Raw genomic sequence first — 127,845 nt, forward strand, 5'->3', positions numbered from 1 at the left:
CGCCATGAAACTAGGGCCCATAGTGTCAATGTATAGTGAAAAACAACCTTGCCTTATCATTGACACCAACTTCTGAACCAGTGTGATAGTGAGAGGCATTCTTTTGTCAAGACCTGTGGGACGTGCCTTTTTTAGGCCATTGAGGAGTAGCTGAATGGAGGGATTCCCAAGAAGACTCTGGGATGCTGGCTCTTGGCATCGCATGTGGAACTGAATTCCTGCCAGCATGGCTTTGATGCTTTGCGTTTGAAGGTGACAGGATTCAATTGAAAATGTAATAAATGCACAAACTACTGAGATATCTACTGGTAGTGGACTGAGAAGGAGGCTTGCACAGAAGGAGGAGTAGAAGAACCAGGATGAATCATAGGCTTTAATGGTGCTTTTTGCTAGACCCATTCTCATGTATTTGGAGGCCGAGTGCAGCAGACCCTGCAGGAGCCTAGGCGTGCTTAATTCAGAACCATCTGATTGAACGGAGGGCACGGCATGCGGGAGGACTTGGCCTGGGGGCACATCGTTTTGAACTCCTGGAATTTGAAGCAAGAAAGAGCGTTGCGATTTTCATGGCCGGGAATGTAGGTAGCTCAAAAGATGAAATTCTTCAGAACACAGAACCAGGTTAATCGTCGCATTAGACTGTTGATAATTGGTATTTTTGAACGACCCTTGTTGATTATTTCGACAGTGGGTGCATTGTCACAGAACACCGTAATTTGTTTCCTGGCCCATTTGCTGCCCCATAGGGAGCAGGCAACGATGACGGGGTAAAGCTCATAAAGGGCTGTAGATTTGGCTTGATCATTTAGAGAATTAATTTCGGCTGGCCAGACTTCTGCAAACCATTCAATTCTGTAGAACCCCCCAAAACCAATGGAAGGGGCTGAGTCAGTGAAAAACTGGAGGGAATCCGAGGAATCCGCGACGTTGTTATAAAAGAACGAGATGCCGTTCCATTTGTCGCAAAGCAAGGACCAGAAACGCAGATCTGAGCGACAGCCTTCATCTAAGACCACGTTGGAGTTTGCCATATCTAGCAGGCGTGATACAAAAGAACAATCGTGGGGGATTATGCGCATGGCGAAGTTAAGGTGACCTAGCAGAGATAAGAGGTATCTTTTGGAGACAATGGAGGCGGCAGACCAGGATTTGATGGCTGCTCTGATGCGAGACAGCTTGGCTTGTGGAAAAGACGCTTGCATGAGAACGCTGTCGAGGGTTATGCCGCGCGGGGGCCTACAGTTTTCTCTTCAGAAAGAGGTATGCCCAATTCTTGAAACAGGCTTTTGACGGCAGAGATGCTGCGTGCTGGCGGAGATGAAGGAAAATCAACTACTAGAAAATCGTCCAGGAGATGCAGAACGAAAGGGAGTTTGTGAGAATGATAGAGAATCCAACATAAGGCCTCCGATAAAGAGTTGAAGATGCTAGGACTACTGCAGCAGCCGAATGGAAGTTTAACGGAAAAGTACAATTTTGAACGCCATTTAACGCCGAAGAGATGCCATTGGGAGGGGTGGAGTGGCATGACTTTGAAGGCATCCATGATGTCAGCCTTCCCCAGCCATGCGCCAACTCCTGCCAACTTGATCATATGCACGGCGTGATCCACGGAAGCGTAGAACAATGGGAATTGCTCTAAGGGAATTAAACTGTTGATACTAGGAATGGAAGAATCGTGAGGCGCTGAGAGATCGATAATGAGGCGCTTTTTGTTGGAATATTTCCTGGTGGCGACACCTATGGGGCTAACTCTGAAGAGGGAAAAGGGGGATCTAGACAATGGACCTATCATGTATCCTTTTTTGACATCTTTTGATAGGAGCTCATCCACTACCTCTGGCTCCTTGAGTGCTGACTGCAGGTTTTTACTGACGTGGGTGACGTTTGGGAGCCAGCATAGACCTGCTAGGAATCCTTGCACTAAGCCAGTGAGAAGATAATTGACGAAGCATCTATTAGAATGCTTTAACAGAGCTTTGGAGAGAGCCGGAACATTGACTGGAGTCGAGGGATGCTGCAATTTTATTTCCCTGACTTTGCAGGACGGAACCTCCTGGGGCACACCGAACGTGGGTGGCTGTCTGCGCACCAACTGCACACTTACACTTAGGAAAAGTACAAACATTCTCATTGAAATTGATGCAGACGGGAGACTTATGGCCTGGAATAAATTGTACCTGTCGCTTTGGTGGATGATTAATGGAACTGAATGCTGGAAATTGTTTCTGAGGCTGAGATTTGGGAGTGGACAATTATTGCAATGCTGATCTTGGACACAGGGAGGGAAAGTGGGAGAAGGAACCACAAATGGAACAGGCCAGGATTTTATGGCCGGTGAAATGTCAGCTGATCAATGCTAGGTCGACTACAGACCAATCTACTCTTTGATTGAATCTCTGAATGAACATGGCGGCTTTAGCAGAGAAGGATTTATGATACTCGTAGAAGAGCGAGCCACCATATGAGAGTGCAAGGTCGGAGAGTATAGCCAAGTAGGTGTCGAGTTCCTCCCTGCGCTGAGGATAAACTTCACATATTGTATCTCTGAAAACGCCAAAGGCCACGTTGAACTCTGCCAATGTAAGAGTTTTGGATAGTCTTGGATCACTGTCTTTCAGTAACACTGAAAAATCCCCGCAATCCACAAATCTTTTGTCTGCACAATCCAAACCGCACAAAAGATTGACGTCATGGCCTGTCAAGACGAGATTCATTAGATATATGTCTATATATGATAATATATATGTGACCAGGTACTTTTCGGTGTAAAACCCAGAATAAACTGGAACCAGAGACTGAGTATAGGAAAATATATATTTTATTTTGTCTGCATAGACTCTGTAAACAACAAGACCATAGACTAACAAACTGAGTATACTTATAAATGAAAACAAATCAACAAAATAAAGCAAACAAAAAGTAACCAAGGTGGGGTAAACTGCACGCCGAGGGGGGTTAGCATAGAGTGCTGCCTAAATAAGGGACGTTGTCACCACTGCACACAAAATCAACTAGTCCAGAGCTACCCCAATTTACTCATTCCCAGCATGCTAATGGGCCTTAACCACTACAACTACAACAAAACACCCACACAAGATGGCTACTCTATCTGCACTGCCCTCCTCGACATGGCCGAAAACCCCACAATGAAAATAATGAATGGCCCCAGTTAAGAAGTAAACTAACAATCTGAAAACATGGGAAAAACAGTGGTTTGCAACTTCAGGTGGCTGGCTTATTTGCTGATATAAACAACCACTTCAAACAATTTGAATTCCCACCGAACATGCACAATCACAGGCACCTCAGCTGCTCTCACTCAGGTGAATCAATTAAAGTGAAGGGCCCAGGTGAGCTATCCGCCCCCTTTTATAGACTTTGGCCCTCTGCCTGGGTCCTAGTGCCCGACTCCTCTCTACCTCCCTGCCACATATACATACTTTTTTATGATATATAAAAATGATATGATATATTAATATGATAATTTATGATATGATTACACGAGTAAGAATCAGAGAACATGATACCTGCTAGGATGTGGTTCCTGATGTTATCGGGAATTGCTGCTGCTGCTGAATTTTATCTAGCTGAAACCACCAAAAATCTAAATGATCCCAAAAATTTTTGGAGAGTTGTGAGATCTGCCTCTGGTGCTATACCTGCTACTGAACTGCCAAATTTTTTGGTCAAAGATTCAGCTAACCTGACTGACAAATGTGACATGTTAAATCATTTTAATGAACATTTTATCACAGCTGGGCACTTATTTGATTTTTCTAACAGTACTTCTAAAAGCACCGTTTTATCTGATGAACCCTCTGTTGTAAGTCGTCTCCCTGTTGATTGTTCTTTTCATTTTGAACTTGTGTCTACTTCTGAGGTCTGTAGTGCGCTGAAGAACCTGGATTCCAAAAAATCAGCTGGTCCAGATAGTTTGGATCCATTCTTCCTAAAGCTGGCTGCTGACTTCATTGCTGAGCCTCTAGCTTGTATTTTTAATCTAAGCCTCAGCACAAATAAACTCCCTAAAGTTTGGAAATCCGCTTTTGTCCTCCCATTGTTAAAAGGAGGCGAACCCTCAATTGTTAACAACTACAGGCCTATCTCCAAATTATGTATTTTAGCCAAATTATTTGAAAAATTGGTCTGTGATCAGTTGAAGGATTTTCTGGAATTGGAGAATATTCTCGATCCCCTTCAATCTGGTTTTAGGAAGCAGCACAGCACTGTTACTGCTGCCCTGAAAGTTCTAAATGATGTGTTTGAGGCGCTGGATTCGAAAAAGTTCTGTGTGGCTCTGTTTATTGATCTATCCAAGGCTTTTGATACTGTGGACCACAATCTCTTGCTACAAATTCTCCTCAAAAATGGTATTTCCAAACAGGCTGCCTCTTGGTTTGCTGATTATCTGACAAATAGGACACAATGTGTTCAGATGGCTGGAGTAAGCTCCACCTTTCTTGAGGTAACTAAAGGTGTACCTCAAGGCTCAGTCTTAGGACCCATCCTTTTCACAATCTACATAAATAATCTGTGTGCAAACATATCAAATGCCTCATACCATCTTTATGCAGATGATACTGTAATTTATTGCTGCTCTCGTTCGATTGCTCAGGCATTTGAATTTTTACAGTCCGCCTTTGATGCTGTACAGGTTCGATTGGAGAAACTGAAATTGGTTTTAAATGCTGATAAATCCAAACTGATGATTTTTTCAAAATCAGCTGTTCCCCTGGAAAATGTCCCTTCCATCAGAACTGTCCGGGTTGAAACTCTAGATTTGGTCACCAGTTATAAGTATCTGGGATTCATTATTGATGATGCACTTTCATTCAAATTGCACATTAAAAATTTGATCTCTAAATTAAGGGTAAAGCTCGGTTTCTTCTACAGAAACAAATCATGTTTTTCACTCAGAGCTCGGACGTTTCTGATGTCAGCAACCTTCATGTCTGTCCTTGATTATGGTGATGTGGTGTATATGGCAGCTTCATCCAGCTGCCTCAAATCCTTAACTCCGGTCTATCACTGTGCGCTGAGGTTTATTACTGGCTGTAGTCGCCTCACCCACCACTGTGAATTATACGCAAAAGCTGGCATGCCTTCCCTCAATGTAAGACGCCATACACATTGGATGAACGTAGTTTTTAAGGCACTTCTTGGCCTGGCTCCGATATATTTATGCATGTTCCTTCAGAGAACTGGAAGCCGCTATGCCTTAAGGTCAAATGACATTCTGCACTTCACTGTTCCTCGAGCTCGGACTGAATCGGGAAAAAAAGCATTCAGTTTTGCTGCCCCTTCTGCTTGGAATGATCTCCAATCTGAACTGAGATTATCAGAACTTGTTTCATTGGAAACATTCCGCTCTATTTTAAGAAAACGTCAAAGGAAAACTTTTGAACAGTGCCTATGTTCTTAATTTGTTACTGTAAATATATCTTCTGCACTTTATTTGCCTATCGACTTGCACTTTAGTATTTGCTTATTCACTCGCACTTTAGTACTGAATATTTTAATGTTTTCATGTTTGTTTTTTTGCTGCTTGTTTGTTGTTGTCTGTCTGTCCTGATTGTCATGACGTGTGCTGCTGCCTTTCTTGGCCAGGTCACCCTTGTGAAAGAGGTCTTGATCTCAATGGGTTTTTTATCTGGTTAAATAAAGGTTATAGAAGGGGGAAGGAACCTGGAGCCCATCGATGGAGCAGGGACTGCACTTCCCAGAGTCCTGTGGGGCATGACCTCGGCGTGGAATGCAGAAGCGGGTGCCGAGCCAACGTTTGCGGAAGATGGCCCCGGGTTGTTTATGTTAGTTGGCGGGGGAAAGGCGTTGTTTTCCAGCGATTTGATCCTCGCGTTCATTACATTGAATGAGGCTGTCACTTCCTGGAGGGAAGACAGGATGGTTGCTTCAGCTGAGGGGCCCGGATCCAATTTCTTCGATCTTTTTGAGCGGATATCGTCCGCTGGTCTGGGAGAAGCCACCTGATGAGCGGAGCGCTTCTTTGCTGGGGCTTTCCCTTTCCCTTTAGGAGGGAGGCTGCTTGGATTACCGGTGGATGCGCTTAATTCTGGGGCCTCTGCATTGTTTCCTTGACTGAGGAGGTAATCGAAGAGTTCCTCGTGACTAAGGCCTGATGGAACTGAGATGTTGCGGCCGTAACGCTCTTCGAGGATGCGGTGCACTGGCCATCCGGCAAGTCGTTTAAGGTTTATGCGGGAGCTACGGCGCGGACGGTGGGCGTCCGATTTGTTTCCAGAGTGGACTTCGATGGCCTGAGCCTGGGTCTCCGAGATGAAACCCAGTTCTCCTCCTGAGGACCGGGAGTCACTCTCAGAGTCTGAAACGGCAGCAGACATTGCGATCGAGGTAAGCTATTATTCGCATGAGCAGAGATGAGTTTGGACGAAGTTGACAGCAGTAATGACGTGCAGCAGAGGCAATGACAGCCAAAGGGGGGACACGGGAAATGTCATAGCTTAAATAGACCGCCAAATAGGGAGGATGTGAATGGGAGAAGATTATTGGACTATGAGGTATGTCACATGATTATGAAGGCGCAGCTTGAGTTGTCTGCCTGAACTAGCTCGCAGGCTTCGCTCCATTTAATAAAGAAGTAGTAAAAGTTTGGAAGTAGAAACAGTGAGGAAGGAGCTTTTAACTTAAAAAATTTAATAAAAGAGTAACAAGGATGAAGGAAAGAAAAAGGGGAGAGAGAAGAGCAAGACCGCAAGAGCAAGAGGGCAAGAGCACTACGACTGTAAACACGCAGCTTTATGCTGACCGAAAGGGAAGTGTCCAGGGAGCACACGTTCAGGTTAGAGTCCGAAATCTATATGATTAAACTGTTATGAATGCGATCCTACAACTATCATACGCTTGAAAAAATAATCTAGCCATTATGGACAAAGCTCGTACCTTGAATCACATTGCAAATAACAACAGAATCATGTAGAAGAAAATGAAACATTAGTTATCAACATTTCTTTGTATAACCAGTTTGAATGAACCCTCTTGATAGAGTTGAAAGGAAGTTTGTTTCAACATATTCAACCGTACACTCAATCAAGCTAGTCTCATGTAAATTGATTGATACGCACGTCTTTGTATGTCGCTATGTATACGTCTGAATCGATATGTATTTGTTTCTCTTATGATATATTGAGGTGACCGGGAGATGATCCATTTTACCTCTGGCCACTTGAGGGCAGTAGAGATCTACGTGACTTTTGTGGATGAGTCACATTTTCTTAACTTCGCACTTCTAGGTCGCAGAAGCACCAGATTTAAATATGTCACAATGATCACGCATTACATAATAATCACAAATCTAGACTTTATTTTGAAGCATCAATGATCACTTTCTTAACTTTGCTCCAAAAGTGGTCTTGACTGGCTCTAGGTATTTCTGCTGCTACCTAAATATCTGCATGTGTGATTCATCATCTGAAACACAGCAGACTCCCCAATATGCATCTCGAAAAATAGTTGTAGCCTTGGGAAGTGTCCTGGGAGGAAGAAGGAGGGCGTAATCTTTAACTTGATCAGGGTGTTGCGGTTTGAGTGTCATATTAACCTGTCACCTTCAGCACCCTGGACAGTGCCGCAGAGGAGCCGCGGAGAGGCCGCAGTTGAGTGCGTCTGCGCTCAGAGCTTATTAGGACCTGATCTGCGTCACCTGGGAGACGCCACTGGGAGAAAGCTACTCTCGCCACACAGAACCTTTTTCCCCTACCCTTTTCCCCTGATTTTAGAGTTGTTAAAGTATAGGAAATAAAGTATAACATTTTTTACCTGCAACTTCGACTCCTCCTATATCCGCAACTTACACCCTGACTGTGGACTCTGGTTTCTCTGCATGTTACATGTTGGAACTATGGATCAGAGCTGGATAGTCCCGGTGCTGGTAGCTGTGTCTGTGGTGGTAGTGACTGTGCTGTACTTCCTCCTGGGAGTAGAGAAGAAGCTTCCTGTCACTCTGCAGGATCCCACAGTCAAATATCTCCTTCAGCTTCTGGACAAACAGGAAATCAGCCATGACACAAAGAAGTTTCGGTTCGGCCTTCCCTCTGCAACTTACACAGGGCTCTCTGTGAAACAAAGGTGTTAATAAGTCTCAAGTCGTGTTTGTGATACTTTAAAGTCTAGTGTCTCTGAAGTTCTGTGCCCTTCTCACATTTGGAGATGTGTGGAGATGTTGTTGAGGCTTCAATTTATGAGTTCATAAATCTTCTAATCTGGAAGTTTTTGAGGCCGCAAAAAGGCCTCACATTCCTTTCAGGTCAGTCCAGTGATCTGGACATGAGTGTTATTTTGCCTGGAGTGAGGAGACTCTTGTCTGTGACTCTTCTCCGTGTCGTCCAATAGTTCATCCTCTGTTCGTTAATCAAATTAAAATCTGAGTGTGGAAGAAACGTGAAGCTGTTGCTCCTACATGGCTTAGGTCAATTAGTGGGTCCCATGCATTGTCAGTAACTTTTTCGATTTCTACATTCATTTGACCCACCAAGGCTGGGGAAGGGTCATCAGGTTTCTCCAACAGCTGGATAGAGAGCTTGGACTTGCTGTACTGTGCCCACAACTGTTCTTCCTGCTAGCTCAATATTGTGATCAGTGGGATTTTGCACATCTATAACAAGGTAAGGTGAAACACCTCTCCATATCCTCCACCTCTTTTTTTTAATCGTATTATTATTATTATTATTCTTTTTTTTTTCTTCTTTCTTTTCCCCCCTGGGTAATGGGGGTGGGACTAGATAAGCCTCGGCTTCTCCTGCTTTCCCTTTCGGCCATGTGTATTCATGTTTACTGTGTGAGCAAGATGTGTGATGATGACTTAATGTACATGCCTGAAATAAACAAATAAATAATAATAATAATAATATCTTTAACAAAGTCTCACAAAACTCAAGGCCTTCAGCCAACTGTTGGTTAATGTCACGCCTGAAAAGAAATGTAGTGTCTTTTTTCAATGGCCATGTTCGCACTTTACTGTCAATCTGAACAGATGTATGTTTGGGCACGTTGACTCTCTCTCATCCTATCACAGTACCACGTTGGAATTCCTTGAGCTCCTGAGAGCGACCCATTCTTTCACAAATGTTTGTAGAAACAGTCTGCATGCCTAGGTGCTTGCTTTTATACACCTGTGGCCATGGAAGTGATTGGAGCACCTGATTTCAATTATTTGGATGGATGAGTGAATACTTTTGGCAATATAGTGTATTACAAACACACTTGATAAAGCTCATCAGCTCTGGGAAGAGAAAGGGCGTATGAAATATGAGCAAGTCTATGGTTAACCAGGAGCACTACTGGGCAAGTGACCAGAGTAACTGACTGTATTTCTTTACTGCTGGGAAACTATAGACTAGGGGTTTCACGACTACCAATTTTAATTAGTTGACATTTTTTTCAAAATAGTAAGTTGACTGGTCGTTATGTAACAAAGAGGGGTTCTTCTCAACAATGAAAACTGTATTGCAGATTTAAAACATTCCACTGTAACACATGTAAAACTATACAGGATTACATTTGAAAATAAAAATAAATAGCCTAGCAATGTGGCTCTTATAAACAAAAGAACAGTGTTCGGCTGGCACCATGTCGGCTGGCACTGGGTTTCCATGACAACTGACGTATACACACAATAGTGTCGGCTGGCACCGGGTTTCCATGACAACGGACATTTATACACAACAATAGCCTACATATTTTATAACGCTAGAACACATCATTACATCTTGTTGTTAAATAAGAAAAGTAACTGGAATTACAGCCAAAACGCCATAGTGGTAACAAAAAAAACAATTTAATCCAGTGCGCAACACTTTAGCTTACTACTTTTGCCGCTGCAGCTCAGCGCCACGGTCAGCGCTCCCTGCAGTAGCTGCCATTTTATCCACGACTAGTTGACTGTTGCCTACAGCGCCGACTAATGTTGAGGGTAGTCGACTAATCGACTAGTCGACTAGATTGTGAAACTCCTAGTTTAGACATAGATGTTTTGTAATAATTTGAATTAGTCACGTTGTGGTCCTGATGTCTGGACATATGTACAAGTGGACGGTGGTCCTGATGTCTGGACATCTGGACAAGTGGATGGTGGTCCTGATGTCTGGGCATCTGGACACGTAGACTGTGGTCCTGATGTATGTATGTAGTCAGTGTTGTCCTGAACACAAATCTATCAGTATCATTCTGGAATTATTGAGAAAAGCTCAAAATGCTTTCCTTATAATCTGCATAAATATTGGAATTCGTAATTTCAGTATGTGTGTAGTCAGGGATGTCCTGAATACAACCGTCAAGTCATTGTCTGAAAGAGTTGTTTAATTATGTTTTCAGCAACCCACAGAATGAAGAATTAAGACATTTCCTCACAATTAAGTGCCATATATAAGAGACATAGACAATGTTTGTCCTTAATGTGAATAAAATCAAATTCATATATATATAAATATATTTTCTTCTTATAATATACAATTTGTTTAGCTTTTATTTTGAAACCGGATGTTGTCGCACTTGGTTCCTTCTGCTAACTTTGTAAAGTTCGACGCTCACTCCCGATCTGGGTAATCTGCATGCATTTAACATGAATGTGAGTATATGGGTGCACTGCCATTTTAGTGTCGGCTGGCTTGACAATGGAGATTTGAGTGTCGGCTGGCTTGAATGCAGTCAAAAAACTTCTGATACACCTCAATAGGTATGCCATCTTGTCCAGCTGTTTTCCCTGATTTAAAAGCTATAACATGCAGAAAAAAGTTCCTCCTCTGTAATCAAGCTTTCACATGATTTTTTTTTTGTAGTAGTTAACTATTTTTTCTTTAGATTGATTTCTGTGTTGAAGACTCTAGAAAAGTTTGGAACATTTCCCCACCTTCTCCATCCATTCTGCCCCTTTCAAGTCTTCTTGAAACTTCTTACAAGACGACTTTCTACTAGGTCGTGTATCTTTATTTCTTTTTCAAATCATTTAACTGGTCACTGGTTGCATCAACTGAATTGTCAATACTACAGTCATTTTTTCGATTTCTGATGCTAGAGTAAGCAATAGTTGAGCGCCGGCCGTTGGTGGAGGGAAAAGTGCCCATGCCCTGCACACATACACTGCAAACTAGAAAAAGGATATGAAATTATAATACAAAGTGCAAAACACACGCAATTATGAGACAGTGAAGTACAGGTGAGGGCCTAACCACCGCTGAATCCCCCACTCCTAGAACGGCTGCTGCGCCACTTGTTCCCATGATCTCCTAAGACAAAAAAAGGGTATGATCAATTCACAGCAACCATAAAAATCACAACCAAAACTTTAAGCAATACAACTCTTGGGCAAAACAAAATTAAGAAAATATAGACAAATAATGTAAATTAACCTAACAAACAATGTAAATAAAACAAAACAGCAGTGGCAGTCTCTGTATGCTTATTGTGCAATACCCAATGGACGCTCACCACATGGGCGAGGGGGTTGCTATGGAGCAGGACCTACTAGAGCTTTGTACGCATCATCAGCCTGTTGCACCAGGGACCAGACAACAAGTGCAGCATAACGACGACTCATCAGTACGACTGGTATATATATTCCACCAAACAAATTAGAACCATGGAAGTAGGAGGGGCCATGAACAGTCTAGCCCTATGGCAAACCAGGAGGGACATTAAACCAGGGAGACAATTCCCTACTCACGGCATTCTGCCCAGGGTTCTTAAATTGACAGCCAGACAATTCGCTAAAACCAATTGTCGGGTCTATAGTAGGCTGAGGTGGAATTACTAGTGCCAGGTATCTGGGAATCTGTAGTCCCATTTGCTCTACTCCCTACTGTCACTGGCAAATGGTGAGGGTTTACCGGCCGTCTCTCGTGAAGACCTTCTTACCACCTCAGGTGAAACCATCTTAGTTCCTGCAGAGTGAAGCAATGGGTCCATGTCAGGTGGGGTCTGTGCTCTCACGGGCTGGGGGTCCTTTGGTTCAGTCACACGTCCGACCACCATCCACAGGTCACACTCCTTGATGTCAGAGCTTGTCGTAACTGGATTAGGCCTAGGTACGGGAATTGGATGACTACCAGGAACAGATATAGGTTTAAGCATGATGTACCTCTGTCAGCCTATGTTGTGGGGTGACAGAATACACTACACCTCCTGGCTCAGGGGGTCTCACCTAGAAGACTTCATGGGTCCAGGCGTCCTGGATTCCTCTATGAGAGTGGTTCCGAAGGTAAACATGTCCTGTTGGCAACACCTGCCTGTCGGTCCACTCTCTCCTTCCGCTGGGCTGCAGCCTATTTCATCCTTTCCTGGGCGTTGTCCACTGCCACCTGCCATTGTCGCTGATGCTCCCGTACCCAGTCGCAGACTTGACCAGCAGTTGGTTCTTCCACCCAGGCTAGGAGGAAATCTACAGGCAGCTGAGGTTCACGGCCAAACATCAAGAAGAAGGGGGACTGACCTGTAGTTTGGTGTGGTGTTGTAGCTGAACAAAACCTGTTGGAGATACTCGGGCCATCTATACTTCTGGTCAGCCAACAGGGTGTGGAGGAGGTCATGAAGGGTCCTGTTAAAGCGCTTGTACTAGCCATTTCCTTGAGGGTGGTAGGGGGTGGTCCGAGACTTATTGATGCCGTATAAATCACACAATTGCATAATTATTGTGCTTTTGAAACTGCGGCCCTGGTCAGAGTGCAGTTGAGCTGCATCTACATTCATGTTGCTGCATCCAGGGCGGTACCACACAGCGTAGTCGAATACCGCCACCTCAGCCACCCAACGGTGCTCTGTAGCCCCCAGTTTGGCAGTACTTAAATGGCTGAGGGGGTTGTTGTCAGTCCACACTATGCACCTGTGGCCCAGCAGGTACTCACGGAACTTTTGAGTCATGGCCCACTTCATGGCCAGAAACTCAAAAAAATGTAATTTTTTTCAGCAGGGTGGAGACTTCAGCTGGCGTATGCAATGGGCTGGACCTTCCCATCCTGCTCCTGGGATAAGACCCCCCAGACCATCATGACTTGCATCCACCTCTAAAATGAAAGGGAGGTTTAAGTTAGCATAGGCCAATAGAGGTGAAGACACCATCCTTATCCATAGTTCTCGGTAGCTGTGTTAACACTTGGGGGTCCAGGCATCCTGCAGAGCATCTCCTTGGCCTCTATGGGTTTTCTTCCCTGCCATGTCTATAGCAGCTGGCAAAACCTACGAAGCCAGGAACCTGACTGTCTGCCTGCCAAGCTTCGTCTCCATAGAGCTACCTTGCCACTTGTCTTTTGGAATATTTAAAATGCAAGGTTGTAAATGTAAGGTTACGGCCATGATACTGGGAAGCTGTGTACAGTACAATAGCAGCCACAAAAAGACATGCTTTTACAGTCCTGCCCCTGCCACGGGATATTTTTTTGTCAGTGCTTTTAATATATATTCACCTATTGTTATGTTACGATGATTTTTAGTAATATAAAAGAAAGTGTTCTGAATAAAATCACATACTACGCCTTTAAAACAGTATGTACACATTAGTAAACCATTGCATTAGATTTCTCATTTCCCTTGCATCACCTGTTTACTGACCAGAGTACAGCTGCATCAGTGAGAACAAATGTTCATCTGCAGTGCCGCTGTAGATAGAAATTACCCATAGGAAAAGACTGGGGCTCAAATTAACCTTTTCACATGAAAAAGGGTAAAAAGGCTTGGGAAACCTCTTTGTAATGCAACAACATGCTTCATGCATATTAACTCAAGCACATTGTTGCCACATTAAGGGACAATTTATATGACGATACAGACAACAACACTATGTTCCTCAGAAAGGTTGTAAAACACTTAGGGAACCATGAAGGCAATGAGAGAGTCCCGTTCACACATGAATAACTCAAAGACTAAGAATATGACATTAACGTTTGCCCCTGCAGCATGTATAATTCTGCCTCTACATGGACTTACTGCTGATTCTATCAAGCTAACCACGCCTCTCTGTACGTATCCGAACCATCCAATCACTGAAGATGTCTCACCAAGTTGCCCAATGAAAAGCCTGGATTGGAGGCAGAGCTATTGTCCCTCACACTGGTCCAATCAAAACGTGGAAAGCATCCTGTGGAGCCATATTATATGCCCACAGCCCCAGTAATCTAGTGCTACATGCAGAAAAGTGCTTTGCAGCAAGATCAGGACAGCAGGACACTGAACTCTGTTCAAGGTAAGATGGGTTGATGTTGACTGTATAGGCCTGTGAGGTGCTTGTGTTTGGGTGTGTGAACTATATATCCTAAAAATGCATTAATCATATTATCAGTATTATTATTTACAATATCTGTATTAGTTGAACTTGGTACAACTTGCAGGATATCGACTGAATGTTATGTTTTTCCCAACAGAGGCGGGTAGAGTAACCAAAAAGTTACTCAAGTAAGAGTATTGTTACTTTACATAAATATTATATAAAAGTATAATAGTAAAGTAAGTATAAATATTATACTATGTAGTAGTCATCCAAATAATTACTTAAGTAAGAGTAATAAAGTATTAAGTGAAAAAACTACTCAAGTACTCAGTCATTGCTGAATAACTTCTGATTTACTTTTTCAATAATCAGAGCATGAACGTAAAATAGACAAAATATAAAATATCAATGTGCAAATTCAGATATTGCCAAAAAATATACCTTTAACTAAAACAATAATGAATTATATATTTACAAAATAACAAATTAAGGCAAAGGGTGCTTCCCCAGAACATTTCCTGTATTTCCTGTAGCCTGATACTTTTATCTGGCTACATGAGAAAGAAATATGGGTACATTTTGTAAAGCAGTTGGCTCGATCCGATACCAAGTGAATACAGGGCCAGTATTGCCGATACCAATACCAATACTTTTTAATAATTAAGGTGGATGCATCATGAGATTGCTAAATCTGGATGAATTTCCATGACCCTTAAGTGTGTTTGTGACTTTTCCTTTAAATTATTATTGAGTTAAAACCCAGGACAGAATGAAGGCAAAGTTTACATGTAAATAGAAAATGTGTTATTATTAAACGTTTTTGTTGAATAGAACAGTAAAAACAATAGTAACAAAACTACAATACAAAAAAAAACTATTTCTCTTAAATAAACAAAGTGTACAACATTACTCTACCACAAATAAAATGGATTATGAAAACATTATGAAACAACTACAATACAAAAACTTAAATAAAAAATAAATAAATAAAGTGTAAATAACTTAACAACCCCCAAAGCCTTGAGTTCAAAGACATCTTCCCAGAAGCCCCCATGTGGGCCCTGTTTGGTTACAGGTTTTTGTTCAGGAACAGTATCATTTTCACATGTTTTGCTTTTATTGCACATCGCCTGACTTACTAACTGTCCTGCCTTTGAAAAAATCCTCTTGGATGGTACCGATGTTGCAACCACTCCCAGGTGTTTCTTGACAGGTTTGCCCAGGAGGGGAATGTTGATGCATTGTTTTTCCACCAAAGTAGTGGATCCTGATCCCGAAGAATTGGCCTTTCTTCTGAGTATCTTCACGTTTCAATCAGGGCATCAGTGCCAGTTGTCCGATGCTGGTGAGTTGCAACTTGAGAGTCAAATCTCTCCATATCCCAGCTTTTGCTGCAGGTGAGGATGCAGCAGCCTCTGCAGATGAGCTTGAGGTAGTTGCAGGAGCTGGGGCAGAGCTGGTGGTTGTAGAGCTTGAGCGTGATGCGGTGATGAAGGTGCTGAGGTCTGACTCACATCTCGGGTTTTTACAGGCTCAACATTTGCAGGGTCACAGAATGCCTGTTTTTTTTAAATCTAATGTCCAGGTAGGTGCCTACAGCAAGACCATAACATGTTTCAATAGCCCTGAAACGACGCTGACATTGCGCTGACAGCTCAACAGCTAGCGAGCTACCTTGGCACTCAGAAGCCGTGACACCAGGGAATCACCTTTGAAACTGAAACATGTTTTTCAGTCGATATCTCCCTCGTGGCTTCCTCAAATGGCCTCAGTGCATCGATGGACAGACTGATGACAGACCATTCTTCCTCACTAAAGCACAGTGAGCTCTTTCCAAGGAGACACATGACTGTGGTAACTGCCTCCTTTTGCTCAGACAACCTCTCCCACATGTAGAAAACAGAGTTCCACCTTGTCTCAACTGCCTGAATTTGTTTTTTTTTTTCTGGGTACTGCTGCTGCTTCTGAATGTCTTTGAGCTTGTCTGCAGCTTTAGTGCTATGGTGAAGAAAGCAACAATAGCACTGCTCTTCTTCTGAATCTCAAGCAAGTCAGGCTGAGCCTTGAAAGAGTCTTTCACCACCAAATTCAGAGTGTGTGCAAAACATGGGTAGTGTGCCAAACCTGCTTTGCGCCATTATCTGTTATCACAGCCTGAATCTAGTCTGTTATGCCCCATTCTTCTGTGATTCTGGTTAACTGTGAACAAATATTGGCCGCGTTTCCCAGATTCATTAAGAAGCTCTTAAGTGCTAAGATCGTCTTTAGAGCGTTCTTAAGAACGCTGTGAAAGAAGGATGTGTTTCCCAGAGTCGCTCTTAGCCTAAGAAGATCTTTCACTAAGAAGGAAACGTAAGATCGAGCTGACCCACTCTTAACAGCCTTCTTAGCGACGAAATGCTCAGTGATCAAGCCGCGTCAGGGAAATTTATATCCTCCACTTAAATAATAAACAAACAATGCTCAATGTTGTAATGCGCTAAAAAAAAAAAAAAAAAAAAAACTTTTCATTGAATTACACGTTTAAGTTTTCCACACACATCTGCATATATGAGTTTATAGTACTACACATAAAAACACATCAACAACCCTGTGGCATTTCACAGATATCAAGGAAACAGATGTAATTGAACTCAGCTGAACCTCATCCAAAGAGGCTCCACCTGCTACCAAAGTTGCCAAAGTCCGCGCGTGTGAGAAACCATGGCTGCAATACAGCACATTCTCGCTGCGAACCAAGAGCGGCGCCGTACGCGAAGCCAGACAGTTTATATAAATGCTTACGTGCGTCAGCACTTCTCGCCACTGGACGTGCTGTCAGACCGGGCTGTCCAGACAAAGTACCGGCTGCCCCGTGCGGAGATCCAACGGCTGATCACTTTGGTGTCTCCACATATCCAGAGAGCAACCCGCTGCAACTTTGCCCTGAGCCCTGAGGTGCAGCTCCTGGCTGCGCTGCGTTTTTACGCAGTGGGGAGCTTCCTGGAGGTGGTGGGGGACGGCACCGGCCTCAGCAAGGCATCGGTGTCACGGAGTGTTGCAGCTGTGACACCGATTCTCCTGCGCCATGCCCTGACCCACATAAAGATGCCCACCACACGGGACGAGATCCGCCAGGTCCACCAAGGGTTCCACGCTGTGGCTAAGATCCCCCGGTGATCGGTGTGGTGGATGGCACCCTCATTGCATTCTCACATGTGTGTGCCTATATCCACGGGGGTATATATGCGCTAATGGGCTTGATTACTACTTGGATACACCTGTTGGCACACACACACACACACACACACACACACACACACACACACACACGCACCCCCCCACACATGATACATGCACTGATAAAGAGGTGGGTGATCGATTTGCCGGGGATCGATTGATTCAATTTCAGCACCACTGCCGTGGACAGCTCCCACTGAGAGCTTCTTAAGAAGCTTCTTTGGCTTGATCTTAAGGTTCTCCTAAGAAGGCAGTTAAGAACGCGTCTGGGAAACACCCGTATCTTAGCGCTCCTTCTTAGCCGAACCCTTCTTAAGAGCCTTCTTAAGTCCTTAAGAACGATCGAATCTGGGAAATGCAGCCATTGTCTGCAGCACAAACAGGGCATGTTTCTAGCAAGTATGCCAGCATTTGCCAGTTTTTGTCGATGATGTGGCATGACACTGTTAAATATGCCTCTGTGGCTCTTGATGTCCTATGTCAGTTGTAAGCACAACAATGTCCACACCACTCAATGCCTTTCTGACTAGAGCAGCAGTCTTCATAAGGAGCTGGTACTTTCCCCTCCATTAAAGTTTTATGACTTGTACCGTGGCTGCAGTTGATTGGTGAAATGGAGGAATTAAAAGTATGTCCAGTAATGGAACATCCTCACCAACTATCTTGGAGGTGAATGGTGTAATCTGAGTTTTCTACTAAACCTTATCAAGTAGTTTTGTTACCTAAACATAGCTATGAAGCATTGTAACATGTTTTGTTTCATCTGTTAACCACATGCCAAATTGTGTCTGTAAAAATTGTATTTACCCCACAAACGTTGAGGGTGCAGTTTAGTTTAATGGGAACATAATTTTGAGGGGACAGGACTGGTATATAATTGTTTTTGTATTTAATTAATTTATTTACATTTTATTAAAAGGTGGCTAATCAAAACTAATTTGTTAATTTCCTTTTCCCTAAAGGCATCCAAGCCTGTCCTTCCACCAACAGCACTTCTTCACCACAATGTTCAACACCACGCTGAACCCCACCACCAACCTCTATGTGAACTCTACCACCCCTGGTAGCCTCTGGGGACCTCCACCATGGTATCAGTTCCCAGTGTGCGCTTTGTCCCCATTCGGTTTCATTTTCTACTTTGGGGTGAAGGTGTTCAACATGGCAGTGGGGACACCCTGTAACGTCCTGGTCATCTGGCAGATTGCCACCAAAAAAAGTGACACATCCACTTCCGACATTTTCATCTTTAATCTGGCCATCTTGGATGCCTACTTCTGCCTAATGACGCCCATAGAGATGGTCAACCGGCTGCTATTGGATGACAGCGGTATTTGGTACTTCCAGAGGTTCGCATATGGGATCAAGGACGTAGCACCACTATTTCTGGTTTGTCAACAATTTCAATTCAATTAAATGTTATTAGTAATGTCATATCACAACAAAAGTATTCTAGGACATTTTTTACATAGAGCAGGATTAGAACACGCTCATGATTTTCAGAGTAAATTCATTTTCAAAGTCCCAACATCACCAAGCGTTCACAGGCAGGCAAACAGGCAGACATTTTTTGTGCGATTAAAAAAAAAAAGAACTTCGGTAGAACATTTCCTGCTTTTCCTAACACTTCTAAAAGCTTTCAAGAATTCACAGGGCGTGAAGTATTCCGGCACTGTGCCAGATTTCCAGTGTACGGCATTTGGCTACGATTTTTTTATTTTGTTTTTTTTAAATATATCACTGTCGAGTTCTTGAGTTCGTCTGCCAATGATATGAGAGGAACACCACTCTCCCTTGCTCAAACTAACATTATTAGCCAATCAGAAGTAGAATGGGGCGGCTCTTGGAAAAATGTGCTTCAGTTCTGCATAGATGCTCAACTGCCCGAGCAGAGATGTCATGTAGGAAAGTAGGATGGAGAGTAAGTTCATGAATCCTGGGGAAGATACCCCCTAACTGATAAAGGATTAAACATTATATGACGCTGGGCGTGGATAGAAGAGCTGGAAAGACGGTAAGCCTTTTGCAAGAAGTTAAGAAAAGCAGGTTCTTGCTTCTGCACTTTGTGCTCGAGAAAGCCCGCTCATGCATATTGTAACATGGTATTCCTTCAATGATGTGTCATTCCAGGTGTGTATCTGTCTGGACCGCTACATGGCCGTGGTCCATCCAGTACTGTTCACTGCTATTCGAGACAACAAGATCCGCATTGGCATTTCTGTGCTGGTCTGGGGTCTCATCCTGGCTTACGGACTCACCAAGTGCATCCTGGGAGTCATGAGCGTCAACGAGGTCTTCAGCAGCGTCATCCTCTTTGCCTTTGCAGTCATGGTCTTCTGCAACATCTCCGTGATCTGGGTCCTTAGACGTTCTGTGGTGGGAAAGGAGGAGATGCACCCGGTGAAGAAGAAGGCCCTAAGGATGGTGCTGATCATCCTCGCCATCATCGTGGCCAACTACTTGCCGCCAGTTGCTCTCATGCCCTTTGTGTCGTACTACACTTTTGTGGTGTTTCGCTGCCAGATCAGCATCAGTGTGTTCTCCATCATGGATCTGAGCTGCAGCATCGAGCCTCTCCTCTACATCACCAAGATGGATTGCGTGGTAGGCAGGTGCTGTGGACGGAGTTTCTCTAAGAAGCCACCTGTTGTCAAGGTGTGATCCAATCCCATTCTCACCAATTGGACGACATAAAATCCTTAAAATAAAAAAAATACATTATTCCACAAATGTATAATTTCTGTGAAACCTGCACATTAAATGTGCTGTTACATCTAAAACTGAGCTAACAACCAAGCTAAACTACATTGACTGCAGCTAGCAAGAGAGGAAGCCTATATCAAGTAAAAGCCAGCTAATGAAAGCAAAATGTTTTTATTTTTTTCATTTTGTTTGTAATTGAAACAATATTGATTAATCTGCATTTTTGTAATTCAGGTCATACCAAAATTGAATTGAACATGCCAGCAGCTAAATACATTTAGCTACAGTCATGACAGAAAAATAATCCAGCTAAACTCCTGCTAAAGCTAACTAGCAGAGTATCAGTAACTCATCAATTCACGTCAAATGTCGCTGAGCAAAGTCCAGACTCTTCTCTGTTCTGGTCCTCAGTGGTGGAATGAACTCCCGAACAATGTCAGGACAGCAGAGTCATTTGCCATCTTCCGCAAAAGGCTCAAGACTCACCTGTTCAGACTTCACCTCGACTCTGCATAGCATGACCCACTAACCCCCCCCCCCAAAAAAAACCCCTTACCTATAGCACTTTGATTATAGCACTGTTGTACTTCGAAAAACACTTGGCCCTTGATTGTTCTGTTAATAATATGTGTACTATCAAATCCAAATTACATTAATTTTCGATAACAAACCAAACATGGAACACGTAGATTCCACTTTTTTACGATCACATGGCTTGTTGGTTAAGTCGGGTGCAGATTGTGATTACGTTTTGGTATGCAAGGTTTGTTGACAAATATAATCAGCCTAACTACAATAGCAGTAGATGAGTTTGTGTGTACTCCAAACGATTAAATATAAATAGTTATTCCTTTAAGAGGTGAGTTTGTTGTCTACATCTCCTATAATATGGCGTTATATTTGTGCTACATTTATGAAGGAGCCATGTGAGATTTTGAGCGCAGAAAAATATATTTTGCGAGCACAGAAATTATATTTTGAAGAGAAATGATACGCGAGCAAAACATAATGTCATTTGAGCAGGCAAAAATATATAACTCTCACTCAGTTTTACTCATGCCCACTCTCAAACTCTTGCTCGCTGCGCTGCAGACCGCTGCACGCGGGCTCTCAATCTGTCCCTTATGTGCACGCTCAACTTTGTCTGTACGCTCGCTCAATTTGGCACAGCGTTACAAATGTGCCACAATAGCAACCAATCAGAGACTTGAAGAAGCTTAATTCTGATTGGCTGTTTCGTCTCCAATCACAAGGCTTCCATAACACGCTGAATGAGTGGGATTTTAGATTTCCAGAATAACAGAAGAATTAAAAACTGACAATTATAATTGTAACACAAAGTAATTAATTTTTTTAAGTTGTGGTAACTAAAAAATATGATGTAATTCAGTTGACATTTTCTTTCTTTAGAATGGATATGTTGCGTTTTAAAGCTTAAATAATTAATTTTGGAGTGCATGAAAACGACCTGTGACACAGATAAACATGTCAACAACTTTATGTAAATTTAAATTTAATAAACTGGATATTTCCAAAAGTGTGTTTTTTTGACATACTATATTATGACTTTTTTCTACTTTGAATACCATGACCTTTTGTCGACATACTTTACCCTGACTTAAAGTTGTATGTAATATTTTCAAGTTTTCAAGTTACTATTTATCAAAGAGTGAGTTCAAATAATGGTCATTTATCATGTGACCACTAATGAAAGTACTTGTACTTGCTGCTTTGCCCAGAAATAGGATCTCTGTGTCTGTGACCACATTCCCGCGCAAAATTCAAAATGAGTGAGGATTCTTCCGTCAGTCAGCAGCGGTTGGTCTGCAGGTGGAGCTACTCACGGAAGTACTGTATGCTGCGTTTCATTGTAATGGGAAATCGGTAACTTCCAACTGCTGAGTCAGGCTCCCTCTCGTCTTAAAGCTGTATTCTACGATTTGAAAGGTTGAAAAAAGCATCCCCCCCACACACTCCCCTCCCCTCTATGCTCCTCCGAGCTCTATCGTTCTCCCCTCGCAGCCTCCCACCTCCCTCTTATTTTACGAAAATAGTTCACCGAAATGTGTTTCTGAAAACATTTTAGGAGAGAAATAAGCTATGCAGTTGCTGAATCTGTCTTTATTTTGGATCGACAGCGGTCAGTTTGAAATATTTTCGAGAGCTTGCTGCGGCGCCGCCGTCTCTCGAAACTCGCCGCTCCGTGCCGGTATTACACGGCTTCTTACATAGACAATGAATGGGAACATTCTCTCCGCTATGAACTCAGGCAGGACGCCGTTTAGTTTCCCGGTGTGTCCGGGACTTCCACAACATGTACAAAGCAGTAATAGTGTTTATTACGGCCATGAATGATGAGACATTATCGCTGTAAATGCAGCGGGTGCCGGTCGGATTTCTCTCTCACACTGACTGCAGAACGTCCCCGATCGCAAACTGCTCGGCGATCGCTTGCCACAATCCCACCGCCTCCCCCCCCTGCTGACACTGCAGCCTCAGCTGAAATCTCACTCTGAACTCACGTGACAGCCCTGCTCCGTACCTGAACCGCTCAGGGCAACAAGGGTCTTGTCCGCTCGTAGTTTTAAACGCGGAAGTGAGTCGGGACGAGACGTGAGCAGGAGCAGGAAAGTGAGCGAGGATTGGATCGGAACATTTAGCCAATAATAGCCATGCGGAACGGATGGCTACTATTGGCTAAAGTTTGGCGCAAGTGAAAAATCGTAGACTACAGCTTTAAGTGTATGACCAGGTACATTTCATTACTGCTGACTCACAATGGAGGATCAACAGCCAGAGAAAGAAGACCATTCAACACACCATATACCTTTTACCAATGGAGACCTGGAGAGGAGTATCTAAGATCAAGATCATTGAACAAGACTGACCAAAGTGTGTTTGAAAGATGTAAGCAACAAGCAGATGAAGGTAAGTTATTCTTTATACTACTACCAAGTAAAGCAATTTCAAAGCATAACATAAGGCCAAAACAATAATAAATAAGTAAATTATTTTCTTGCTTAGTCAAGCCCAAAAACACAAATAATAAAAGCAGTCTGAGTTTGTTAGCGATTTTTATTGCACCTTCCTCAGATCTACACAGTACGTAGCTCAGAGACATAGATAGAGAATGGCTTTCATTAACTGATGCAGCTCGTATTGCATTGGTCGACTAGGTATGACTTTTTGGGGATCTTTGGGGCAGTCTTACCGACAGTACTGATTTTCCAGGTATAGATACACAGAAAGGTTTTCCAGGAATTGACATAATTGAAAAATTTAGTTTGGGCCTTATTTCCGACAATGTGCAGAAGCTCACCTCAGGTATTTCCTTTGGAAACTAACACGTTTGTGTTAAAGTTCTCTATATAGAATTCAATGCATATTTATGATTCAAGATGGTGATAGCTGAGCTGGCGGCTAACAGCGCTAACAGAGTTAACAATGGTAACCGGCGTATGAAAGCAGTGCCAACGTGAGCTCATCACCACTTTTCATAGTTTGTGTGCAGTCTTTTGTGTGGTTTTATGACGCAGAAAGTTTGCATGTGTTGTAAAATGTTACTCAGTGCGGCAACAAATCTACTTGGTTCGGGACCGGAGTGGAACCGGACCAGTACTTATACTTAATAAATAATAATAAAAATGCCGCTGTGTGCTTTCGCTTCCCGCTCGATCAGCTCCACTGGGGTGGCTGTAATTAAGCCCGCTTCGCTGCACAGGCACTTTTCACATGGAACTTGCATGTGATTTTGATACCTGCGCGGCTCGCGAAGTTGCACAAGTTCTATTATGGAACAATCACAGCAGAGCAATCACTCATCCACAGACACAGGACTAGCTTACTGTGCGCACTAGGGTGGTAATTCCATAAAAGCCCACCACGCGTCACTAGCGTTGTTTACACTGGAACTTTGACAGGGGCACAAAGGCAACCTTGGCCGTAAATTTACAATTTTTTCACAGGGCATCAAGGCCAAAGTGCGGAGAAACGTCGTGAAATTCGCACCCTGGTCACAACATCACATTATAAAGTTTAGACTTATGGATTCACAAGTCAGGAATGCCGGTCCACTGGGTTAAAGTCCTGTGTTTGTTTGACCCATTTACCAGCTGTAGTGGACTTCCATGGTCATCAAACCAGTAGTTAATGACACAGATTAGTTTACAATACAGAAACTAATGGGTGCCTTGTGCATTGGTGTCTATAGCACTAACTGTGCTAACAGCGCTAACTGTGCTAACAGCGCTAACCGTGCTAACAACGCTAACTGTGCTAACAACGCTAACTGTGCCAACAACGGAGAAACAGTGTTAGCCTGAGGGGGAACCACCAGGGTGGGTGTTACACTTCTACAATGACGCTCTTGGTCAGGATGACGGTATCGGCTGCAGCTAGCCAGTCGGGCACGTTCACATGAACATGGCTCTATAAACAAAGTAAGGAGAAGTTCTCATAACAACACACACAGAGGGAGATTGACTTAATTCTCTATTCAGGTGGAATTTACTCCACTTTACAAACACAATATTTGCTTTACTGTAATATTATGCTGCAAGTCTCCTGTAGAGACGAAGTATTCAACATCTCTTACCAAAACACATTATTTCATACATGTTAAATCTTTAATTTCTACTGTTTCAGTCACCCCTGACCTAAACTTGACATAACATGGATTTGAGAATTTTAAGGGAAGTCATTTTACACATTTTTAGAGTTTATCATGAAACACAGAAAACTAAAACTAACAAGCTTCTTTCTGGTACACAGAATACTGTATGTTATTAATATTAACATTTGTGTCAAAATGTGTGTCTATATTATGATAATAAATCTGATGAAATTGTTTTCCAATGCCAATATTTTGACAGGGACTTTTGACACCATACCAAGGAAAACTCTTCTACTGTATAAAGTCATACAGAAGAATTACTTTGGCTTAAGGCTGCACCAAAGATCCCAATGAATGTGCAACATTTGAAATCAACTGACATGAAGCTAAACAGAGAGGAAAGGCTTGTAGGATGCTGGAAACCCTAATTACAGCATCAAAATTAATTTACAAGAATGACGAAAACACATCAGCCTACTGCGTTAAATCCCAGTTTCCATTTAATATACCAAATAAAGACAGTTTTGTATGAGTGTCTTATTGGTTGCTAAGTTAATTTTAGGGTTAAACTGATGTATTGCTGCCGTCAGCTTTAGCCTTGTCAATAACCTGAAATTCTAACTAATACATACCAAATGCTATGATGCAGCTGTATGTTAAGCTCACAAAGTGGACAGGTATGGGTTTGCTGATACAGGAAGCTGCAGGTGCAAAGCTAGGCGAGAACATATAGATAATTAGTGTATTAGAGGAGGAAGAGAACAGCAGCTCCACTGCTTCTTTTCCATCATAATTCAGTGTTAATATACCTGGAATCAAATCTGACTGCTGCTAATGAGCATCGTCCGGGTCAACCACAGGGTTACCGCCGGTTTGGGTATCCAGAGAGCTGCGTGCTGTGCTGTTCCACAGGGCGTCGTCGGACTGGGGCTCCAGGGACGGATTGACTGAGGCAATGTCGGAGGAGTTGGTTGATGGGTCCAGCAGGATCTGGGCAGAGGTGGGGGGGTGGCTGAAGGCGGTGCCAGTGAGAAGACTGGATGAAGGACTAGGTGGAGCGTTAGATGGAGGGTAATCAGAGGGTGTTTGTGAGTTGGATGTTGAGTTCAGGTTGGAGGGAGTGAGCGAGGGTGAGCCGGAGAGTGTGTGGGGAGGAGGGTCAGACGGAGAGTCTGTGAGGGAGTTGGCCAGAGTGGTTCTGGGTGTGTGTGCAGGGGTCGGCTCCTGTGGGTCTGTGCAGACCAGCTCGCCCTCAGCCACATACCACACCTCATTGTGCCTGTTCAAAAGCTTTAAGGGACTACTCACACACACACACACACACACACACACACACACACACACACACACACACACACACACACACACACACACACAGAGAAGTGAAATAGATTAGGTTCACAATGTGTTATAAACATGTTTATAGTGGTTTTAAGCACACACTGTAAAAAATTAAAAGTCTGACACCAGGTCCGTTATACTTCATCAATGTAGTATAACATAGTAGTAGTACTGCGCCAACGCGAGTGGCCGCATATCCAGTAGCCCCCATCCGTGTTTAATTTTATAATTATTATTGTCAGACCCCACTCTGACTGGCACCCCTCTTTTCTTGGTCTAAAAGTGTCAAACCGTTACATAATACATTATGACCCTTGCAGCAATTATTTAGTATTATGCTACTTGTTCTAATAAGTTATTATAAAATTATTTGAAGTGTGTTATGGTTATTGTTAAAAATAAAACACTACTATAAGCAGATGATGTTTATAATGCAGTAAGTACTAGCAAAGAATAAATGATAAAGTATTGTCTGACCTGTCATAGCCAACGCCGTAGTGGTAACTGTGATTGTATGAAGCTCCAACTCTCCCCAGTTCTTTAGTCAGCAGGTGAGCGTGAAGCCTGGAGGTGACGGACAGCATCCAGCCTCCGTAACTCCTCACGTAGACGTCCATCTCTGGCATCTCAGTGAAGTACAGCTGTGCAGGAGCCAGCATATTCATAATACACATCGAGCACCTTCATCACCGAAGGATTGTGTTACAGCCACTGACTGTATATAAGTGGATGTTGTCATGGTGACATCATCCATCGATTAGTGGACTACGGTTCTGAAGCCTTGAGTTTTACTTTTTGGTCGTCACCATCATGTTAAATAAATCAAGAGGGAAGTAGAGTCATTTTCTCATGGAATTCCATGCAGAGATATTGCACCTTTAAGGAACTTGGGCTTGGCTTTACTTTTTAGAACCTGAGGCTGCCGTCTGGTTACAGCAGCCATTTATATATATAAAAAACAGTAAATACACAGTAAATCTACATATCAACACTAGATGTATATGTATAGATGTATATCTATAGAATACACAACATAAAGATGATATTAAAATACATTATAAATATACCAAACTACAACAACTAGAATATAAAACAAACTTGAACAGTCTCTTTCTGTTTCTGTTCTGCTGCACTAAATACTGTACATCCTCAAGTCAAATACACAGATACTAGGAGGATGAGATTAAATGACTCACCAGCTCATCCTGCACCTAAAGGCCACATCTCATCACCTGTCAGCTCACCTTGTCGCTGGTGGGTGCTGGCGGCTTCTCCTGATAGGCTGCCGGCAGCGGGAAGTTGAGCGAGTAGATGGCCGGCTCCCACATCCTGGTCTCCTCTGGGATCTTGACCAGGACAGGGGCGGTCATCTCCATCTGGATGCCTGGCCACCGACACACATAAATACACGGCGTGAACACACTGTAGAGGGCTGATTTTGGTTTTTCAGCTTCAGCTGAACTCACCTTGTTCATTGGCTCCAGTGATGTACTGGAAAAGTCTCCTGAAGGCCATGGCTGCTCCCACGCCCATGAAATAGGCTTCAGCATCTGTTGACACCCAGCGGGTGGGGCTGTAGTGTCGCACCTGAACATACACACACACACACACACACACACACACACACACACACACACACACACACACACACACACACACAGCGTTGTCACTAAACTGTGTCAGAAGTGATGGAAAGTGCCTAAGCCACGTTTTTAGCTAATTAGAATTTTATCCATCTTATTGTTTTTAGCAGCATTTTAGAATATATAAGGGGATTGCAGCAGATTTGTGGCACTCAGGTGATAGCTTTTGGGTCGCCACCTGTTTATTGCCCGAAACAATCTTAAATATGAGTAATAATTGTAAATAAATATATTTTTGTTATGTTTGTGTGTGTGTGTTTGTGTATATATAGTTTGCGTCGCAGGGAGTATCAAACGGTATCAGGTTGCCCAACGACTTTGAGGAAAAAAGGAGTGATACTCCAAAGAAATGGCAGTGTAGAAGGGGTTAGTTAAACCTGAAGAAACCTTTTGGAGAGTTCAAACAGCATCAAACCACGATTTTCAGCTGAAATCAATATATATTATAACGACGGATAAATAGGCTCGTTCGAGATGAACTGCGCCTCGCCTGGAAAGTAGACGAGAACAGGCGGAGCAGCAGGAGGCGGAGCCTAAAAGTTGCGGTCCAGTCGGACAGTTTCCATCGGCCTTCGAAGATTTGACAGGAAGTCATAGAAAAAGTTACATCAGTTTGCATTTTTTTTATATTTGTTCATAAATATCTGTGGAACTCAGAATCAGAATAATTTAGTAATCCCTCTGGAAATTGTATAGCTGCAGTTGCTACATAAGAGTCAGGAAAGAAGATATTAAATAAGTGTGAAAATATAAAGTATAAAATAATGCCACTAAATATAAGTAATGTATATAAAACACTATACGGTATAGTAGTGTATCTGCTGTTGAGGTAGTATCATAGAATCTAGTGCACATAAGTAAAGTTTAACAGTTATACTGTATGTTTTTGTCTGCCTCATAAAGCACACCGTAGGGTAATTTCTCGTTTTAATAAGGTCTAAATAAATAACCTCTTTTATTGTCTTTATTATGATTATTATTATTATTGTCAACGACATGAGATGTTTGTTAACAGACTGAACTTTTATTGCACAACATGAGCCCACGATCTAGACTCACATAGGAAATTTGGCTCTTAGTTTTCTACTAAACGTGCTGTTTGTTGTCAAAACTAAGAGCCAATCAGCTCCTCGGGTCTTGCAGATGGTTGAGAACAACTGCGGGGCCTAGCTCTAAAAACTGCGGCCGCCTTGATCTCATGAGATTATCGTTTCCCACGTGTCCTATCTTCGGCGATCGATTCTGCGCGGGCCTGGCTCATCTCCAACGAGCCTTTTGACTCTTGCGCTCGACGCAGATCTAAAAAGGGTTGGTCTTGAGTGCCTTAATTATTCATGGGTGTGTTTTACACATATCCCAACCTTGCATTTAAACTCAAATTCATGAATTTAATAAGAGTTTAAAATGTATTTGGTCACTCTTTGTGCTAGCTATTAGCATTAGCGCCAGCAATAAGCATACGCAAATTGAAAGTGCCATCATGAACAGTAAGTTCAAATTTTGAAACCACATTTAATATCTTGTTCACTCACCTCATATTCATCTGTTTTGCAGACCAGCTGATATTCCAGACATTCCTTTGACTCGGTGCAGAAACTGGTGTTGGTACTCGGTCTGTAACAGAGGGATAAATAATTCATTTTATTATCTGGCCAAAAATAAATGGACAGTTTGTTATTTGTTTGGTCTGTTTGTCATGGTTTGGGGGGAGACTGTCAACGGTTTCAACATGACATGAAATATTTTTCCCAGTTTTGTGTGGAAGAAAAAAGAATATTGTGTTCTTGTGTGACTTTGGTCTGTTCAGACTCACCAAAGTCACACAATAACACAATCCAACTGTGTGATGGAGGCAGCAGTACATCAGCAACTGTGTTCCAACAGGTCAAATCCCTGTTTTCTGGTGTTTGAAGAGAGCAAAGATTACGACTTCAGTTCCCTGTCAGAAAAGGCTGTCTGGCAGCAACGTGAAGAGGTGAAAATATTCTGTCCACTTGAACTGATATTGATTGTTTCAGGTGTCTCACATACATCCAACTGTCCCTTTAAGATGCTTTAAAGAATGAGTGTTGAGACATATGGGTGTAACGTTCAGGTGTCAATGTATTAGATCAACTTACCCAACACGTCCTTCAGAAGAAACCACGAAGGCCAACAACGCCAAGACTGAGATGAAAGACCTGAGGACAACAAATGATACATTTGTAGAAGTTGTCGGAAAGTAGAGACGAACAATTTTTCTCTTTGACAGCAAAAGTGTCTTTTATTTTGGCTGTTCACTCATTGCTTGTAACAACACTGGTTACCATGGTTAGACACCGCCTCTTTTAAAGGGACTGTGCTCAAATGCCATTGTCAGTGTGAAAATAAAAAGAACACAGAAAAGGCACATAACATGCTTGTGTTGAACCACAGATGATGGTAAATTATGAAAACGATAACATGAACGTTTTGGGAGGCGAATGGCCCAAACATAAATTCTCCACAGGGTTAGAGGCTCCTGCTGGGGGAGCCTTGGGGACCTTGCAGCAGCATTGGGGTAGTGCAAGGGGCACTGTGGCTGAGGTTGCAGGGGTCCACAGTGGGCATTCTGGCAGATGAAAACGTACTCCACTGCCTACAGGCATCGTGGGGATGTGAGACTGTGGGAGGATGGTTGTGAAGCGGGTACAAGTGTGAAAACTCTGGCATTATGCAGGAGCATGGTCCGTTGGTGCAACGCAGACCAGGGAGCTGTGGAGTTTGAGGGTAACATGGTTCCAATTGAAGGCAATAAGTGACTCAATAAATTGTCTCTGATAGCAAAAGGTTTATCATTAAAGAAGTCCATAAAGTCATTACTACTAAGGTTTATAGGAATACATGGCTCAGTAGACTCTTTCTCAGGCTGGCTACAGTACTGAAAAGAAATCTAGGAGCAACAGAGTCAAGAGTCGTTCTCAGGAAGCTTCCACATTCACCTATAAGAGAATCAGTGAGTTGGTTTATCTACACTCTGACTGAAGCCAAATTAATCTAATGAGGTAAATGCAGCACAAAGGCTGTCATTTACAACATCCACATGGACATTAAAATCTCCCACAATAATTATGTTATCTGATGTATGACTCAAATTGATTGAATTTCAGAGAATTTAGGTAAGACTTCAGAATATGAATTCAGAATGGGGGGACAGTTCTGAGACCTAACATGACCCACAGGAGTCTGTCGACTCAGCTATTGTCCTTGAGGCTGGGCTGCAAAGCAGCCTTTATCGAGTAATGGAACCACTCGCACAGCCCATTAGGCTGTGGGTGGTAGGCAGTGCAGATTTTGACTGCCTGCGACTGCGTTCCAGAGCTCATGAGGTGAACTGTGGGCCCCTGTCAGAGGAGAGTTTAGATGGGGCGCCGAACCAGGCGACGTGGTCGAACCTTCTTTCAGACACTGAGAACTGTTGGGGGCTCTGGTGTAGTGGTGCACCTTTGCACGCAGGAATTAGGAGTTTGTGCCAAGTGTACATGCATACAGAAGGTGGCAGCGTCAATTAATCTGCATTTTTTGACATCCACCAGTAGTCCATAGGTGAGGGGGGAAGCTATTTTTGCAGTGAGTCCTAGTGAGTCCCAGCCAAACTGCTGTCCTCCTACGCACAGCTCCATGTACCTCATGCCTCGAGTCTGGACGGGCTGCCATTTGCAACTTGCATGAGTTGGCCATGTCCGTCGACCAGAATGTCCACACTGGATGCGGGCAGAATGCTCCTCTGTGCACCAGTGTCGACACAAGAGCCACTGTCTGGAAATGGTATATATATAGTGACGGCCTCCGAGGCATGAGGGACTGTCACTGGACCAAACACAGTAAAAGAAGTTCTGCAACAGGATCCAAATTATGTAACTTTATTTGGGATTCTGGGAGGGTATACCTGGAACACCTGATTTTAAATAATTGAAATCCGGTGTTCAAATCACTTCCATGGCCACAGGTGTATAAAAGCAAGCACCTATACAAGCCATACATCAGCAAGTGCAATGCAAAGTGTCGGATGCTGTGGTGTAAAGCACGCCGCCACTGGACTCTAGAACAATGGAGACGTTCTCTGGAGTGAAGAATCACGCTTCTCCATCTGGCAATCTGATGGACCAGTCTGGGTTTGGTGGTTGCCAGGACAACGGTACTTGTCTGACTGCATTGTGCCACGTGTAAAGTTTGGTGGAGGGGATTATGGTGTGGGGTTGTTTTTCAGGAGCTGGGCTTGGCCACTTAGTTCCAGTGAAAGGAACTCTGAATGCTTCAGCATACCAAGAGATGTTGGACAATTCCATGCTCCCAACTTTGTGGAACAGTTTGGGGATGAACCCTTCCTGTTCCAACATGACTGTGCACCAGTGTACAAAGCAAGGTCCATAAAGACATGGATGAGAGAGTTTGGTGTGGATGAACTTGACTGGCCTGCACAGAGTCCTGACCTCAACCCGATAGAACACCTTTGGGATGAATTAGAGCGGAGACTGAGAGCGAGGCCTTCCTGTCCAACATCAGTGTGTGACCTCACAAATACACTTCTGGAAGAATGGTCAAAAATTCCCATAAACAGACTCTAAACCGTGTGGAAAGCCTTCCTAACGAGTTGAAGCTGTTATAGCTGCAAAGGGTGGACCAATGTCATATTAAACCCTATGGATTATAAAATGACCTTTACCCCAATGTTACACATTCAAGCTTTCATTGGATGGAAGTCATTGGAAACCCTCTGTAATCCCCGGGACCCTCCTTTGATGTCACTTTGAAGAGGGTGAGTCGACACCTCCATCCCTTGCCTTTCCACTTATAACGCCAGTTACTACAGGAAAGGACCAGCTGACCAACATTTTCTGCAATTCGTTTGTCTCAAGCAACAGTCCTCCCCCAACCTCACTGGATGAGAAAGAGGCTGTTTTCCTTCGCCGCACCACTTGATCTCCATTATTTGACCTGCAGAAGGAAGTAACACGAAATGACCGTGTTCTTCAATAGAGAAGGACCATGCTTCACTACAGTCAAGCCAGAAGAGAAGGATAACTTCTAAGCCCTGCTCTCTTTTGACCCAGATTGACTTGCTGCCTCCTCTGCTGACCAGCCAGCTGTTCGCTACTCGCAGCTCCATCACCCACGCCGAGGGAACACAGCCAGATGCACAATGGACTCACATACACTTTGTCTGGGCAGAAGTATATGTTTGATAGTTCCGAAAGGACGAGACCATGGTGGGCTCCCGTGTGATAGGAACACACTTACTGACCTATGTGCAGTGTGAGGACCTTTCCCTCTTTGGGTGTATTTCCTCTCTCTCTCTCTCTCTCTCTCTCTCTCTCTCTCTCTCTCTCTCTCTCTCTCTCTCTCTCTCACACACACACACACACACACACACACACACACACACACACACACACACACACACACACACACACACTATTGATCGCATCATTATTAGTGGGATTTAATAAATTGTATTATATTTTAACCAAAGGTTTCTTGTGTGTGTTGTGCATGTGTATCTGGATTCATATTGAGACTGATTTTTAAGTTTGTTTATCTTTCCCGAAATCCAGGGTGGTGCCCCGTTATTATTAATTTGTATTAATAATCCTATTCATATCAATTATTGTATCGCTATTAATAATGATCTATTATTAACCGAACAGAAGATTTTAAAACAGTGTGTGTGCGTTCCCTGCAGAGATTACATTTTGCTGCATCATCAGCTTCAAAGGCATTTTGAGGTCATGAACAAACGTGACATTTTATCTGAAATCTCATTTCAAACCCAAGAAACAATGACGTTATTGAAGGATTCTCTAAAAAACACAACAACAGCATCCTGTCTACATTTCTACTGCTGCAATAATGTAACTACAGCCTGTTAAATGTTTCTAAAAAATCTGTGTGTGTGTGTGACTGCAGAAAGGACGCTCAAATCAAGCTCCCTGAACCTTCTTCTTGTGATATTAATTGAAACAGGAATATAGAGGAGCTGGTACTCACATTGTTCCGGTCCCAGTGCGTGTCTTGTCCACCGGCCAGGGCAGCGCAGGGAGGAGGAGTGTGATGACGGAGGGAGACTGCAGTCTGCTGCACTCTGACGGACTGCAGCGAGGACCAGAGTGTGGAGGGGGGGAGGATGGAGGAGGGAACAGAGAGGTGGGAGGAGCAGACTGACCGAAAAAACTGATGGGAAACACAACGCATGGCTCTTATTATCTGCAGTGCTGCAGCATTCTGCACACCGTTCTCACAGGAAGTACTGAATTACCATTTAAGCTAGTTCCATGTATTTAGTGCTAAGACATGCCAGTATAGTCCTTGTTGCCCTCCAGTAGTTTTTTGTAGTGTGTTGTATTCTTGACTTATATAGGCAGAGACTAACAATGATCTCTTCCTCAGGGAGGTGGTCTGAGAACGGTTCATTTCAGAGGGGTCTGAGTTCTCTTGGTGTGTTCACATATGTCATAGCTCTGAGATCGTTTCTTGGGCTGAAACAGACCAAGTGTGAAAACACCCTTAGGTGGACTTGTTTTAAATAAACAATAAAATACGTTATTTGTCCTTGTGTCCTTTGTTTATGTCTTGTGAGTTAAATGGTATGTTTATTTTAAACAGGCAGTGCATAGCCCAAGTACAGGCTGGGTGTTGTCCTTAATGGATTTGTGCAACAGCTATGACAACAGGGATTGTGAACAGCTATGACAACCCTTCCACTAGTACTGGGCACCGTGAGACACACCAGAGGCAGTATGTTAGTGGGCCAACTCCACGGCCAGGCGTTATGCCAGAGATCTTCACAGGAGTGGGCCGCAAGAGGTCACATTTGTCAGAACAATTTGATTTGGCTGCTGAGATTAATAACTGGGATGTGGCGCTTATACTGAAGTTTTTGTCTCTCCTGCTGGCAGGATGTGCTAGGGACATGTATAGTGGCTTGACTAAGGAGGCTAAGAACAACTATATACTGCTTTATCTTAGTATAAGGCTGCTTAGTCTAAAACCACAGAAGAGGACATTGATCTGGCTTCTGAAATGGAGTTGCTTCGAAGTCTGGATCAAACTCATCTCCAGATGCCAAGGTGATGGTGGGACAATTAGTGGGGATGGTTGAGGAGTTGAGGCAGAAAGTGTGGGGTCTTCAGTCTCACAATTCAAAAGATGCAGCCCCAGTGATACAAAAAACACTCTAAGCCCACTGAAAACCCAGACTGGTACCATAGGTGTAGGGGGCACCTAGTGGTGCAACCAGTCGGGGCATTAGTGAAGCTGGTGGTGGATGTTGTGAATGGGGATGTAACAGACACCTCAGATGTGATTGCCCATATCTGTAGGGGAACTAGAGGGGGTAGGTACAGCAGGCCCCCGAGCGCACTATTACAACTGTGGCTTCTGCAGGAAACCAAAGGGGCAGTGGCGGCTCCTGAAGAAAATCTCAGGGGGGGGGGGGGGGTTTCTGATAACGATTAAGGCAGTGGTTCCCAAATCTTTTCTGCAAAAACGCACAGGAAGCCAGTGGAGGGAAGCCAGTACAGGGGAAATGTGCTCTCGCTTACATGTACCAGTTCTTAATATTGAAGTAGGTAGTAAGGCGGAACATATGGGGGAGGGGGGTGGGGGCAGAGCCAAGGGGTGTCCCACAGTTGCTTTGGACAGCTGATACGCTGTTGACACATCTTGGGTTACCTGAGAGAGGCTTCAAGCCCTTGAATTGGCTGCTATCCATAATCTGTTGTATTGGGAGAACTCACCTCACATTGCACCAGATTGACACGTGGTAAATGGACCTGCAATCATATGGCTATTGGGCTCCGCTGCGTCATTCTGCTAAATACACATTTGGCGCCCACACATTTTAATTGTGTGCATGAGCTGTGGGGTGCATTCCCTCTTTCTATTTAGTTTGGATTATGATGCATTCATTTGTTTATATAAATTGCTACTTTTTGTGGTTGAAATTTCTTGTTTATTTTGGTTAATCATAAATATTGGCAGCTTATATGATTTCAGTTTAATTGGATTTGAAAACTCTTGGATGTCAGCCATATAAGTTTGTTATATGTTTTGTTATTTGTGAATGTGTTTTGATTGTGGATGAACCCCACTAACTGTTTTCCTCTTGTCCTTCCAGGTGCTGAGTGCCACATGTGGTGTCCCTGGTGTCCTTGGGGGTGGTTTCCCCCTTTTAATCTCTGAGTTTAGTTTTCCTTCTTTTGTTTGTGCATGACTTTGGTGTGGTTGGGGTGTCTTCCTGGGATCCCTCTCACCTTAGTTCATCACTGGAACACCTCAGCCCTGATAAGGTCTTACCCTTATCCTGTTCTATGACATGTTTTGAATCAGGGACGAGTCACGTTTCAGGAAGGGAGGAATGTAGAGAGAGATGTTTAGACGAGAGTGTGATTGAAGGGGTCGGGTGTGAGTGATTGCACCTGTGTGAGAGGAGAGGAGTCAAAAGAGGCAGTGTAATTTGGCAGCGCGTGTCTGGAGAGAAGATTTCGGTGAGTAGTATGGGGCAGAAGTCTGGCCAAGCAACTATACGTGAAAAATCCCTAAGTTAGCATTGAGAATAAGGGTGTTTTTACATATTGTCCTCTTTAAACAAACCAAACTCAGTCTCCTTAAAGTGGACCAGTAGAAGAGGGACTCAGTTCTATTTCTTCACATCATCAGTGTAAGTTCTCTTCTCGTGTCTGTTCTTGTGTTCCGGGTCATTATATGCTTGTAACTTGCCTAAATACACGTCTACGTGGTAGCCATATGGTCCTAAAGTAGTCCGCTTGGGGAATGCAGCCAGATTATGCTGCGTCGGCTGTAGAACTACATTTTTAGATAACAGGATAAATCCCAGTTTTTATCAATAGTTAAAGTCAGAATTTTTAAGAATGATGAAAAAGGCTAAAACTGATTTTCAGACACTTTTAGCCACACATTTCTTCAGTTTTGAGCTTCGACAAAACCAGAGGATACTTCAGTCATGGGCACAAAGGGGTAAAATCGCAAAAGAAGACAACTTTAAATTCTTCAATTGAGAACATCAGCTTTATTGTGACAGTCACAGACAACCAAACCTTTTGGACTGGTGTTAACAGTGTGTGGCTCCGTCACGCCTGTACAGATGTGTCTGGTTACATCTCAGCAGTCTTCACATCGTCCCTCACATTCACTCCTTGCCTTCGCCTTTTAAAAAGAATCACTGTAACTGAACCTGCGTCATAATCCTAGATATAAAACAGGAGTAGAAGGGACATTCCCATTCAACTCAATGTAGCAGGATTGACAGAGGCAGCCATTTTGTGTTCCGTTGCCATAGCGACCATTGTAGCGGGCCACCTCTGTAAACTGACTTATGTCAAGCGTTGGACTCATTGTACATCGTTTCCTGTAACATCCATAGGTGGAGTCGTAACGTTTGCTTTCACTGCGTCATTGCTCTGTAAGATCCCTCCCCACGCCATGCATCTAGCAGTGATGCAAATAAACATTTGTCTCCACTGCTGCAGAGAAGGACACAATACTTAGCTAGCTACTTGTCTAGCTAGCTGCCAAGACACCTAGCTAACTAGTTACCTAGATACTAAGCTAGCTAGCTATCCTCCTAGCTGCCTAGCACCTAGCCAGCCAGCTGTCTCCAGAGCTGCATCCTCTTTTTCTGGTGAGCTGTGACATCACTTTACAGCTCCACACATGTTAGTTGTTATGGTGAAAATGCACAACAGTCACCAGTTTCTTTTGTCCTAGTCACATGACTCGTGAAAACAGCTGAATGTCCGTTCTACTCCCTTTGTATTTTTAAAGTTCTTACTGTCTGAATGTCTGTCTATAAAGCCTCTGCAGTTCTTAGGAAATAAGAATATCTGTCAACTATTTACAATGGCCATCTAACCCGCCCTGGCTGCACATGTGTTCTTATCTTTCCCCAATAAATCGTCAATAAGTAATAAAATAAGCTTCACATCAAGAGCACAAAGGTAAAACCCAAAGCCAAAGACAAATTGAAAAATGATCCGGTGGGTCACTTCTCTGCCCAGACTGAGGACGAGGAAAACATCCCACCATCATGTCACCGTCTGGGCCGAGTTCACAACCACTAAAGCACTAACTTACAGCAGCGGTACATGAGACGGACTGGGAGGACCTCTGACCTCTCCAAAATATACAGGAATACTGAAACATATGTTCAATATGCAATAAGTAGATATATTGAAATATACAACCTCTTCCATATATTTCAATATATGAGGAACAAAGTAACAGAGAGGCTAAGCCCCGCCCCTTCCTGTGTCTGCCATGGAACCTTATTTCAACATAAATATGTAGGTAGAAACACATGATGTTTATCAGTTTAAAGATAATAAAGTCTCATGTTGTGTTCTACCTGCTGAAGTATCAGACTAAATCCGTCTTAGTAAAGAGTTTCCACCAACAGGGGGGTAAGTGGCAAGTCTCTGTGTATCAGGAAGTAACGTTACTCGCTCCTGCTCTCTCTTCCTGCTGATAAAAAGAGTCGCTGGATAAAACACATCAGCTAAGATAAAGTAGCTAAGTTAGCAAGACAAGCTAATGATTGTGTTGGTGACGTACCTAGCTAAGTTAGCTAGCTAGTAAGACGAGGTCATGGACATATTGGTGGCCTTTTCACACTAAACTAAATGATAAGATGACAAACCTATGACCATTTAGTTTAGCACACTTCTTTGTATATTTATTCTGGAATGAGGTCCCATGGGGCACACAGGAAGGGGCGGGGCTTAGCCTCTACAGCATACTGTGTGGTGTTGAAATTGTATAATAAGCAATGGAACATCACAGAAAAAGAAGTGTTAACATCTGTGACTTAATGTTAAATATACTCATTAGCCTTTTACCTGAGTACGGGCCGTCACACACAGACACACACACACTCCCATCAAACACACACACGCACATGAACTCACATCACACACATTAAGGTTCAACTAAGAGGCTCGCAGAAGTACCGTTTTAAATAGCCGATATGAACAGAGCGGAAAGCAAGTCTTTCTCTAAAACGATAATGATCTTTGGAGAGAGACAGAAATAAAAGAAGGTCAGAGCTCCTTTCCACTTGTCCACCGTCCATGTGGCAGCAGCTCGTCTCCTTCTGAACCCTTCAGCAGGTTCTGGGTCCAGAACAAGGGTTTTTTGCATAGCCAGACAGTGGACACAACCACTGCAACCACTCCAAGAGTTTCAAAGGGGAAGTCGTCACTGGAGGAAGAGGGGGTCTTGGTCCGTGTGCACCCATTTATACCAGCTGGTCTGGGGATGTTAAGTGGGTCCTCCCTCCGCCACCAAAGGTGCAGCTTCCTGCTCACAAGGTGGACTCTTTCTGGCGCTCGCGTCCGTTACATGTTTTCTTGACTTTGGAAATGCCCTCCAGTGCACCAGACTCAGTCACTCTGCATACAGAGGGAAACGGAAGAGATCAATCACTACTTACAGAGACACTGCTGATCCATTGTTTTCTCCCCACGTTCATCCCAATGTTGAGTTCACACCAAATACCAAGGAATTGTTTGCAACTGAATACAAATTCGGTGCAAAGACGAACATGTGAACACATGCAAAATAAATATTTCAACTCAGGCGAGAAATTTGTGTGACTCTGTGTCTCTAAAGATGATCAGTGTTGAGGTCATCCTCCCCTCTGAATCCTGAGGAGGAAACAAACAAATGTCTCCTGTATCTGTGGTCCCCCAGAGGTCTACGATAGTAGCTCACATTAGTCCAGACACCAGACCGGACTATGTGGAGGAACCACATTTTTAGCTGGTCACGGGTCTTCCTGTATCCTCTTCCATCTTTGTGAAGTCTCACAATCAGCTTTTTCAATTCCTCTGGCAATTACTTCCCATGTGGAATCATGACGCAGACATGCAGATAGACAGCTCATAGGTCCAAAATAAAAAAAAGTTATGGTGTTCTCAGGTCATTTTATAACCATGTTCATGGTGTGCTCAATTTTCTTTCACTTTTGTTGCATTGACTTTCTACTTTGAGGCCTGTATTTTCAATATAGTCATTCTCAAGTATTTTGATTGTTCATCTGAGGAAATACTCTACTTGTCAACTATACTACTACAAAATAATGCATTATTGAGAGGTGATGACATTTTGAATCATTTGACATTTAAGTAATCACCAGGGTGTACTCCTGTTGCATACTGTAACTTGTTTTTGTAACTGTTAAGAGTTAATAACAGGGTGCTCACACTTCATCCATCTCAACGTCCTCCTCATCCTGGGGAAGCTGGAGGTAAGGGTTGTTGGATGCTGGTCTGAACTTGTAGCCCGTCAACACAAAGAAGATGAGAGTGGACACCTCCACCAGAAACTGAAGAAAGACCAGGAGAGAGAAACGTCAGGGAGACATCAATGCATCAATGATATAGATCAGGCGTTTGCTGATCTATGCTTCTGATTAATCAAAATGTCACATTGAATATGTGACAATACTGTCAAAGTTGCCAATATTTTTAAAATTAAAAATTATTTGGTCATGTGAAATAGCAGAATTTCCCTAAAGTAATGTAGCTAGACATGCAACACAACATAACGTGCAGACTCAGAAGTCCAGCTAGGCTAGCACTACTGACTGGATCGCCATGGCAGAGCCAGGAAAACGTAAAGCTAGGCAGAAATATGAAAAAGGCACAGGACATTCTGCACAACACTGACGCATTTTAAAGCTTCAATCCCAGAGCGCCACTTCACCTCACTCCAGCTTACAAAGGTCAGGAACGTCAAAACGTCTGTCAGAGTAGCAGACGACATTTTTCAGAGAATGTACGAAGCACTCAGGGACGTGGGCTTCATATCAGGTGGTTTGAAACACTGCTCATGCTAAAACGCATAAGGACAGATTCTGTTCTGTCCACTTCAATAAATTCGGTCCAACAGAAGAGGGATTTCACATGAAAACCTAAGAAAATTTAGCACTTCTGATGTAGTACAACAAAATAGGAGAATTCAATGTGGACTCTTGATCATTAGATCGCTCTCATCTAAAGCAGTATTAGTCAATGATTTAATATCAGATAATCATATTGATTTATTCTGTCTGACTGAAACCTGGCTGCGTGATGAAGACCGTTTGCTTCCTCAGTCATATTCATACTCATATCTTGAGGCAGCAGACGTGGAGGAGGAGTTGCAGCCATATTTTATTCAAGCCGATCAATCAACCCGAAACCAAAACTAAACTATAATAACTCATTTGAGAGCCTGATTCTTAGTTTTTCTTAACCAAACTGTGAAACAACGCAGTCAATTCGGTTTGTTATAGTGTATCGTGCTGCTGATCCATATTCTGAATTCTGAGTTTCTATCAAGTTTAGTCCTTAAATGAGATCAAGTAATTACTGTGGGATATTTTAATGTCCATGTGGAGGTTGGAAATGACAGCCTTAGTGTAGCATTTACTTATATGTCACTGTTTGGGCATCCGTATGCTGGGTTTTTTTTTGGCTCTTCATGGTGGACTGGTTGGCCACCCTGTATAATATAGATAAATACAGCTCACAGTAGTGATGGGACCATATAGGATTTTATCACACTCACCGTAATCAATCATGGTGAATTTCGTTATTGGGAAACTGTAAATATAATTACAAGTGACTTAAAAAAGCTGTCTAGCTCACTGTCATGCTAGAGAGGAGAGAATTAGAGTGAAAAAAATATTTTTTGAGAAAACTACACTACTCGCAAAAAGTCAGGGATATTCCGCTTTCAGGTGAAATTCCAGGATGAACCTAAAATGCACTAAAACCTTTACAGGTGAACTTGATTTGACCTTCTCTAAACTTTTGAATGCACATGTCCAACTGGACAACTGATCCTCTGGTGATCGTGAATCATACATCATGTGTTTGCAAACATCCTACTGGCATATATCCAAGTCAAACTTCCAGTTATCACAGGATGTCTCTGACAAACAAGCACTCATTAAAGTGACAAAGTGGTTCTTACCTCGTAGCACCACTGCCACTGGAAGGGCATTGTGACCTTGAGCAGGATGGCTATGATCCTTGTGAAGTAGATGTAACACACAATCTAAAGAGAGGAAAACAGATGTTTGTAAATCCCAAAGTTGGCAGTTGGATGCTTGATCTAATGCAGTTTTTAATTTTCCCCTTCTAATCATGAACAATAGTGTAGATTGAGAAAGAGGTCAAAGAGTATGTGAGGTTTTTAGCAAAGCTTCTGTTGTGACTCTACAGCGATGACGTCATAATAAAATAAAAAATATTCAAGAAATACATGAACAACTTCAGTAGTAAATGTTTGCTTTCAATGGTAGCTGGACATTTCAGTTTCACTTACAATCTAAAAATGGACGGATAGACGGATGGACGGACGGAACCGGTTCTGGTTCTGGAGGCAGACACCGTTCCCACATTTAAGAGAAGGCTTAAAAACGTTCCTCTTTGACAACACTTATAGTTAGGGCTGGCTCAGGTTTGCCTTGAACCAGCTCTTAGTTATGCTGCTTTAGGCCTATAAGTATGAAAGCGTACAGAATATACTGTTCGTGTTTTCCTTTAATCTGTATATTTGGTCTCACGCCTATTGTATGTTGATGGAAATTGATAATCTGCCTTGTTAGTCCATTCCTCCATTGATGTATTAAAAAAAATACTGCAGAGCTGATTTCCTTCTTACCATCACATAATAATGCCGGAAGAGTTTGAGCTTCTCCAAGTTCATGGCAGCTGGAAGAGACACAGACCAGATTTAATGAAATAAATTACAGTCTCAGAAAACGTTTCGACTTTAACCGATCAGGATTCCCACCTTTGCCGTCAGTGCTGGAGGCCTCCTGTAGATGACGGATGGACCTATAAAGACAGGTATGTTTGAGAAGGGTAAATTCGTCTGCACATTCCTGACAAAACCAAAGTTGTGACTTAGATAGGGCTGGGTGATAAAACGATAATTATCGCAATATAACTTTTCCTCAATAGAAATATTTTGATTTAAATGATTCCTTCCATGTTTTGACATACAAGACGAACAGCTGATGATAATGAGTATAGCACCGTGCCGAACCAATCATGTGGCTGGAAACGTGCTAATGTCACGGCAGCGGTGAACATCAGTGAGTTAAAAGAAAACATGACGTCGGGAACATTCAATCAATCGTTACATATGAAGACACCCTGATGAACAGTGCAAATCTCAAACAACGAGGACACCGTTGAAAAGACAAGGAATTAGCTAGTGTGGAGATGTGTGGGATATTGAAATTAAATTGATTGAAATGGTAATTTGTATCTGGAGATTTTGGACTTTATTTTCTCACTCCTGGTAGACTTACCCGTTTCCAACAGCTGTCACTAAGCTCTTATACCACCAGTCTCAAAACTAGATGTTGTTTTTCAACAGCTTTTAAAATGGAAAATGTAACTGATACACATTAGAGAGAGCACACACACTGACCAGACAACGGGGAAGAGGATGGCTCCGCAGCAGATGAGGTCGACCAGAAAGAGAATCTCCTTCCACAGATAGTATTCACTGGAGCCTTCCTCCGTGGACTCGATGATGATGTAGGCCACATTAGCCAGGACCTGAGGAGGACGTACACATTCACTGAGGGGAAACAACGGCTACTGCTCAGCCTGTCCAACAAGTTGCAACAATTATCGCAAGTTTAACAAATCATGCTCAAACTTGCAATTTTGGAGTGGCTACCACCAGGCCTGAAAACAACACTCAGGGAAACGCTGTTGTCCAAACAAACATCCTGAATGGATGCGTCATCTGGCAGGAAATCACCTGAGAGTTTCCTATTTCCTGTCTTTCCATTTAATGTGACAATATAACGTGTTTTCTGTTTAAAACGACGGTAAGTCCTACTGATCCATCTGTGGTTACGTCTCCAGTCTGATCTGGATCACTGCTGAGATTTGTGGTTTCCAACAAACCCTCAGCAAGGCTGATTCATCCTGGAGGGACTGACTGGTTGTTATGCACACGCACCTGCAGAGGGATGACGATCATGAAGATCTTCTTCTCCTTGTCAGACAGGATGTATTTAACAAAAGCCCAGCCGGTTCCGATCAGTGCCAGAGTGATGAACAGGAGCGCCCCCTTGAGCCTGGAAAGTGCATTAATACAAACATACTGTGCCAACATATCCCAAATAAATTTCAGATAGTGAAGCAACTCTACTTACAGGTGTGTGATGTAATACATGACGGCCCAGCCTTCAATAGGATGCCCCTCAGTGTTGATGAAGTGATAGTTGATCTGAGAGACACAGAGAGCTCCACATCAACACAAAGTTCAGGGCGACCATTTTGGGCACACCTGCGACGAAAAACCAGTGAAGTGCGACTAACAATGCTCCTTGGTTGCACGGGTACTCCTACTATGCATTTTCATCCAGAAAGGTGCTGAGGCCATAACACCTGTCCCACCACAGACACGACATCATTAGCAGAGTTAACCGCTTCACGACCTTTCTCCCCTGACGCCGTAAGATGCCCGGTCGTGTGATTCGCTCTCCAGTATGCATTATGCATTTACTGCAAAGAGTACGGCCAGAGCCTGGCTGTGAACGCAGCTTTTAGGGCGTTTTCACACCTGCCTTGTTTAGTTCGGTTGAATCGAATCCTGGAGCGTTTCCCCCCTTGGTGCGGTTCGTTTGGGAAGGTGTGAACACATCAATCGCACTCGGGTGCGGACCAAAACAACCGCACCGAGACCTCCTGGAAGGGGTGGTCTCGGTCCGGTTCCAAACGAACTCTGGTGCGGTTCGATTGTGGTGAGAACATGATCCAACCTCGATCCGACCCAACTGCGGGCGCATTGAGCCTGTTTTGGACTAAACCACCTCCTGTAGCCAGCTGCGCTGTGCTGATGAGCATGTCACAGTTCAGGAGGAACGCCGGGTTCACACCGGCCGTGGAAGCGCAGCGGTGCGGCGCGCAGACGAAAATCGCGCGTGGTCCGCTGCCCCCCTGTTCACACCAGACACGTATTTCTCCGCGACGGTCCACAAGCACTTCTGCTCAGCTGTTGTTCAGAGCTATTTTTTTCATTATGAAGTAAATAACCCCATAAAATTAATACGCCATATTTCTGTAACCAAGAAGTTTGAACACTTCTTGTAATTATCCGTTCAGAGAGAGAGAGAGAGAGAGAGAGAGAGAGAGAGAGAGAGAGAGAGAGAGAGAACCGTTGAAATACACATATTTGTTTATCTACTCTTCACATTTATTAAATATCGCTTAACAGGGGCGCCGAAAGGAAGCGGGCTCCGCTACGCGCCTAATTGCGGCGCTTCCGCGGCCGGTGTGAACCAGGCAGCCTTGCCTCATTTTCAAACAGTACCGTTTGCCTACAGTGATAAGTGCAAACAACGTAATACACGATGACCAGGGCCAAGAGCAACCCGAGTAGCTTTCCCTCCATTGTAAAATTGAAAAGTAGCGCTCTGGAGGCCGTTCTTCTTTGTTTACTTCCGGGAGTTTCCCCACGAGGAAATTCCGACCAATTAGAGAGGAGTTTCCCCGCGCATCAAACATTTTGGTCCGCTTGTGAATGCTGCCGTGTGAACACAAACCAAACTCGAGGCAATTTGCAACATTGTAACAAGTTGGTCCCTGATTCGGACCAGAGCAAACGAACCACAGGTGTGAAAACGCCCTTACAGTCCAAACATCGTCGTTCAGAATCGAAATGTCAAGAAACACCAGCAACACAACTGGTACGCTGACAGGTGCTGTTTCTCCCCATTTTTCTCTCCCCTCTTTCTGTTTTCTTTTATCTCTTCACTTCACCCTCCTTGTTCGGATCGCCTTGCTCAATAATAAACAAAATGTGAAGCATGCAACAGGAGTATTTTAGACTCCTCCTTTTAAGAGCAAAACCTGTATGACACAACAGTGCATGTAGCGTTTTCATACTATTTGCCGAAATTGTTGGACGGAACAGGTTATAAAAAGAAAATACCCCCCCCCCCCCCCCCCCCTCCAAAGTGGGGAATGACTAAAAGACTTTGAGAAATACTGGGCTATAAGGCTTTTGTTTTCAAGTTTGGGCAGTAACTTTGTGTATCCTGGAGAGGTGAGTGACAAGCAGTAAAGTAATGAGCGGGGAGGGACAAGGAAACCTGACTGCTCACTCCAACGCCATAACCATAAGCCTCGGACATCGGTCAATAGACATGATATGGTGATAACATGGAGTGCACTTACACTATGGAAGACCAATGATGTGGACTTGGTGAAGGCCAGAGCTGCCATCAACCAGTGGATCTTAAACACACTGTACCTGGAAGAAAACACAAAGGTGGCAATGGTTGAATGGGTTAGATAGTTTTAGATTGTGTCCCCCCCCTCCCCCCCCATCTCTGTTTTGAGGTCCAGTATGTTGTGTTTTAACAAGGGCTGTCAAAATTAACACCTTAATGCAAGTAGATTTGTTTCTTGGGTTAATGCATTAACGCAAAAACAAAGATGGAACTATCAATAAGGAGAGAGAGAGAGAGAGAGAGAGAGAGAGAGAGAGAGAGAGAGAGAGAGAGAGTGTGTGTGTGTGTGTGTGTGTGTGTGTGTGTGTATTAAGTCAGCAGCTCCAGCGCACTTAAGGAGAGAACGGGCTGTGAATAGCTGTAAATGTAGCATGTGACGCCGTTATAGCTGTGATTGAAGCAATAAATGTAGCATGTGACGCCGTTACAGCTGTGATTGCAGTAGTTAGCCCTGACATTAGCTACTAGCTCAGGGATAAAAACTCCAGCTCAGCAACAGTTAAGGTGGGCTGACCTGTAAGGTGGACCAGCACTATTCTCCTCTGGGTCCGAGCTTTTTTTTTTTTAACTTTAATATTTCTTTTAACTGTGGAACTGATTTGGTTAAACAAAATTCTCTTTCTTAATTTTTTTGTAATTTTCTCCCCATGGTTTTGAAAATGGTATAGAGTATTTTTCTGGGTATTGGTATCGAGTTTGACATTCTAGTATTGTGAAAACTCTAGTGTAGACTGTTAACAATGTCACACGAATCTGAAAAGAGTTCTCACATTTTTAAATGAGGAAGCTGTGAGATTGCGCGACACAATCCTGTATGCTTTCATGTCATGTTCCTGCATGCATACCTGTGCTTCATGAGCGTGTACACCCACACCATGGCAGCAGTGAAGAAGACTCCGGCCATACCGATGTAAAGGCGAGACAGAGGAATCTCTGCGGCAGACAGGTAGCCGCCTGGATTTTTCTCCGTCACTTCCACCTGTAGAGGACACATCCATGTGAGCACATGCACACACCGAGTATGACACGTAAACATAGTCAACTTACAGCGAAGGAGTAGGGCAATTTGATTCCAGGCATCCTGTTCTGACAGTAGTGGAACTTGAGGCTGTACAGACCTTCGGCCAGCAGGCCAACCACCATGTGAAACTGAGGAAGAGCGACAGACAATGCGTTATGCAGCAGGAAACCACATCAAACATCGTTTGAAATCCCATACAATGGTTACGAACAGCATGCTTACACTGAAGTTGTAGGAGCCGTTAACTTTGTCCAGTGCTAAAGTTAGCTGTTTGGTCTTCTCCAGCTGGAAGAGAATACAGATTATAAGTTGATTTCATGAATAGATTCCACAAAGAGGCACACAAACACCTCTCACCTGGAATTCACTTTCCTCCTCCGGCTTTTCTTCTGTCTGATCTTTATTCTGACCCGCAGACTCAACTTCCTTTTTATTTGGAATCAACTCCTTCACTAATTCGGTGTGCTCATTTGTTGATAGTTTATGATGTGAATCTGGTGTAACATCAGGTTTTGCAGAAGCCTGCCTGGTTTTCCTCGGACCTACAGGAGACAAATACAGGTACAGGATGACCCAGATACCAAGCCATGATCCATGGTGGCAGAATGGAGCGATTTCAAAATTATTTTCAAAGTACAGTGTGTTTAAAATGATTCCATCATTTATTCTAGTCCCTAAAGGGATAGTTGTGATGTTTAGTCATGGTTGTATGTAAGTACTTCTCCATCGTCAGTGTATTACCTACAGTAGTGGACAGACTTGAGCAAAGCAATGTACTACTGTGGACGAGACTCCATTGATAAAAACAATAGTTTTACCTCATGGAACACAGGAGTTTCTGGTCTAACGCTGCCTCTGTCGGTGAGTTTGTGATATTGTGTGATGAATCCAGACTAACCCTATAAAAAAATAACACCATCTAACTGCGTGATTGAGACAGCAGTACACCAGTAACTCCCTATTTTTGTCAATGGAGTCTGGTGTGATTGAACAGAGCAAAGATAATGTTCAGTTCCCCATCAGAAAGAGCTGTGTGATCGCAACCCGAAGAGGGGAAAATATTCAAAATCCAGCGTCCACTTGAACGGATATTGATTGCTTTAGGTGTCTCAAATATGTCCTCAGCAGTACATGGCTTTGCTTCCATGTAGATACTCTGATCTGTTTCTCCATCTCCTGGTGAAGATCCACCCCACTGCTAAGCATCACAATTATCACTTTAAATGCAATTGCAAAGGGAAGCTTTTCTGAGCGGTTTCAAGCAGCACTGACCTTTCGACGTTTCAGGCTTTGGCTTTGCTACCAGGATGTTGTCTTGGTCCCCCATTGCTCTGACGTTAACACTACACAAACACACAACGTACAGTCATTCTCCACGTGCCGGGGAGCAGTAACACACATTGTTGCTGAAATATACACACCTGAGCGTGTTGACATCAATAAGAAAAAGAATGAGTGGCTCATTGGTGTTGAACTTTGTGATGGTGAGCGGACATGTCTCGGTCTCCTCCGCCTGGGGAAGAAAGTCAAATAATCACACCCTAAAACACCAATGACCTGATGTAGCAGTAGCTTGAATTCACAACACAAATACATTGACAGCGTAACAGCCTAAATAATTACAACAATTCTGATAACCATGAGTGCACTGCGTTAATCATCAAAATGTGGTTAAAACTTTTAAAATGCTTTTTAGTGAATATGAAATAATCTTAAATCGTAAGTTCTCCCTTCGTTACTAAATACATAAAATGTATTAGTTCCATGACACCATGACAGTGAGCGCTCTATAAATCTATAAAGCGGTCGAGCTTCGTTCAAGTCTCTTGTGACGATATTTATGATTATCCTGATAATGAAAGTTCACCATCAAATTACTGAGCATTTTACATCATGATACTCGATAAAATCCTATATTGTCCCATCGAGGGGTGGGAATCTCTTGGCACCTCCAATTCGATTATTATTCAGAGGTCAACGATTCGATTATAAAGCGATTATTGATGCATTTGCAACAATTTTTGTGTAAATTTCCATGAATGATTTAAAAATACAAAAAATTAAATCTGAGTCTGCTAGTCACTTGCTTCTTTTGTGATAATCATTAAAGTACATCAACAGGTTAATTGTCTTCTCTCATAGGTTATTAAAAATGGATTTTCTTTGTCGAAAGTAAATATGACTTTCTACGAACACAAAATCCTCCAGTTACATCCCTGAGAGAAAAACAGTATACTGTAGCCAATGGGTCATTCCATCAAATGCCTCACTATGAGGGATCACACATTTCTCATCTTTTAGATCCAATTCCTTCGTCACATAGAGACAAATAAAAATATTTCAATGCAATAATCAATGCAGCTAGCATTTCAACACATCACAGCGGTCTGTGGTCTCCCGGCGGCGTAAAACCAGAGACTGTCCGTGGAACAAACAAGGTTGCTGCCGTGTTTATGCCGAGACGATGTTATGTTCCATGTTCACGTAGCCACTACGGTATTGGCCTAGCTTAGCTCTGAGCGAGCCGAACGCAAAAACAAGCATTTTTAAAGTTATTTGCAAATGGTCTTAACGGACAGACTTAACAAACCATGACTTCAGGCTTTTTCGTCATAACTTCTGCATCCTCTTTATCCGTGAATTGTAATTAAGTCACAACGTGTTTTTTTGATAGCAACCGCTGCTGTGAATGCAGCCACAGAATGTCCGGGCGCTGCATTTCAGAGTTCCGCCTTTTGCATTCCGTCAACAATATGGAATAAAAATAATCGATTTTTGATATTTGTGAATCGATTCAGAATCGTCCACATCCTCATCGCGATGCATCTAAGAATCGCCCCCCTAGTCCCATCCCTATAACATTTGTGATTGATGTACTCACAGTGTAGGACAAGACTCCATTCACACGAGACCTGGAGAGGGTGAAACCAACCTAAAGAGGAGAGAAATGTGCTCAGCCAAGGATTTTCACTAGAAATACAATATGTATACAGCGTCATCATTCAACACTTCATATATTATCACTGTGGCTCCATTGAAGAGAACTTCCAGGTAAAATAAGCACTCCCGGTGAAACCAAGCTAGAATGCAAGTTCACTCGGCCCGATAGTTCACTAGTGCTGGTTACCGTCAGGCCCCGGTCATACCCGCTACAAACTACTTTCAATGCTTTACAGTAGTTGCTCTGTTGCCTTAAAAGCAGAGCAACAAGACAAACATTCACCTGTAACCAACATGCGATCCAAAGTACGGACAGCGTTTATGACCTCTATGACCTGACCTCTATATTCATGCACCGCTGCTAAAAATGAATACAATCATTAATATACTCTGAGCAGATGACAGACAGGTGAAATGAAGGCGACGTCTCAGTAGTGACCAACACGCTAACAAGTTCTTATCTGAGCCAGACCAGAGAATATTCAGGTATAACAGAGCCTCATTGTTCTCCGACAGGTTTACAGGAAGTGATGTCATGTAGCCTCTGGTGGATTTCATGTGGAGTGACCACTGCAGGCCTTTTATATGCTTAAGTGTTCGTCAGCAGACGATCATCAAGTAGCTTTTATTTTTACATCAGAGCTGTGTGGTGGATCTAACTTATCTAGAAAAGAGACTGATAATGAAACACACACACACACACACTTACAGGGTAGAGGCTGTAGTTGACCAGCTGCTCTGGGAGACGCAGAGAAAGCAGGGTGACGTCCAGAGTCCCGTTAGCATAGAAACCAAAGTTGTTGAGGTCGACAGCGAACCGAGTTTCATTCTGGGAAGGAGAACAAATAAAAAGTGACCAACAATTACACAGTGTAGAAATACTTGTAAAGGAAAAAGAAGTGCGTACTAAATCTTACTTCAGTAAAAGTACTAATGAGGTTCCCAAAGTAAAAGTAGTCATTACAGAGAATGACCCACTTCATAATAATAATTATTTTTATCCAATATCTTTTGTCTTTATTTTCCTTGTACGTATTAAAAGGGGCTCTGGGGAAGTGACAGAGCATGGAACCAACCAACAGGTCTAGCAGTCTGCGTTTGAATTTCAAGTGCCACGCCCCTTTTGATTTCATTTTTTGGCATTTTTGGAGGCCCATAACTTCTGTTCTAATAGTGATAGCAGGCTGGAAATTGGTCTGTTCCTTCATTGTAGTTTGTACTACACAACTCTGAAGGCAGAATCAACATTCCTTAATAATAATAATAATAATTAAAAATAATTAAAAATGCAAATAGGCATTTCGTCTGTTTTCATGAATGGCCAAGTTGTGCGTCACTTTAAATGTTACTGTCAAAGAATTGTGTGGTTTGGAAGGTCTGATGTTTCCTAGGCTGAAGGAGATATGAAAGGTAGCAGCGAAGCTCCTTTCCTTAACATTTAGAGGATTCCAACAGCTCGTATCATGGCTGGTACTTGGATACTTCAGGTCATTTGTCCCGTTAGGATCCTTCCTCAGAGAAAAAGACTTTTCGACCGCAGCCTCGGTTTGATTTGATCTACTTGATATATGGTGATATTCACAACTGAGAGTGTCTTTTTCGTTTATATATAATTTTTGTTGATATTATCGCAGGATAAGGAAGGTTTCTTTTTCGTAGCTTTCAGCCATTTTCAGCAGTCAATTATCGATTCATGCCAGATACTAGTTCCACCTATTGGCTTACACTTAGCGTCTGTATGTTTACCCGTAGGATTTAAGGAGGGTGAATTATTTTCACATTTCCACTTGAATTTCATATCCTGTTAATTTTGAAGATTTGTTTAACAAATTGTAGGTTCACAATGTATTGTTCTTAAAATAGCAGTAAGATCATTTAAAGGTACCATATTATACTGATTTTCCTCAATTTCACACAGCTGTCAGAGGTCCAACAACACTGGATTCAATATGCATTGCCCCAAACCCATCCATGGTCCTTAATTTCAGCTGTCTTAAAGTTGCTCAAATGAGCTCGGCTGAGAACAGGCTGTTTCTGTGTCTGCACCTTTAAATGCTAATGAGCTCCGTCTGTCATCGCCTACTTGGAGAGTAATGGAGAGGATGCAGCTTAAGCTAGCGGTAGCATGCGCCGATATATCGCTATCACTCGCCTATGTGGCTCTGGTGAAGTTGCTGGGTCCTGTATGGTCGGGACAGATCCTTTTACAAGGCAAAGCCAGCTTTGTACTGACCCTCATTACTGAAGCAGCCCGATGTGAAGTGGTTAGCACACACATACAAGCTAACACGAACCGTAGCCGGCACATTGTCATTAAAAATGAAACGCAACCACCGTCTCTTCTGTAGCTGGGACAGAATATAAGCACTTATGTTGATTTGTACAACCAATAACAGAGCAATCTGTGTGTCTAGCTCTGAGGGACGACATTGTGAAACACCGTTATCTCACTGCTGTCTCACAGCAGGTACACACCGAACTTCACCTCGGTCATGAACGCCCCCTCTCGGATATCTCCTATCATCGCAGCGATGCAAAGGAATCCCTTCGTTACGTAACAACAGGATCTGAATCTGAACAGCCTGTAGGAGCGCCGTTGTACCAGTGGGGGGGCTGCAGAGACCATGCAGGAGTCGCTTGTTTTCCTCATTCTGTGAGTTGACAGGCTCAGGGAAGACCAGTTTGTAGGTGTAGAAACCAGAGTAAACCTGTTTTTCATAAAATGGGACCTTTAAAACTAAATATTTGTTTTTGTTTTACACATGACATACAGTACATATAAAAGATTGATCCCACTCTCCTCCACACAGTGAGGCATAACACTCAATTCTTGGATATAATTTTCCATGCATAAATGTGTTCATCTCTTTATATTATACATATTTATATATGATTGGGTTATTTAATCGACAATATGTCTTAATTATGTATTAGTTGATTATATTTTGTTAAGATTCTGAATGTGAAAATTCAAAGTTTTCAGATTAATGTAGTGCAGTAAAAGTATTATATTTATCTCTGAGATGTATTGCAGTGAAAATATAAAGTAGCTGAAAATACTCAAGTAAAGTACCTCGAAATGGGTACTTAAGTGCAATACTCGAGTAAATGTACTTAGTTACGTTCCACCACTGCTAGGAGACAGGATTCTAACTGGTGTAATCCTCATAAGTGACGTTTTATTACTTTACTTTAAGTTTTATATTGTCACAACAACGACACCACATTCGGACCACCGCCTGTCAACGTGAATTAAAGCAATCTAGCTTAGTAGCTGATGAAATACTGAAGGACCAGCTAGCTACGACGTTAGCTCGCTAGTTAAAAATCATATTTAGACTGACATAGTCGCGCTTACCTTCAGGGTCAGTTTGTGTATCCTCGCGTTGCACCCAGCCAGCAGCAGTAGTGGTAGTAGATATCCAGCCACTACACCGCCGCTATGCGCCTTAGCCATCGCTAACTGCTAACGTTAGCAAGCGACAATCTTAGCAGATGGATAAACAGGAAGCTAACTAGCAGTCCGAACAGTTTACGAGGAGAGTTACAGTGATGTAATTCTTTAAATTCAGTGTATCGGTTCTTTAATTACGTCGTTTGTCATCAAATCAGAACCATTTATGTTGTGTTTTGCGCTTCCTTTGTGTTTTCATCGCAGAAGGTAACAGCTAGCCTGGCTTCCTGGTCGCGATTCAAGAACAACACTTAAAGCAAGGTGCGGACAAACCGCGTGAGCCGTCGGCTTACATTCGGTACGCTGCCATTAATATGACGCTAAAGGCGATACCGTGAATAAAATCCGTTAGAAAACATGATTTAAAAAAGCTCTCTATGTGAACAACCCACAACAACGTGTTATTTCTCTGTCAAACAATCGTGTTCCCCTCTACCACATATATGACGCTACCTTGTACTAAGTGGCCTAGATGTGGTCACATGGTTCAGTTTTTTGACAGTGAGCTTCCGGCAGAAAGTGTTCACGTGGTGAATGATCCTCCACGTCAGATGTCTCCGGGTTGCCATGTCTGCAGAGATATGATGTCGAGTTTGTGTGACACGTGGAGATACAATTATGGCGCATTAGAATAATGTTTTATTTTACAGTTACTGGAAACGTTTCCATAGTTTCAACCAGTTTATGGTTTCAATCTCTAGTTTCAAATCTGATTTAATACAGCATGATGTTCGTTCTCCTTATTTAAGTTGTATGGTGTGTTGCAGCCATTACTTCTAAGGTGCATACCGGAAGAGTATGTCGAACGAGACATTATTCCTGGACTATTTTACATCATCAGGCTTCAATTCAATGAATTAAAAATAAATTAATAAACAAAAAACGAATCACTAAACTATGCAATAATCCTATATCCTTCAAATATTCCACAACAGCCACCCTGTTGTTCCCATAATTCCCACAAGGTGCCACTCTCCTCCTGCCTTTCTAATCTTTGTAACTAGTCCTCTCTTCCCTGTACTTTCCAAAGTGCATAAGCACATGTTCTGCATTCTCTGTCATTTTACATTAAGTACGTTCATCTGATATACTTATCCAGAGTAGAAATCATGTTTTATTTAATCCTTTGTGGATAAACCTTAGTCGAGTGTCTGCTGTTTCCTCTAAACACACCCTGCGCATTCATTTTTTTCTGCACGCTGTAATATTTCCTTCCACCGTTATCCCTATCCCATCGTGCCTTTTCTTCGTTATTTGTTTCTTGAGCATTGCCTCAACACAATTTTTTTTGGCTATTTCATCTGCACTGTCATTCCCTTTTATGAGGACATGAGCAGGTACCCAGCAGAATCATACGACCACTCCATCGCCTATGGAATCTAAATACACTTTGCTGAATTTTTTTGCATTAAATTCATGTTTTCCAGAGCTCAGGAAGACATTTTGAGAAACCAAATAATTAGTTGCTTTTCTGAGTTGATTATATAACTGTAATTGATTGTGTTAATGGGTATGTATAGGAGTTCAGGGCTTCCCAGTGCTTTACGTTTTGTCCGGAAGTTTCCTCATTTGTATTTGAGACTTTGCTGCCACCCGTAAATTCCATTGAATTAGTCCATAATTGAGGACCACCATACTAAGGGATATGCTTGGGGGATTGGATTTGCACAATTCTTCCACTAGAGATGTGACAAACGTGTCATCAATGGTTTTGTAAATTTTCTTTGAATGTGAAACAACAATATCTTTAACTACAGTTATGGCAGCAAAACTTGCTATGAAATGAAGATCATCTACCAATTCATCAATACACCCAACTGAAACATTATGAACACTTTCTAATTTCACTAAGATGGTGCTATGTACTCGACAACTACATTGCCTCCTTCTTCCTCTTCATCCTCATCCCGTGCATTTGACTTTGTGATTTCATAATTAACCCCACTGCTTTCAAACTGTTCAAAATCAATTGTTTCCTCTGGTTCGGTTAACTGCCTTTGGCAGATAATGCCTAGTTTGAAATCCTGTAAAGTATGTTGCGTATGCTTCCTGTGCTTGTGTGTCTCAAAAGTCCCATAAACTTTTGCTCGATGATTGCACCCTGCAAAGACACACTTCACAGTCTCGTTATTCTTCAGATGTTGACCTACGTGTTAAAAAATCATTTTCACTAGGAAATCCAGGGCTTTACATAATAGGCAGGTGAATAAAATAGACCCTTGTGGTGTGGGAAGAAAATTAACTTCTGGATGACGTCATGAAGTGTGATCGGAGGCCACTCCAGTTTTTAAAAGAGCATGGGCAGTCTATATTTATACAAGGCAAGGCATGGCTGTGTCCAAAGGTTCCATGATGCAGTCTATAATGGTAAATATCAGGGTACAACAGTGTTGCATAATTTACAAGGCCATCCCATCTGTCATTGAAAAACATAGAAAAGAGACAAATGTATGGTTCATCAGGAGGACAGATGTTAAGGCAAAGACTTGATTAAATGTGAAACACGATTTGTTACCGCATTACAGCCTCTCATTTCACGTCTTCAGAAATGTTTTTAATCGTGTTTATAACACAATCCAACAGGATCCAGGATTTCATAATAACATTGAATCCAAGAAAATACTAGGGAGAAGTAAATACCAAAAAAAAAAAAACAGATAAAATGTGCAGGAATGTAGAAAGGAATACTCACAAGGAAAACACACAAGAAACAGGCTACCCATAAGGTAATGACAACAGACTGCAGCTTCGGACGATATCACAGCTGATCCGCTGATCTCTAGAACAGGTTTTTAGATGTGTGCAAATATCAAATAGCTTTTTTAAGGTGAATGAATCAAAGAGGAAGGCTGAGTTTGTGTATGCACATGTAATGTTTCAATGTTTTTAAGTTAGCCTCTTTTGTTGCAAAAGCCTGGAAGAAACGTCAGGATGGTTTATTCTGTTAGTATTAGTATTGTTAAGCATCTACTTTTGGTTTCTGGTCTTTTTGTTGTTTAATATTGGTGTCTTGTAAGCCCTTGTGGGCTGGGCATATTGATTATGCATGACACAATAATATATGTAATCAATCAATCAAAATGTAAACAGGATTATTCGCCTCGTCTCTGTGACGACCTCCGTTGCCGTCTCAGAGGCGTAACGTTTGGTAGTACTGTTCCATCTTGGTGGCGTTTACACGACAACGGGGTGGGAAAAAGTCGTGACACTCCCACAACGTAAAGGCAGTATAAAAGGGGCTAGTTGCTAACTACAGTCCATGCAAGACAATGAGGCCACAAGAAGGCCAATTTATTCTAAATGCCTGCCCCCCCTAAGACTAAGGGGATGTGTTTATTTAAAAAAGCACACAAAGTAGAAAAAATGATTTAGCTACAAAAATAACATTGAAGTAATAGCTGTTTAAGAATGGAGCCACATGGTTCCTGCTAAACTGGCAAACATCATAATGCTCAAATCCTTAGGTCTTCTTCACTTTGCTGAAACAGTCGAGACGTTTTACTTTTGATTTAAGCTGTTAAATGAAGTTTTGTAAAATCAATTTATCTTGAAGTACATCAAAATCACTAAAATGTACTATTAATAAAATATCCACACTTTTATTCAAAAAAAGACTGGTTACCTGTCTGTCTCTACATGTCAGCCCTGTGATAGACTGGTTACCTGTCTATCTCTACATGTCAGCCCTGTGATAGACTGGTTACCTGTCTATCTCTACATGTCAGCCCTGTGATAGACTGGTTACCTGTCTGTCTCTACATTTCAGCCCTGTGATAGACTGGTTACCTGTCTGTCTCTACATGTCTCCCTGTGATAGACTGGTTACCTGTCTGTCTCTACACGTCAGCCCTGTGATAGACTGGTTACCTGTCTGTCTCTACATGTCAGCCCTGTGATAGACTGGTTACCTGTCTGTCTCTACATGTCTCCCTGTGATAGACTGGTTACCTGTCTGTCTCTACGTGTGAGCCCTGTCATAGACTGGTTACCTGTCTGTCTCTACATGTCTCCCTGTGATAGACTGGTTACCTGTCTGTCTCTACATGTCAGCCCTGTGATAGACTGGTTACCTGTCTGTCTCTACACGTCAGCCCTGTGATAGACTGGTTACCTGTCTGTCTCTACATGTCAGCCCTGTGATAGACTGGTTACCTGTCTGTCTCTACATGTGTCCATATGATAGACTGGTTACCTGTCTGTCTCTACATGTCTCCCTGTGATAGACTGGTTACCTGTCTGTCTCTACATGTCAGCCCTGTGATAGACTGGTCACCTGTCTGTCTCTACATGTCAGTCCTGTGATAGACTGGTTACCTGTCTGTCTCTACATGTCAGCCCTGTGATAGACTGGTTACCTGTCTGTCTCTACATGTCAGTCCTGTGATAGACTGGTTACCTGTCTGTCTCTACATGTCTCCCTGTGATAGACTGGTTACCTGTCTGTCTCTACATGTCAGCCCTGTGATAGACTGGTTACCTGTCTGTATTATACACTTCTCTTTTCCTTGTTTCTCCTTTTGCATAGTTAATTTCCCTCTAGTCCAATATGTGCAGAAATATAAACCTGATATACTGTATCTATTCCTATCTTCATAATTCTAACTACCATATGGATTATTTCAAGCCATGTCTTGCCTAGATTTCGATTGTATGTTGTCTATACTTGTTACTGCACTCATCGAATCCGATTCTATCAATACCTCACTTGGTTTTACTTCCTCTGCCCAATCCAAGGCAAGTAAGATATGTGCCAATGTGTCTGTAGAGCGACCTTAACTAAAATCACACAGACCTCATCTGGCAACCCACACTGTAGGAAACACTGCAAAGAATGCTGGGCGGCTTGATTCATTGTTTTTCATCAAGGAATAGTAAAAAAAAAAAAAAGATGCAAACAGTCAGTCAACTAAGCAAATGGAATTAAAAAAAGCGAGTTTTTCTTTGACAGCAGATTGAGTGACCTCATATCGGTCAAGTTATTCTGGGCTCAGCTGCTGTGGATCCGCAATGAGTCAGCTTCCTCCAGTAGAAGCCTACAACATAGTTTCGAGAGCTTGGTGTGGGGGATGAGGGAGTGGCTATGGAAAGCTACAGACGGCTGTGCAAACACCCACATACCATCACACCACACTCAGACATGTCAGAAAACATCAAGTGAAAAGGCTAATGTAAAGTGTGCGTAATATTCCTGATGGTTTTCAAATATTTGGATTTATTTTATTTGAGTGAATAATAAATATAACTTCATGGCTAGAATAACAATAACATATGGACATGTTGGATGATGGGGAGGAGCTCCTGAATGTGGGTGTCACTTGCAAATAACAGTGTGGACAGTCTGTTTGAAAGTGGTGAGCGGTGCACCCGCACTATGCTTGACTCAGTCATGCTGCCATGCAGGCCTTTTGTAAATACTGGGTTTCAACGCACAGTGGTACCGAGGACCCATTCTGTTTGAAATAATTTAATTTACACAACGCACTTTAAAATACAAACAAAATCTCAAGCTCCTTCACAAAAAAAAACAAGTGTAGTACAACATCAAAACAAAACAATTTACACAAAAGACACATGCAATTTTAAGGGTTCAATTAGGATACATAAAATTATAAACAAAATATTTGAAGACCGATCTTTAAATATAAATAAAATTAGAGATATGTTTCAGTGATTTAAAGAAAAACGAGTGAGCCAGGACGCCGAAAGGCCCTAAAAGAGAGAAGGAAGCTGGAGAAAGCACAGACACAGGTAACCTGGAGGAGAAGCTCAGCTATAGAACAACCACATATTTATATCATCTCAATCAGGGAACACAGGAGAGAGGAAGTATATATAACATGGACACTAAGGTATTTAGTATATATAACACAAGACACGAAACGGCTGCACTTGGCTGCTTTATTGGCTCAGGAATGTACCAGTAACGTTTCCATATTTAGCCTGCAGGAACTGTCATGACTGGGCTTCAGTCACTGCATAGATGTTCTTTTCAGTTGGGCTAGATTGTTGTGTTGTAAATAGAAACTTTCCTTTCAGGTGGTTATTAAAGCTGACTGTTTGAGCATTAGGACTATGTTGCCAAACAACAATGGATTGATTCAGTGAAACACCAACATGGGAGCCCAGGTTTGCAGACAGGAATAGGGAACAGAATCTAGCCACTTGGAAGTAAGAGGGTGGAAAGCAGAGCAGGAAGAAGGAATGGAAACACTGGAGTTGTGTTCAGGGCCCTCCCACTCTGTTATTAGCATGGGAAACTCCCAACTCTGGTTGTGTGCCGGCACCAAGTCAATCTGAGCCAAGATACACAAGACTGAACAGACCAAAGACACGACGAAGCAGAAAAACTTTGAGGAAGATTTTAACAGTGGGTGAGAATGTTTCTGTTCTGTTTTTTTTATGTGTCCACTCAGGGACCAACCCTTCCTCAGCCTGAAAGTGAGTTAATGTTTGTCTCTGTGTATTTCAGGCGTCTGGGACTTTGCCCTTGTTGGCCAGTGTTGCCTTTCCCCCCCGTTCCCGTCGCTCTGTGAGCCGTACCCCCAGCGTACCAGCAGGAGCAACAAGGGTGAGGGAACAGTGCCCCTCCGCCCCTCTGGCCCTGTCCTCCACCTTCCTTTCACCTGGAAAGAAGACATTCCAGTTTTCCTCTGTGCTTTGTCAACCCCTGTCACCCATCGCTGCTGTAAGGACCATCCACCTTCACCTTCCCATAAAAACCTAGAGGATGCTGGGAAATTGGCTGTAAAGCCGCGAAGTATGAGCCCACCTCCCCCCCGCCCTCCTCCCCCCCGCTCCATGCCACGCTCTGCCCTGCCCCTATCTGGACTTCCGGCGGCTCCCACCAGACCCAAGAGCAGGCCAGACGCTGTGTCTCCAAGGCAACAACCGTCCCTCGTTAGACGCTCTGCTCCCACTCGTCCAGTAATGGGTGCCAAGCACAGCAGCCTGACCAAAATCTCCAGTTCACCCGTACCCGTGCCTTCAAACCCTCCACCTCCACAGCCCAAAAAGCATGATCTGGAAGCTCACCGCTGCCACATTGCCCTGGATGATGAAACCATCGCCAAGGCTCTGTCCCGGGCCAAGCTGCCACCCTGCCAGCCTCCACCTGTACTACTGGAGAAGACTCCATCAAGTCCTCAGGGGGACAGGGGACACCAGCAGCTCAGTGACATGAGCATGTCCACTTCCTCCTCTGACTCACTGGAATACTCTCATTCTCCTGGATTCTTACCCCGACACAATCGGGACCCAGTGGAGGACAGCAGTGATGATGATGAGGATGAGGAGGAACACTATGGGGTCGGTCTGGAGACTGACCTAGAAATGCGCCTCCGTCCGTCCCTCAAAGTACGGCAGCGAAGGGTCGACGTCAGCCTGAGTGGCAACTCTTTCATCCTCCCCAGGGCCCTGAAGGGACGCTTACTCAAGGTGAGCAGCGTGCTCAGCTCCCTCATGACCCCGGAGAGAAGGGCGGTGAAATGGATTGCCGAGCTGTCGAGGGACAAGAACTCATACTTTGGCTCCCTGGTTCAGGACTACATTAGCTTTGTTCAGGAGAACCGGGGCTGTCACACCTCAGGGATGGACTTCCTGCAGACTCTCAGGCAGTTTATGACACAGATGAAGGCTTACCTGCGCCAGAGCTCCGAGCTGGACTTCCCTATAGAGTCACTCATACCAGAGGACCAGATCGGTGAGTTGGCCAGGAAGGTCATTAAAACCATCAATTTGAATTTGAGGGACATTGTTAGAATGGTGGGTTTGTGTGCCTTGGCGTGTGTGATGTTTTAGTCATGTCCCAGCATTCACTTCCCTACACGTTGTCCGTCCTGTCTAGTCTCAGTAGTGAAACCAGTGAGTGACCCGGCTCGTCAAAGTTTCCTCATTACTGGTATTGAGTTACAGATGGGTACTGTAGCACAGTCAGATATTTTTGGCTTCTGTTAAGCAGCTCTTAGTGCAGCTGACGCTCATTTTGAAAGACAGGCATTTCACTTAGTTGGTTTTCTAACCTGATTGAAATGTGTCTGAAGTACTGAAAACTAATGTCTGGTCAGTTAAGTGCTCTCTGACCATTTTTTTGTATTTTACTACTGCTTGTGTTTAGAAAACATTTAACATTAGAATTTGGAAATACTAGAAAAATAGCCTTAAAAAAGCCTTATATTGTGGTACAAGCACTGTTTGTAATTTTATTGGATGTTATCAAAGTAGTTACTATGAGCTCATGATGATTGTAAAGCCTGAGCAGCCCCATCGAAGGGATGTCTCATTACAATCATATTTTTGTGAACTATTTGCATGAAGATGTAAGTGTGATTTTGCACTCATCTCACGTCCCTTGTTCATTGTGAACAATAACAGCAAAGCCTTGTTCAGAGGCAGAGAAGGGATGCATTATGGTTGTGCTAGATAAAGCATCCCATTGGAGATGGGACATATGAGGAAATGTAAAAGTTTCTTTATATAGCGACTCTGCATAAGTAAGAATGACGTTTCATAGTCTTGACGAAGCTAAACATGATCAGAGAAATCTGATGTTATTCATGGTTATAGCTATTAATTTATCCCTGAAAAAACAAACAAAACAAAAAAACAGCTAGGTATGAGCAGTGAGCAGGCAGTCTTCCTTAGGTCATGCTACAATCCCACAGAATGTGTTGAAAAGAAAGGAGAAGTGGAGTTAAGATGTCTGTTTTTACAGAAAGATTAAGACATTTTGGGAAAGAAATGTATTGTTTCTAGTAAAATTGGTCTGGAAGTTCAAACCTCTGAGTATTTGTAACAGCTATAATACTCTCTAATATATTTTGTGTTGTGAGGTACAATGATCAACCATTGGCAGACAAACAGATCAGCCTGCTCTCATAAAAATGTTATGTTCCCACACAACTAGACTGCATTGTGAACACACAGGCCATTTATCAATGACAAACAGAAAGTGCAGCATTATTATTATGGAAGACAGATGGCACTAAACTGAACTGTCTTCTAAACACTTTATTACATGATACATTACACTACCAAGTCAGCTGACAGCCCAGCCCATACCATAACATCGGCATCAACACTAAGATGAGAAGCTCTTAGATAGAGTCCGGACGATTTCTGGTTTCACCGGTCTGGTTCGGTGTACGGGGCTAAACCGGTTTGATTTATGCAAACCGGTTGAAGGTTGATGCCAGTCAGGTCTAGAGGCCGACTGGGGATCAGTTGAACTATTCGGTCATTGAGAAAGCATCTCTGGTGTTAATTTGGCCTGTATGTGGTGGTTTTATTTGAATATCCACCATATACAGTAAAAGGCACTGAGAATGTAATGGCTTCCGCTCTTTCTCACACCTTCACAACTGCAGCTAAATGTTGCCTGTATTTGTATCTTTGTCTGGTTCTCTCTGGTCTATCTTGCTCTCGCTTCTATAGGTACATTGTAGTTTCACTTAATTAAAAAGACCCAGTCATTTTAGCAAACATTACTGAACAGAGGAAACAAATTCCTGCACATGATTAACAGCACTGTGTAGAAAGATAAAAATGGCAAAACCAAAAGTTTTAAAACCACTAATGGAACAAATCAAATCTGAATTATTCATTATATTGTAATGTATTCATTCCTGATATTCAACAACGGAAAGGATTAGTACATAGGATTTAGTGGCATCTAACCGAATGGCCTTAAGGCGCTTAAAATGCCACTTCAACATAAAATCATGAAAGGTCTTCTCTCTAGTCAGGTTTTAGTGTGTCTGTTCGGGGCTACTGTAGAAACATTTAACATGATTACTTATGATATAATACTAAGAGGGCCTGCTCCCTTTGTAGATATGATGACCTTCACAACAATTCTTTGTTTTAGGTGATTATACACTAATGATAACATAGTTATGAACATTATATTAATTTCTGCTTATCCACCCTCCTTGGTGCTACACAGTGGACCTAAGGAGCAAAAGTAATTACTAATCTGACTTCAAAGAAGTAAATCACATTACATATTTGCTATTTACTCTAGCTAAAAGGCCACCTGAATGTTTAGCACATGCTCTTTGAAAAGTCAAAAACGGTCAGATTAGTTAATGCTGCCATTCATTAAGCTAGCTTACAGTTAAAATGTGCACTTGGACCTCCATAATGGCTCCATCCCCAACTCTGGCTTCATGTAATCATCAGCCTACCTCAACCAAAAAGTAGAGCAAATACAGCATCTCACATTTACACAACTGGCAGCTGTGGAATGCAGATTGGACCAAAAATCTAGTTCTGATGATATTAATATGTAATTTGTTTGTTTTAAGATAATTGATTATACTCCGTTAACACGTCAATTAAGTCTTAAGGCGTTTGAGCATGTTAAGATTCAGTTTTTTATGTCTTAAGGTGTATTCAAATTAGGTGTTACTAGTTTTTGCAATCATTTGCGAGAGAGTGGCAAGTCATTTGAAGTGGTGTGTTCACCAAAGTGCACACTAGCTGGCAGTAGTAGAACAATTGGCAACCTGTTGAGGAGTTTGCATGTTCTTCCCATGAATGACCGGGTTCTCAGCTTCCTCCCACAGTCCAAAACATGCAGGATGGGGATAGGTACATTGACCCCAAACTTGCTCAATGTTAATTCTTCTGCTTTTATTTTTGTCTTTGCATCTTCACACAAACAGCACAGATGCATGCGAGTGGAGCAGACACATTTGTTACTTTGGCCTACTTTGCTATAAAATATATAATATTTCTGATTATCGCATAGCTTTGTCCCCACGCAATTATGCTAATAAAACAATGATAAACGAAAAAAACGAACACGCATGATTAAGGGCCCGGCCTGGCCCAACCTGACCCGACTCGCGGGCTTATTGACGTCCAAGTGGGGTCGTGGTTAAACGTCCAAATAGCGGATCTAGTTGCACGTCATGTAGACGGACAGAATTGTCAATTGTCAACTGACAAGTCACGTCTTTGCATTGACTTTAAATGTATAATATATATATTTTGGAGTGAACAGCCCTATAGGATGTAGACACAAAACTAGTAGTTTTGGTCCAATGGGTGTTCCAAAGAGCTCTGATGACTATCCCCAGCCTCCAGCCAGTCTTCATTCAATGAGCTGCACACAAATCAAATGCATGTTTGCAACAGTGAACAAGAGAACATGTACAAACACGAATCCTGTTGTTGTGGAGAAAGGTATGATGAGTCTCCATACTGTGTTGTGGGTCTCCTGAGGTCAGGGTTGGGCAGCTCCCTGCTAAGTCTAATAAACCTTGTCAAGAACAAGTGGAGGCCTAGGTGTTTTCCAGAGGCTGGACTCATCCCAACGATTCCCATGTGTACACAAGGGGGGGGCCTACAGAGCACACACACACACACACACACACACACACTTTCTGAATGTTAACTTCTTGATTTCCTCCAGAAAGGCCCATTTCCTTTTTACATTGAACAAAAAATTGTTTTGGGCTTCATCTAGACTGTTCAAAGCTTCCCTCAACTGCAGTAAACTGTAAAAGAGTCTGTGATCTGAAAACTAAAAAAAATACACAAAAGCAAATTAAACATAGGTGAAGGTTTACGCATTTACATCCCACAAATGACAGCTTTCAATTTCCTGCTTCTCGTACAGACCAGGTGCTAGAGAAGGCCATGCACAAGTGTGTCCTAAAGCCTCTGAAGAGTGTGATCGAGACAACGTTACATGACTTTCAGGTAAGAGATCATTCAAACCTATTAACCTGCTATTTAACTGGTTGGTGGTTGGAGATGTTACACTGTCTTTACCATCTTAATTCACAATATCATCAATTCACCAGTTCACAATATCATAAGAAATAAAGAAAGAAAGAAAGAAGAGGGGATGACTGACTGATTGGTTGAATCTTACTTACCGTAATCTCAAATTGGGATATAACAAAAGATTCAAAACAAAGACACAACATTCATGCTGTGTTCCCGGGCTATGGAGGATGTGAACCTAATGATGATATGTCCACAGGTGAGCAGCAGAGCTCTGCAGCAGCTGAGGGAGAACCTGGCCCTGGCTAAGACCAAGAGGGCCCAGGAGTTTGGAGTGGATGGAGCGGTGCCTCCTGATGAAGTGGCTCTTGACAAAATCCGCCACAAGTTTCTCAAAATGAGGAAGATGTACTCCCCTGAGAAAAAGGTGTTGTTGCTGCTGCGTGTGTGTAAACTCATCTACACCATCATGCAGGATAACTCAGGTATAGAGAAGTGTGTTTACCAGCATAAGACAGACTCATTTTTCTTTGTTGAATCTAAAATGTTTTGTGAATCAGCGTGTTTCTAGTGACATGAGCTCACCACACTGATCCACCTCACTGCTCTCTTTCCCACCAGGCAGGATGTACGGTGCTGATGACTTCCTGCCCATGCTGACTTATGTGGTGGCTCAGTGTGACATGCCACAGCTAGACACAGAAGTCCAGTACATGATGGAGCTGCTGGACCCGTCTCTTCTGCAAGGAGAGGGTAGGTCCAGTCGCCCATTACTTTTTTTGGTGTATAACATACATATAATATACAGTCAGTACAGTACCACATCATTTGGCGTAAAAGCCCTCTTCTAATGGGCAGTAAAGAGTAACTAAACCCCAGGGGTTTGTTGGTGACAAAGCTGCCTGCGTAATCGTTGCCTACCTCCTCTCCTGAAGTCAGTCGCTGTGGCTATTTCCAACATAATATCTAGAATTCAAATACGATGCATTTAAATGTCAAGATTTGGATGGGAATCAATCAACAGCACAATTAAATACCCATTTTTATTAACCACTTAATAAAGTGGCTTGGGCTTTAGTTACTAATTTGTTAGCCTCAACACAGGTCTTAATCACGTCAGCTGAGTTTAGCAGGAGTGTTCTGTGAGAGAGCCTAGACAAAGGAAGGGAAGTCCATTTAATATCGGAAGGAAATTCCAGTCTGATTGATTTCAATGGGCTGGAGTGGGTTCAGAGGAAAACGGGGAAGAAATATTGTCCTTTCAGCGTCAACCTGTCCAAAGCTTCTATTCATTATTTGAAAGAATGCCTGTTCTTTTTAAATGTAATGGCCACGGGTTTCATTTCTACATAACTATCCCTGTTTGGTTTCTTGTTTTCCTTTGTCCCCCTCAGGAGGCTACTACCTGACCAGCGCCTATGGAGCCATGGCCCTCATCAAGAACTTCCGGGAAGAGCAGGCAGCGCAGGTCCTTAGCTCCGAGGTCAGAAGCACTCTGCACCAGTGGCACCGACGGCGCACCAGCCAGCGCTCAGCACCGACGGTGGACGATTTTCAGGTATCACGCCTGACCTGAACCCAACTTGAACATCCAGGCAGTGAGTTTAAGTTGTACCAATTATAAATAAACCCAAACGTTATGTTCAGCATGAAAGGTGCTGTTTCGTCAGTGAAAGGGAATAGTACATGTTTCCACTAATGTCACAGCATCTGGTGGTCTGGATCCTAGATCTGGATCCATGGTTCAAGTGTTTGTGGACAGCACCCTCTAGTGGAAAATGTAACAACTTCTCTGGCTTTAACTGCATGTTTTTCTTTTGCCTGCATTCAACAATATATTGCATGCATTATTACTTTTAAATGACCATATGTTATAATTTACTCATGTTTTTAATCTTATGTTACTGCAATTTACTTATTCTATTTTAGTTGACCTATTTCACGTAATGTATATTACTATTAATGCTATTCTATTTTGCACTGACTGCTGTTAGTATGATTTCTTATACACATTTATATGTATTACTTTATTATGTGTAGATGTTTATATTGTAATGTATTGTTTTTTCTCTTATTCTTCAGGTGTAACTTTTTTTGTATAATCTCTGGCACAAGAATTTCCTTTGATATTAATAAAGTTCCATTTGTTCCCTCTTATCTAATTGTCTTGTCTCAATGATTCACAGATTTCTCTCTTTGTAAACACAGGCCTTTTTGTTTCTCTCTGTAGAACTATCTTCGTGTAGTCCTGCAGGAAGTGGACACTGCAGGCTGCACAGCCAAAACCCTGATGGTCCACCCATACACCACCACAGAGGAGGTCTGCTCACTCTGCGCCTACAAGTTCAAGATCCCAGACCCTGACAGCTTTGCACTGTTTTTGGTCACTGAGGACACCAGCCAACAGCTCGCCGTGGACACACACCCTCAGCGGATTAAAGCCGACCTCCACAGCCGACTATGTGCACAGAGCTTCCACTTTGTCTACAGGAGGGTGCTGAACCTAAACCTTTGCATTCCGGCCATCTTGCACAATGGTAACTGTTGAATAGATCAGGAGAATTCTAATACTGATGTTATGCAGTATTCTGGTGGTGCTTGTAGACTTTTACACTTTCTTTTAAATTAAATTTAAGTTTAAGATTTTGTAGATAGGTTTGAGTATGTTTCAATGGACAATTGTACATGTTGATGCAGATATAAAATGTCTTTGTTCAAATGTGATGATGCCAATACTAATGATAAGATTATTTATTTTCATGCAAACACCATGAAGGACTGGTGTTTCCCTCAAACACCTGACACTGAGCGTCAGCTTTGGGTAGAAAAGTCAAAAGGTACATTCACACCAAACATGAAGCAAATTTCACCAAAGGATCAGTTGTAGTTCTTCATGGAATCATTTGTGTTCACCCCATTGGCCCACGCCACAAATTTGCTTTGCATTTGGTGTGGACATACCTTCACTGTCCTTCGGTGGTTTGGTGGTATGCTGAGGCTGTGGGTTTTTAGTATGTCAAGTATTTTAATGGAGGTGGATGGGCATAGATGCAGAGGTCATACAGTTTAATAAAGTATTTAATATAACTAACATTTGCCTTAATTGAGTAATTGAACATAAAGTCTGCTACTGGTAGCTTTCAGCTATCATCCAATGATGAGTCAGCTTTAATTAATATGACCCAGATAAAAACTGTATGCTAATATGTTGATTTAATAAGAAAAAAAATACAAGGTTTTTAATTGCTCTTATTTTTATTTTCTGTCATTGCTGGTCAGTTGTAACTTGTATGCCTGTGTAGAAATATTTTTATATTCAACGATTTGGGTTGTGATTTTTGTTCCGGGCTGAGTAGACTTGGATTAATGCCAGTTATTTCTCAAAAGTCTGTTTAAAGCACCAACTACTATGATTTCTTATGGAAATATATAAAACTCTTTACAAACAAGGCTACTTGCTAACTTTTTTTGTATATATTTTGAGAGGAAGTATCGATTCTTAGGCATAATAACAGGATTTTAATGGATCTCTAAAAGGAAATTCATGGCCTATAAATAACAAAACGTTAGTTTTTCCTGGTTGGTCAATAATCTACAGAATCCCTGAGTAGCAGGGTCTGACTGTCTTCTCTACACAGTCCTGGTCCTAGTTCTCCCATGCCTCCCTTCCAGCAATGTGCCAATAGTCAGGATAACATATGGGCATAGATGCCACCCAGTGGCGGCGCAAGGGAGGAGCTAGGAGGTGCTGTAATAGCCATAGCACCCACCCAGCACCCCCAAGAAATGTCTGTAATTTTTTTATATTTATATTTTAATGTCATGTTTGAATAGTCTTTTTCATGTTTAAAATGGGAATTAAATAATCATTTGTGTGTTGAATTGTGTGAAATATTATTTTCAGAGGTTTACATTGGCAAGCTTATGTATGTTGTATCTATAGCCCTTGTGTTGAATACTTTTACATATATGCTTATAGTCGCGGAACGAGTATAGTAAATGCGGGCGTGCACGCGTGTGTAGCTATATATACCAAGGGTGGTCCGATGCGACCGCCATAATGAAATGCCCTGACATTCAAAGCACCTTCTCTTAAGTGTTGAGCATCTCCATAGCACCTGCAACAGAAAATCTCTGGAGCCGCCACTGATGCCACCAGGTTTTTGAAGTTCACAGTGGGTGGGTCTGGCAGTCACCATCTTGGCAGTGACAACACAGAAACTGGTCAAAGAGGTGGATCATTGGTGGAACTGGGGCAGGACCAGGTTAATCAGCAGAGCAGATAGCTAGCGACTAGCGACTAGCAACTAGCGACCAGAGACAACACCCACTTGTCACTCAAAGAACAGGTGAAGCTGGATCTGTTCCTGCTGTGGGAACAGGGTCCTGCTGGTGTCTGAGCTGAGGAGTTTCTGGTACACCTGCATGATTTTGAAAACTATATGAGCGCTAAAGCACAGCGGTGGGGTTGAAAAGGCATGAAGTGCTCAGTAGGCACCTGACCTTTGTAAGATTTTTCTATGCATCTTGGGGATCTCTTCATTCTAGCCTTAAAGCTCATATTGATAACATTTTTATGTAAACAAATAAAAAAAAAACATCCACAGAGCTTTAAGAAAGGTGCAGAATGAAAAAAAAAGTGAAAATAATGTGCCGGCCTGTAATGAATGTTTTGTTTACCTCTGTGTAGATGTGTGACCTGTGGCTGTGGCTTTTAGCAAGGCTTGTGAGCCAATAGAACGACAACGTTGGTATCACGTGGTATCTCTGCGTAGTCAGGGGTCAAGAGTCTTTGGGGTTGCCAGTTAGTGTGGAAAAAATCTAAACGGAAAAACGGCTGAGTTTGGCGGTAAGCGGGCGGCATTTGGGTACCAGTCTCAAGTGCTAAGTGACAAAAGGAGGAGCAAGACCAGAGTGAACGTTGGTTCAGCGTTCAGTGTTTGATCGTTGGAGTCAGCTGAAGGAGTTTCAGGGACTGAAAAGGTCACAGGTAAAGTATGGCAGCGCTGGGCTCGGAATGGCAGAGCTCCCACAGGATATCAGTCAGAGCGAGCCCCGTTTCCTGGTTCTGGTCACATTTGATCTTCTTGGGCTGAGACTGCCCCGTACAGAGGTTGGACTTGGACAGAGGTGGATTTAGTCGGTGATCTATGTGGCTGGCGTAGCACACCGCCACAGAGGAGGTTGCAGGGCTGGGTTTGGTGTAGCGCAGTTCCGTCACAGAACTGAGCAGGCGGTAGACAGGCGGAACCCGTTGTCGAGGCCGGAAAGCTGGGTCGAACGCCGGAACTGAGACAGAGCAGACTGGTCGGGGAGAGGGTAATCCGTCCGAGAAACGCTGGAGAGACTAGTACTGGGGACTGTAGAAGAAAACTCTTCAGGTCCAATTCTGTAGCTGGTTCAAATGAGGTTTAATCACTGACAGCGGAGAAAAGAAATTCACAGCGTATCCATGAAGATCCAGTCTGTCGAATGGCCTGGCCGAGTTGGATTTATACAGAACATGCCAGAGAACAAAAGGGAAGGCGTCATGAGTGGATTTGCATTGAATCAACAGATGTCTCTCTGCAGAGGAAGAGACATCTGTTGATATCTACAAGGTGTGACCGTTCTCGGGAGAGCTAGATGATGTCACTACAGGGGTCACTCATCGGGCCTTGATCAATGTATTTGAGACAAATGGTACAGAGAAGAGGGAATGATCAAAGAGTCTTTTCATCAAGACGGCAAGGGTTAACACAATGGAAAACAGCTCAGCAGGACATTTGATGTTTAGAGAGAAAGGAACATTATACCAAAACAAAATAAGAAATGTAAGGTAACACATTTTCTTCTACAGGACATAAAACAATCTGGCAATGAGTGCAGAGTGGAGAGGAGTATATATACCCGACTGGTTATAACCATCATAATCTGGGTGTGAGCCTAAAGTGGCCCACATATGACATGGCACTTATGGCCCAAATGTTTAACAACTTAGTTGGCCCACTTTTGGCGAATGCATGGCACAGCCAGCACTGGCTAATCAGACACTACACAGGCTTTTATGTTGCCAATGCCATTATTTATGTTTAACTTCCTGTCCACTAGAGGGCGTTCCAAAAACATTACCAATAAATATGTTGAATAAACACAAATGTTCCAGTGAATAAAAACCAATGATCCTTCGCATTCCTTTTGGTGTGAACAGTGTAGAACCGGTTTAAACTGTATTTAATTGATGAATTTGACCTAAATTCACCTCTTGTACAAGTACAAGTATGCAATGTTTTCTCCACTATCTTGTGTCTGCAATATTTTATATAACAAAAACACAGATAATAAATGGGAATATATATAAATGATTGAACAACACTAACAAACTCTGTCCCTTGTATTCATTATCATTTCTCAACATTCTAATTTTACAAAAAAATAGCACTTTTCTTTCTCATACAAAATGTGAGGCTTTATGTACAAGGAATCAGGATATTTTTAAGTCAACACACAGTCTTCAGAGAGGTAAGAAAAGGAGTTTTTAAGTATTCAAGTAATAAAACACAATTTTACTGAAAGAGAAGACAAACATTACAAAGCTGCATATTTTATCATTCATTGGAAAATCAAATCAAACAGCCCTGATTAAAAACATTCACTGCTGCCCTTTGTATCCTTTCTACCTATTGTTCATAGGAAGCTACATCGCATCATTGAAACAAAAAAATTGGCATTTATGTATCCTCCCAGGAAGCCTTGCAGTGCAAGTGTGCAGCCAGTGTCAGTAAAGTTAATTCAAAAACACAGTAAAGCGTTTTAACTAATCTAAAGATATTGATTGTTATTTTCGCAGGTAGGATTGTGATCTCATGAGAAGTAGGAGAAACCTGACAAATGGTCATAATTAGTAATAACAAAGGTTAAATAAAATGATGTGGCACTCACACATGACGGAAAGCATGATGTTTCCAGAGCTTTATGCAATTAAACATTTTACTAACCCATTTGGGGTTTTTAGAAACATATTTTAATCTTTATTCTGTACATTTGTTCAAAGCCAAGTGTGCAGTTTAAATTGTGCACAAAAAACTCCCATGATTTCTGTCTCTTTAACATTAACTTGATTGTTGTGATGTTTAGAAGAGTGGTTGTATGAGATTCTTCTTCGTCGTCGGTGAATTAGTAGAAACAGAAAGGAGTAGCAGCACGGGAGCAATGTACTGCTATATTTTACACCTACAATCAATATCAGTTTAAGTGGACCATAGATATAAAACCATAGATATAATACATAAGTACTGTATTTTATTCAAGACAATGAGCATAAGACATCTGTCTGTCTGGAATAAACCAACAAAAACAAAATCTTTGGTTGAATATGATTATTATACCTCCAAGAGTACAATCCTTTCAATCAGGAAGATAAGTGTGCATTATTGCAGACAATGATTATATTTTGACGATGATTCATGATTTTTATTATTTTTTTGTATACTGAAACATTGGCATGGCATGAAATGGGATTTAGTAACGAAGTTGAGTACTTCTTGTCATTAACGTATTTTTTTCTCACACTTGACTGGTATGGAATCAACTGTTTAGCGGTCAAATGTCAGGGTAATATTAATAATTTTGCCATAATGGTAAAGTTACCATTGAACTAAGTTAGCATAGCTAACAAAAAAGTGTTTACTGGTTATAAAGTATCTGTTTTGCGAAACGATCAATACTAGATCTAGCAATCAGCAGTAAATGTAAAGTTAGCTAGTACTCTAACACTTTTTGTAGTTTTAGATAACCCATAATGACATGACATAATGTCTACTTTCATATATGAAGTGGAAGCTACACTGACAATATTTTCACCTATTTACCTTGCTGTCAGACAGGGAACAGGCCCTTTTGACAGCAGCTATATTGACATGACAACTCAGGGTAAAGACATGGAATTAATAACATTAATTTTGTGGGTCTATTCTATTTAGGTGGGCAGGTCCCTGGTATTGTGCATGCTGGCTCAATGGAGAGGCTGTGAATGGGACTACACCTGTGTTTACCCATCGCTCCATGTCAAAATGGCTGCTGTGAAAACGGGCTCCTGAAGCTGTTATCGGTTCTCTCTTCAAAAACACCAGACTCCATTAAGAAAAGATGTAATTTAACCTACTGCTGCTTCCATTGGTACGTTTTTTGTGTGTTATTGTGTGACTTTGGTGAATCCGAAATAAGCCTTTAAAACACCAAAGTGATGGAGACCAGCAGTAGACCAGCAGTAGACCAGCAACTCCTGTGTTCTGAGAGGTAAAATAACTGTTTTTGTCAATGGAGTCTTGTGGTTTTGAAGAGAGCATAACAACTTCAGTTCTGCATGTCTGACGAAAAGGACACTGACTATGGATAAGAACGTCATACAACCAACTTCAAACAATCCAAACTATCGCTTTAAATTATGCACAAAAACATCCTATGATTTCTGTCATTTTAACATTAAACAATCCAAAACACAGACACACATGAGTGACCTCACACCAGACTAAACATCTTTTCAGAAGCATTTGGGCCTGAATACCTCAGATCACCAAAATTAATTTATTTCTTTTAAATAGTGTGCACTGTGAAATGTACTTCCTGATACGCTGGGCTGAGCCATTGTGTCCAATGAATCTGGCAGCCCATCATGTAGAGGCTATCTGTCCATGCACCCGGAAGCGGTAAAGACATGTGTATTCCACGTGACCCCAGTTAGTGAGGACACGCAGCTCCACACATCGATACACCACGTCACTGGGGCTCTACATGAAAGAAAACACAACATACAGTCAACAAATATCAAGCTCTTAATCTAACCTCACACTTTTAATATAGAAGAGGAAATAGATAGGTCATGCTCTATTCTAACTCACAGGCAGCTGAAACATCTGCGTGGACTCTCCATCTGCATCGTAAGTGAATCTCCCCAGCAGTGTTCCTTCTTCTGTGTCATTTTTCATTCCCTGGAAGAGAAAGCCACATCTTATTTGTGTAGCACATTTCAAAACAACCACAGTTGACCAAAGTGCTGAACAATCATAAGATGCAGATTAATACAAAGCGAACAACAGTAAAAACAGAGGAAAAAACTAAACATAATGTGCACGTAACAGGAGTAAAATACATCCATTACAACAGAGGAGTGAGGCTTCAATGAATCCAATGCCAGTGAGAAGAGGTGGCTCATCAGCAATGATTTAAATGTGTCTATGTTCTGGGCAGTTTTTTATGGATCGACTGTTTCAGAGAATAGAGGATTGGTCGATGCTTTTGTGTCTAGTTCTGGGGTTCCAAGATCATCTAATTGGTTGACCTCAGTGCTCTAACTGGAGTATAGAGATGTAATAGTTCTGCTAGCGGTGCCACTCCATCTAAATCCTTAAAAACAAGCAATACAATCTTAAAATCCTGAAACAGAGTGGAAGCCAGTGTAGTCTCATAACATCAACAACAACGACGGCCTACGTGCTCGTAGTGAATATTCTGCTCGTCTGTACGACGGCGTAACAGGGCCACTGTATGAAAACAACGGAGAGAGGGGGGCGATATTCCGGGAAAAAAGTTGCAGAATTGCTCCGTCTTTTCTTCTCTGTTTCGGTGTATTTTTGTAGCAGAAACAGCGCCACATATAGGCCTGGAATATGTACTACAGCGAGTCGTTTTCAGTGGATTCGTGTGGACGCAGATTTTCTTGAAACGACCCCAAGGAAAAACAGAGAAAAAAAGTTTGTTTTGGTACGTGTGGACAGCCTCTCAAAAGGGATAGTTCAGATTTACCAAATCAAACAATAACACAACCAAATATCCGATGGAGGCAGCGTCCACTTAAACTAAGTGCACGCTATATGTAGAATCAACATCAAACATCAGGTTGATGTTGTTGCTCCCGTGCTGCTGGTACTCCTATCTGTTTCTACTGTAGGTGAACTAAGTATGGAGGAGTATCTCACACTTCTAAACATCACAACTAGGCTACAGACTGTGTACTATGTAAGCTGATATACAATATCTTCCCTCCATCATTGGCCAACGCTTGTACATGTGTATGCAAGTGATTTTACAAAAACAAGCACAACTTTACCTAAATGTTCATCTTGAGGTGACTGTTTCTGAATAAGTTACATTTTTTTCTAAATGACATAAATACCAAATCCACAATCATCTGAGATTTGACAGCAGCCGTAGTTGGACTGATGATAGTATTACTTTTTAAAGCTGCTGTCATCTTATAAAAAACCCATCTTTTCATTGTATCTGTCAATTAAAGAGGCTTCACGGCAGAGAGCTAGTCAGTCCAGCAGAGCTGCAGCAGTAAGTACATCCAGACTCACATAGACTTCAAAGTCTTTGGGGGCAGAGTCGATGCGGCCATTGGGGGAGTTGTAGCGTGGTAGGTGGTCCAGCGTCACATGCGTTAAAGTGATAGGGTGAGACAGAGAGATCACAAGAGTCCCCTGGACACCGTGAAACGCCCAACATTTCCCCGGGAGCAGCACCGGGTAGCCCTGGAGAGAGAGAGAGGGAGGGAGGGAGAGACAGAGAGAGAGAGAGAAAAGAAAGATGGAGGTAAGGGGAACTGTGGATCTGATGAACATGAGCGGCAGAGCAGCAACCTTACTGCATCTGGATCCATCTGTTAACAAATTTAGCTTCATAATTCAAGGTAAAGATTTTACAGCTAAGTGAAGAGAGAAAACTCAGTAGCTCATTGTGTTGGTAGCATGGTAGCATGGTAGCATGGTAGCCAGAGCGCCGAATTCCTACAGCACTGTGGTAGCAACGTGTCAATCACGTGGTAGCCCCGCCCTAAAACAGGTAAAACAATTGTAGTATTGGTGCAATTTTGAAATTTAAGAATATTTTGATGATTATTGCGATAATATCATGACTTGCAATTATTTGGGCCAGGATAATCGTGATATGAAATTTTCATATAGTCCCATGCCTACCCAAAATCATACTCTGCATTATGGTCTATGGAGTCTGAATGAGACCATTATTAACTAAATGGACATCATCCTGTATTTAGGAAAACCCATGTTTACAATGTTTACTGAGATAATAAATTAAGTGAGAAGTAGGGTCATTTTCTCACTTTCATGCAATCTGACTTATTGTTGCAACCAGAAGAGTCACCCCCTGGTGGCCATTAGAGAGAACGCAAGTTTAAGGCACATCAGCATTGATTTCACTTTTCAGAAGTGCAGAGATTTCCGCAGAGCGGTTTGAGATGAGAGAAAGGAAGTTAGAATTAAAACACAGAGGACATCACAATACCTGAATAACGGTGCGTGGGCTTTCAGACGGGTACCACAGAGGGAACCCAAAGAGGGTCACACATGCTGAACGAGTGCGATACGTCTCCGAACACCTGGTACTGATCACACTGGCACCTGCACACACATATTGTAAAATAAGATGTTAAAGTTAATTTGTTGAGTCTATGTTACTGACAACATATTCATCAATTATCTTTTATCTACAGTAGACAAGATGGTAAGACTCCTTCATAAACCATAGATATGATACAAGGTTAAGTTAACATGAAACTAAATGATAATGTGGAAAACCAATAAACAAATTCATTATTGCTTTTCCATTTTGGTTAAATTCCTTTTAAATGCAAAAGCACAGATTTATGTTTATGTTAGGGTAAGCACAGAGAGAACAAACTATTGGTCAATGTAGCTACGTGATGTTTCAAACCTTGAGTCTCCAGTGCAAAGTCAGCCATTTTATCAGCCATGGGACGTCCACAGTCTGAGCAGCTTCCTCTGTCACCGAGCCTCATAGCATCCTGCTCCTGATTCACATACAGTAACATATGCCAAGATACACACATTAAAGGGATATTTGTGATGTTTATAAGTGTGGTTGTATGAGGTACTTCTTCATTGTCATTGTATTGTCTACAGTATCAATACTCTCTTCAAAGCCACCAGACTCCTTTCACAAAAACTGTAATTTTACCTCACAGATCACAGGATTTGCTTATCTCTAATGCTTTAATGGTGTGATTGTGCAATGAGGTTCCTATTTCCACATAACAAAACGGCACTGTAGTGCCAGGGAATCTGAACAGCAAAGTCACACAATAACATATAAAGTTTTAGTAAATCTACAGTCCCTCCACCCACCTTGATGCGGTCAGTGAGCCACTTCTCCATGGCCTGCTGGAGCTCTGGGGTGAGCTGGTTTTGGACGGGGGGGTTGCTGGTATCAGGACAGGGAGCAGGAGGAGGCATCAGCTGGATGGACGACCACTCCTGGGACAGCTACAACAACTAACATTATAGCTATACAATCTAAAAGAAAACAGGTCAGGTTGGAAGAAAACATGAATACATGGCTCTGTTTCCTTACCTTTGCATTCTGGGCCTCTAGAGCTTGGATCCTGAGGCTGAGGCTGGCAGCAGCAGAATGGCTGTCAGTCTGGTAGTTCACCATCTGCCTGCTCAACCCAGAAACCTCCTGCTCCAGACGTAGCTGGCTGTCCGAGTCCACGACCTCAAGCTTGGCTTTCATATCCTGCATGTCCAGCTGGAGTTTTTCCTTCATCTGAGTTAGAAAGATACAATACGGATGAGTCATTACTGGACTTGCCTCATTTGTAAATTTGTATTATCTGAAGTTCCCTATCACCACCACAAAAGGGTTTTACATTTACATTTAGGTTTTGATGCTGTTGTGACTCCCAGTCTGACCTCTCCAGACAAGACTTTTAACAGCACTGTTTGTTAATTAGTGAGAGATTCCCTCACCTGAGAGAGGATGTGTTCCTGCTTCAGCTGCTGCTCCTCCTGAAACAAACACAGATGCAGGTTACACTGCTGGAGCTGATATATCACACTTAATCATTGCTGATGATTTGTGTTTTACCAAAAGACGTCGCAGCTTCGCTTCTACACGAGCAGACACAACGGCTTTATCCTAGAGGGGAAAAAAACACTATCGAGATCAAAAAAGGTCCCAGATTTTCATGCCAACAACCCCCAAATAAATAGGCGTTTGTGTCGTTTACTGATGATCTGTGTTTTACCAACAGAAGTTGAATCCTGGCCTCGGCAGCAGCAGACACCACAGCTGGATCCTGGAGCAAAAACACTCTTAATACTATCACGGTCACCCGTAATACTTGTCAAACCACAGGTATTATGCCAACAACCCACTAATAAGTGTAAGGCCTCCCCGGACCATCACTGACCAACCGCCAAATTATCATGCTGGGTGGTGTTACAGGCAGAATAATGGAGCTGCATGGTGCTCATGGAGTCCGTTTCTGACAGTTTGGTCAGAAACCTGAACACCAGTAGCCTGCTGGAGGTCATGTCGGCAGTGCTCCACCTGTTCCTGTTTATAGTAGCAGGAAATACTAACTTATCAGTAGCGTGTCAGTGTTATGGTCGGCTGGCTTTTTAGGTGAACACTTGAAATTCCCTCATGACAGAGCAGCATCTGAATTCTTCAGTAGCTAAATCATTTACTAGGAGAGCTTTGGAAGCATTTACACATAGTGATCATTCAATCTATCCAACCAGTCACTCAACCAAAACCAGTCAATTTAAACGTAACCCCTAACGCAAACAAACAGCAATAAGCAGTGAAAAGATGGCCTACCACTACGGGTGGAGGTTGTATCGCGCTGGTTTGAGGCGGAGTAGCAGGGAAAACAGGTTGACTCTTTGGATTTGTTTGTGACGGGGTCTTTGTGACGGCCATGCGGGAGATGAGAGGCGTCAACAAAGAAAAGAGCAACCAAATACCTGGAGAAAACAGGAGGGACGGAGCCTTAAAAACAGTCACAGTCTGGACAAGGCAAACATATTAGGACTGCACCAGCCATCAAATATTAGGAAGTGGTTGTGTTAGACTTTCTCGTTGTTGTCATTTTAACATGGTTGTAAGAATTCCATCATAATCTATTATTGTTGTTGAAAAATCAATCAATCTTGAATGTTTATGTCACTTACACAGAAGTACGATGAGGAGGAGGAGAAACAGACCACAAGCCTTCTTCGTGCGACTGCTGACTGAAGAATCAGCTGCTGCTGGACAAGAAGAAGAAAAGTTGATCTGCAGCGATTCTGAGAAGTTGGAGTCAAATGTGGCGATTTTGAACACACACAGCTAAGTAGTAGTAAGAAGTAGTATGAACTGTATGTGGACACTGTTTAACTCCACTTAACAATGTTAGAAAACAAGCACGAGCATGTACATACTGCACACATGTTCATACTAGTGTTGTCACCATACCAAAACTGATGCCACAGAAAAAAAGTCAGAAAAATTAACAGAATGCAACTTAAAATTTGCAGTAATCTGATGTCCAGCAGCCAGATATCACATTAAACAGCTTTTTATTAAACTGTTATTCAGTAGTAAAACAGTAACATCAGTAACAGTTCAGGTGGAGAATGGTACTGCATCACAAGAGGCTCCCAGAACATCCAGACTCAATCCTTCTAGTTAGCGCTGCTAGCTAAATCCTGGACCTTTATGTGTTGAATGCTGCATAGTGAAAACCGTCCTCTTCAGGATCCCTTCAGTCCTTTAGCAGAGAGCTTCACACATCGCTGCCCAGCTGTCACTCATCCACGCCACTCATCTAGTACTAGTACTAGTACTTTAAGTATCCTATGTCAATGCTCCGTACTGATAAAAAAAGACCATTGTTAACACCAGGGTAGTTGGACGGAGCATGGAATTGACATGTCGACCCGAAATTTTGCCCGTGAATTGAACGTTCATTTCTCCCAGCGTCTCCAAAGCTGCACGGTGGTGTGGTGGGTAGCACTGTGGCCTCAAAGCAAGAGGGTCCTGGGTTCCAGTCCTGGTTCGGGACCCTTCTGTGCGGAGTTTGCATGTTCTCCCGTGCTAGCATGGGTTCTTTCCGGATTCAGCAGCTTCCAAAGACATGCAGGATGGGGACCTGTCTGTCTCTCCATGTCAGCCCAATGGGTTCAGCTCCAGCCGCCCGCAACCCTGAACAGGATAAGCGTTTGACGATGGATGGATGGATGGATGGAAGCATCTCCAAAGTTATTTCAGAGAATTTGGCAGTGCATCCAACCGGCCTCACAACCGCAGACTAAGTGTAACCACGCCAGCCCAGGACCTCCACAGCCGGCATCTTCACCTGCAAGATCAGCCACCTGAACAACTGATACAACAGTTGGGACTCAAACTGACAGAAACTGTCTCGTGGTCCTCACAGGAATCTGGACCTGACTGTCTTGGCGTCTGGCACTTTGAATGAGTGTTCTCGGATCCCGGTTTTCACTGTACCGGACGGATGGCAGACAGCGTGTATGACATCATGTGGGTGAGCGGTGATTTCAGCCGTGATGGAGGAAACCTGGTGTCTACATGGAGGGAGGCCCCGCCTCCTCTCTGATGTGTCTAGGTGATAGGAATGAACACAGATGATCCCACGGTCCAACCCGTGTGAGTTATGTTTGGTGTGACACAGCATCAGAGTAACTGTGCATCTTTATTCACCGTACAGTGTCCTTGGTTGTTCAGAAAGACGCCGATAAATAAAATGTATTATTATTATCTGTGTGTAACCATGTAAAAATCTTGTTCACAAGGTTGGAACCTGCACTATCTTGGCCACGTTTGCTATTAAAGAAATGTTGCCTCATTCATACGATGCCTCGTACAGGACACAGCGGCGCACACTATAACCAAGAAAGAGGGCAAGTTTCCCCTTTCTGTCAGAGTTCCTGAAAATCTTTACAAAAATCCATCAACAGCAACCAAACATTCACCATAACCATACCTAAAGCTGTCAGATGCATTCTTTTTGACTGTAATGCAGCGGCCATCAAAGAGACTGAGTCTGCACAAACAAAGAAGACAATGAGATTATTATAAAGGCACACACACAGGCACACACAGGCACGCACACACACACACACACACACACACACACACACACACACACACAGCAATTCTCACCCATTAGACTATAGAGGGCACTGCTGATTCTGGATCCAGTACTGGGAGCTCCGCTGTTACTGCTGATTCTACTGGTGGCTGTGTGCTTCCCTTGAGGACCCTCAGAGGATGAGTACCCTGAGCTGTCCACGCCAATCTGGCTCTGCTCCTTGTGGCTGGGTCTGAGGTGTAGTCCTGGCCTGCTGGAGCTGCAGAGCCCAGCATAGGGGCTCTTCTCTGGAGGGACTGAGGGGCAGCGCGTGGGGGTCTGACTCTGGGTTGATGACGGGGTCAGCGGGGGCCGAGGGGTAGCAGTGGTGGAGGGGTAGGGCACAGTCCTCATGGTGGGGGGGGTCTGGCTGCTCAAGGGAGAATGACCCAGGCCTAAGAGACAGAAGGGGGATGAAGAGAGACAAACATAGCAGCAGTCAACTATGAATAATTATATGAAAATTAATCATTTGTTTGGGGAAGTTGCTGAAGAACACTTTTCTTAATGGAAATTTATATTTTATCATGTATTCAGTTTTAGGGTGTGTGATTTATTAATCCTTTGAAAAGGGCTGCAACTAGGCATGGGACGATATGAAAGTTTCATGTCACAATTATCCTGACTAAAAATTATAATAATATGCTTAAAACTACTATAATGGCACTAGAATGTACTGTATCACCTCACATTCGTCAAGTTTAAATAAAAACAATGCCCCTTTAATCCTTTTAGATCACATCTCCGGTCATATTGTATTATTTAACAATATATGGTGTTAAATCTTAAAATCTATTTAAATATTAAAAATTGTTTCTTTGTGGAAAACAAAATACGACGCATGCTTACATCAGCTAGTAACAACCAATTTCAAGTAATAATATCTGGACATACTTTTAGCAGCACAGACCTTGAGGAGGTTGGGACCAGGATGCACACTCCAGTTCAGAAAAGGGAGGCCGAGCTGAAGCGACACCTCTGGTTGCAAGAAGTCTGATAGTCTCGCTACCTCGTGCTGGCTACCGCTCTACGGTCCAGCCAGCATATCAATGTATATGATCATTGTAACCATAGACTGTATCAGTGACGTCTCCCATTGGTTGGTGGACTACAGTCATGTTGGTAATTTTGGCCATTACCATCTTGGATTTTGTTGCAGCTAGTGAACGTAAGTGACCATATTTGGACTGTGGAGGAGCGATGGGTGGATCTGAGGAACACAAGTGGCAGAGCGGCACCCCGAGCAGCAAATTTACTGCAACTCGCTCCATTAATCACTGCTTATCCTGTTAAGGGTCACGGGGGGCTGGAGCCAATCCCAGCTGTTACCCTGTGTTAAAGTAAGTAGCTAATTGTATTGGTAGCATGGTAGTGGGGCCGTGGTGGTGACCTGTGCTGGTAGCCCCGCCCCTAAATCATTCCCTGCTTTCTTGTCTGTTTGACTCTAAATGGACCATAATTGACCAAATGAACATCATACTGGATTGAAGAAGACTTGAAACTAGAGATTGAGACCATAAACTCACGTTTACTGAGATAATAAATAGAGAGAGAAGAAGGCTCATTTTCTCATAGACTTCTATACAATCAGACTTGTTTTGCAACCAGGAGTCGCCCCCTGGTGGCCAGCAGAATGCAAGTTTAAGGCACTTCAGCCTTGACTTCACTTTTCAGAACCAGAGGTTGCCGCCTGGTTGTGATAAAGTTTCTTTTTTTAATTGTTTCAGCATTGAAAGCAAGAAATGTCCCAAACCTTGTTTCAATCATGCTATTATGACTATGTCTGGATTGACAGGATATTATGTCATTATTAGCCTTACACTGGTAGAATGTCGCATTGTTTTTTACTGTCATACTTGCCTGCTGTGACGGGCAAGTCAGGGCTGACAGAACGAGCATTGCTATTGGCTCTACTGGGGGTACGGGAGCCGGTTTTGCGGGTCCCTGCCTTCTTCTTGAAGACCCTTATGATAAATAAAGCACACAAAAACATTACTTTATATATTTCTACATCACAACTACTAACTAGAATCATACACATACACACACAGAATTAGAGTTACATACTTGACAGGGTTTTCTCGGTAGGATATGTTTGTCACGCTACTGGAATCAGATTCTTCATCTGAGTTATAGTAGCCACCGGACACCAGGCGAGAACTCCTACGAGACATGACTGACACAGAGAGAAACATATCAGATCAGTTCATTGTAGAATCCATGTATACACACCAAGACTTCAATTTAATGGTTGCATTGTGTTTAGAAGAACATTTTCAGATTTTTTTAAACTCATTGAGCAAAATGTCCTCCTAACATGAAATATGGTTGCCTGCTTTAAACTTCATTCAGTCTACCCATTCACACACATTCATCTCATTTTAATTGGAACTCATTCACACGCCGATGGCATAGCCTTTGGGGGCAATTTAGGGTTCTTGCCCCAGGACACTTCGGCATGCGGACTGGAGGGAATTGAACCACCAATCTTCCGAAATTAAAAAAATTATGTAATTTTTTGTAATTCAGATAATCTACAGGAGTTATCCTGCACACTTGACAAAAAACAAACAAACACCAAAACAAATTCAAACACTAGATTAAAGGAAAAAGAGTGCGCTAGGTGCAGACACACTCAGGGTACAAAGAGTACAAAGCAATCCTGCAGAAAGACCAAACACACACAAACAAATGCAGCATAACTGAATGGAACCACCAGTTATGCTGCTGTTAGACTATAATGGTAGTAACTACGTTGTGATGTAGATGATGAGAGAAAAAACATAACATGAATTCAGCTGCCCTACATTGTGGTCATGTCTGTTCACTTTCCAACTCACTGAGAAGCAAACTTCACACAAGGGACAGGCCGGTGAAGTGAAGGCAACGTCTCGGTAGTGAATGATGCGTTAACATGCCACCAGATTCAGGAGCTGAGCTAAACCACAGAAAACTCAGTTAAAATAGATCCTCATAGTTGTTCATTAAATTAGCAGGAAGTGATGTAATATTGCCCAACATTTCATGTGGACTGAGCACTGCACCAGACTCCATTTAAAAATAGTCTTTTATATGCTCGATTACTTGTAAACAAACGGTCAGGAACCAGCTTTAAAAGTGACATGTTGTTTTTAAATGAGAGCTGTGTGGTGAAACTAATCCATGCCGGTGGGAAGAGAGAAGAGTGGCTGATATGGGTTTAGAAAAGGGACTGAAAATAAATGTTGGGAATAATGTCCACTGATAGATATTTATAGAAACTGTAATGTGGTAGATTTGAGAACAGAGTTTGGTGGGGGTGTGTGACGGCATCTGGGTCTCAAGACCCATTTCCTGTTTGTTTGCTTGTTGTGATCTGGGGAGTTGCTTATTAGGAGGAATGGCTTACACCTGGGGGCTGTTGCTTAAAGATAAGGGATTAAGCCTGGATTTCCCTTCATCTGGACTGTCGTTAGCCGAGATCCGGTTGCACCAAAGCATGTCGCATATTGTGACGACTGCCCCCGTAGTTTATTTAGTTTTCCAGGTAGCCTGTATCTCAGTCACTTCGGTGGGAAACCAACGTGTTCATAACAGATATCCCACTGCTCGTTACATATTACCATCCAGTGTAGCAGCGTGCTGTCATTAGTTAAAGGTCCCATATTATGAAAAACACGTTTTCTCTGGTCTAAAAACTGGTCCTCCCTGAGCCTGTCAACTCCCAGAATAAGAAAAACAAGCGACTACTGCATGGTCTCTGCTAGGGATGCACCGAATATTCGGCCACCGAAAAAAAGCGAAACCGAAATACAATAGTGCATTTTCGGCCGAAATACTTTTATCATCGAAAACAACACGGCCGAAACAGAAAGTTGTGATGACGCAAACAAAAACCGCGGTCAGCGCACGCTTGTCTGGATCAGCGCCAACATGTCTGCGGTGTGGACGTTTCGCTGAGATCTATTCGGATCCTCTGCACTTCCTCGGGTTAGGGTTAGCGCGCACGAGAAATGATCCAGGCGCGATGGATGCGGAGTCCTCGCTTGGAGACGGAGAAGCTTACAGCGCAGGAGAAGGAGAGCAGAGTGCAGAAAAAAGGACTCGTCTCTCTGCACCAGATGAGGGGCATGCACCCTCGTTGTCTGCTATGTCCGATGAGACATTAAACATTTCATTTTTATTATATACTGTGCAATGTTGTAATGTCAGTGCTAAATAAATATTTTCATACTTTTGTAATTGATTTATTCTTTGAATTGCAATGCCTTGATTTTACTGAGGTTAGTACAAAGTCATAGCCATAAATGCAATGTACTAATAACCGGAATATTCATTTCTTGCGGTGTTTCGGTTTTCCGTTTCGGCCAAGAATTTTCATTTCAGTGCATCCCTAGTCTCTGCAGCCCCCCCACTGGTACAACGGTGCTCCTACAGGCTGTTCAGATTCAGCTCCCGTTGTTACATAACGAAGGGAGTCAAACTCCTCTGTGCGATCATAGGAGATATCCGAAAAATATCGCGGGTGACAGACAACTTAATGTAAAGATTTTTCTGCCAGACTCTGGAGCCAAGGAAAATAGATGAAGGGAGAGGAACAGAGGCAACTCCAGAGAAAATGACAGGTGCAGGTAAGACGGAAGAAAGGAGGGCAGATCGCAGTGGAGAGGGGGGCTGCTCCAGGACCATTACTCCCCCCGACACCAGTTCGAAGACCGACCCTTGTCTGACGGGTGACGCCGGTCCGACTGCCGACCCCTGTCCGATGGCCGGGTGACCGCGAGCCCGGACCGACTGGTAACATTGACTCAGCAAAAAATAAATAAATAAATACAGCTGGGATCCCGAATGGCTTAATAACCATACAGCCCTTGGTTGTACCACACTCCCCATGGTAAGTTTACAATTTGTTGTTTAGCTTATATTTTTGTTATAATTGAGGAGCTTCTCTCTCTCTCTTTTTTTTTGGTAAGCTATAATGATGAAAATAACACAGACAATAGGCTAGTTTTCCAAGGCATTGTCAAATGTATGTTATAGAGGTGTAACGATTCATTCGATTAATCGATGAATCGATTGTCGATTGATTGTTTTGGCTTCACCAATAATCGATTTAAATGCGTGTAATCATATGAATCGTGATTCTTACTTATGATCAATGTTTTAATATGTTTAAGACACACTCTCCCCTGCAAGCATGTAGTCTATTGAAAATGTTAAAAAACTTTAACTGAGCAATGTTTAATTACATTTTTGTATTCAGCATAAAATATTATGCAGGACTACTACATCCATCCATCCATTGTCTACCGCTTATCCTGTATTCAGGGTCGCGGGGGGGCTGGAGATCCCAGCTGTCATTGGGCGAAGGCAGGGTACACCCTGGACAGGTAACCAGTCTATCACAGGGCCAACATGTAGAGACAGACAACCATTCACGCTCACATTCACACCTACAGGCAATTTAGAGTCATCAATGAACCTATCCCCATCCTGCATGTCTTTGGACTGTGGGAGGAAGCCGGAGAACCCGGAGAGAACCCACGCTTACACGGGGAGAACATGCAAACTCCACACAGAAGGAACCCGGGCCGAGAGTGCTACCCACTACACCACGGTGCAGCCCCCCAGGACTACTACTTATAGAATAAATATGTTAAATAAGTAATTCTGTGGTCTGTTTATTTTTTCACCTTTCAGAAGAATACAGATAGTCTCACTTGCATTATTGCATGTTTATTTCATGAATATAGAATTTTGGTTACAAGTTACTGAATAGAATCGTGGTTTACAGAATTGAATTGAATCGTTACGAAAAAAAAAATAGTCCTTGAATCGAATCACCAACTACTGTATCGTTAATCGAATACGAAGTCTTCCAAAGTGAAGCCAAAGATTCACACCCCTAACTCTGTTATAATAAATAATAATAATATTTTAAAATATCTATAACTGATAGAATCTCGATGCACACTGTCTGGTTGACGTGCCAATGTAGCATGTTCCATTTGTACTGTATGCAATAAATGCACCTTAATAAGTCACTCTCTCCTTGTGATCTTGAATACACTCTGGTTGAACAAAAATTTGAATGCAAATATAATAATTGCAGAATTGCAGACTGTTTGCTGTGCCACCTGACTTAATCCAACTGCACCAATACACCATCCCACGCGTCTCGTCTGTACCACCGGGCGCGGAAAAAATTCTAGGGGAAACACTGAACAAGTATAAGATGGAAATAAATACAAAGCAAACAACAATAATGATGGAAGAAAACACGAGAGCCCGACTGATTTATTGGTTAGCAGTTTGGATCGGGCGATTGCAGATATATCTGTATCGGGGCATACGCTGGCCGATATGCTTAAACAATAAACAGCAGTGTTTGAAGAATCTATTACAATAAGCACTGCTGGAATGAATAAGAAAATGTATCATTACATAGTTTGGCCAGCAGAATTCACTGCCCCTCAAAATAGCAACACAGCCTAGTATAAGACAGAGGAGCAGGGACATGCCACTCTCACAAACTACAGCTGGAGTCAAGACATGTAACAGCCACCTTACTAATGATCAAAACTCTAAACCAGCTACCAACATGAACTTCTGGACAGTTTTATATGAATCAGTAGGCTGTGTCTCGTTCTAGGGACATCCAGAGACCGCAATTAGGGATGGGACATTTTTCATTTTCTTTCTGGGAATAACCATGAATGAATATCATCAAGACTGACTTGAAAAAGCTGTCTAGTTTGCCATCATGGTAGAGAATAAAAGTAGAGCCCAACCGATAAAGGATTTTGAAGGCCGATATCGATACAAATGTTTGTTGATTTAAAAATCCGATATTCCAATATATCTGCCGATATATATATATATATATATATATATATTGTTGGGGTTGTAGCAGGAGCAGATTTGGTTATCAACATTTAATTATTATTGTCAATATGATTATCGATATTAATAATTATATTTAATATATTATCATGATGGGGCTGCACGGTGGTGTAGTGGGTAGCACTCTCGCCTCACAGCAAGAGGCCCGGGCTCCTTCTGTGTGGAGTTTGCATGTTCTCCCCGTGTAAGCGTGGGTTCTCTCCGGGTTCTCCGGCTTCCTCCCACAGTCCAAAGACATGCAGGATGGGGATAGGTTAATTGGTGACTCTAAATTGCCCGTAGGTGTGAATGTGAGTGTGAATGGTTGTTTGTCTCTACATGTCGGCCCTGTGATAGACTGGCGTCCTGTCCAGGGTGTACCCTGCCTTCGCCCAATGACAGCTGGGATCGGCTCCAGCCCCCCCGTGACCCTGAATACAGGATAAGCGGTAGACAATGGATGGATGGATATTATCATGATATAATCATGAATAAACGGGGCACCACCCTGGGATCAGGGAAAAGATAACCTAAAACTGTATTCAGTCTCAATATAAAGGTTTTATACTCACATGCCAATCATCGTGATCATTGGCATAGGAGTACAGAACCAATCGAACAATTAAAAAGGCGTGAAATTCGAGCACTAGCCTTCACAACCTGCTGTTATCCAGTGACATATACACAACAAGCACACGAGACCGCTAGTTATAATATAATAAGATTTATTAAAATCAGTAATAATGATCACAATCAATAACACTGCAATTAACAAAGCCTTATTACCTAACTACCTAACACACAAAACTAAGCTAAACAGAAGGAGAGACACACGTGGAGTGTGTGTGTGTGTGTGTGTGTGCGTGCGTGTAGAGAGAGAGAGGGAGAGAGAGATATGGTCGGGCGCGACCACCAGATGGAGCTATTCCTCACAGCGTTCAGGGGCGGAGCCACTGGCGTCAGACAGGATCACGAGAGGGAGAGAGCGAGAGCGAGAGCGAGAGCGAGAGAGCGAGAGGTGGAGCTACGTCCTCAACGTCCGGAGCTGGAAACAGCTGGCGGAGGATGTGTGTGCGGTGTGTGTGTGTGTGGGTTAGCGGGACACAAACAAAGAGAGAGAGAATGTGCAAGCGATATTCTGAGGCTCAGAAAGCGTGCCGCTATCACACGGGCTCGCGTGAATGAACTGGCGTTTATTCCACGAGACCGGTCTTTTAACTGGCTTTCTGAGCTCGCGAATATGGCGGAGGTTAGTCGCAAACACTGTTACAGAAATCAACCCAGCTGCGTGGGTACACGATCAGCATTCAAATACCGCAGCACATGAACAAACGGACTCGGCGGTCCGCGATCAGAACTTAAAACACGTTAGCAAGAATTACAAGCATATCCTACACTATCACTTATGTCTCTGCCCAGACTGATAGCCTCTTACTGGTATCGTTGCGTAAGCTGCAAGTCCGTCCTGGCAATGACGGCGTTCCGTTACGGCGGTAGTTCGTGGGCGTCAGCGGGGGACGTGCTGAGTCGGCTTCGTCCAGACGAGAGCGGAGCGGGTTTCCTCTCGTTGATCAAACTCAAATAAAGAAAACAGTTGGTGTTTCCTCCTTCCACGAGCGGCGATATAATCGCGGCTTGGCGATTTAGTCAGCTTACTTCAGACAGCGTCTGGTAGCTGGAAGGCCGGAACGGCTTGGTTCCTCTTGTTGCAGCGGTGCGCTGCAGGAGGGGTCGCCTCCCGTTGCAACGTGGTGTTGCGCCGGTTGTAGGAAGAGACGCCAGAGTAAGAGTAAGAGTAAGAGAGCGTTCTCCAGGCGGCTTCGGTTTATAAAGCTCACGGCTGCTGCCGGGGACCCCCTGGGGTGCCTGCAGTTGTCAGCCAATAGGGCACCAGTTGTGTGACGTCACATTTCTCACCTGGGTGAGATGTGAAACTAAAATGGCGGTGTAGTTTTTAATCCCCTTTGTCCCTTTGTCCATGTGTAGGCTTTGTAGGCCGCATTGTGTAGTCCTAACGGTTAGGTCCCAACAATATATATATTTTTTTTATTTCAGAAACGCGTAAAAACATTAACAGATTTCCCTAACATTAGTTATTTGTAGTTATTTATGAGTCTTCACTAAAATAATATGATATTGCAGTTTAAAAATAAACTTGTTTATTTTATTGTCACAACGGAACAGAGGAACATCAAAATATATTAAAGTTTTGATAAATAAAATGTATAAAAATATAAACTTAAGATATAAAACTTAAAGTCCTTTGAACAAAAACACAATAACAACAACAACCAAACACGAAGTTAAAAGACTTGGTAAGCTTCATAAATATACCTTCGAACAAACCTGGAGAAATTCTGTTAAGTTCTATAAGGGTGTTTCGTCTGTTTTTATTCTATTTTTAAAATATTCATTTATCGGCCATTATAAATGCCGATACCGATAGTAAGTGATAGTTCGGAAAATGCCTAATATCGGCCGATAAAATCGGCCCGCCGATATATCGGTCGGGCTCTAAATAAAAGTATCATGTAATTAAAAAAAAAAAAAAACAGCCTTACGTGTTACCATTTTAAAAATATATGTATCATTAATTTTGCAGGGAGACTTTATTTAAGATTGTTTGATATATTTGTTTTTCAATAAAATGAATGTTAACAAAACAAAACTATAAAAATATTTGTTTCTTAACAAAATGTGAGGTGAATAGATAGAGTGAGTATATTTCAGTGCAATTTTTAAGACTTTCAACCATATTTATATCGCAATTATATTGGTCAGGTTAAGTGACATGACTTTTTCATATCGTCCCATGCCTGGCTGCAATGAATCTTAAATGTTTGTAAACCTGAAAGTCGAACCTTTGTTAGGTGCTTTGCAATCCAATCTTTACAGTGTATCCTGCATGGCACGGTGCCTCCTCTCCTTTAAAAGAGACTTGTGGTCTCAGAAGAACTAACCGTGTTACAGTTTGAAATAACCTTCTGCTATCTGGATCCGGGGACCGCACTGCAGCGGAGCAGCAACGGGCTGCTGAGTAGCACCGCAAAGAGACAGAAAGGGAAGCTGTGGCTGTTTGTACCTAACAGATAGAGACAGGAAGTGTCTCACACACACACACACACACACACACACACACACACACACACACACACACACACACACACACACACACACACACACACACACACACACACACACACACACACACACACACACACACACACTTAGCTAAATCTTGATCAGTCAGACTTCTACTTCATGCACGGTGTTTCTTGCCTCTACTGGTCTGTGCCTGCAACACTTTTAAAAATGTATGTTGACGGACTGATTAAAGCAAAGAGGTGTGAACATCAGCAAACAGCATCGATGCTGTAAACAAGCGATAACAGCAATGTCACACATGACTACACATGACATCACCATTTTGGATTTTGGCCGTCGCCATCTTGGATTTTTTTTGTGTTGCAATGCTTGTGTTCTTGTTTTTTGGAAAGCATGCCGAGCAGCAGTTTATGTTATGAATTAAGCTATATTAATGAAGTAAATCATTAATAATAATTTAAAAAAATATTAATATAATAATACAAATTTATTTTTCTATCCTGTATTTTTTAAATCAGGCTCTATTTTTCAAATCGCCACATATGACGATATTTACTTATTATCATCTGAGTATGGTAATTCACCACAATCAACTTGATCTGTGCTATAATCCTATATTGTCCCATCACTACTCTAGCTCCAACCACCAGTCGTTGGTCATTGAATACAGACGTAACTATTTTCCTTAGCTTTTTGCTTAAACAATGATTGAAAAAGAGAGAGCATGGCTGCTCAACTAGAGAGTTACAGTATATCAGGGTTTTCCTGCATAGAGAATTACAAAGCGGTGAATGTTCCTCCAACCTCCAGCTCTCGACCAAACACTGAGGGGTGTCTTTATGGAAAACTATAAAAAAAACACATTTTGTAACAAACGTTGCATTTGAGGCATATCTGTCATTTGTGAAAAACAGATCTGTATCATAACCAGCACAGAGCAGCAGGGGAGGAGCTGCTGAAACCGAAAGAGGAAAAAAGAGATGGACCAGCTGGATGACAGCAAAACAAAGCTCTTCTTAAAACAAAATGTCTCTTTTCCTGCTGTCTGCTTTGTGTTACACAGGTGGAAATAAAGTAGTTAAAATTAGTTAAACATGATATTAGTTCATTATAGTAGACTTCATTTGAAAACATGACACATGCCACATATTCTACTGATGAAATATAAACACTGATTACTATTATTTTACTTATAAAAAATATTTTTCAAATATTTCACAAACAAGATGACCTTTTGTTTAAATAATATTTAGCTAGCAGAATCAATTTCTTTGACAATCCGTTTAGTATATCAGTATTCATGGTACGAACATAACTTAACCATGTCATGATATGCTACTTATACCCAGAACAAATACTACCGCTAGTAAAATTGAAATGAACATCTCACATCTAGGAATTCACATTTAATTGTAATTATACAACCAAATACCACATTCTGTGTCCTTGGACCCTGACATCAGATAAGGAAAAACAACCCAGAAAAAATGATATTATATAATTGACACAGTAATCCTGTCATTTAATTCACTCATTATTTAACTAGAGCGTGAACACATGATCAGGATTGTACCACCTCCATCTCAGGAAACATCCTGGATATGGGACACAAACCACAGTTCACAGAAATACCAGTTAAAGATAACAAAATACATTTTTTTTTAAATCAGATCCTGCAGATAAATGGCAACAAGAGTCACAAATATTTTCACTCCACAGCAACAGCAGCCTGCAGCGGTATCAAGCCTCAAACAAACACCTCTCTCTCTTTGTGGCATGTCAAGAAGCTTTAGCTGAGTGTGGAGAAAGGAGCTGTTTGTACCATAAGTCCCTCAAATCCTCCTTTCCACGTTCCTCTCAGTGCAGCCAAGCTCAGCACTTCTCCCCTCCTGATCATTCCAACGCCGTCCTTACTAAAGAAGGACTACACCTCTTCCACCTCTTATATATACCCTTCCCTTCTGAATATACTGTCCACGTGATCATTCTTTTGTAGAATGACCCTGGTTATGTCAGCTGGTTTGCAGAAAGATGAGTAGTAGGCAACATAATTTCTTTGTCTCCTTTGTGGTGCCGGTAATCAATTTTCCCACAGATCCAATTCCAAAGAATAAGTAAATTCCCGGCGCACACATTAACCCCCCAGCATTCATTCATTTAAAAAGAGCCTATGATTTGTTCATAAGGTTCTTTCTCAAGACCAGATGGAGGGAAGTCAATGCTGAAGTGCCGTGAACTCATTCTTTCTGCTGGCCATTAGGGGGCGACGCCTCTCTGATTGTATAGAAGTCTATGAGAAAATGGTCCTACTTCTCTCTTGATTTATTATCTCAGTAAACATTGTAAACATGAGTTTATGGTCTGAATCTCTAGTTTCAAGTCTATTTCAATCCAGCATGATGTTCATTTAGTCAATTAGAGTCAGAGCAGAGGATGCTTTAGGGGCGGGGCTAACTTGTGATTGACAGGTCGCTACCATTCTACCAATGAAGTTAGCTACTAAGATGACTTCAACACTTTGACGTTGAATAATGAAGCTAACTTTGTTAGCAGCTTCACACCAAAATCCAGATGGATCCAGATGCAGTAAGGTTGGGATCCTCCACAGTCCAAATATGGTCACTTTCATCCCTGGCTGCCAAAATTCAATATGGTGACGGCAAATATCCAAGATGGCAAAAGCCAAAATTCCAAACTTGAGGCTTCAAAACTGTTCACACAAAAACTCTTTATGCTTAAATTGACCAAGTGGTGTTGCTCCTCAACCGCTTCCTTCCTGTTTTGATTGCCGTTTTGGCCATGCTCACTCCGTCTTAACTACCTTATTATTATTTTGATGATAAATGTATGTTTTGGATTGCACTTGTTATCCGTGGGAGTTTGGAAAATGGGGTGTCATTTTCCTTTAAGTTTGTACGCACTGCCCCAGCAGCTCTTCACTTTGCGCTTTTGAAAGCAGAAGCGCCTGTTGCGATGTCTTGGTGTGATCAGGTCCTTTAATTATGGAGGACAGCAGGTGAGAAGCACATCACATCTGACAGTAACTTAAGATGAATTTGTCCAAATGAAACTCTGCTTGCCAGATATTGACAGTGCTCTGCCCACAGGAAGTGATTCACCCAGAAAATCAAGAGCGAAATTGTCTCCTAAACGCCAACGGGACCTGCATTAGTCACCCCTTTGCACCCAATTTCAGAAAAAAAAAAAAAAAAAATCCACCAACTCTTTTTATCAGCCAGGAAGAGAAAGAACGAGCAAGACCTGATGTTTAGAGTGAGTAACTGTGTAGCTGTGAGCAGGGCTGTAAACTAACTTTTTGGCCTACCTGCCAAAGGGACCGGTAGATGAAAGAATCTACCGGCCAAGTAAATTTTTTACCGGCCAAATAATAAATTGCCTCTTTTTGTTGCATATACATCTGTTTCAGTACTTTTCATTGAGATAACAGTATTATAGAGCAGTACATGCTTAGAAAAGAGGCCAAAGTATTATTTAGAAATACATTTTAATATTATTAATTTCATTTCATCTCAAACATTGCAAATTGAAAACTTTAACAGTGCAAAACTGTGACAAAGAACCACTCATTAATTACTCATCAGAACTGAATTTCCGCACTGTTTTTCTTTGGTGTGTGTCCGGCAGACGGAGCAAAACATGACACCCGTCGAGTCGTCTTACTGAAGCCATTCCCTGTCAGTCTTCCACTTCTCACTGAACATTCTCACTTTTGCTTTTTTCGTCGATGTTTCGCCTTCTAAGTTGATACCTTCGTTTCCACCTATCTCCTCTGTATTTTTCCTTTTTGGTTCGGTCACACCGGGAATATGCCACCACATTGCCACATTGTCACACCGGCCACGGAAGCGTCGCGGCCCGCTACCCCTCTGTTCACACCAGACGTATGGTAGTGCAGATATACCGTTGAAATACGCATATTTGTTTATCTACTCTTCACATTTATTAAATGTATTTTCTCTTCCTGTTTCCCAGTGCAAGTTGAGAAACACAAATATGATCGCATTTGTCAATCGCTGTATTTTATTTTGAAAATTGCTTTTATTTTGAAAATTGACCGGATTGTCTCGTGTTTCTTCAGTGTTTCCCCTACCATTGTACAGGCCATTGGCGGGCCGCCAGGCTAAGGAGACCTGCCGCCAGGCCAAAAAAAAAAATCAATATACCAAAAATAAGCCACCTATCAATTCATTCATAAATCAATAATCATTTACATTAGGAGCGCCTCCGCGCAGCACAGCAGACTTGCTCCGCAAGACGCGCGGCCGCAACAATCCTCGCCGCGCGCTCCCGCTACGTTCTTCTTCGTGTACTTTACACGCTTGATGTTGTTCTGATGCCGTTCCGCCTCGTTAAACCACCTCGATGCCGCTTTCTACTTTGAAAACACGGAACGTTGACACTGTATTTTGATAAGCTGTTGCACTCTTTAGACTCGTGGTGTGAGCGGAACCGGTCCATAGGGTCCATAATATTTATTTTATTACATTACATTATTATTTATTTTTACATAATAAAAATGCCGCTGTGTGTCTCCGTCCAAAACCCGCTGCGCTCGCGCTGCCTGCTCGCACAGATCCGCTCGTGCGCACATGCGCTGATGCAGGTCGAGTGTTGTCGAGAAATATAAGCAGAGACGGCGCTCCTTAAAAACAACATCACGCCATGTGTGTGTAGTATTAGGACGTGATGACGTATGTACAACCGGCCAAAGCCCGTTTGCCCCCCCTTTGTTTTTGATAAGATGTGGAACTTTGAGTTAACTGCTGTTGAGTAAACCTATAACTTATATTTTACTTGATAAAATAAGACAATATATGCACTCATATGTCGTTGTAGTATTTTACAGTATCTGTAGCTATTAATGTGATGCTCATCATTTTCCAGACATATTTTTCTGGACCCTGATCATTTCCATCAACCAGCACCTTAATAAGTCACTCTCTCCTTGTGATCTTGAATACACTCTGGTTGAACAAAAATGTTGAATGCAAATATAATAATTGCAGAATTGCAGACTGCTTGCTGTGCCACCTGACTTAATCCAACTGCACCAATACACCGTCCCACGCGTCTCGTCTGTTTAGGGTTTTTTCGGTGGGTACCACCGGGCCTGAAAAAAATTCTAGGGGAAACACTGTTCTTTGTGTGAGTTACTGCCAGAATTGACGCGTTCGCTCGCGGCACGCGCAAAAAATAGAGCAGACGCCGAAAGGATCGCTTCGCGTCTGGTGTGAACTACACTATCGCTTAACAGGGGCACCGAAAGGAAGCGGGCTCCGCTACGCGCCTATTCGCGGCGCTTCCGCGGCCGGTGTGAACCAGGCGTCACTCACTGCACCAAACTTTTAAAGAGCGGTGACGCGCACGCTACGCTGCTTCGGGGGAACTATTTTCTACAGTGGTGACATCGGGGGAGCTACTTCAGTGTGACACACAACAAATCGCCGGTTTAGCTTGACGTTTGCTACCGTCGTAATTTATATTTTTACAGCTACTACAATGTTTTGTTATATCATGCATCATTTATTGTAAGATCACGACCATCGGGACAAACATTTACCTGCCCCAGTGGCATGTATCCCTCCAAAATTAAGTCGCAAAGGGGAGTATTTTAGTCGCATTTGGCGAGTGGCGACAGCGAGACACTTTCTTGACATTATTATTACTGGTAAAATTATAAATGTGTAATTTGTGGTATAATACAGGATATAAGATTATTTGTCTCTTGTTGTTTACTACTATATATTGTCAAAATAATCTCCCATAGGATGGGGCGGGACTTAGCCTCTCTATACCCACAAACAAAGTCAACCCAATCAACATGAATGTGTTCAGGGCTGGGCAGGACCCTGTAACTGGTCCTGTATCCTTCCCACTGACACTGGATACAGAGAGCAGCTTGAGACAAGGCAATGGGAGGGCTTGAAACAAGGGTAAGAGGACAAAATTGAGAACAGATGAATGTGGGTTTAAAAGCCAGGAAACGAGTTAACGGTTTTCTTAATGATTGGAAAAGTGCATAAAACAAGGAAGAGAAGAAAAACACAAGCGGGCAAAGAAAGGAATGCAGAGAATTAGTCTTCATCGGTCCAAAACTGGCTGGCAAACAGTTCAATGCTGTGGCTAACTTTAGGACAGTGAAATATGACTCAGACATACAGAGATGATAAGTCATCTGTGTGGACTGGGTTTAGGCAAATTACCAAGAACTCTCTGTAAAGTCGAGGGGAAAAACACAAACTACAGTCAATAAACTGAGCAGCTCCCTACTAAGGTCTGATGCTCATACAACTCCCATGATTCTCCTTTTGCATGACTAATCCAGTATTTCTGATAACTGACAACAGTCACAGTTTCCTTATGAATTCTACATATTTTGACACTGACTCTTGACCCCCTGACCTCCAATGCTGATGAACCTGACCTCCAATGCGGATGAAGCTAGGGGGTGGTGGAGGCCATTGATCTGGGGCAGTAACATGAGGTAATGTAATCCTGGCCAAGACAAATATTGAACGGAACCGATTAAGCTGCAGAGTAGAGCTGTCAATTTTCCTCTATAATCCTATTCAAATTTATTTCCATATTTCTTTCAATATTCAAATTATATTCACATTTTAATGCTCAAATTTAGCCTATTATTAATATTTACTACACTACACACGCTTATGTCAATGCCATTATCTGCAATGTGGTTGTTTTCCTTCGTGTCCACTAGAGGGCTTTCCAAAAACATTAGCAATAAATATGTCGAATTACCAACAGCTGACAACTTTCTTGCTGAGTAATAATTAAGCTTAGGCACAAAATTAATTACCTCAAATTGTCAACTTTAAACACAAAGTAAAACAACCACATTGCTGTTCTCCTGGGGACGCTGTGTTCCCGTTGCCATGGCTGCGCCCTCTTTGTCTTCCTCCTCGTCTCACATCAGCTCTACTTTCACTTTTCTCACGTACATCCTGCTATTCTAAATGAATCAGCCAACGGAAATGCAGGGTGATCTAGCTAGCAGTATTCAGCAGCATGAATGCATCTTTGTCATGACTGCATCACTTCTAGAGGTCCGTCGATATCTTTCTTTTCATTTCACCGAGTGCTGCCAGGCGGTTATCACCGTGTGTGCACCACTGTTGGCCGTTTCTAATAGTTAGAAACTTTATTCATCAGACTTCATGTGACAAGGGTAGGCCAAGGCCAGGAGGACGAGACGTTAACGTTAGACAACACGTTTGAACATTAATTTCAGCATTAGATTTGTATTGATTTTTTTCCTAGTCGAATTATATCCGATTCCCAAATGTAATTCTAACAGCCCAACTGCAGAGCTGCTGTTTCTGTGCGACTGTCTAAACTGAGCTCACACACCGGCTGTGACTATAAACATAAAGAATACAGATTGTATTTGGGCGATTGAGAGTACTGTCCTTTTCATTTAAGAATGTGTAGGATGTGTGTTATCTGACTGTTTATTTATTTATTTATTTATTTATTTATTTTTAAGTTTTATTGGTCACGTTTGGTAAAAAAGAGAATTTTACATACAGTAAAATTTAAAAAGGGCTTAAATAAACTGTCTGTCACAGTGCAAAAAACTAAGACTTTTACAAATAGTAATGTTTTAAAAACAGACAGCTACGTAAGGTAATGCTATAAAAAAAAAAGGTTGATATAAGGTATTGTATAGAAAATGACTGGTGAGTGGTGTTTTTTCTTTTTTTAAGTGCAAAAAGTGCAAAAAGCGCCAATTAAAGTCCAGGATCATTCTATGTGAAAACAGCCAATATCGGGGTACTATGTACATGGTACTGCTCAGATTTAGCTGAAAAGCGGTGAAAATATGCCTTATGTTACCAAACGAGGGTATCTGAAGTTTCATGTCAATATCTCAAACGGTTTGCCCGTGGCGCCCATTTAAATTTCAAGTGCCACACCCCTTTTTGACACACTGGAATTTCACATTTCATTTGTTGGCATTTTTGGAGGCCCATAACTTCTGTTCTAATAGTGATAAAAGGCTGGAACCTATCTATCTATGATAATGACTGGTTCATTGGAAACATTGTTGAACGTTCAGATGAACAAGGTGACGTTTTTGTGAAATTCATGAAGACTGTCAACAATATCCTCACATGACCATCGGACCAAAGACAGATCCCTGTTGGGTGCCATTCCAACATATCTATTTGTTGTGTCAGTGTGTCAGACATCTATGGCACAGTGCTCGCTAATTCAAACTTGACCAAAAGGACCATGACAAAATGATGTCACTGCTTCCACAATTTTTTGGCTAATAGTTAAAGACACTATTCCCTTCTATTTGTAGTGTTCTTACACTCTGTAACATTCTTGTTATTTAGTTCTTTCAAAGTTTGATGGCGGGTCTCTTTCATGGGGGATAAGAGGTTAATCCGTGACAGTCTCAGTATTTAATTTTTTGCCATCACTGAGCATAATACTAAGTTATTTCCACTATTTTCATGCTTTATCGTCACTAAATTCTCCCTGAATAAACATTCCAGACTTCTGGAAAAAATTTCCAAAATGGTGCATTATGAAGAATAAAATTCACATTATGAGCTTCATATATGAAGCTCCATAATAATACACTTTGACTATAGTCAAAGTTTTTATTTCATTAAAAGAAAGCACAAATATGTATCTTTATCTGGTATAAATCCCATTAGGATCATCAAGTGCCCACATGGTCATTTGGGGTTCCAAATATGGGGTTCCAAAAGAGTCACCTCTGCCCGAAAGGGTTTTTGGACCCCCATAAAACCCCCACCAGTGGTACCATACCCTTCAAATTAATTTTTGGCAAGAGCAAAGTTCCCAAATATAACAAATAATCCTGTTTAGAATTAATATGATCATTAATTGTGGTGCTAGGGGCACCCAAAAAGTGAAAAATAATTTTGGCCATCAAAAAAAAATGGACTTTGGTGACCCACCTTTCATCCAAACAGTAAGGAATGTTGATTCTGCCTTCAGAATTGTATTACACACCACAATGAACTAACAGACCAATTTTCAGCCTTCTATCACTATTAGAACAGAAGTTATGGGCCTCCAAAAATGCCAACAAATGAAATGCGAAATTCCAATGTGTCAAAAAGGGGTGTGGCACTTTAAATTCAAATGGACGCCACGGGCAAACCGTTTGAGATATTGACCTGAAACCTCAGATTCCTTTGTTTGGTCACATAAGGCATATTTTCATAGGTTTCCAGCAAAATCTGAGAGGTACTTTGTACATGGGTGGCATGGAATGACCCAAACATTAAAAGAATGTGAGTCGCTCTTAAGTGGAGGAAGCCGACCGCTACAGGAAGTGAACAGCATGCGAGCCGTTTTATTCTGTAGCGTCAGTAGTGGATCTAAAATAACACTAAAACAAAATACATGGGATGCTGTTACTTGTTCAGTGGATGCCCCTTGGTTGCAAATTCATCAGTCACTTTACTTACTTACTTAGTTACTCAGCTGCAGAGCCACTTATAGGACGGGCCCTCTGTTCCAGCCAAAAATTGCCACACAGAAGAGAGATGCCGACCACTGGAGGTGGAAAGGCTCGCTCAGAGTTATCGGCTTAAAACTCTGAATTAATACAAATCTTAAGATGCACTGAAAGCCGTTTGTTCAAGTGATGCATTTCTTCCGTGAGATGAATTGTAGGCTATAATGGATCACACTGTAAATGTGTAAGTGTGCTCTTGAGAGTGCATCAATTTGTTCTGATGTAAGAACAAATCCCATATAAGTAAACATTGGTAAATGGCAGAAACCTGCGTAAATGGGGTTTAAGAAGAAAATTCTTCCTAAGAACGGTGGTGAATGAGGCCCATTAATCCTGTCACCTAAGATTACATTTAGTATAGTCAGAAAATGTATGTCAAAAGTATTTCATGACAATATCAAAGATATGCATATGCAGTTTAAACAAACAAATGATAAGAGTTTCTCTTAAGCTTTCAAAAATGCCTGTCTGAATAAATGTGTGTTTTTCATGTCATCTGTAAATTTAAACAGTTGTACTGTTTGACAAAATGTCAATACTTTAGACCATGCCACTTTGCTTATCATACTGTTATACATATAGTTTTGGGGCGCAAATGGGATATGCCGTTTATATAACCATCTTGTCCACCAAATGTCCACCAAATAGCTCCTGTAAACACACATGAAAGAGGTGAAGCAATGTAGTGTGTTTTAGCAGCCTGGTCATGTCATATAACGTCAATGTAGCATTGTTTGAAATGTAACCTAACTGTAGGTAATTTAGCTCCATAAAGGACGTTAGGGATGTCCGTGCATCGCCGCAGCAGGTAGCTAGTTCATCTGACTAAAGCATCCCGCCTACACGGAAACGAGCCTACTTGTACAGATGCACAGCAAAGTTAACCGGCGACAAACGTCCGACGTAAGTTGGACTCCCGCTACGGTTCCAGTGTGTTGGTTACTCACCTCGCTGTGTCGAGAAGCTTTCACAAGTTAACGGCAAGCAGGCGGGTGAACTAAATTATCTGCCAGGAAATGATAATCCTCTGTTCAGCCGTCACGACACCACGGCGAGCTCCGCTTACAGAAACACCTCCACGCTGTTCAACTCCCACGAAGTCCCACACACAGACACTTCAGCCGGGCGGGCGGAGTCAACGGAGGCAACGGGACACACCGACGCTTGTTGTTGTGACAGCTCGGAGGTTTCACCGCGGCTACAAACGTTGACAGCAGCGGAATCAACCAGCCGAAATGAAGACGAAGACTTCCCGCTGAGCCTTACAAAATAAAGTTCAACATCACGATCCCGAAAAAAAAGAAAAGAAATATCACCTTTATTAATTTGCTTGATAACTATCTGAATTTACGTTAAATGTAATGCATTATTATTAGTCTTATTATATTTATATTTGTATAGTAATACAGGTATAGTAATGAGTAATATCGTAATTTTTCATATTTGTATATATTTTTATATTCCATTTTGACTTTTGCAGTACTTTTTCTTTCATTTTTTATTGTTTCCACCAAACACCAAGGCAGTGAACCTTATTCCGATTCTGATAATTATGCTAATAATAATTATCATAATATCATAATAACAATATGACCACTTGCAGGTAATTTAATCAGCAATCTCAGAAGTTGAAGGGTTATAATTTTTTTTATTATTAAATCATTAGATGATGTATTAGGGGACAAATAAAGACATGTAAGGAAATAGCACATACCAGCGCGTTCCCTTTTAATTATTTATAATTATTATTTATATTTATTTTTCACTTTGTACACGACCATAGAAATGATGTACACTTTGAAACCGTTTCCGGTCTCGTTCATCTCGCAGCACATGACAATAACAAACCACATCTCGCCCTCTAGTGGTGATACGTGTAGCCTCCATGAAACTCTTCCCTTCAGCTGCTGTTCCGGCAAGCTGACACACAGTGGAGCCGTCTGGCCATGAATACATCGGCCTCTGTCCTGCGCCCCAACAGCCTGATACACTCTAGAAAAACTCATTAAACTGGCAATTTAATGTTTAGGACCAAAAGTGCGAAAACATTACCCTAACTGCTGTATGTTTGACATTTCAGATAATTTACCGTGTTATCTAGAACTGCTTCTAAAGATGCTGCAAGTGTAAATTAATTTTCAGAGGGAATATACAAACATGATGATGAGATGGTGACCAGCAAGGTGGAGGTGAGAGATATCTACTAGCAGATAACTCAACTCAGGGGAATGTGAATGTTATGAAGCAGATGTTGATTTTATTATTGTTTTCATGGGTAGGATCGTGGCATAAAATGTTCATATTGTCCCATGCCTAGTAGCAGTTAATGCAACCAGTCAGGGTCAAACCTCTCAGAAAGAGAGACCAGGTGATGGACCAAACCTCCCAAAACACAACAAAATGCTTTTAAGGGAAACCCTCAGGGCTTTGGTGCTCTTTGCATGACTGCAAGCAGCCTAAAATAAACCCAATCTGACCTTATCACTGGGCAGACAAGGTCCATGCCAGGAGGAGGAGGGATAATTCATTATTCCAACTTTATTTTAGAAAAAAGAAGACAGGGCTCAGGAATGGTCGTTATGTCTGGATTATTCCATATTTGATAGATTATTTCAGATGGTCTGGAGACTATCAGCAGCACCGACACCCCCCCACCCCATCACCAGCATGAGGGTGTGTGTGTGTGTGTGTGTGTGTGTGTGTGTGTGTGTGTGTGTTTGTATTCACGCCCATTGTCTCCAAGTCTGTTATCATTATGCAGCAGTTTCCTCCAGTTGGGCTGAGGGAGAACGAGGAATACACTCAATCATCAGATGCTCAACAATGAGGAGTCTATTAGCTGACAAGCTCATCACTCCTGAGGCCGATTCCTCTGGCTGTCAACACAACATTTCTTATGCACTCTTTCATGTCTGGCATTTCCCTCGTCTCTTCTCTTCTCTTCACTTGAACACACACAGAGAGACTCCCGCCCTGCTTATCTGCCAGGCTGCTGCCCCAGACACAACCACAGTGTGCAAACAAACAGCTGACGTCATGCTCAGAAGCTTTCCCCTTTCTGGCCTGAAGTCACCGCATTGGAATGTGATTCAAAATAGAGAGAGTGAAATGTGTGTTGTTTTCGAGGCCGACAGAGGGAGAGGTGCGTAAAAAGGACAGGGAGAAGGAGGGGTGTTTTAACAGACGTACCTTTAGACGGTGACACACTCAGACACTGAGTCATCTCTTATCAAGGCCTCATAGCAGCACACAGTCACACATAGCACTGTACTGCAGGTGTGCAAGTTAAACATTATGAAAAAGTTGAGAAAAAAATCATCATTGTAATAGAACCCAGTGTTGCTGGACTTTATAATGAATGACTCAAAGATGCGTATATGAGCCATGTGTAGCAGCTCCTTGTTCGAGGTGAAACCCACAGAACTGTTTAGTAATAGGAATGAAATAAAACAAAACAAAACACTAACACATTAATTCCTATATAATTCTAAAGGCCACAATGCTTTGTAATATACAGCAATGAAAATAATAATTGAACAAGAAATTATTCAATCATTATAAGACGAGCAAGAAGCCCCCTTTTGACCTCCGTGCCATTTCAGCTGACATCCTCCGGGTCCTTGCTGACTCCTTGACAGCACCATACCGTCACACTGAGGTGCAACATTTTGCTTCAATGCAAATCTGTAATAATTCCAACGAGATTTTGGAATTTATACGGATGTATACGTAGCCCACATCCACAGCAATTGTGAGGATTCTCATTCCCGGTCAGTTTGCCCCCAGTGAATTATTCCAGAACCAGGACCAGGACTAGGACCTGCATTTATATAGCGATTTCCTCGTCTTTTTGACCACTTCATGTATTTTACACTACATTCAGTCTACATTTACCCATTCACACACACATTCATATGGCAGAGGAGCCACCTGCCCATCAGGCTCTAGTCTAATTAACTCATTCACACACATTCACATGAATCCTGTCATGTCAATCCCAAATATACAGCTGTGGAAAAAATTAAGAGACCACTGCAAAATGATCACTTTCTCTGGTTTTACTATCTATAGATATGTGTTCAAGTGAAATTACATGTTTTGCTTAATACTATAACCTACTGACAACAATTCTTCCAAAATCCAAATAAAAATATTGACATTTACAGCATTTATTTTCAGAAAATGACAACTGGTCAAAATAACCTTGAATGATGCAAAGAAAACCAGTTCATCATTATTTTTAAATACTAATGTGAGAGTTCATAAATCAATATTTGGTGGAATAACCCTGATTATTAATCCCAGTTTTCATGTATCTTGGCATCTCTACACCAGTCTCTCATGTTGCTCTTGGTCCTGGTGCAAACATGAAACCAGCCTGGCTTTGTTCGATGCTTGGTCACAATCCAGAGGTTTTCAGGGGTTCAGGTCTGGAGATTGGGCTGACCATGATCGGGTCTTGATCTGGTGGTCCTCCATCCACACCTTGATGGACCTGGCAGTCTGGCATGGAGCATCGTCCTGCTGGAAGAACCCATCCACACGTGCTGTCTGTGCTTATATATAATATAATAAATATAATTCTTGTATCTACTGTATATAATATAATTATTAGAAGCATAACATGGTCATCTGTCATTCACATCTTCATCATCACACTCCGTCACGTGCCTGGCCATTAAAGCTGATTCACTTTCAAGTTTCAAGTTTACTAATGCTATTGTTGACCACAACCATGTCAACAATAACATTTTCCTGCATGTGAACACATCCTTCCTCTTACTCCTTGTATTGTAAAAAAACCCCAAATGTGTAGATATTATATCATTTTAATACAGAAATTAATTCCTGTAATGTTATCAGTTACTGTAAGGATGCAAATTCACGTTACCACTTTGCACACATTAGATCTTTGCTTGGGTTGGGTTGCACCCTCAACCCTCATCCCCCCTAAGAGACCAGGATCCACAACATGGTCTAAGTGTGGCCCTCATTTCATCTGAAGTTACAGCTCTTGGTCTTCTTCTAGGTCTCCCTCCACCAACCTGTCTCCCTGCCACTCTTCTCCCTCCACCAACCTGTCTCCCTGCCACTCTTCTCCCTCCACCAACCTGTCTCCCTGCCACTCTTCTCCCTCCACCAACCTGTCTCCATGACACTCTTCTCCCTCCACCACCCTGTATATGTTCATTATTGTTCTCTTAAAAAAGTTGTCTCTCCTGATTGAAATTACTTTCTTACTCCCATGACTCTTTGGGTAGTACCACCACAAGGTTGATATGTTTATGTTTGATTGTAGTATTTCAACAACTACTGGATGGATTGTTGTGAAACGTTATACAGACTTTCATGTTCACCAGATGTGTCCTCATGACTTTGTTGACCTCCTAAGGCTTTATTTAGCACCATGAAAAGGTCCACATATTTGACTTTTTAATTGAAATATCTCAACTAGCCTACTACTGGAAGTATTGAAAAAAACTAAACAGACATGCATGTTTAGATTCTCTGACTCAGAGAAATATCTCAGCATACTGCCTTTATTGATCCCTGACTCTTTTAGTGCTACCACAAGGTTGGTAAATGGTAAATGCTCCTCATTTATATAGTGCTTTTATCCAAAGCGCTTTACAGTAATGACTGACATTCACCCATTCATACACACATTCACACACCAATGGGGGAGTCAACCACGCAGGGCGACAGCCAGCTCGTCAGGAGCAAAAGCCTCGGCAACATATTCTTTTTCTGCTTCCAGAGGATTTACATTTTTCTTTGTTTTGTTTTAGGAGACCTTTCTAGATTGTCCATTGCAAATGTGTTGTTTTTCTATTTCCCTCATGAACTTAATGGGTTAATAGTCAGCAGTATGCTCAAAAACAAAGATAATTTATACAACCTTTTTGAGATTGTAATGGTTGGGGTTAGGGCGACTTATAGGGTTGGCGTACGCCAAAACAAATTCAGATTTATAAAACTGTAAGCAATGTTCCCTTTATACATCACAGTTCACCTACAAGTGTGCGTATCTGAATCTGCCTCTTATCCCACCCTGTATGTACATACCCATTTTTAACCATAATGGTCAATGCCCAGCACCTCATGAACGCTGATCCGTATATTAATGAGCCGGCATGCAATTATTCTTGGTGCGGTGAATCATGGTGACAGGCCAGAAAAGAGAAAAAAAGCATTATAAATGAGGCCCCTGATCTTTTTTTCCAGATGAGTAATTCAAAGACCAGGTTTGAAGACATCAATTACCTATATTAACTTGTTGAAATGGATCATAATATGGCCCCTTGAAAACCTACTTAGAATGGCCATGTAGTGTGGAAGAAGTCAAGTCAAGTCATCTTTATTTATATAGCACCTTTCATACAATAGAAATGCAGCCCAAAGTGCTTCACATTAAAATAAAACAAAATAAAACAAACCCTTTTAACATCTCCCCGCACCCTCATTCATGTAACACACAAACATACACACACATACACACATGCTACACCGGTACATACCCCCCCCAACCCCGCAAGATAAAATGGAATATGGCTGAGCACTGATAGACCAAATGAGGAAACACCATCCTAAGAGAGCCCTCCACACCGAGAGCCGTCCAAGCCCACGACTACAGGGGACGCCACCACAGAGACCACCCCGACCCAGACAGGGACCTATACCACGGCCATTAAGCCCTGGGGCAGGGCTCCCAACTGTCCAGGCCTGGCCAACCCCCAGGACGGCACCACCGCAGGCAGGCCAGACAGAGCTCCCGGAGTGGAGGGCCCCCATGAGGAGAACAATGGAGTTGGAGAGTACGACAATAAATAAAATAGATAATAAAAGAGATGAAAAACCTCCTAAAACAACATAAATGAATGTTAATATGAATTACTGAAAGCAAAACAAAAATAAATAAGTAAAAGAATAATAAAACATTTAAGAGAAAATTAAAAGACAACGTAAAAGGACAGAACAGGATAAATGAGTAATAAAAAAAGACCTAGTTAAAAGCTATATTAAAAAGGTGAGTCTTGAGCCTCGGTTTAAAAGCATCAACAGACTCAGTGGCCCTGAGGCCCTCCGGCAGGCTGTTCCACAGGCGAGGGCCGTAATGATAAAATGAGGCTTCACCAAAGGTTTTGGTTCTAACATTGGGAACAGATAAAAGACCAGTACCGGAGGACCTCAGGGTCCGTGAGGGCCGATACGGTAAAAGCAGGTCAGACAGATAAGAAGGCCCAAGGCCGTTAAGACACTTAAAAACTAGTAAAAGAACCTTAAAATCGATCCTGAAGCGCACGGGGAGCCAATGCAGTGATTCTAAAACTGGTGTAATGTGAGCCCGCCTTCTGGTCTTGGTCAAGACACGTGCAGCCGAGTTCTGGAGCAGCTGAAGGTGCGAAATGCTCTTTTTTGGGAGACCAGAGAGCAGGGCATTACAGTAATCTAACCGGCTAGAGATAAAAGCATGCATTAGCACCTCTGTGCTGGCCAGAGAGAGAAACGGGCGAACTCTGGCTATATTCTTAAGATGGTAAAAAACAATCTTTGTAGTATTTCTGATGTGTGGAATAAAATCAAGCTCAGAGTCGAAAAGAACGCCCAGGTTTTTTACGCACTGTGAATGTTTAAAAGCATTTAGTTTTGGTAAACGTTTCTCTCTCTTGCCTTCAGGACCAATGATTAAAACCTTGTTTTGTCCTGGTTGAGCTGCAGGAAGTTCTCTGCCATCCATGACTTTATATCTAAAATACAGTTTAAAAGGGAATCAATAGGTCCCGTGTCATCAGGAGACACGGCAATGTAGAGCTGTGTATCATCAGCGTAGCTGTGAAAATTGATGCCGTGCCTCCTGATGACGTCCCCAAGGGGGAGCATATATAAATTAAAAAGTATTGGACCTAAAATTGACCCTTGGGGCACCCCACACTTAAGTTCATGCATTCCTGAGGAACATGTATCCATACTTACAAGAAAGTGACGACCTGTGAGGTAGGAATAAAACCAGTTAAGAACAGTACCAGAGAGGCCCACCAGGTGTCTAAGTCTATTTAACAAAATGTGGTGCTCTACTGTGTCAAAAGCAGCGCTTAGATCCAGTAGCACCAGGACTGAAAGTTTCTGAGAGTCACTGTTACACCTGAGGTCATTAACAATCTTCACGAAGGCTGTCTCGGTACCGTGGTTCATCCTAAAACCAAATTGACACTGTTCTAAAATGTTGTTGTTGTTTAAAAAATAATTTAATTGGATAAAAACCAGCTTTTCTAAAGGGGATTCTTTGCAACATAGCCATATGGATTTTAAACTAGCTTTTGGACATGACTATGATACCACTTCATGCTCAACCTACAATATTATTAGCAGACTCACAGAGTCTTCTGCTGACTTGCTTGTCCAACAGGTTCTGGGTGGTTAGGGGGACACCTGATAGAACCACATGTTGATAGGAATCATCTAGCCTCATTGCCTTGCCACAGATCTGATCTATAACTGTAGTCCTTGTCTAGTGCATAGAACCTCCAAATCCTGGACTTCTTGGTGTACAACTTGCTCTACCTGGCATAAGAGAAAAGAGGTCAACCTTAATAAAATGTTCTGTTCATATTACCTTACATTTCACAGCACTTTGTATTACCATATAAAATGTCATCAACACACTAAATCTCCACCATGCTTTTTATTCTCATTACAAAAACTAAACACTGCAACTGTAATATCTAGAAGTTTAAGACCTAAAATGATAAGAGGACTTGTCACTCACTGAACAGAGCCATCATCTTTTCTCCTGGCTGATCTTTGATGTGGTGACTGTAGTCCAGGGCAACAACATGAGCTACCTGTGAAAGAAGGATTAAATATGAATAAGATAACAGATGTCTGAGCCATGTCTGAATCCAGCTGTAGTCACCGGTGAGTCAGTCCATGTTGCACCTGTGAAGAACTGTTTACGTTCTCAACACACATGTAAGCTACATTGCTACGTCAAACGTCGGTTCAAAGACGAGATTAATCAGATAACAAACATCAAACTACATGAGCTCACAACTACAATGCACACACGTGAGGCTAGTTAGATTACATACAAACTAACGCCACACTACGTCCCTTTCAAAGCTAAGAGAGACCAGTAAATAACACACAGGTAGCGTTAGCTGCAGATTACATACAACTAATGTAACGCTTTCAAAGCTAAGAGAGATCTTTGAAAATAACACACAGGTAGCGTTAGCTGCAGATTACATACTTGTAACCATGTAAGTTAGCTAACGTTCAGTTAAGCTAACGGTGATTTCAAGCAATACAACAGAAAGTGTTCTGAATAAAATAGCCTATGATCCCTTTAAGCTCTTCCTGATCAGGCTTGCAGGGTCCACTTCATTTATTCTAGGTCACACTCACTTTATGGTCTGGTGAGAAGCTTAAATTTAGAGGGTTAAATGTGAGATGGAGTCCAGACATCGATCGTTACCGCCTAACAAGTGTTTACACTGTAACCAGTAGACAAAATATCCCCACAACATGTTAGTGTTCCTGAGCAACAACCTGGATAAGAGAACAAGAGTGAAGAGTGCCTTGTAGACAGCAGTTTTAAAGGTTACCTTATAAGAAATGTACATTTTTAATTGACAAATTTTGAAATCATTCAAACAACTTGCACAGGAATTCAAGAAATAATAATAATTAAAAAAAAAAGTCTCACTTATCACTAATGTCCGTTTACTTTGCTGTGGATTGTTTTCATTGGAATTACATTCTACTTAATAAATAGTCCATGACAACAAAGTGTTTTGTGTAATAGGGACAAAACTTAAATCCGTCTCCATTCCATTCATTTGATATGATATCAGATCAGAAATAATTTATTGCCAAGTATGTGATTGGTGCATAACAATTAGCGTGGTATAATTGTAGTAGACATAATAACACATAAGTTATCTGTAAATCATACATACATATCAAACAGGTAGGTCATGATCTTTGGAGTCGATGCGAAAATGAGCAAAAAAGTGATGACAATGTAGGCCATGAGCAGGGCTCAACTTCCTTCATGACATCACCAGCAGCATGGCACACATTTTAATCTGCTGAGTCTCAGAGTGGCCCTGTGTAGTCAAGCTTAAGCTAGCAGCAGGTTTAATCCTCTCCTAACCTGACAGGACACTGACCTCACTGCAGTGATGTCATGAAGGTGAGCCAGAGCGTCTGGGAGAGAGTGAAGTTTGGGAGGAGTAACAATGTCACTACACCACATAGAACGCACAGTACAGAACATACAGTACAATCCACAAAGATAAACCATGAGATTGATTTGGTCAATCCAAGAGTAGAAGAGTAGAAGGGAAAGTTCCATTCAAAATCAACGTAGAAGGATGGCAGAGGGGAGGCCTGGCACCTTCACCATTGTGGCGGTTGTAGAGGGCCACTTCTGTATAAACTGACCTAGCGAGTGGCGGACTCACTGAGGTGAGGTTATACAGTAACCAGTTTGAGTGGATTTTCCCTGCCATGGTCTGTGCACCATCCGAGCAATAGTCCATACAGTTTTCCCATTTCAGCCCGTGTTTTGTGAGCAAACTGTCAAGAATCTTAAAGAGCTCATCAGCTGTGGCTCTACTGTGGACGAACTTGCAAAACAGCAAATCCTCATCCAGTGACTCATTCACAAAGTGGACATATGAAATAAACAAACATTCTTTATTTCTGTCAGTAGTCTTACCCAGTTGTAACGCAAAACGTGCGTCTTTGAGTCATTTGACAGGGGGATAACTTTCAATTTTGTGGCGGTTGTCTGATCAAACATAGTTGACACCATGTCTAGAGCAGCGGGGAGAATGAGCTGCTCAGCTATCGTGTGGTTATTTGCACTGGGCGATTCTGTATGCCCCTATGAATGAAGCCATTTGTGCTTTGCTGTTCACCAATGCAGCTTTTACCAAGCCAGTTTCCTGCTGGCGGTATTCTGACAGATTTCTTTGATAGAAGTCGGGTGGCCTACTGACGTGACTGGGGTGTGTTGTCTCCAAGTGTCTTCTTAATGTGTTGGGTCTCATGCTGTCTGCTGCCAGTGTTTAAAACACATGGGCCTCTCCTCTGCCCCACCACCCCCACAGTGAATCCAAGAGCAAGATAAGCCTCATCATGTTTTCATCTTGGATGGCTCTTCAGTCTGTATTTTTCTCTGCTGGCGCTGCAACAGTTGTTTTCTCTGGTCCATGTTATGAATGTAGCCATTCTACAAGGTTAGCCATTAAAATAATATTAAATTCCATATAAATCACTACATGGTCTAGGACCGAAGTATATCACTGATATGCTCCCACTACATAAGCCTTCTAGACCACTAAGATCTTCTGAGACCAATCTGTTAGTGATTCCCAGAGTAAACAACAATCACGGGAGAGCATCATTTAGTCACTATGCAACAAATGGCTGGAATAAACTTCCTGAAGATGTTAGACTTGCCCCAACTCTGACCACTTTTAAAACTAGACTGAAAACTTTTATGTTCACCATAGCTTTCTGCTAAATCTTTTAATGTCTGCACTGTTTTTAATTATTGCAAATATGTTTTTATTCTCTTTTCTTTCTGTAATGCATTTTAAATTTTTTTTTATTATTTTCTTTTAATTCTTCTATTTTTTTTCTTTTTCTTCTCACTTTGTTTTATGATGTGAAGCACTTTGAGTCTGCCTTGTGTATGAAATGTGCTATACAAATAAAGTTGCCTTGCCTTGCCTTATTTTCGCACTATGGTTCCATGTTACATTTTTCTCTTGTTCCCCTAGATCTGATGTTTCACATGTATTGATGAATTGTTGTTTGTGTGTGGTTGTTTTGTTTTGAGTGTATTTTTCATTGTCAGTAAAGGGCATTAATAAAGAGGCACAATAAAGACACATTTCCTCTCGTTCCCCACGCCCCACCATGTGCTTGTGTTTTATGTAAAGAAAGTTTGCTAAATGGATTATGGAAATGTCGCTATTGCATAAATTCTGGCACAACACCAACAAACTAGCAATATGGGTTAGCCGCTACTAAAGTGGGGACTTCAGGTAACGCTTGCTGCTATTGCAATCACACAGTGCCAAGGACACTCTACTGGAGAAGACATGTAACTGCAACTCTAAATGACACATCAGGGTTTAGTAGGCATATATGGGTTACAAATGGGTGATGTCTAGGGGTGTGAGGATACACTCCGCTCACGAGACGAGACACGATATTGGGTTCACGAGAACGAGACGAGACGAGATTTTAAGAAAACTACAATGACAAAATATATGACTGGACCAACAGACTTTAATTTAACAGAGTTGCGCATGAATTTTGAAATATTTTATTATAACTGTTTACATGCATGATGTAAGCATGATCTTTAAATAAACTTCTTCTTTCACAAATTTAAACTAAAACTAAAATTTATAAAAGTTAAAATAAAATAAATATAATAAAATATTTCTTTTTTCCAAGTGTAAATATGTGTAAAACCAAATCAAAGTTCTACTTTGTCAATACAGAGTGCAAATAGTGCAAACGGAGCCTGATCAAGTATGTCATGAACAACATGCTGCAACTACAGCACCTTCAGCATCTCTGACATCGCAGCTGTCAAGTGTATCAATGCTTCGGGAGTTTTGTCTTATCTCTGGGCTGGTGATGCTGCTATGGCAGCTTGCTGTTCAAGGTAACGAGCCAGCATATCCAACGTGCCCGTCATTAACTTGTGTGATGGCAATTGGAGTGTTTCTGCTTGGACATTTTCACCGCGGTAGCCGCTGAACTACGATGAAAAAAAGCAGTCACACGTCTCACCCGCCCGAGTAAATGAGCGACGCGGGGAACACCGAAGCCAGCTTGGGTTGCAAGATTTATATTGTGCGCAAAACAGATGTGCGACTTCAATCCAGCGTTGCGCACGGCCACGTCCATATTACGTGCATTGTCGGTAACAATAAGCGATGCCGTGGTTGGGTTTTTTAAGCTCCCAGTCAGTAACAGCTGTCTGTAAAACCTCAGCTATGTATAGCTCACAAATCTCGCGAGACAGATTTTTAAGGCGACGAGAAATATCGCCGACTTTAATCTCGCGAGATCTCGTGGTACGAGATCTCGTCACACCCCTAGTGATGTCACAATGACAACGTCGACTCATTATATACAGTATAGTTTCAAACTGTAAAAGGGCTCTTGGAACAGCCTTTCTCTAAAATCCAACTTCAGCAGACAACATGAAAGTACGGACAGCTTTAAAGAGTTCATTCTTTTTGGTTTCAGGCCAAACAGCTAACTGATGGTGGTAAAAATGGGAATTTTCCAAGAAGTGGTGGATTAGGTATGCTGTGCTGGATGGTTAAGGACTGTGGGATGAACACATGGATGGGTGGTGTCACGTAAGCAAGGGTCAAGGATTATAAGTGTAACCCTTCCACCAAACACTCGTTGTGTGGAGGACCTGTAATACGCGATTGAATCAAATACTAATCCTTAAAATTCCGTAATACATTTTTATGTAATAAAATGGTGAAGAGACATCCCGATGTATAAAATCTTGTCTTGGATAAATTCTGATTCCCACTTAATTAAAGAGGCCGAGGGGATACATTCTTTTCCCCAAACACAATATAATGTTTCCACACAGGGATGAACCCACTGAATGATAGGACGTGCAATGATACAATACCACAACACAATATCTCAGTTTTAAGCTTTGCATTCCACCAATGCAGAAATGGCACACAACATACAATAGACACAATATGACAGTAAAAAAATGTCTTGACTTTGCTAAACTTGAGTGCATTCTTTTGTTTAACGTGTTCTTGAAGCAAGCTGGCCGTATGCGTCACGGCTGCTGAATGGCGGACTGGTGAAGAAAAGCCCACAAACAGCTCCAACCGGCACCAGTGACTCCAGACCTGATCCCGTCCGCAGCAATGCCAAGCAGGGAGAACCACACCAGCGTCGATAGCAGCCATCCATGGCTGTGTGAAACACCTGCAACAATTAAATAAAATAAATAAATAAAATTCACATTTCTCTCAACTGAAATGGATGCAATTTATCAATAGGTGCCATTAATCGCTGATGATGATTTAAGGCACAACAGCAAACTACAAATCCCTGATATAAATCAGGTTATTACATAAGCAGAGGATTTCCAGATGGGAGAGTAATGTGGACGTGTTGATATTCATCCTCTATGGAGGGAAGAAAGAAATAAAAAATACTGGGCCAAGGAGATTATCCTGATGGTGATTGCATAATCTCGGTGTGTGTTGGCGCGTGTTATGGAGAGCAGACAGCACAATTAGTCACTCACTCGGTCATGCCCTCAAGCTTGCAGCACACAGGAACGCACACCAAACCAGTGATGAAGGGCAGCAGTGTTACTTTCTCAGCTGCAGTTTAATGGGGAACTTTAGGAACCCTGTATTTTTCCATATTTGTTTCCTCCATTTCTGATTCGGCAACGTTAGGTCGTCAGAAGGAGACTCTCTATCAGTGCTGATAGACTTCCATGACACAGCATCACATGGATTTGAAATGTTTCAACTCACACACATACGTAAATGATGCCAATGATGAGTCCAATTCTTCCATCAGTCCTCACATCTCTTACTGGAATAACTGGTACGGAAACAGTATGCATCACTCGTGTATGTGTGTGTGTGTTTAACTGTCTGCTAATCTATGCACAAAAATCACAGCCATTATTGTATTTTGAAGATTAGCACACACGTGAGATCTGCTAGAAGTGTGTGTGTGTGTGTGTGTGTGTGTGTGTGTGTGTGCGGTCAGAGATGGGGGACTCGAGTCAGACTGCCAGATTGAAGACTTGTGACTTGCTTGATCAACAGTGAGAAAAGACTTGACTTGACTTGGACTTGCTATCCATGACTTGAGACTTGACTTAGACTTGCATGAAATGAATCGATAAGTCATTTCTGTCTTGGTTAATTGGTGAATAATAATAAATAAAAAAAAAATTTGATTTGATGTTTCCTGTTGCATGTGGGCGAACCTGGCAACCGGTAATCAGCAAGCGCGACGGAAGCACCGTTGCCACTTTTCACAGGAATCCAGCCTGCAAAGGAATATTTACTGGCCCTTTTAGTGGAGAAAACATTAAAAAATGCTGGCCGTATAGTGGCCGATATGAGCCGCCCTCTCTGATCTCCTCGCAGCAGAGTAGACTTGCTCCGCAAGACGCGCGGCCACAGTTATCCTCACCGGGCGACCCCGCTATGTTCTTCTTCATGTACTTTACACGCTTGATGTTGTTCTTATGACCGTTCCGCCTCGTTGAACCACCACAATGTCGCTTTCTACTTTGAAAAGTTGACACTGTATTTTCAACCGGCACCAGTGACTCCAGACCTGATCCCGTCCGCAGTAATGCCAAGCAGGGAGAACCACACCGGCGTCGATAGCAGCCATCCATGGCTGTGTGAAAAACCAGTGATGAAGCAAAGGAGGGCTACATAAAACTTAAGCTGCAGTCTCTTAAAGTTTTGAGATGGTTGTCTTCCAGCTTATTATATTTCTATGACTTGACTTGTGACTTGCTTAACCTAAGCTATGACTTGACTTGACTTGACTTGACTCGACTCTCACAAAAATGACTTGGGACTTGCCTGAGACTTGAAGGTTAAGACTTTAGACTTGCTTGAGACTTGCATATGTGTGACTTACTCCCGTCTCTGGTGTGCGTGTGTGTGTCACATCAGCTTCATCACCAAAAAGACAGCAATGGATGTACTTCCTGTGGCAGCCGATGAAGTTCAACCTGCCAAAGGCTATGATGGTGCACTTCTACACCTTCATCCTCACCTCCTCCATCACCATCTAGTACACTGCTGCTACCGTCAAAGACAGGAGCGGACTGCAGTGTAAGATCCACCGTGCTGGAAAGGTGATCGGCTGCAACCTGCCATCCTTCCAGGACCTGCACGCCTCCAGAACCCTGAGGCGTGCAGGGAAGATCATGTTCGACCCCTTCCACACCGGACATAAACTCTTTGAAACACTCCCTTCCGGCAAGAGGTTGAGGCCTGCTGACATTTGCATCATTCTGCACAAAATTGTACATATATTATTCTTATTATCCATCCATCCATTGTCTACCGCTTATCCTGTATTCAGGATCGCGGGGGGGGGCTGGAGCCGATCCCAGCTATCATTGGGCGAAGGCAGGGTACACCCTGGACAGGTATATTATTATTATTATTATTATTATTATTATTACAGTGCATGTGTATATACAGTATATTATATTATTTGAAGACCAAGACAAATTCCTTATATACGAAAACAAATTTGGTACTATACCTTTTCTGATACTGATTCTGATTCCTGCTAAAACTCTTTCAGCGACAAAAGAGCAGAAAAGAGGCTGCTGTTATTTCATTAATCAGTCTCTGGTTTTATTTATGGACTTACATGGATAAAGAGAAGTCTGGTCTGAGGCCATTAGGAAGTGGTCCCACATAAACAGGAAGCAGTGAGGACAGTGGACGTGACAGCAACGGGGGCAGTGGAAGTCAATCCAACATCCAAACAGCATCAACAAAGTTGAAACGACAGTTTAATTTTCTACAATTGTGTGAATAAATTAAGTAAAAGTAAAGTAGATTAAATAAAAAAGTAATTAAATAAAAAAGTAAATTAGACAAAATGTAAACAATATAGCCTAATACAAAAAGTAAAATAATAAAGTAAAAACTAAAAATGCAGTGAAAAGTAAAATAATACAGGAAAATATTAAAATAATACAATAAGTAAAAGTTAAATAATACAGCAAAAGTAATACAGTAAAAAATGTCCCATATACACCATAAACGTCTTTCCTTATCATATACTATAGAAGGGGTCAGGTTATCACCATGTGTGTGTGTGTGTGTGTGTGTTGGGGGGGGGGGGGGGGGTTGAAAGAGTGGAAACAATGCCGTTATTACCTTATCATATACTATAGAAGGGGTCAGGGTACCACCGTGTGTGTGTGTGTGCTGCCTGGTTAGACTTTAAGTGAGGCTGCATTCCAGAAATAGTTTCACCTTGCAGTAATTTCCTCCTCCACCCTCTTCCCTTCTTACATCTTTATTAACCTCCTCACCTGCCTTCTAGTTCCGACCCATTTCTTTAAACTCCCCTTTCCTACCAGGAATGAACCTGTCAAAGTTGGGTGCTTTCATTTTATCTTTTTCTGCCACCACAGTTCATAAAATGTTCTAGCTCTTCAGTGCAGCTTCATTCGGTGTTCCCAGAGTGAACTACATTGACAATGGTAGGCCAAAGACCCTGACTAGACGGGGTCACGCACAGACCGTCACACTGCTGTCTGTTTGTGAATGGATGAGTTTGTCCTAAGAGGTTAGTGACGCATTTCCTCTGCTCCACGTGTCCAGACTTTTCTTAGTGTCACTGTAAAAACCACAACTGTGCAAATTTACACAGAAAAACCACCAAAGTTTCTCCAGAAGGCACATTTGGGGAAGTTGCTTTCCTTCGACTGTGTGTGATATGTGTGTTTGCGTCTGGCGTACGTGCTTTTTAAGCAGTGTTCATCTCTCATACCAGCTTGTGCTTTTTTTTTCTGAGACACTTATGATGCTTTGTTCCAGAATTAAGAATTGTAGTCCATTTTTGTCTGTTAGCCTTCGTGTCTTCGTGGTCACACCTCACTAAAAGGCGTTCATCTTGAAAAGGTTAACTGCTGGAGATGAAGACAGATGGGAAACACAGGTGCAGGAAAGTTTATTATGAAGTTATTTCAGATATTTTTCTTTTGAAACTGTGAAATATAAGGATTGGAAAGAAAGTGAACTGCAGCAGTTTTCACATGAATGTACAGTATGATGTCTTCTTCAGGACAGTTCAGCTCGACACGACTGCTGCAGAGATTGCGCCTGTGAAAGTTCAGTTAGACAAGTCTCTCTAACCACAGCCCTTTCACTTTGCCATAAACCTGATTCTTGCTACATAACTGTTTGTATGACACACCGCAGGATGATTTGGGGTTCAATTTCCTAAATGTACCTTTGCAGTTAGCAAAGATTGTGTTGTACATTTCGTATATCAAATTAACTTGCAAAAGGAGAATCAAGTGCAACTGGAGTATGCAAGATTTTAAGGAGACTTATTGGTCTACATTTTAATATTGCCTTTACTGTGCTAGTGTGCAGACAAGGTGGACCAATATTCCTCCACACAAGTCTCAACCACGACTCGTTTTACGCTTTAAAGATGGAGGAGAAAGAAAGGGTCCCTCATTCACCCTTAGCTTCTCTCCTTCTTACATCTCCAGTCAGCAACACAGTGCGTACATTATGAAAGTGCATGAAGGGCCTGTTTGATGTGTGACACTGAGACCGTATAGGAGACCTATGTAAAAGGCTTGGTGGCCTTGTTGTGAAGGCATCATAGGGTGATGAACAAGAGGAGGATTGAGTGTGGGTGGAGGAGGAGGAAGACAAAAAGTTAGGAAGAGGAGGAGGAGTGTGCGAGTGAGACTTCCAACCCCAAAGGGCAACTAAGCTACAGAAGTCTTTTGGATGGTATAGGAAGGGGACCGTCCTACAACGGAAAAATTCCCACCAAATCTCAGATCAAAGTGTGTGTGTGTGTGTGTGTGTCATGCATGATATGACACTGTCATATTTCTTTGACACGCTTTAATTCCTCGTTGGTGTGGGCGCGTTCCACCATATTTGGACTGTGGAGGAGCAGCGGATGGATGTGATGAACACAAGCAGCAGAGCAGGACCCCGAGCAGCACCCTCAATGGATCTGGATCCATCTGGATTCTGCTGTGAAGCTGCTAACAAAGTTAGCTTCATAAGTCAAGGTCAACTATCCAGCTAAGTGTTGAAGCCATTGTGGAGAGGGCGTGGTGCAGCATCTGGCTGCAGGAGAGAGAGGTGTGTGGAGGTAATAAATCGAGAGAGAAGTAGACTTCCTTGCAATCAGACTTCTTTTTGCAATCAGAGGAGTTACCCCCTGATGGCTAGTTCAGAGAATGAAAGTTTAATGCACTTCAGCATTGGCTTCACTCTTCAGAAGTGAAGGTTGTGGCCTGACTGAAGCTTGTTTCTCAGTTGTTCTCATTTGTTCTCTGTGTGAGACTCAATTGGTAGGGAAGGCTCTTTACAGCCTGAAGATTGTGGGTTCAAATTCCAGCTGGATGTTTGACTTTTCTTCCTGTCAACCCTCAGACCCTCATAAATGTGTCTCTTATGTCGTTTTGAATACCATTGTATTGTATTTTTGCATCACATTTCATTAAATTGAATCTTATCATAGTATATGCATGAAATTGCATCACACCACCCTTTATTGTATACTCTTGCAAGATGAGTTTTAAACTTTGAAACAAGCTTCAGCTCATTTACCAGAGTCATTAGCATCAACACCCGACCGTCACTCCCACAGCCTGTAGGCAGTTTAACACAGCATGTCACATGTTTTCACTGCAGTTCTTCATGCTTAACATACTGTTGTCTCTTTGACTAGCATTTAAATAGCCATTCATCAGAACTTAAAGCAGACGCTTCTGGAAACTCAGTATCTGTTTCTGTAGACTTGTTACTGTGGTTATATGTGATTTCTTGTATGTGTTTACATACCTGGGTGGTTGTGAGGAGGCACAGCTTGATCGTAGAAGCTTCAACCTAGGACCCTCGACATACCCCCCCCCCCCCCCCCCATCTGATAAAACATGTTTCTACTCAATCACTTCAATTTAAGGGCTTCTATTTCACACTTGGCAGGTGTATTGCTAGTGAACCAATAAGGCGCAGTATTGAATTTAGTGCAATTTCAACACTGTTAATATTATCCCAATCCCAAGAAAAAGAAACAAAACACTAATGAAAGTAAAGAAGGAAAGGAAGGAAGGAAAACCATGGACCACACCTGACGTCATACAGTCGACACTGTTAGTTTTCCAAAGGAACTCTGGGAGATGAGGTCCCAGAGGCTCGCCTACAGTGTAGGCTGAGTACAACTTTAACGTGGAAATATCACAGTATGATGTGCAGTAGTGCTAACGCTACAATAGGATACGTCAGCAACAATAGTGTTGCCCTGGTGACGGACTGACAGGCTGCAGGTTGTAGAGACGGTGTGAGTCGAGAGAGATGGATTTTATTTTGTGTTGATGCCTGGTTCAGGTTCCTTCTGTGTGGAGTTTGCATGTTCTCCCCATTTTAGTGTGGGTTCTCTCCGGGTTCCTCCCACAGTCCAAAGACATGCAGGATGGGGACCTGTCTGTTACCTGTCTGTCTCTACATGTCAGCCCTGTGATAGACTGGTTACCTGTCTGTCTCTACATGTCAGCCCTGTGATAGTCTGGCGTCCTGCCCCCCCCCCCCCCCCCCCCCGTGAAGCGTTAGACGATGGATGGAGGTTGAGAAGTTTTGCTTTCCTGCAATTAAGCACATTGACCGACACGGTCCAGCCAGATATGAGGCTCCACCTAGTCTTGTTTCACCTCTGGATGATGATGACGTCCTACTCATGCTGCAGTCAGGTGTTGTGTAACACTGTCCTTTAAATGGTCCATATGTGTCCAGTCATGCTGTCATGTGTTTATCACTAATCGAGTCATGGTACTCTACTGCTGCATATAAAGCCATAACAACTGTATCCGCTGTTGATGAGCTGCAGTTCTTCCTGTTTTTTCCCATGGACAAGAGGTTCAGTTCCCACATGACCTGGACAGGGGGAAACAGGACGTACACATGCATACATAAAGAATATACCAGCGCTATATGATGCCACATTAGCTTATGATATATTAGTAAATTGGTTTCCTCCTCTGCAAAGTGATTTACATACATTGTGTAACCAATGTGGCTGAATGTCTACGGAAGCAAATAATAATCAGAGATAAATTGAATGCTCAGCAAACATGTCCCCTTCTAACCCAGAAGTCTGCACAGATTCTGGTCCAGGCTCATCATCTCACACTAAGACTACTGCAACTCCTCCTGGCTGGTCTGCCTGTACTTGTCATCCAACCTCTGCAGCTCATCCAGACAAAGTAGCTCGACTGGTCTTCAACCTACCTAAGTTCTCTCCCACTACACTGCTCCTCCAATCACTTCACTGGCTACTGGTTCAGTAGCCGCTCGCATCCACTTCAAGACACTAGTTAGCAACATGGTACGTAGGTACATACCATGTTTCACTCCACTCTGCATCAGCCAATCGACTTGTTGCTCCCTCACTGCCAGGGTCACCAAGTCACTCAACTAAGTCACAACTGTTTGCTGTCCTGGCTCCCAAATGATTGAACGAGCTCCACATCGACAGCAGAAAGTCGACACGTTCATTCAGACTGCACCTTGGCTAAGAAGATGGTTTATAGATTTAAAAAATAAAATAATAATTTCTACTTACATCCTGCACATACAGTATATGTAGCCCTCTGTCAGCTTACTTGATGCTAATGTACTTAAATGATTCTTGCTGTTCTGGGTTTGTACCCTCACGGTACAATGCACTTATTGGAAGTAGCTTTGGATAAAAGCTTTAGCTAAATAAAATGTAATGTGTGGTAATGTGAAAAAAGGAATACCTGTCACATGGCAATTCTGACAATTTTGTTTGGAAAGCAGAATACTTCAATGCCGTAAATATTGCTTTTAGTCGTAATTAAATGCCACATTTAGCTCTTGAGATGCTTAGAAGCTTCTTCTCTTTATGGCGGTTACAAACTTTCCTAAGAAAACACCATGTGCGTTGTGTGTTTTTCCATGAGACCATGTTTAGTTTAACATACACTACTCACAAAAAGTTTTGGCTTTCGGGTGAAATTTATGGACAATGTAAAGAGTGCACCCTCCAGTGATGTTATATCATGAATGTAGGGCATTTAAGTAGTTTGCATGCAATGGTGATTTTGTCATCTCAAACAACATATTGAAACAAAAGGCAGCAACAGTGGTGGGTATACCACAACAAAACATGTCAATGTCTCTATGACTTGTCATGTGACCAAAGGACGTCCACTTCTATGCCTTTCTGTGACTCTTCCAGTCTCTCTGTGTCTCTGTTGCAACCTGCTGATGACACTCTGACCCTCTAAGCTCATTGGCCACTTCCCTCTGACAACTTCCTGTTTGAAGCCTCACAATGGGGAGGTTCTGTTGATCACTTGTCGTCTTGGTCTCATGATGTCAAAATGTGAACAGCATGATGAAGAGGACTGTTTAAATACCAATTTTGCCATACAGCTTCGTGTTAGAGAACAGCAAGTTATGCAAACAGTACTGAAACATTGAACAGTTGGACATGTGCATACAAACATTTAGAGAAGGCCAAATTAAGTTAACCTGTAAAGGTTATAGTGCATTGTAGGTTCAACCTAAGTAGTGAATAGTGATATGTGAAATAATGTAACAGTTTTCAAATGTGACATTTTACATGATATAGTGATGTTCAGTAGGTGAGTTGTTGTGTTGTGGCGATGCTTGCCATTTCATTTTGCTAATTTTATGGTCTGCCTCCATGTAGAGCTGCCATCTTTTCACATCTCACTCAGTGAATTCAATTCAAATGATGTGTATTTGACTTGTCATTAGTAGGGCACTTTATGGCTAGTACTGTACATTCATGAAAACAGGTAGACAACAATGTTTTTTGATCTTTTGATCTTTTTATTATTATTTAGCTGCCATCTCTGGTCAGCTTGGAGCTCGGAAGAGCACTGATCCTCAACACATGCATCCCCCATGGGTGCGTTCTGAGTCCACTGCTCTACAACATGTACACACATGACTGAATAGCCTCCAACAGTTCAACCTCCATCATCAAGTTCGCCGATGACTCCGTGGTGCAGGCTACCTGAACCAAGTGGAAGGCCTGGCACTGGTGTCAGACCAACAACCTGGCCCTCAACATCAGTAACACTAAGGAAATGGTGGTCAATTTCAGGAGGAAACAGGGCAGTGGGCTCAACCCACTCATCATCAGTTTAGAACCTGCAGAGAGGGTCCCCAGTTTTAAGTACCTGGGAGTGCCTCACTCAGGACCTCTCATGGTCTCTGCACACAGGGCACTTGGTCTCCAAGGCAAGGCAGCGGCTGTACTTTGAAGATCAAGGTCTCCCCCTCCATCCTGAGGACCTTTTACTCCGCAGCCATCGGGAACATCCTCACAGGGTGTACCTCAACCTGGTATGGAAGCTGCACTGCACAGGACCGAGCTGCATTGCAGAGGGTGGTATGCTCGGCAGAGCGTACCATCAAGGCATCCCTCACCACACTGGAGGAAACGTACAGCAAGAGAGTGAGGGCGAGAGCCAGGAAAATCAGGCTAGACACCTCTCACCAAAATGCTGCCTGTTCAGCCTGCTGCAGTTGGTCAGACGCCTACGTTGCATAAAGGCTAGGACTGAGAGACTGAGGAAGAGCTTTTTCCTGCAGGCAGTCAGACTTCTCAACTCTGATGGACTTAAATTGGTACTTTTTGCACTTTTACACATTTAAAAAAAAAACAAACAACACACACAAACACACAAAAACACCTACACTTTTTAAAGGTGCACTCTCACTCCCCCCTTACATTGCATTCACGTCACAACACAGCTGTTGCCTGAAGCGCATATGCCCTCAATGGGTTGCCAGTTCGTGTTAGCTAAAAGCTAGCTTTAACTATTTCTTACTGATCAAGAAGAAAAGTAGCCACCTCGGTGTGGCTTTTCAGTCCTTGAAACTCCTTCAGCTGACTCTGATTATCAAACGCTGAACCAACGTTCACTCTGGTCTTGCTCCTCCTTTTGTCACTTAGCACTTGGGACTGGTACCGAAATGCCGCCTGCTTACCGTCAAACTCCATTTTCCCGTTTTTTCCACACTAACTGGCAACCCCAAAGACTCTTGACCCCTGACTACGCATAGATACCAAGTGATACCAACGTCGTCATTCTGTTGGCTCACAAGCCTTGCTAGAAGCTGCAGTCACACATCTACACAGAACTTCTGTGTGCCAGCTCTGTGTTTGCACATGGCCCCTGCAATTTCATGCCCTTACATGGGCATTGGCGGCCATTTACATATGATAAATAGGAAGGCACACGCTTTCAATTTCCGAAGGCGTGGGAATCATCAAGATAAGCACACATATGCCAAACATTTCTGAGGTTTAAGAAGGTGTCATTAATCTGACCTAGACTTTTCTCAGGAACTTTATTAAAAACAAATTTAAGAAAAAACGTAGGAAGATATTGGTGAATAAGACCCATTTTTATTTTGTGATATATTATGATTTAGTGATGATGTAATTTTTGTTTGTTGCACGATAACTTGTTGCAGGGCATGGTTTCCGCATCTTCATAATGACAATGTTACTTGGCAGAGTAAACTAAAAATGACTTTATCCCTGCCTAAGATACTATCAGGGACAGTCTTCTCTACAGATCATATATATCCTGATTTGGACAGACCGACCAGACGGCAGCAGAATGTGTTGAGTTTGTGACCTGAGCGTGAACTCCGAGGACAGGAAATAACCTATTCATTAGATCAAGGTATTGGACAGGAAGTTAATGAACACTCTTACAAACATGCCCAGTGATGTTTAAAAAGGGAAGTAGTGGAGTGAGACGAGACAAAACCAAGACGCAGGCTTCAAAGGAACTAAAACAGACTTACTCTAACTAACCCAATAGAACCCCTTTACCTCTTTCATCTAAATTAGTCTGAACCGCCTTCACTGTTGGTTGTCTGGTCAGTGGAAAATGTGTCTTTGTTTCTCTAAACTCATTATAGCTTCTGACATTTAATGAATCTGAGAGGACGTTCACGTTAGGGTTAGATTTGTAAAAAGCATCTTAAAACTGTGTTAATCAGATGAAAACATCATCTTTTAAATGCCCATTTTACTTAATTAAGAAAAGACCTTTAGAGATCATTCTGGTAGACCAATATGCAACTTTATTTAGGAAAAATATGTATGCTATGGCAAAAAATCTAATTTTTTGTTCATGTTTGCTTTTTATCGTGGAAGTTTGTCAATACCCCTACAACGAATCACCACCTTAATGCGATGGAGGGGTTAGTGTGTTCTGAGTGCTGTGTTGTGGACAACAGCTGCTTGTAGGGTCTCCCAAGGCAAAGTGGTCCCAGTGGAGAAGGCAGACAAAGAGCGATTCAGAAAACCCAGATGGAACGGCACAATGAAGGCTGCGTTACCTCGCCAGTGTTAGGAAGAACGGGGCCCCCTCCAGGAGGCAGACCTGGGAGGGGATCATGAAGCCGCCACCCTGTGGACCCACCACCTGCAGGGATAGGCATCGGGGGCAGTGCAATATAAACTGGGTGGCAGGCAAGGGTGGGTACATGGGCTGGCCGATCCCCGGAATTGCAGACTAGCTTTAGGGACGTGGAACTTCACCTTTTCCCCAAAAGACAAGAGTTGCCTCAATACGTCTGCAAGTCGCTGAGAGGAAGTCTCTGACTGTTGTGTTTGCATATGCACCAAACAGCAGCTCGAAGTACCCAACCTTCTTGGAGTCTCTAGGTGCTGCCCTGGAAAGGGCACGGACTGCGGGCTCTATAGTTCTGTTGGGAGACTTCAACGCTTACCTAGGCAATGATAGACTAATCTGGAGGGGGTGAGTGCGAGGAACAGCCTGCCTTGTTGTCGCACTTTTATGCTAGTCATGGATTGGCAATCATCGGGTCCCTGCATAACCAAAGTGAGTGTTGTGTGCGCATTCTCAGCATAAAGACAGACACATTCCCAGTGGGTGTTGGCCTCCGCCAGGGTTATTGGAAACTGGTGTTCAATTATATCAGGGTCTAGTTCATGAGTGAGGGAAAATGGATTGTGAGATAGACAGGCGGTTTAGTGCGGCGGTAGCAGAAATGCAGGTGTTTTACTGGGCCGTTTCAAATTCATGGAATACAACGTCACATTGGGCCCCCATTGGTCCTAACCTGTACTTGTGGTACCTTACTAAACCCATCTTCGACCTCAGCCATTTTGTGATTTTGAGACGGACAGAATTAAAAGTACCTGTATGGTCTGAAAACCTCAGAATAATACTTCATTTCCACAAAATCCTCTTGCACATGTATTGCTAGTGTGCCATTGGTTAAACTACCACGTGTTTGCCTACCTGTGGTTTACATCAACATGCATATTCTTTCATAAATCTACGATAAATAACTGAGAAAACACCAGAAAGAGTCCAAACTTGCTCCTTGATGAAAATGACAACTGTGACTCCTCTGTGCTTCTCATGGCTTTGCAATGGCACAAATATAGAGTCTATGCTATCACACACCTGTGACTTCCTGTATCATAGACAGCTGTGCATTTTATCTGCTTTCTCACATACACACGCACACACACACACGCACACACACACACACACACACACACACACACACACACACACACACACACACACACACACACACACACACACAGACACACCGTTCATCTCCTTCCTCTCGGACATGCTGGGAATTCCATATTGCTCTTAGAGGACTGACAGCAAGAAACACTGTAAACCTGATAGCCTATCAAGTTGACACTCACACAAACACACACACACACACACACACACACACACACACACACACACACACACACACACACACACACACACACACACACACACACGTACACTGTGATCATTACTGAGATGAAGGATCGCTCTTCATCCTGTCAGTGACAGCAGTGTGTCCTCTCAGTCTGTCAGTCATGCCATGCACTTTACATGGAGGTAGAAGGTCAGTGTTTACATTGGTACAGGACTGTGTGTGTGTGTGTGTGTGTGTGTGTGTAGTCCAGGAATAGCAACACAGCTTCCTCCGTCTTTCCTCTGCAGGGAGGAAAAATCGACGGTGACCCCCAGATTCCACGGCAACCCTGAAACGAAACACAGAACCTGAAAACAGTTGTGTTCCACATTGGATCTAGTCGGTGATCTCGACAAGACAAAGAAAGTTCAAGACAAAACATATTGATCATCCAAAGCAACCCTGTGTGAAACTAAATAACGTTCCCATGCAACTAAACTGCATTCACAATTATGTTTCCAGGGAAACGTTTTCAAAGAATGATACAGGTTAAAACACGTGGTTAATGACTGAAACAAAAAGAAATGCGCTACAAAACTACATAGTTAAGTTTAGGAAACAAAACTACTTGGTTAGGTTCGATAAAAATCTCCATGGTTTGTCTTGAAATGACTATTAAATTGAAACAAAG

At 42.4% G+C, this 127,845-nt stretch overlaps 5 protein-coding genes across 7 annotated transcripts; 2 read left to right on the plus strand and 3 right to left on the minus strand.

Annotated features, from left to right (window-relative positions):
• Positions 1–17,320: 17,320 nt before the first annotated feature.
• LOC311010810 (G-protein coupled receptor 35-like) lies at positions 17,321–20,110 on the plus strand (the record flags this gene model as incomplete). The annotated part of the gene is made up of 3 exons (XM_084005458.1): positions 17,321–17,388; positions 18,415–18,838; positions 19,580–20,110. The coding sequence occupies 3 exons, from the start codon at positions 17,321–17,323 to the stop codon at positions 20,108–20,110; spliced, it is 1,023 nt and encodes a 340-aa protein (XP_083861584.1).
• A 3,099-nt stretch (positions 20,111–23,209) lies between these two features.
• On the minus strand, positions 23,210–33,883 carry soul5l (heme-binding protein soul5, like). The gene is made up of 7 exons (XM_084005827.1): positions 33,755–33,883; positions 29,869–29,928; positions 29,281–29,362; positions 27,572–27,692; positions 27,350–27,489; positions 26,583–26,746; positions 23,210–26,064 (listed from the first exon to the last, which is right to left on the minus strand). Coding segments are annotated over exons 1-7 (1,038 nt in total). The 5' UTR covers positions 33,757–33,883; the 3' UTR covers positions 23,210–25,595.
• Positions 33,884–36,771: 2,888 nt separating this feature from the next.
• gpr108 (G protein-coupled receptor 108) lies at positions 36,772–53,776 on the minus strand. The gene is made up of 18 exons (XM_084006371.1): positions 53,351–53,776; positions 50,702–50,821; positions 49,934–49,984; positions 48,474–48,565; positions 48,325–48,395; positions 47,410–47,594; positions 47,275–47,337; positions 47,079–47,180; positions 46,877–47,010; positions 45,976–46,051; positions 43,950–44,023; positions 43,754–43,871; positions 43,211–43,341; positions 42,566–42,609; positions 42,434–42,483; positions 41,741–41,824; positions 39,985–40,106; positions 36,772–39,171 (listed from the first exon to the last, which is right to left on the minus strand). Exons 1-18 carry the CDS (start codon positions 53,447–53,449, stop codon positions 39,084–39,086), a joined length of 1,704 nt encoding a protein of 567 aa, XP_083862497.1. The 5' UTR covers positions 53,450–53,776; the 3' UTR covers positions 36,772–39,083.
• A 5,935-nt stretch (positions 53,777–59,711) lies between these two features.
• Positions 59,712–69,045, plus strand: LOC311011429 (ras and Rab interactor 2-like). The gene is made up of 7 exons (XM_084006369.1): positions 59,712–59,817; positions 59,916–61,145; positions 65,067–65,149; positions 65,436–65,661; positions 65,798–65,929; positions 66,571–66,734; positions 67,407–69,045. Exons 2-7 carry the CDS (start codon positions 60,206–60,208, stop codon positions 67,722–67,724), a joined length of 1,863 nt encoding a protein of 620 aa, XP_083862495.1. The 5' UTR covers positions 59,712–59,817; positions 59,916–60,205; the 3' UTR covers positions 67,725–69,045.
• Positions 69,046–72,156: 3,111 nt separating this feature from the next.
• sun2 (Sad1 and UNC84 domain containing 2) lies at positions 72,157–101,731 on the minus strand. Of its 3 annotated transcripts, none has more exons than XM_084006365.1 (17): positions 101,565–101,731; positions 83,178–83,286; positions 82,971–83,074; positions 81,143–81,505; positions 80,964–81,023; positions 79,153–79,230; positions 78,800–78,945; positions 78,222–78,272; positions 78,062–78,112; positions 77,944–77,982; positions 77,546–77,740; positions 77,320–77,457; positions 76,889–76,985; positions 76,460–76,575; positions 75,514–75,687; positions 74,056–74,145; positions 72,157–73,944 (listed from the first exon to the last, which is right to left on the minus strand). In XM_084006365.1, exons 2-17 carry the CDS (start codon positions 83,282–83,284, stop codon positions 73,828–73,830), a joined length of 1,926 nt encoding a protein of 641 aa, XP_083862491.1. In that variant the 5' UTR covers positions 83,285–83,286; positions 101,565–101,731; the 3' UTR covers positions 72,157–73,827. The 3 variants fall into 3 exon arrangements, with proteins under 3 accessions (XP_083862491.1, XP_083862492.1, XP_083862493.1); XM_084006366.1 differs by having other exon boundaries at positions 79,153–79,227; positions 101,565–101,730; XM_084006367.1 differs by lacking the exon at positions 78,222–78,272.
• Positions 101,732–127,845: the final 26,114 nt, after the last annotated feature.

The sequence above is a fragment of the Eutrigla gurnardus genome (genome assembly GCF_963514095.1).
Source record: "Eutrigla gurnardus genome assembly, chromosome: 3".
In the NCBI taxonomy this organism is placed as follows: domain Eukaryota; kingdom Metazoa; phylum Chordata; class Actinopteri; order Perciformes; family Triglidae; genus Eutrigla; species Eutrigla gurnardus.

Excerpts from the sequence above, each read along its gene's own strand:
- LOC311011429 (XM_084006369.1), top strand. The coding sequence starts at position 60,206 with ATGAGCCCACCTCCCCCCCGCCCTCCTCCCCCCCGCTCCATGCCACGC. Across the intron at positions 61,146-65,066 it reads CATACCAGAGGACCAGATCG|ACCAGGTGCTAGAGAAGGCC; the intron begins GTGAGTTGGCCA and ends CTTCTCGTACAG. Across the intron at positions 65,150-65,435 it reads CAACGTTACATGACTTTCAG|GTGAGCAGCAGAGCTCTGCA; the intron begins GTAAGAGATCAT and ends ATATGTCCACAG.
- soul5l (XM_084005827.1), bottom strand. Across the intron at positions 29,363-29,868 it reads TCTTCTGAAGGACGTGTTGG|ACCGAGTACCAACACCAGTT; the intron begins GTAAGTTGATCT and ends CCTCTGTTACAG. Across the intron at positions 27,693-29,280 it reads GCAAAACAGATGAATATGAG|GTGCGACACTACAGCCCCAC; the intron begins GTGAGTGAACAA and ends GTGTATGTTCAG.
- gpr108 (XM_084006371.1), bottom strand. The coding sequence starts at position 53,449 with ATGGCTAAGGCGCATAGCGGCGGTGTAGTGGCTGGATATCTACTACCA. Across the intron at positions 47,011-47,078 it reads AATTGCCCTACTCCTTCGCT|GTGGAAGTGACGGAGAAAAA; the intron begins GTAAGTTGACTA and ends TGTCCTCTACAG. Across the intron at positions 44,024-45,975 it reads CATCATTGGTCTTCCATAGT|ATCAACTATCACTTCATCAA; the intron begins GTAAGTGCACTC and ends TGTGTCTCTCAG.
- sun2 (XM_084006365.1), bottom strand. The coding sequence starts at position 83,284 with ATGTCTCGTAGGAGTTCTCGCCTGGTGTCCGGTGGCTACTATAACTCA. Across the intron at positions 78,273-78,799 it reads TACAACCTCCACCCGTAGTG|GATCCAGCTGTGGTGTCTGC; the intron begins GTAGGCCATCTT and ends TTTTTGCTCCAG. Across the intron at positions 76,576-76,888 it reads CTTTGCACTGGAGACTCAAG|GTGCCAGTGTGATCAGTACC; the intron begins GTTTGAAACATC and ends ATGTGTGTGCAG.